Here is a 112,428-nt window from a genome sequence, read left to right on the forward strand (position 1 = left end):
CTCCCTCTGCCCCATTTAACGCGGGCCCTTTAAAAACTCGGGAGCTGCAGAGCTGCGGGCAATTCCTCCTGGGAAATGTAGTCCCCCGGTGGCGAGCCTTGCGCTGCGACCCACCCGGGACCCTCGCGAGCCTCGGAACCGCCGGGTCGCCCCAGGCGTGCGGAGGGGTCAGATGTCGCCTGTTCATTCACTTAGGGAGGGGCCCAGGCCTCCCTGCTGTTTTTTCAATTGTCAAAAAAGACCTCAGTGTTTTCACCTATCAAAAAGGGGCTCTATCTACCTCTGGGGTTGGTGTGAGGGTGAAATGAAATCCTGTACGGAAAAGTGTAAATAGCACTAGAATGCCAGGGGTCCTCGTTTTACTAATACGCATGTGTGAATGTGCACGTACTGAGCACATTCAAGGGACACATAACATCGCCATTTTTCAGCGAGGAGGTCTACGATGGCTAAATGACTTGTCCGAATAGGTCAACCTGGAGGAGGGTGACAGGTGACAGACTCCCAAGCCAATGACTTTCCCACTGCAGACATGCACTCATTTTGGTCTCTGGAACTCTAAGGTGTTCACTTGATATGTGCCAGGCACTGGGATAGGCACTGGGGTAGGGCTGTGAACACAAGGCGAGAAATCTCTGCCTTTGTGGTGCTGCTAGTGGAGAAGCTAGATTAGCAATGACTAAATAAAAAAGTCCATTATAGAGCATGTTGGAAAGCCATAATTGCAAAGGTGAAATTAGAGCAGGGTGTGGGGGAGCTGATAGTGCTGAGAGGAGGGTGTCTGCAATTTTAAATAGGGAGGTCAGAGAAGAAGCTGACATGGGAGCAGATTCAAAGGAGGTAAGAAAGGGAGCCATTCTTATTCTTGGAGGAAGAATATTCCAAGCAGAGGGAACAGCCAGTGCAAAGGCCCTGTGGCAGGAGTATACAGGGTGGCTGAATTAAGGAGGATAGTAGGAGGAGATGAATTTTTTTAAAGGTAAGGTCCAGAAAGTAAAGGAGACACAGCTATGGTGTGGGGGGCCATTGTAGGGACTTTAGCTTTTACTCTGAGTGAGATGGGAGCCATGGGAGAGTTTTGAGCAGAGGAAGGACATGGTGGGACTCAGGCAATAGTCAATCAGTCACCTCTGGCTACTGTGTGGAAAAGAAGCTGCAGAGGGCAAGGACAGAAGAAGCAGGGTGGGGAGGTTTTTGCAGTAATCCAGGTGAGCAATTGTGGTAGTTTGGCCCAGGTAGCAGCATTGGAGGGGATGGGAAGTGGTCAGGTCCCAGGAGGACCCCACAGATTTTGGCTTGAACAAGCGAAGATGGAGCTGTCATTAACTGAGGCAGGGAAGATTGAGGGTTTGAGAGTTCTGGCCGGGTTAGGTTTGAGATACCTCCCAGATATGTGAGTACAGATGCTAAGAAGGCAGGTAAGTTGTAAAATCCTGAGTCTGGAGTTCAGGGAGAGATCTTCTACCTCCCTCTTCCCCCATTTAAGGGCCCTCTATTTTGGCTGAGTGCCAGGTGTGAACAGAACAGACCTGGCTTGGTCTCAGACAGCTCAGAGTCCACTGGGGAGGCAGCATTGATATCATTGCAAATTGTGATTGTGTCAAGCTCAGATAAGGATGAGAATCTGGGCCTGGGAAGGGGGTCACAGGCGGGCTTATGTAGATCAAGTGCATGGGGAAGGCTGTGTGGTGGGATGGGGACAGGATGAAGAGTGTGGAGGGAGATGCCATCAGATTGGAGAGCCAGCTGGATGGAGCACATGGGGCTTTAAGCCATGGCAAGGGGTGTAGACTTTGTTCTGAGCGCAGTCAGAAGCCACTACAGAATGTTAAGCTTAAAATTTTGTTTCTTAAAATAATTAACCCAGTTATTTTAAAATAAAATTTTAAATTATACATCGTCCATGCAGGAGATTATGCAATGTATATACAATTCCAAAACCAACAGGGAGACAACTGTTTCCCTTGCTCAAGTTAACATGAGAAGCATTCAGTCCCTTGGAAGCCCCCTTTGTCCCCCTCCCTGACCATATCCCCATGACCTCTATCCTGGAATTTTGTAAACAATTCTCGTATTTTTCTTCACAGTTTTCCCATATGTGAACTTAACCCCATATATTACCGTATGGTTTAGTTTTGCCTGGTTTTGAACTATATACAAATGGAATCATATTTTTTTGTGTGACTTGCTTCTTTCACTCAGTGTATTTTTGAGTCATCCCGTCAGTGCAAGCAGCTGTGCCTCAGTGGTCAGAGCATATACTGGTTTTGTAGGACCTGACGTTTACATAATTTTTGCAGTCCTTTTTAAAAATACAATAATAGGGAATTCCTCAGCTGTCCAGTGGTTAGGACTCTCCACTCGCACTGCTGAGGGCCCGGTTGGGGAACTAAGATCCCACAAGCCACGTGAGCATGGCCAATAAATAAATAAATAAAATACAATAATAGAATATTAGGTAAAAAGTGAGTTTCTATTTAGAATGACAAAAGAACTCCACAAATTATAGTTTTTTCTTTTTTTTAAGAGCTTTATTTATTTATTTATTTATTTATTTATTTGGCACACGGGCTTAGTTGCTCCGTGGCATGTGGGAGCTTCCTGGAGCAGGGATTGAACCAGTGTCCTCTGTATTGGCAGGTGGATACTTAACCACTGTGCCACTTAGGAGCCCCTATAGTTTTTTTTTTAATCTAATAAATACCGCAAAGATCACGAAATCCAGAAATATATATTTTTTTAAAATTAAAAAATTATTTATTTATTTGTTTGGCTGTGTTGGGTCTTTGTAGCTGCACATGGGCTTTCTCTAGTTGTGGCGAGCAGGGACTACTCTTCATTGGAGTGTGTAGGCTTCTCAGTGTGGTGGCTTCACTTGTTGCGGAGCACTGGTTCTATGCAAGTGGGCTTCAGTATTTGTAGCTCGTGGGCTCTGGAACACAGGCTCAGTAGTTGTGGCGCGTGGCCTTAGTTGCTTCGCGGCATGTGGGATCTTCCCAGACCAGGGATTGAACCCCTGTCCCCTGCATTGACAGGCGGATTCTTAACCACTGAGCCACCAGGGCAGCCACCCCCAGAAATATATTTTTACTAATGAACTGTCTGACCCACATTGCTAGGATCCCTCTCAGGGCCTTGCAAGGGACTTGGGCAAGGCAGAGTCCCTAAGGCTTCAGCGAGGCCAGCTTCATGGTGAATCCCTCCCAGAATGTGATATGTTCCACTGTAGGAAGAGGCTGCGGTTTCTCTCCAGGCTACTTGTGATGGCTCCCAGACCTGTCCATGCCCTCATCCCTGCAGCCCGTGTATACGTTCTGTTACATGGCAAGGAGGGATTAAGTTTGCAGATGGAGTTAAGGTTGCCGACCTTAAGATGGGAGATTACCCTGGATTATCCAGGGGGCCCAATGTAATCACAAAGGCCCTTAAGTGGGGGAAGAGGGAGGTGGGAGAGTAGGAACCAGAGAGATGGCGTCATGAAAGAGCCAACCATTGTGGGGTTTTGAGATGGAAAGAGCCCACAAGCCAAGGAATACAGGGTGCCTCTGAAAGGTGGAAAAGTCAAAATCCAGATCCTGCCCAGAACCTCCAGAAGGAACACACAACTTGATTTTAGCTCAGTGAGACCCATTTTGGACTTCTGACCTCCAAAACAGTAAGGTAATAAATTTGTGCTATTTTAAGCCACCAAATTTGGAACAATTTGTTTCAGTAGCCTTAGGAAACTAATATACTACTGTTTGGGTTGGATGTTTAAGTTGTTTCCAGTCTCTTGCTTTCCAAACAACGTTGCTGTGACTTTCTTACTCCAAGTGTCCTGGTGTAATATGCTCAGCCTCAGCTTTACCGCGTCTAGCCAACTGCTTCTCACAGGCTGCGGTTTGGATGATGGATTGGGGAAGGGCAGAGTGAGGATGGTGAGACCATTATAGGCCATGTCAGCGAGCCAGGGACTGAGTTAAAGAGGAGGCAGTGGAGGTGGGAAGAAGGGGCAGATGTGGGAAATATTTAGGATGGCAAGTCCACGGGACTCCCTAAAGGATTCCTTGTTGGAGGTGAGGGAGCACCAGAAAGATTCCCAAGTTCCTGGTGATGGTGGTGGAACCAGAGATGGTGATGATGGGGAGTCTGACACCAGGACCCTTCCTCATGGGCCTTCCCCTTTCCTGCCCTAGCTGGCAGTTCTCTTGGTCCCTCCTCATCCTTTACAACCTCATGCCTTGGAAGCTGACCTCTCACCTGCTTCTCCCAAGGTAGGAAAATAATTGAAATCCCATGTGGATTGAGAGCCAGATGATGGACAGAAAGACAAACACACACTTCCAGGACAAAGGAATGAAAATGCAGATGACAACTTTACGGTTAAACTTTAACTGTTCTAGCTGAAATAAACTTTAACTAATTTCCTAAGATTTAAAGCAACAAAGGCATCACCAAGGCAAAGGCTGAGGGTTTTGATTCTTAGAGATAATCTCCTGCATGGGCACCATCCTTTGGGAGGCCACGTGGCTCTTATGCAGGAGAGGAGGCTGTGTGTGCAGACTTGGAAGGTGTCAGCGGTACACTAATACAGAAAAGCAAGCTGAGAAAAATATGTGTGGGGATTTCATTTTTATAAAATAGGGAAATTAGGGAGCTGCAACCAGGTATATATTGATAATAATAGTTGACATTTATGGAGCGATTACTGCGTGCCCCGCACTGCGCTCAGTGCTCTATTGATAGGTGTTAATGCATTTGGATATCTTGCCATTATTGTCACTTCCTTTGACGGATGGGGAAGAACCTGTCTAAAGGGGTCTGATTCCATGCTCTCAACCAACTCTCAAAGCTTCCCCTCCCTTAATCTGTGGCTGTCCTGGGGAGCCCCGGGAGGAGTAAACTCCAGGCTCCGAGCCCTCCGGTTCAGTGAGATGAGCTGCCATCTGACCCTTTGGGATAGTCCTGACCAAGGTCATCTGGCAAAGAGGATACCTGTGCCCACAAAGAGGGAACTCACTGTGTGGGAAAAGGGGTGTGGGCATTGCGAGACAGGCAGACACCATGTGTGGCTTGTGCTAGAAGCCATGCTGGGCCCTCCCCCCCTCCCATCCTGGCATCATTCCCACTTCACGGAGCAAGGACTGAGCTCCTGGTGTGAATGAGAGGGCTGTAACTTCAGGGCCTACAGGCAGAGAGGCTGAGCTTTGTAGAAGTGGGACTGGCCTCCTTTGGATGAAATGAGCCTCTGGGAATCTCAGACTATTCTAGAAGAGACCTCAAGAGGGAGATGCTGGGCTTCTTACAAATAAATGCATGAGAGTACAGGAGAGATGGTTTGAAAAAACAACCATGCTGCACGGTGATGAGGGGGTTGTTCTCCAGGCTGGACCAGTGGGCTGTGGATGTGCGTGTACATCCACGTTATTATTGCCGGAAGTGGAATTGGATTGTGGCAGGCTTTTATTTTTTACTTTTACACTTCCATATTGTTTAAATTTTTTAAACAATGAGCATGTATTACTTTTGTAATAAAGAACCTTCATAATGTCAAAAACATACATATGAGGAAAAGGCAAAAGATAATATAAAAAAAAAACCCCTTCAGATTAAATATGATGAACGGTAAATATTCATAGCATATAGAATAGTGTTACAAATCTTAGAACAATGCCACAGTGGGAGATAGTACGTAAACAGACAAATTATAGACAAGTAAATACCAGCTAATTTGATCTCATATGTAGGCAAAGATGTGCAGCTTTAAACAACAGCAATGTCAAATTTTTCACCTTTCAGGTTAAATAATTTTTTTTTTTTTTGCCCATGCCACACAGCTTACGGGGTCTTAGTTCTCAGACCAGGAATCGAACCCGGACCCTTGACAGTGAAAGCGTGGAGTCTTAACCACTGGGCCGCCAGGGAATTCCCTAAGATTTTAAGAAATGGTAACAGTGCCGGGCCCCTCCATTCCCATGCTCGCAGAAGTGGACACTGGATTAACATGTTTGGATAACAATTTACCACTAGGACTCAAGGGCCTTGAATTGTTCAAACTCAACCTGGATCTTATCATGAGAAAAGAACTGGACAAACTTAAACTGAGGGACATTTTACAAGATAACTGGCCTGGACCCTCTAAAAATATTAAAGTCATGAAAGACTACAAAGGCAGAGACGTGTCCCAGATTACAGGAGATAAGAGAGACCCAACTAAATGCCATATACGCTCCTGAATGGACCTTGGGTCTAAAAAAGAACAAGTTCTAAAAGACATTATTGAAACAGTTGAGGAAGTTTGAACGTGGGCTGTGTATTAGACAACATCGCACCTGTGTTCCATTTCCTGAATATGCTCATTGGATTGTGGTCTTGTGGGTGAATGTCCTCTTACTTAAGAGATGGATGCTGTAAGGCTGAGAGAGTGTCATGATGTTTAATTCAGATCATTGAGCAAAATATATGCATTTAGACAGAAGTATAGGTTTATAGATTCGTGTATATGTAGACAGAGGTGTCAACAGAGAACACAAGAGGGAAAGCAAGGGTGACAGTTGGTGAGCTGGGGCAAAAGATACATGGGAATTTATTAGACTATTTTTTTGGGTAAAGTTTTATTTATTTATTTATTTATTTATTATTTATTTATTTGGCCACGCTGCATGGCACGCGGGATCTTAGTTCCCTGACCAGGGATTGAACCCGTGCCCCCTGCAGTGGAAGCTTGGAGTCTTAACCACTGGACTTCCAGGGAAGTCCCTATTGGACTATTCTTGCAGCTCATCTGTAGATTTGAAAATGTACAGAATAAGTTGGAAGAAAGGTGTTCAAGGCCAAGTGACCCAGTGGCATAGCCCATCCTTAGCCCGGTACCTGATGCGAGGCAGGATGTGCAGCCTGGTGAGGCTGACCGTGGCTCTTGTCCCGAGCGCCCCCCAGCCTGCTTCTGCTCTCCCCTGTCCTTCGGGCCCCAGCCCTCAGCACCTGCATGCTGGAGAGCCTTTGCAGGCCTGTCTGAGGGTTCACGCCATGTGCTGCCTGCCCTTCCCTGGCCCCGGCCCCACTCCAGACCCCTGAGCCAGTCCTTTCTATCAGCTCCTCATCCCACATCAGGGCCAGGTTGAGGCCAAACCAGAGGTTGCCTCTCACACCTGGGTAGTGTCAAGGAGACGGAATCGCAGTCTTTGATCTGCCTGTGATCGTGCCCGAGTGATCTTGCTTTAGCGCGTCTCTGGGACCGCTTCCTCTCTAGACTTGCCTGTCCATCCTCCTGAACACTCAGGGTTTGCGTCTTTTCCACCAAGTGTTGGTTGGGCAGCCACAGCCTGGAAGGTCATGGGAGCCCCTAGAGGTGGGAGTCTGAGAGAAGCCGGGATCACCCCATCCCAACTCCAAGGCCCTGCTTCTGCCACTCAGCACAGGCCCTGCTGTTGAAGACCAGGGCACGTGGAGGGTCTGTTTGTGTTTATTTTTTCAAAAGCAGTAACACCCAACGTCAGCAGCAGTTGTTTTCCTAACCTCAGGGCACGTGCTCTGCTATTGAAGTGGTCAGCTGAGCTTGACCTTGGGGCCCTTCATGTGAGCAAGACCTGCCTGGAGGAGGAGATAAAGGGGGGTCCCTGGGTGGGGGAAGGGGGGACTAGGGCATCTTGGGAGCAACACACAACACAAACAAAACCAGAGTTTCCAGGAAAAGATGGCAAAGTACATAGGTCGTGGCCCCTTCCCTCTGAGAGACCGAAACAAGCTGCCTCCCAGCACTTTGATGTTTTCTAGGCAGCCACTCCCTGACTGCCCAGAGGGAGGAGATTTGGCTTTCCTTGGCCCCAGCTTTTGGGAATGAAGGGCAAAGACTTCTAGAATCAAAGAATTCAGAGGAATTATGGAAGCTAAGAATTCGGTCCTCATATTAGAATTCTCATTTATGTTAGAATTCTAAAATATTAGAAGCACAATCTCTTATTGTTATTAGATAGATGGATAAATACTACTTTTCTATTCCATGCACCGCACTCTCAGATACACTAACTGATACCTGACCAGCACCAGCAGCTAAAGGAACCTGGAACGGTGGCTGGGAGGGCCAGGATGGCTGGGATGGCCAAATACTGGGCCCGGCTGCTCTCTGGTGAGGGCCATGCCCAATTGGGGCCCAAACACAGCTGGTGTCACTCCCTTCAAGTGTTCAAAACATGCTTTGGTGTGGCTGGGCTGGAGAGCAAAGTGCTACTCCCAGGAAGGAGTGGGTATAAACTCTGTGTCGCTGCAGCTTCTCTGGAAAAATTCAGGGACCTTTTCCCATGGGCATTGAAGGTGTGGAAACACACCTTAGGAGGCAACGAGGGTGGAAGAAGCACCCGAATCTGCTGTGTGACCTAAAATGGTTTGCTAACCCTCTCTGGGCTCATGTGCTCTCTCCTATAAACTCAGGGTTGGGAGGACCTCACTGACCCACTAGAAATCCACAAAGTCTAGCCTGGAGGGAGGCCCAAGCACCATAGATTCATGTCGTCTGGGTTCAAATCCCAGCTTTTCCACTTACAGGTATGAGGCTCTGGGCAAGCTGACCCTTCTGTGTCTCAATTTCCTCCCCCTGTAAACTGGGGATAATAGTGGCACCTACCTGATAGAATTTTCATGAAGACTGAGTGTATACGTATGTGTATAAATATATGTGTGTATATGTAATATGTTCATAATAAATTCTGTCATTATATATAACATCTATAGTATTATATATTATAATGTGATATGATTATATATACATCACTTAGAAGGGTGACTGACACATACTCAGCACAGTTTAAGGATTACTTGTTATCTTCATTGTTGATATTTCATCACCTGGATGGAAATGATGTGTTTACCCACAATAAGGCAGCAGAGACTCACAAACGTGTTGTGTCTTTACTTTTGGCTAAGATTTCTGTCCGTTCATTGTGAGAACAGTGCATTTGCTCCTGCTGATCCAAAGCTTTGACTAGCAGTTCCATATGGCTTTCCTTAATTTTTTTAAATGCAGGAATCGCTTATTTCTGAAGCGATTGTTGTTTGAGAAAGTAGGTTGTTTGAGAGACCAGAACTTTTTTTTTTAATTAATTAATTTATTTTATTTATTTATTGGCTGTGCTGGGTCTTCATTTCTGCACACAGGCTTTCTCCAGTTGCTGAGAGCGGGGGCTACTCTTCATTGTGGTGCACAGGCTCCTCATTGTAGTGGCTTCTCTTGTTGTGGAGCACAGGCCCTAGGCACATGGGCTTCAATAGTTGCAGCACATGGGCTCAGTAGTTGTGGCGTACGGGCTTAGTTGCTCCGTGGCATGTGGAATCTTCCCAGGGCAGGGCTCGAACCCGTGTCCCCTGCATTGGCAGGCAGATTCTTTACCACTGCGCCACCTAGGAAGTCCGAGAGACCAGAACTTTTAAAACATGGAAGAGACTCTCTTAGAGGAATCCAGTCTAAAGAAATGAGCAGAAAGTCACATAAATATTTCTGCTCGAAGACGTTCGTTGCAGCATTACTTTTTAAAAATTTATTAATTTTTTTATTTGGCTGTGCCGGGTCTTAGTTGCGGCATGCGGGATCTTTGTTGATGCATGTGGGATCTAGTTCCCTGACCAGGGATCGAACCTGGACCCCCTGCATTGGGAGTGTGGAGTCTTAACCACTGTACTACCAGGGAAGCCCCAGAGCATTATTTTCAACCCTAGCAAAATGGAAGACACTTATACATGAAGCAGTCAGAGAGGGACCAGTGGAATAAATCTTGGTCTTATCATGCCAGTAAGAATGATGGTGGAGTTCTCCAATTTGTTGGCATGAAAGATGTTGATATGTCAGAAGGTAAAAAGGTAATATTTCCACAGGGTTGTTTTTAGCATTTTGAGGTTTTCAATAGCCTATGTGTAGTGCGATCCGATGAAAAGTATATACATTTTTACAATAAAAGAAGTATATAGGTATGCGTGGTTATGTGTGTACATAGGATTACAAAACTATCCGATAGGATATTCAACAACTTAAGTTTAGCTTCTAGGCGGTAGGTTTGCTGATGATTCTTTTTTCTTTTAGCTCATCTGCTTTTTCTCACTTTTAAAAACTAACATACTTCACTTGTGTAGTAAATAATTTTTTCAACTTAGAGGGGACAAAATAAAAGTAGCAAAAAAGCTGGTTCCAGCTGTACCCAAAGAACTCTAGGTCCCTTGGTGGCTGAGCCCCAGCCCGATCCCAATTCCCAAAGAATTTGCCAGGTCAGCTGGCCCCATCCCTCTGCTCTCAGAGGTGGTTTTCTGAGCGTCCCCTCGGGGCTTAGCACTGTGCTAAGTGCCTTGTGTTCATGATATCATTGTATCTTCAAGATCTTCCTTTGAGGTGGGGATAATTATTCCCATTTTATAGATGAGGAAGTGGAGGCTCAGAGAAATTACGGTCATACAGATGAAAGGCGCTGGAGCCAGAACCAAACATGCTGGTCTCTAAAGTGCGTGCCTTTAACCATCGTGTGGTCCTGTCTCTCTCCTCTGAGCTCTGACTGGAAGTCACTGCTAGCCCCTCTCGGCACAGGCAGTACAGGCTGGGGTACAACTAGAGTCCTTCCTCCTTTCCTTCCTTCCTTCCTTCCTTCCTTCCTTCCTTCCTTCCTCCCTCCCTCCCTCCCTTCCTTCCTTCCCTCCTCTCTCTCTTTCTCTCTTTCTTCCTCCCTCCCTCCCTCCCTCCCTCCCTCCCTTCCTTCCTTCCTTCCTTCCTCCCTCCCTCCCTCCCTCCCTCCTTTCCTTCCTTCCTTCCTTCCTTCCTTCCTTCCTTCCTTCCTTCCTCCCTCCCTCCCTCCCTCCCTCCCTCCTTTCCTACCTTCCTTCCTTCCTTCCTTCCTTCCTTCCTTCCTCCCTCCCTCCCTCCCTCCCTTCCTTCCCTCCTCTCTCTCTTTCTCTCTTTTTCTTCCTCCCTCCCTCCCTCCCTCTCTCCTTCCTTTCTTCCATCTTTTTTTTTTTTTCCTGCGGTACTGTGTGGCATGCAGGATCCCAGTTCCCTGACCAGGGATTAAACACGTGCCCCTCCCCAGCAGTGGAAGAGTGTGGTCTCAACAACTGGACTGCCAGGGAAGTTCCTAGAGTCCTTTCTTTAGTACAGTTTATGTTTTCCCAGGCTGACAAAAAATTCCCAACATGCTTTCTGAATTTTAGGCAGTTGAGTTGGTAAATACTGATGATGGTGGAGCCAATATCCATGTCCCCCTTGGAGCACAGTGACATAGCCTCTGATGTTTGGGTTGGGCCTGTGGCCACTCATAGTAGAGGTTGCCTTTCCCACCCTCTTTTGCAATTAGGAATGGCCATGTGACCAAATTCCAGCTAAAGGAATACAAGTAGAAGTGTTGCGCTAGAGCTTCCTTCAGAGAAAGCTGGCATAGGCCCTCTGCCCCTTCTCTTCACTTCAATTCCCCTACCTGATGGCTGGGATGCAGATGTGTTGACTGGAACTAGAGCAGCCATCTTGGGCCATGAGGTGCATTTGTGAATGGAGGCTGTGTAGGATGGGGTCTAGGCCCTAGATATAAATATATAAGGAGGCTGGATCCCAGACACTGTGACTCAGCTCAGCTTAGGATCCCTCCCTTCAGACTTTTCCAGATAAGGCAAATAAACATCTTTCTTGTTTAAGCTACTCTATGGTTACTCACGGCCAAACATACTCTAACTAATTCACTCACTGATGGCCACTCTTTACCAGAATCTGAACGGGGTGTTGGGAACAAAGACGTATCAAACATGAGCCCTATCTTCATGAAACTCAGTTCAGAGGGGAGATGAAAATGAAATAAATACACAATCCCAGGACAACTCTATTTTCACGTTCATACACTAGGTAACCATTTGTTCATATAGTGAACTCTCACCAAGAGATGGCCCTTCTGCTCAACACCAGGCACTGTGCTGAGTGCAGGGACACCGACGCCACCGGCCTTCAAGGGGCCCCTCAGGCTGAGAACACATACTGTGATCCTGGAGCCTCCAGAGCAGTGGCCTATGACTCAGTGACTCTGGAATGTGGTTCCTGCCCTCTCATCAGTCTGGGTCCATTCTTAGTGGGTCTGACAGGGCAGCTGGGGCCTGGGACACTGGCCTGGCTCAGGCTGGGACAACCTTTCAGACCACCTACCTCACTGCCCTGTATGCATATTTAGCTTGGGAGGAGAGGGCAGAGGTGAAGTGGGCATGTCGAGAGGGTGCATGTGAGCAGGCACTTGTGTGTGTATGAGTGTGTCGTATACATACATACACACAAGCATGTAGGCATACATGAGAAGTCCGATGGGTACATACAGGCTTTTGTGTATGTATACATGAAATACATATAAACCCACTAGGCATGCGTTTAGTAAGACATTAACATAGTCTATGAAATATGCATGTGTAGTGTAATGACATTAATGTATCACTGAGTGTGTTAGTGTACATATTAATATGCATATTAGAAACCATAACAGTGAATATGTATTGAATAGTGTTCTCAGTACCCTACAGGAATGGCCTCATTTAATCCTTACCACATCCTGACAAGGTCAGTACTGTTATTATTATTTTTTAAATAAATAAATAAATAAATAAATTTATTTATTTATTTATTTGTTGGCTGCATTGGGTCTTTGTTGCTGCGCACAGGCTTTCTCTAGTTGCAGTGAGGCGAGGGGGCTACTCTTCCTTGCGATGCGTGGGCCTCTCAGTGCGTGTGGGAAGACGTTCGGGAACCTTTCTGAAACCTTGAAAATGTTAAAATATGTGGGCCGAGTGATGGGATTCAGAATGTCCTGCTTGAGCAGTGGAGGAGCTGAGGGTGCGGGGCGTGGAGACTAATATCACCCTGTTTGGCCCTGAAGGACGGCTGGTTAGCCAAAGACGGGTAAGATTCCTCAGAGGAGGAACAACCTAAGACAGGCACAGCCGCAGAGGGGCCAACAGGGGTGGTGCATAGAGCCTTCCTTATATCACCCTGTTTGGCCCTGGAGGATGACTGGTTAGCCAGAGACGGGTAAGATTCCTCAAGGGAGGAACAACCTAAGACTGGCACAGTCGCAGAGGGGCCAACAGGGGTGGGGCACAGACCCCCAATATCTGAGAGAGGTCTCCTGCCCCCAGGGCTGTTTTGCTCTCCAGGCCCAGCTCAAATCCACACCTGCTCCACTCGGACCCAGGAAGCAAACAAAGATAATTGCCTCAGTCATGTGAGGCCTTTGATTGTTTATGGGTGTAACCTGAGAATGTTAGCCCACGAACTCAATAAAAGCAACCTGGGATGAGTCAGCAGGGCTCTTGATCCGAGAGGTCTTGAGCCCCCCGGTCCCACTTTTCTCTTCAGCCTGTGTCTGTGTCTTCTTCAAGCTTGCGTCACCCGTCACTCACCTCGAGTCGCCGAGCTGGTCTCGGCAAGTGCGGTAGCTTCTCTTGTTGCGGTGCACGGGCTCTAGGCGCGTGGGCTTCGGTAGCTGTGGCACACAGCCTCAGTAGTTGTGGCTCGGGGGCTCTAGAGCGCAGGCTCAGAGGTTGTGGCACACAGGCTTAGTTGCTCCGCGGCATGTGGGATCTTCCTGGACCAGGGCTCCAACCCATGTCCCCTGCATCGGCAGGTGGATTCTTAACCACTGTGCCACCTGGGAAGTCCAAGGTCAGCACTGTTGTCATCCCCAGGTTAGAGGTGAGGAAACTGAGGCCCAGAGAGGTTAAGTGACTTGCCTGGGCTGACACAGATAGTTAGCAGTCCGTCCCCAGCCTGTACCCCTGAGCCTCAAGCTGCCTCCGCGCTCAGCCCACCTGCGAGCCGCGGGAGCCTGTGTGGACAGCTGCTCAGGCTGGACGTGTGAGCAGGGGAGTGCGTGTGGAAGCGAACAGGATGCAGCAGGAGCGTGCACGGGGATTCCCGACAGCATGCGTCTACAGCTCTGTCTACGTGGCGTGGCTCCCGGTGTGCCTGCCCTGCTCCCCCAGCCTGGAGCGCCCTCCTCCGCCTTTGTCTCCTGATGATGCCTACATATCCCCTGGAGACTGAGTGCGGGTGTCCCCTCTGCCCGCAGGCGGCCCTGGCTCCTCCGCTGGGTCAGCTGCAACATCAGCCCTCCCTGGCGGCCCTTTGACGGGGGTGAGGGTGTGCCCTTCACGTCTGTGTCAGCCGGATGTCTGGAACAGGCCTGACCAGGACATTAACAGCAATGATATCAGCTACCACTTGGTGGGCACGGCTGCTGTGACTGGCGCGTGCAGGAGCGGTGCCCTCGTGGCCTCACTGAATCCCATTTATCAATCCATCCCCGGTGAGGAGGAAACGAGGCCTCAGAGGCTGATTGGAGCAAGGACTCAGCAGAACCAGAAACTGAACCCCGGGCTTGGCTTCAGCTCTGTCATTCCCGTGCCATGCTCCTTTGGGGCTATTTTATTATTTTTTAAGCTTTTAATTTATTTGGGAATAGCTATCACACGCACCTGCGAAACAATTCAGAAAAGCATATAAAGTCAAAATGAGTGTCCCTTCCCCCGACACCCATCCTTCCAGACCGCTCCCGAGGCAACCGCTGTTCCAGGTTCTTGCACGTCCAGGGCCCCCTTCCCTTTGGGTTTTCTCACGGTGTGTGTGCGTGTGCCCTCACGCATGTGTGTGAGCATGTGCACGTGTGTGACTCCTTCCAGAGAGGTTTTGAGCATCTCTAAGCACGTACGCCAACCATATCTGCGGTTATTTCTCTTCTTTCACATAAACAGTGGCACACCCCACACCCAGATCTGCACCTGGCTTTGTTAACTTCACAACACGTCTTGGAGAGCTCTTTGCATCAGCATGTAAGAACTTCCTCACTGCTTTTTATAACTGCTTGGCACACGTGGTGGGGAATGTATTAAACCCTTCCTACTCCCAATGTGGCAATGACTGTTCTTGTACAGGCACAGACTTTGACTGAATGAATGGATCAATGAAGGAGCGAGCGAAGTGGGGAGAGGATGCCTGAGGTTGGGGCCTGGGTTATTGGGGAACCCTGGGCGTTGGGCCCGAGATACCTCCAAACCTGTCCCTAAGGAAATGGGGAGAACATGAGAATCCACTGGAGTCCTGAGGGTCGCTGCCAGCTGGGTCCAAGGTGAAGGTCTCTTGGCAGGACTCCCTCAGCTCTCCCTCAACAATAGAGCAACATCACACTGCTGGTGCAATGTGTCCACCATGAGTCACCTTTCACACCTGCTTGGCCAGTGCAGCCAGCTGCCCCCCTCTTGAAGCTAGAGATGCCTCCGCTAAGGTCACAGGGCCAGTGGGTGGTCAAGCCAAATGAGCATCTTTGGGATGCAGGCTCCACACCCTGCCCTCATGGGGGAGATAGAGACACAGAGATGGCCGCCGGCCTCACTGAACCATGATCTCAAGGAACTGCAAGGGAGCTTGGAGAGAGCGGCTAACTGGGTCCAGGGTGCCCAGAGCTTGGGGAGGGTCTGGTCTGGGAGTCCAGGGAGTGGGATCAGAGGTCCAGGCAGGGAGCAACACTGCAAGAGTTCAGGCGCTTTGAGACGAAAGTGTGGTTGGCACCCCATGTGACACAGTGAGGCTGCAACTGAGGGATGGTGATGGGGCCAGAGCCCGCCACCAATGCAGGGGTGTGTCCAGACCGCCCCCACACCTATGCCCCAAGCAGGGGACCCAAGGCGCTGGGCGGTTTCCAATGAGGAGACCTTGGTCAGCTTGGGCAGCCCCCTGGACTGTGAGGCCCACGGACCTGGACTCCAGCTCTGTGGCCTCTGTGCTCTGAGTCCCAGCCCCCTCACTTATGAAATGGAGGTAACTGTGCACCTCCCTCACTGGGCTGTTCTGGGGATTTAAAAAAATATATATTTATTTATTTTATTTTTTTGGCTGCGTTGGGTCTTAGTTGTGGCATGTGGGATCTTTTCGTTGTGGCACGTGGGCTCTCTACTTGAGGAGCACCAGCTCAGTAGCTGTGGTGCGGGTTTAGTTGTCTCACAGCACGTGGAATCTTAATTCTCCGACCAGGGATCGAACCCATGTCCCCTGCATTGGAAGGCGGATTCTTAACCACTAGACCGCCAGGGGAGTCCCTGTTCTGGGGATTAAAGGAGACAATGAATGCGAATGCTTATTCCAGGGCCTGGCACTCAGTAAGTGCTCCATGAAAGGTAGATATTCTTCTGTTTGGGCACGTGGCCTGACTAAGGAGAAGATCTGGGCTCTGGAGCCAGACATGCTGTGATGTGACTCACTAAACTATTAACCTTGGTGAGTCATGTTGCCTCTCTGATCCTCAGTTTCCTCCTCTGTAAATGGGCTCAGCACTTCAAAGCATTGTTGTTCTGCTCACTGCAGAAGCTCCCTCCACATGACCTCCTCCTTCCCTGGGCCTCAGAGCCCGCAGGGCCCTCATAAAGTCCAGATGGGACGCTGGGATGACAGGAATGACTCACAGTTACAGCCTAGGCTCTTTCATGTGCTGGAAACTGTCATTAGCTCCCAGCCCCTCAGGCTGGTTGCTGGGCTTCCCAGTTGGTTTATGGGGAGACCCAGCCCTTTGTCATTTGGCGTGGGGGTGAGGCTGAGGCTGTGCCTGTGCCCTGTCTGGAGGGGGCCTGGCTGGGTAGTCATTCACTCCCAGTCAGTCAGTCAGTAAGTCAATCAACAAACACGCATTCAGCTGAGACTCCATGTGTTCTGCGCTGGGTCCTTGGGGAAACAGAAATGAATCGGCTCTGGTCCTTGGCTTCAGGGGGCTCACAGTCTGAGGGAGCCATGTGGAGAGAACATGTCAAGTGGAAGGGCTGTGGAAGCCAGAGCAGGCATCTAGCCCCATCCAGGGGATCTGGGAGGGCTTCTTGGAGGTGGCAGGCGATGACTGATCTGAGTCCTAACTCTACCAGGTCTACCAGAGGAGGGTCAGGGAGTGGGCAGGTACATGTGGAGGAGAGGGGTGAGGACAGACAAGTGCCTGGCTGGGTACCCTTGGGAGCTGCAGGTGCTTTCATGGAGTGGAAACCCAGACCAGGGATCCTGAAGGGGCAAGGAGAGGGGGCTGGGGCAGGGACTCATGTGCCAAGACTTGATGCTAAGAGCAGCAGGGGCTCAGAGCAGGATTTCACAAAGGGAAAACTCTGTTTTAGAAAACTCACACTGGTGGTGTGTGGATTCGATGGGAGTGGAAAAATAGAGGCCGGGGAAAGAGGAAGACACAGGATGAGGCATGATCTTGGGCACAAAGATAAGCAGTAGCATCCGAGGCGGGGGAGAGGGTAGCCAGCTGCCCCAGGGCTTGGTGGGGAGGAGGAGCAGGCAGTACCCCCTGGCCAGACGGCGCTCCTCCCAGACTGCCAGGTGCCTTCACCTGTGGGGATTGAGATGGCACAGGGGCAAGTTGGCGAGAGCTTGTAACAGGATACTCTTTCCCAGAGGATTTGTCATAGAGCCACTGAAGGGGTCTGGCTTTCTACCTGGCAACACATCCCACCCCAAGAGAAGGGAAGTCTCAGGATGCCCTGAAAAGTGACAAGTGGGAACCTGCCAAAGTGGGAGGAAGAGGCCTGGATTCCCACAGGCCATGGAATGGGGGTTTGGACCAAGTTTAACCAGATCTCCTGGGAATGGCAGGGGGCAGGGGTAGCCGGCTGACTTCAGACTAGTAATAATAAACTAATGGCTCCTTCTTTTGAAATACTTACTGTATTCTGGGCTCCATGCCATGCATTTTACCTCCACCATTTCATTTAACCCTCATCACGACCCCGTAGCAATAACCACCACTACAATAACACCAGCTGACATTTTCATTGCATTTTACTCGGTCCCAGGCATTCTTCTCAGCATTTTATATGTATTGGCTCATTTTTTAAAATTAATTAATTAATTTATTTATTGGCTGCATTGGGTCTTCATTCCTGTGCGCCAGCTTTCTCTAGTTGCAGGGAATGGGGGTTACTTTTCGTTGCAGGGGTTACTCTTCATTGCAGTGCACTGTCTTCTCATTGCTGTGGCTTCTCTTGTTGCAGAGCACGGGCTCTAGGCACGTGGGCTTCAGTAGTTGTGGCACACGGGCTCTAGAGCACAGGCTCAGTAGTTGCAACGCACGGGCTTAGTTGCTCCGTGGCATGTGGGATCTTCCCGGCCCAGGGATTGAACCTGCGTCCTCTGCGTTGGCAGACAGATTCTTAAGCACTGCACCACCAGGGAAGTCCCTGTATTGGCTCATTTTTGAGCTTCACAACACTCCTGCGAGGTTCGCACAACTGTCCCCATTTTACAGATGAGGAAACTGAGGCACAGAAAATTTATATAACTTGCCCATGTTTGCAGTGCTAGGAGCAGGATACAGATGGAGGGCCGTCTCGGTCCCCTTACTCCCCGCCACTGCCCTGAGCTCTTACTCCTTCCTCATCCTGCCTCCCACAGGCGTCATGGGAGGGGGAGGGGAGGGTCTGCATCATTAGTGCCTTCTGAGGTGACATTGCCCCCCCTTCCCAGAGGAGCTGCAGGTCCCTGGAGCTGAAGGTGGGTGGATGGTCCCAGAGCCCCTGGATAGGGCGGGCCTGGGGTGACTGAAGCTCTAGGCCTTAAAAGAAGGAGGCAAAGTCTGACAAGGTGTAAAGATGACAAGAGTAAAGGTGGCAAGGAAGTGACAAAACTTCTCTGTCCTCCCCACAGCCCCCATCCCCCACAAGGCTCCCCACCCTCTGTGGCCTAACGAAATTCGGTGGGCCCTTGGTGGGCCCTTTCTCCCGGGCTCTGTTGGCCACTCCCATCTCAAAGCATGAGCTCCCTCCTGCTGCTGAGAACCTACGTACTGCTCTTCCTCAGAGTCCTGTCCTCCTCTCCAACCCCCTGTCCCCCCACTCCCTCACATACGACCCCTGAGACCAACTCAGAGCCTTCATCAGCCCCGTCTTTGCCCAGATGTCTGTCCTGAGCGAGGGCACTGCCCACCAAAAACTCCCCAGTGGCTCCCCGCTGGGTTAAGAATGAAGCTAGAGGGACTTCCCTGGTGGTGCAGTGGTTAAGGAGCTGTCTGCCAATGCAGGAGACATGGGTTCAATCCCTGATCCGGGAAGATCCCACATGCCGCGGAGCAACTAAGCCCATGCGCCACAACTACTGAGTACACACGCTGACTGTTGAAGCCCACACACCTAGAGTCTGTGCTCCGCAACAAGAGAAGCCGCCACAATGAGAAGCCCAAGCGCTGCAACGAAGGGTAGCCCCTGATTGCTGCAACTAGAGAAAGCTCGTGCGCAGAAACAAGGACTCAATGCAGCCAAAAATAAATAATAAAAGAATTCTTAAAAAAAAAAAAGGAATGAAGCTAGAGGGATTTCCCTGGTGGTGCAGTGGTTAAGACTCCATGCTCCCAATGCAGGGGCCCAGGTTTGATCCCTGGTCAGGGAACTAGATCCCACATGCATGCTGCAACTAAGGAGCCCACGTGCTGCAACTAAGAACCAGCTCAACTAAATAAATAAATTAAAAAAAAAAAAAAGGATGAAGCTAGAGGGATTTCCCTGGTGGTGCAGTGGTTAAGACTCCATGCTCCCAATGCAGGGGCCCAGGTTCGATCCCTGGTCAGGGAACTAGATCCCACATGCATGCTGCAACTAAGGAGCCCATGTGCTGCAACTAAGAACCAGCTCAACTAAATAAATAAATTAAAAAAAAAAAAAGGATGAAGCTGGAGCTTGGATGCGTGGTCCCCACCCTCCTTGCAGATTGAATTCTAGGTCTGGCCTGTTCCTCTGGCCTCACTTTGGCTCCCTCTACACACTCCAGACTCAAGCCAAACCCAGCTGCTCTGTCCCTGAATGAGCTCTCCTTTCCCATTTAGTGCCTTTGACCGTGATGCTCATTTGACCTGACATACTCTCTCCACCCTCCTAGCCTTGCTAGTTCCCGCTCAGCTCTAGGGCCCCCTCCTCCAAGAAGCCTCCCCTGACCTCCCAGGCTGGGTTTGCTGCATCCTCTGTGCTGATTGTGGCTTCTTGTAATTAACTGAAGAAGAGCAAGCTGGAGGGAAGACAGGGCCTTGATAGCGGCCTTGAGACTGAGGCTGCCCAGGTCTGGAGCTCCCGAGAAAAGTCTGGGCTGGAGACAGACAAAAGCCAAAGACATGAGATCAAAGACAGAGACCAAGCTTGTCACAGGAGAAAATATAGAAGGTGAAGACAGGAGAGCTGAGGACAGACCCGGGGGAACCCCAACATTAGAGGGCTGGGCAGAAGAAGAGCGTTCTCGAGAGACTGCAGAGTTAGGAGGAGAAGCAGCAGCACAGAGAAGAAAGTAGGTTCCCAGTGAACCACTCCCCAGCGTTCATGCCCAGGGGTTGTCCCCTCCCCTTGAATCTGGGCTGCCCTGTGACTTGTTTTTGACTAATGTGATGAGAGCAGTGCCATAGCACTTCCAGGTCTAAGTCATAAGAGGCTTGTAGATCCCACCAGCATCACTTGAAATTCTCTAAGGAAAGTGACCCGCCATGTAAGAAGTCAGACTACAGACTGCCCTGAGACCACCATGCCATGAGGAAGCCCAAGCTAGCCATGTGAAGTGGCCTCGTGGAGAAAGGGAGAGAACTGTCCAGTGGCCTCCCGCTGTTACCTTCAACCCAGCTGAGGCACTGGACATATGAGTGAAGAAGCCATCTTGGACGTCCAACGCAGCTGAGCCTTCAGGTGACCCTAGCCCAAGCACCACTGACCGGAACTGCAAAGCAGACAGCAAGAGAACAGCCCAGTTGAGCCCCGTCCAGCCACAGGACCAGGAGTGATAATTAAAAAAACTAGGACTTCTCTGGTGGTGCAGGGGTTAAGACTCCATGCTCCCATTGCAGGGGACCTGGGTTCGATCCCTGGTCAAGGAACCAGATCCCACATGCATGCTGCAACTAAGAGTTTGCATGCCACAACTAAGGAGCCCATCTGCCACAACTAAGACCCAGCACAAGCAAATAAATAAATATCTTTAAAAAACTTTTTCTAAGCCATTTTTAAGTTTATGGTAGTTGATTGCACAGCAATAGATCATTGAAACAGTTGGTAATTTAATACCTGGATAACCCTGTATGGTAGACATTATTGTCCCCATTAAAGAGATGGGGAAATAAAGCCCAGAGAGGGATGTGACTCCGTGAGGTTCACGTGGCCTGCTGGAGGCAGCAGTTTGGGTTTGAACCCGGATGGGATTGTTTGATACCCCACCCTGTGCTCTTTCCATAGTACATGCCTGGCTGCCTGAGGAGAGCAGACCTGGCAGCCAAAACATGTGGTTTTGGCCAAATTCCCTGTGTGACAGGTTATTGGGGTTTTCCCCAGGAGCCTCACCTGGGCACCTGCTGGAACCCTGGATTTTTTTTTTTTAATTAGATGTGATTCACACAGTCAAATGCACAAATCATTAAGTGCAAAGTGGTAAATTTTTACATGTGACCACTACCCAGGTCAAAATATGGTATGTTCTGGTACCCCAGAAAGTTCCTCATGCTCACTGCTAGTCAATGTGCCCCATCCTACCTGGAGCCCAGAGGTACTGTGTTTTTTTGTTTTTTTTTAAGGTTATCTCTTTTTTTGTGTATTATTTTTTTCTATTTATTTATTTATTGGCTGCATTGGGTCTTCGTTGTTGCAGGCGGGCTTTCTCTAGGTGCAGCAAGCGGGGCTACTCCTTGTTGCGGTGCGCTGGCTTCTCATTGTGGTGGCTTCTCTTGTTGTGGAGCACAGGCTCGAGGCTCATGGCCTTCAGTAGTTGTGGCACATGGACTCAGTAGTTGTGGCTCATGGGCTCAGTCACTCCGTGGCATGTGGGATCTTCCCAGAGCAGGGCTTGAACCTGCGTCCCCTGCATTGGCAGGTGGATTTTTAACCACTGCGCCACCAGGGAAGTCCCTACCCGCTGTTCTGATGTCAACCATAGTAACAGTTTTGCTTGTCCTTGAACTTCCTATAAATGGACTCGTACAGCATGGGCCTTTTTGTGGCTGGCTTCTTTCACTTAACATTATGTCTGGAGGACTCATCGTGCTAGTCATGTACCAGTAATTTTTTTTCTTTTTTTTGGCTGCACCACGCAGCATGCGGGATCTTAGTGCCCTGACCAGGGATGGAACCCGTGCCCCCTGCAGTGGAAGCCTGGAGTCTTAATCACTGGACCACCAGGGAAGTCCTAGTAATTCTTTTTTATTGCCGTGCAGTATTCTAATGGATGAATATACCACCATTTATTTATTCACCCTACTGTTGATAAACGTGTGTACTGTTTTTAGATTTGGGCTACTATGAGTAAGGCTGATAGGAATATTATCGTACTAGTCATGCATTTCTCTTGGGTGTATATGCAGGAGTGGAAATGCTAGGTCACAGGGTAGGTGTGTAACTTTATAGGAAACTGCTGGGACTTCTGAGATCTAAGATCCCGCGTGCTGCTCTGTAGGGCCAAAACCAAAAAGCCAACAGTTCCCCACAGTGCTAGTACCAAGTACGCTCCCACCAGCAGTTTGTGAGAATTCCAGTTTTTTGTATCCTATAACGCTTGGTATCATTAGCTTTGTTAATTTGAGCTAGTCTAGTGGGGTGGGGTGGGGAGTGACATCTCATTGTTTTTAAACGGCCGAGGCGGGGCGCCTCTTGTTAGGTTGGCCTGGTTTCCGCGCTTGTCCAGGCAGCCCTGCCTGAGGGGAAGGTGGGGAGGGGTGGGGAGGATGATGCCACCGCCCTGGTGCTACACCGGCAGCCCGCCCGAGTGGGGCTAAGGGAGTCATGGAGACCGAGGAGTGGACTCGAGGGCTGGTGGGAGGCAGCGGAGCATGGTGAGGATGGGCAGAGCCCCGGACTCCACGGTCTGGCCCCTGGGGCTGCCCCTGGGATGCTCCTTATCTCATGAGACAAGACGTCCCGAGGCAGGGAAGCACCAAGCCTGGGTGGTTAGATGGCTTGGGGTCCTGGTTCTTCTTTCTTTCTGCTTGGCCATTTTTAGCATATTAATGAGGCAACGTGGTGGCAACGTGGGGACTTCACCCAAAACTGTCCAAAAGCTGGGAGAGAGGCCTCCTTTCCTTGTGGCCCCCCTCCCCCCGCTTTTACTTGGCCCCATCACGCGGCGTGTGGGATCCTAGTTCCCCGACCTGGGACTGAACCCAGGCCCTTGGCAGTAAGAACGTGGAGTCCGAACCACTGGGCCACCAGGAAATTCTCACCCTGTGCCCCTCTTTAAGAGCAAGGAGACCTTTCCAGATGACCCGATCCAGCCCTCCACCCCAACCAACACTTTACCTGATATCTCATTGGCTGGACTGCAACGCATCCCACGCTCATTCCTAAACCCGTCACTGGCAAGGGAATGTGGCACGTTTCCCCCACACCCCGCAGGCTCACTCCCCTGTGGGTCATCTCCTAAACACACCAGGGAGGTTCACAGGGCATTCCTCATGCTGTTCCCTTAGAATTAGAATGCCCTTCCTGACTTTTCCATCTAGAAAAGTCATATTCCAAAGCCACCTCCAAAAACCCTCCTCGACCTATGGCCTGGGTGGAGGGTCTCCTCTGGGTTCCCACAGTCTTCTGGGACCCAACCTGATGTGATCTGTTTTTGTGGCCTCGGTGGGGGGCAGGGCCAGTTCTTGTTCAACTCTATACACCCAGTGCCCAGCCCAGAGGCGGTGCCCGAGGGCTGATGGGAAGTGGGGGGGCAGGGGGCAGCTCCAGTTCTCCCTTCGTCTTCCTCACCTTCGCCACAGCCCTGCAAATAGGACAGCCCAGGCTGGACAGGCAGCACCTCAGCACTGGGGTCTCTTCCCAGCCCCACCTGGGGCCATGATCAGCACAGTCAGTCAGCAGGGATGAAGCCTCCCGCCCTGGTGGCCCGAGGTGGCCACGTCTACTGCCCCCGCCCTCAACCCTGTCAGGGCTGGACAAGCCCTCTGGGCACAGCCTCAATATAGGACTGGGGCTGAAGGGTACCCATTTGATGGAGAAGCAAATTAAGACTCTCAGAGAAGGGCGTGCCTTGTCCAAGGTCAGTCACGGGCAAAGCCTCAGCTCCGGTCCTCCAAGGCGGGGCCTGGTACCTGCTCCAGGGCTTCTCAGAGTGAGGTGTGTGTGAACCCTCGGGGGCCGTGTTAAAGTGCAGCTTCTGCCTCAGTAGGTGTGGGCAGGGCCTGGCCTTGGTGCTTCTAACCAGGTCCCTGGTGTCACTGCTGCTTCTGCTGGTCTGCAAACCCCACGTGGAGCTGCAAAGCCTGGTGCAGGAACCAGATTCTCAACCCCACCCTCCGAAGCCCACATGCTGCCCCTTCAGGAAGGGTGGAGTGCTGGGGGCTGTGGGTGGTAAAGCCACTTTAAGAAACCCCCAACCTCCACCACCGGCCCTGACGCCACCATCCAGGACACCAGAGCTGCCGGAACATTTTATTAAGTTAAGAAGGCTCACAGAGCAGGAGGGAAACGCCTGCACGAGGGCGGCTCCTGCAGATCCACACCCAGCCCCCACTCAGAGGAGGGGGTGCGGCCATGGGGACAGCTGCCGGCTCCCTCTGTCCATCTGTCCCTCCATTCAGAGTCCCGGGGAGTGGGTGCCCCCAGGGCAGGAAGTAGTTAGTGGGAGGTAGGGCAGGAAGAGGGTGGCTGGCTCCCTGCCTCTCCCACCAGCACCGACCCCACCCAGGCTGCTGTTGGGCCTCTGTGAGACCTCCGGTGGGGCTACGGGCCCAGAAGCCCCAGCGGGTGGCTGGAGACAGAGGGGGAGCCAGTGCTGGATGCACATGCCACCAGGAACTGCTTTTTAAAAAGTATAAAGTGTTTTGGGGGCAAAAAAAGGAAAAAAAATCTATATAAAAATCTCTTCACATATAAAATCCTGAAGAAGGTGCAAGGTAAGACCCAGTGCTAGGGGCGCGCTCAGATACGCAGAGAGTGTGTGTGTGTGTGTGTGTGTGTGTGTGTTTGCGCGCGTGCGTGTGTGTGCGTGTGTGTGGTGGGTGTGAGTGCACGTGTGGCCCACAGAGGGGTGGGGAGAAAGCTTGGCTTCTGACATCCATCCAGCAGGGAAAGAGGGTGATTGGTCCCCTTGGACTGGGGGGTCTGCAGCAGGGCTGGACCACGAGGACCTAGAAGACATGAGTGGAGGAGTCTGCTAATTAGAAAAGATACATGCACCCCAATGTTCACAGCAGCACTATTTACAACAGCCAAGACGTGGAAGCAACCTAAGTGCCTGTCGACAGTTGAATGGATAAAGTACACATATACAATGGAATGTTACTCAGTCACAAAAAAGAATGAAATCACGCCATTTGCAGCAACATGGATGGACCTAGAGATTATCATACTAAGTAGAGTAAGTCAGGCAGAGAAAGACATATCTTATGTTTCACTATGTGGAATCTTAAAAATAAATGATACTTATGAACTCATTTACAAAACAGAAACAGACTCACAAAACACAGAAAACAAACGTACGGTTACCAAAGTGGAAAGTGGAGGTGGGGGGGGGAGGATAAATCAGGAGTTTGGAATTAGCAGATACAAACTACTATATATAAAATAAATAAATAACAAGGTCCTACTGTACAGCACAGGGAGCTCCATTCAATATCTTATAACAAAATATGATGAGAAACAATCCGAAAAAGGATATATGTATGTATTTCTATATATAATTGAATCACTTTGCTGTACACCAGAAACTAACACAACATTGTAAGTCAACTATATTTCAATAAAAAAAAAAAAGAGTGGGGGAGTCTGGCTTAGGCCAGGCAAGGGTGGCCAGCAGGTCCTCCCAATGCCTCTCGGCCCCAAAGGCTGGGCCAGACCTGCTCCTCCGGGCTTCTCCCTGAGCCTGGCCCGCAGGGTGGCCTCTCCTGAGTGCCTGAGGAAGTCCCCTAGGACGTGTTAGAAAGAGGAAGCTCCAGGTAGACAGGGCAGTAGGAAAGGCATCATAAAAACGTTTCAAACCCTGCGAAGTCAGGGATGACTGTGAGACGAAGCGGGACACAGCACGGCCTGCAGTGACGTCTGGGGTGTGAAGCCGGGAGGAAGGAACACGGTGGGTGATTAGCGGTGTGTGCTGCGCTGCCGGGTCTGATGAGGAGGTGGCCACACCGGATTTGCCACCCACGCCCAGGCAGATCAGTTAGGGCACTGCCAGCCCCGAGCCGGGGCGTGAACTGCTGGGGCTGCAGCTGTGGCTCGTGCTAATCAGCAGCCCCTGTCACACGGCAGGGACGGGGCGATAATCAGAGCCTGAACTCACCCCCCACCCCTGAAGAAACACGCTCCAGTTTACACAGCAGTCTCTCCAGAGTCTGACGGATCCCCACGACAACCAGGAGTTGCGGGTGTCACTGTCCCCATTTACGGAAAGGAGTACGGAAGCCAGGAGAAGGCAGTGCCCTGGCCCAAAAGGCAGGGCGAGTCAGGAGTGGATGAGCCGTGAGCTCACACCTCCAGGCCCGGTGCCCCGCGTGGCCTCACCCCCGTCCACCCCACAGTGCCCACCTCTACTCGGCCAGGCTGTTGCGCACGGCCTCCTTCTCCTGCAGGGCAGCCATGGCCAGGCGCAGGTGCTCCTTCAGCTGCTCGATCTCCCGCTCTGACCGCGTCTTGATGTGGTTCAGCTCCACATACACGTCCTGGTACTTTCCCGAGGTGAAGCGCTTGTCCTGGGGGGCAGGCAGGGCCTGTGAGGGCACGAAGCCCTCCTTCCTGGCCCTGCCCACCTGCCAGCACAAAGCAGCCAGGCCCCTCTACGGCCCCTATGGCTTCTTCCCTCCAGGTGGCCCCCCTAGATGGCCCCCAGCTCCACCCAGGGACACAGGTTTCAGCGCCATTTTCATCCCATCCCGGATGAGAGCTGAGGCTCGGGGAGGTGAAGCTTTTGTCCAAGCCCACATAGCAGGGCTCTGGGAGGAGAACCAGGGCAGCCTGGCCCAGGGCTTGGGCCCCTTCCACAAGTCTGGCTCACACATGTTTCAGAGCCACCAACATGCGGGGGGCGTCAAAGACACAAGGACACAGCACCGAGGGTGGGCCAGACTGAGCTCCGAATCACGGCCCCCTACTCCCAGCAACACGGCTTATCCCTCATTGGAATGCACGCCCCACACAGGCAGAGGTTTTGCTCTTGTCCACGGCGGTCACTCAGCACCCAGCACAGGGCTGAGCACACAGTAGATGCTCTGTAAGTATTTTCTGAATAAATAAAAGCAAGTGTGGCCTTGAGCAAGTCACTTACGCTTTCTTAGCCTCAGTTTCTTTGTCTGTAAATGGGAATAGTGACACCTATGTGGAGGAGGTGCCTGACGAGGCCAGGAGGGGCCAGCACAGAGCAGGTGCTCACAGGATGGGGCACAGCTGGATCCAGGGGCTCCCCACCTCGCCGACAGCCCACCTCAGCCAGCCAGGACTCACCTTCTGCATCATCTGGAGCTCATCCCGGAGGCACTGCACCTCCTTCTTCAGGTACTGCAGCTCGTTCTCCTTCACTCGCAGCAGCACCTGTGGTCAGGGTGCCAGGCTGACCCAGGGCCAGAGGCCAGAGCTACCGTGGCCCACCACGCCCCATGCCTGGTTTCTTTCTGCCTCAGCGCCCAAACTGCACCAAGACCCACTGTCCCCAGAGGCAGACTCCTCCAGGAAGCCCTCTCTGATTTCTCCTTGCTCTCTCACCCCGTCCATACCATGTGAGTGGGTGTCTTATGGTCACCTCTGCTGTGGCTTCAGCACAGTGCCAGGCCCTCAACTTGAGGGCAGAGCATGAAAAGAAGCTACAGTGTGGCCCTGCTGTGAACCAGAGAGGGCTGGGCTTCCTCATTAACCCCTCCCCAAACCTCGATGAGCAGGTACTGCTATCCAGACCTGACCAAGAAGGAGACAGGTTCAGCCAGGACAAGGGAGGCTTAAAAGCTTAGACTCTGGAGCCAGGTTGCCCGGTTCAAATCCCAGCTCCGAAACTGATTAGCCATGTGACCTTGGGGAAGGTACTTGACCTCCCTGTGTCTCAGTTTCCTCACCTATAAAATGCAGACAGTAACCGTGTCTTTCTCATAGGACTGTTAGGAAGCTTCAATCAATTAGCTGATATAAGGACTTACAGAAGTGCCATGCACAGAGTAAAATAAAGCTGTATATAAATTTTTGTTAAATACAACAAAAGACTAGGCTGGTTCTAGGATCACATACACATTTTCTCTCTCTGGCTTCTCCCAGTAAGGGAGGTGCTAGCCCCATTTTACAGATGAGCCACTGGGACTCAGAAAGGTGAGGGGACCTGCCGTGCTCACACAGCAGGTGGGAGGCAGGACCCACCGCGGGAGGGCTTTCACCCAGCCAGCCCAGCAGTGCTGAGTGCACAGCAGGTGTCCTTCCGAGCTGCCCTGTCCTCTCCCCCCTGCAGGACAGACCCAGCCAGTTCGGATACCCTCCCCACGCCCAGGCCCTAGGAACCAGCTGGGTGGCCTGGCATGAGGGTGGGCGCACCTCCAGCTCGCAGGAGCTCCGCTCGCTGCTGCGCCCGCAGCCGCTGCCGGTGCCCTGGGAGGCGATGAAGCTGCGTAGCCGGTCAATCTCCTCGGACAGGCGGGCGTGCAGCTCCTGGGAGGGGTGGGATGGTCAGTGCAGGGGTGCCAGGATGCCCATGCCCCGCCCCCACCCCCGGGGGGCCAGGCCCACCTGGTTGTGGCGCAGCAGCTCCTGGCCCTCCTGCTGGCAGCGCCGCAGCGTGTGCTCGCGCTCCTCCGCCTGCCGCGTCAGGGTCCCGATCTCCAGGCACTTCTGCGAGTACTGCTCTGACAGCACCTGCAGCTCCCGCTTCAGCGCCTCCACGTCTGACCTGCCCGCGGAGGAGGAGGGCAAGGATGGCCCGGGCTCTCCTGCCCTCAGCCAAGCTGGTCAGGTAACACAGACTCAAAGCAATTCAGGACTCCTGGCTCCCGCCCTCATTTTGCCTTCAGCCCACTTTGGGGCTGCAAACAGGTGACAGCCTCTCTGGGCTGCAGGCGCCTCCTCTATGAGGCAGTGGGTTTGGAGGAGCCCATCTCTAAAGCCTCCACAGGCCCAACATCCCAGAATTGCATTCTGTGGCAGAGGGGCACCTACTGGCTGATACTGTCGCCCAGCTCAAGGGGACACTAAAATGGGGAAGAGGAGGGTGGAGACTGAGACTGGCTAGACAAGAAGGGGCCTGAGAACTGTCATGTGCAGGGGCATGGGGGTCTGGCTGAGGCCCCGCTGCTTCTGCTCCCTGTGCCATGTGACTGGAGCAGGAGTCTCAGCTGGGGGTAAAGTGACAAGCCCCCTGCCAGGGGTCTCAGCTCAGGTCCCCCACTCATAACCAGCAGGGTGGACAGCTGGGCCCTTGGCTCAGAGGGAGGCCCTGTTCCTAGACTGCAGGGCCCAATTGCCATCTTACTGGTGCTGCTTCCGGAGGCCATCCGGGCCCTGCTGGAGACTCCGTGTCTTACTCAGCTCCCGGCTCAGCTCCTCCTGGTAGGCCTTCTTCATGGCTTCGATGGCTGGAAGCAGGGCAGAGAGGTGGAAGGGAGACTGGGGAGGGGTCGGCAGCAATGAGCTCCGCCTCCTCCAAGACTCCACATGGAGACAAGAGCAGAGATTGGTACGCAAAGAACACTGGGCTGGGCTGTGTCATAGACTGAGTGGTCTTGGGTAACCTGCTCAGCCTCTCTGAGCCTGTTTATCAAGGGAAGATGACAGTCCCTGTCTGATGGACCCTGCTGGAGAGACACCTCAGTGTCTGACCACTGGTACCTCTTGTTGTTAGTGATTTCTGGGTAAGACCCCACCCAGTCCTCCCTGCAGAGCCTGGAAGATTCTTTCACAAGGTCCATCTGTCTGGCCCCGCCTACTGGTCAAGAATGCAGGCTCTGCAGTTGGTACAAATCTGTGTGACTTTGTGCAGGGGACTTAACCCCCCCGTGCCTTGTATTCCTTATCTGGAAAACAGGGATGCACCCTCTCACGGGTTATTAGGAGACGCGTAGAGCGTGCAGAACAATGCGTGGCACAGAGTCAGTACTCAGACACTGGCTCCCACTGGTTTATTTTCAGGCTGTGAGCCCCCAAGGACCGAGTTTCTTTTGACACTCACACAGGGTTTTACAAAGAGTAAACAAACCCTCATTCATGGTCTTACGCTTAATTCCAAAATCCAAAAGCTCTGAACACCAAAAGTGTTTCATGATGCTTCCGGTGGCAAGCCCCAGCCTGAACGGACACAAGGCTTCTTGTGGCCATTACTATCCCACTTACACGAGACTTTGAGAAATTTCACTGCCAGAACCTTAGTGCTAGATTTCAGGGTGAAGCCCAGACCCTGCTGGGGAGGACAGTTAATTACACACTGGGTCATCTTCCTAAAATGCAAAACGCACTGACTCCAGGGTTTGGAATGAGGGGCCCTGGGCTTGACTGCTTGAAGCACGGGCAGATGGTTAAGTTCATGTGGCTCTTTCATCATTTCCATTATTCTGCAAACCCCACGGAAGTGTTTCGGATGTGCCAGGCACACATGGCAGGTGGGCAGGGGACAGAGGGAGAGTTGGCCAGCTTCTCGGGCATTCCTGTATCTGACTTGGGAGAGCAGAGGGAAGGGTTCAGAGCATGGCGTTGTACTTAGAGTGCTCTGGGTTCCAACTTCAGCTTCTGCCACCTCCAAGCTATGCCATCTAGGACAAGTTGCTAACGTCTCTGAGTTCCAGTTTCCTCATCTGTGAAATGGGTTCACTCCCTCGGGCACTGCAAGGACTAAGGTTGCTCACATGGGTAACGGGGCTTGGTAAATGCTCACACCTTTCCCTGCTCTCCCCGGGGTCTGGCCCACACTCCCAGTGAGTCATCACTGCTATGAGAGCAAGGTCTGTGGCTCAGCGGTCTCTCCCCAGCACACAGCACAGGCCTGGGTGTGGAATTGGAGCTCAGTGCACGTGTGTCGCTTGAGGTGGGCTTCCCAGCGGCCACAGGCCCCTGATGGAGAGGAGTTGCAATCTATGGTCTGTGAGTGGCGGGGGGGGGGGGGGGGGAGTCTTTTATTGCCTCGATTTCCCCTTCACAAGTAGGGTTAGAGGCCAGATCTAGGGGCTTCTGACCCTCAATGCAAGTTTGGCATCCAGATCCTCACCTCTTATTTAAAGGCTTCCTGAATCCAGTCAGGAGGAGCCTCAGCTTGGAGGCTCAAGGGGCCGGGCCCCGCTGTGCCACTCCTGCCCAGGGACCTCACCTGAGGCTGTGGCCGCTGTCTCCTCGGCCAGGAGCCACTCCTTCTCCTGCTGCAGCCGCTGCAGCTCCCGCTCGTGGTGCCGCTGCAGCTCCTCCATCACCTGCTGGTGCGAAGACTCCATCTCCGCCAGGCTGCGCTCGCATGCCTCCTGTGTGTGGGAGGCCAGGCAGTCACGGGGCTGCCTCCACTGCCTGGATGGTGGCTCTTTCCCAGTCTGAGGTAAGAAGCCTCAGGGGCAGGCCTGCCCTGGTCCAGGCTTCACTACCTCCCTCAAGACCCTGGCATCATCAGCCTGTATCTGCCCCTGCTCCCCGCCATCCACAAACCTCACCCATTCTCCTGCTTCAGACCCTTCTGAACCTCCCCATCCCATGGAGCGAAGTCCCTGCTCCAGTGTCTGACCCTGGTGGCCTCATCGTTGGCCCTCCCCGACCAAGAAACCACAGAGTTACTTATTTAAAACAAACAAACAAAAAAACACAAAAAAACCAACCAAACACCAATTCAAGGCATGTTCACACCTCTGAGCTTTAGCTCATTTATTCTCACTGCCTGGTACGTTCTTTTACAACTTTCTCTTCCTGGTTAATTCAACTTGGCCTGCAGCCCGGCTTAAAAATCCTCCCAGCTCTGACTCTGGGCAGCTTCTCCCCTGCCTCCAAAGGCTCTGCTTCTGCCAGATCATAAACTCCCCCAAAACAAGGAAGATGTGATCCAGCTCGGAGTCCCCGGGGTCTGGGCCAGGGCCAGACTTGTGGCAGGTGATGAGTAGGTCAGCTGAAATTGATGACATCACAAAATGGGGCTGTGTAGACCAGACTGGCAAGTCTTTATACGACTGATAACACCCACTACTGGGAGAGCCAGCTGTGACCGGGTGCGTGGAGGGCACTTTGGTGGCATCATCAAATTTTAGTGACCCCTTTACCTAGCCGGTCCACTCCAAGGAATGACCCCACAGAAAGTCACACATGTCCAAAGACTCTGAACAAGGGTATTCCCTGCAGCAAGGTTGATAACAGATGAAAACTGGAAATAATCTAAAAACCTAACAGGGAAGCCCTTAAATAAATTATGGGACTGAACTTTACAAAGGATCCAGGCAGCTACCGAAAGAGCTGCCCACGTGGACTGCTGTAGAAAGGTGTCCCAAAAATTAGGTGCTGAAAGCTGGTTTCTGACAATACACATGGTGTGACCCCAGTCACGGACACAAAATACTTAAGAGCTGTAGGTCTGAGTACATGCACGTAAAAACACAGAAAAAGGAATGGAAGGAGTCTGTGGAAAGTAGAGTAATGGTCCCCCAATGATGTCCACATCCTACTCCCAGAAGCTGTGAATATGTTACCTTATATGGCTGAGGGGAACAGAGATTGCTAATCAGCTGAGCTTAAAATAGGGAAATTATCCCAGATTATCCTCTGAGCCCAAAGTAATCACAGGGTCCCTGGATGTGGAAGAGGAGGCAGGGGAGCAGAGGGAGAGGGCGAAGGGACTACGGAAGGAGCACAGTGGGTAGTGAGAAGGACTTGACTCTCCTTCGCAGGTTCTGAAGATGAAGGAAGGGGCCATGAGCCAAGGAGTGCAGGCGGCTACCAGATGCTGAAAAAGGTGAGGAAACAGCCTCCCCAGAGACCAGGGAAGGGAGGTCCTGTGGATGCCTGAATTTTAGCCCCGCGAGACCCATGTTAGACTTCTACCCTACAAAACCATGAGATGATAAATTCACGTTACTTATGTTTGTGGTAATTCATTACAGCTGCAACAGGAAACTATATAGATGTGCTCAAATGGTAACCAAGGTGACTGGGAGCGGGCAGGGGAAGGGGGGCTTCGCATGTTTGTTTCTAACCTTTTGATTTGTTTGAATTATTTTTGAAAATGTAAACATATTTCTTATATAATTAAAAATATTTAAGATCATGAAAAAGGGAAGGTGAAGAGTCAAGGAAGAAACTGAGGCATGGAGGGCCAGAGAAGAGGCTGCATTTTCCCCCATGCCACAGGAGACCTCACGGCCAGTGGGGACTGACCCCCACCTCACCAGCAGCCACATCTGCCACATCTGGGGGCTGCATGGGCCAGTCTGGGGGAAGCGCAAGGGCCAGATCCCCTGCGTCCAGGTGTTCTGAGGGGTGGGCAGGGGACCCCTGTCCCACTGAGCCTCTGTGCCTGTCCTCTGTGTGTCCCCCTAGATAGGGCAACAGAACATGGCTTTGGAGTTCCACAGACGGGGTCCTAGTCCTGGCTGTACCATGGAGTGAACTTGAACAAGCCCTTTCCCCTCCTTCAGCCTCAGTCTCCTCATCTGTAAAACAGACCCCTAAGACCAACTCACGAGGGTCCCTAAGGTAAGCCAGTGCCCACCTGTACAGACTGTCCACCTGTAGAGACTGGAGCACTATGGGAGATGGGATTGCCGTTCTTAAAGGGCTAGATCAGGCAGGCAGACCTGGCAGCCAATAGGGTGTCCGCAGGCTGATGTCAGGAGGTGGGAACGAGGGGGTGCTTCTCGAAGGCCAGGTGCGGCTCCCTCTGAGCTGCCTTCCCGAGGGCCCAACGTGTCGGCTGCCACCTCCGACATGGACCAAAGTAGATAAAGGCGTGCCTGTGGCCCCCACTGTAGTAGGCACCGAAGTCCCAGGCCCGCTGGCTGCTGTCCTGTGGTGGCAAGCCCCACAAACTGGACGAGGGGTGCCCGCTCGGCCTGAGATGCCAGGCTGGGGAATCCCTCCCCCGCTGTCACCTCTTCAGGGTCCACTGACTCTCCAGCTGCCTCCTCCGGGGCCTGAGGGGCTCACATGGCTCAGCTCCTCTTCCCTGGAGCCTCCCCCACCCCAGCCTGGGCTGTTCCCCATTAGGCCCTTTTCACCCCCCACTTCACCTGCTCCCCCTGCCCATCCCAACCGAACAGCATGAAATGCTGACAGCTTCGGGGTGCCCAGCGGGTGCCTGGGGACCAGAGAGCCTGGACTCTAGACACCGGTCTGCCGCCAGCTCGAAGGTCTCGTCCCCTCTCTGGGCCTCAGTTTCCCCATCTGTAAGCTGAGAAGTCAGAGCGGTGCTTTCTGAATGCCATTTTAGCGACAGAAACCTTCTTCCAAAGGGAATCTAATGCAGGTTCTAATAGTAAAATGGACAAGGACCGAGCTGCTCTGATATTGGTGGCTGTGAATGGGCCCACCCAGAATGGACTCTCCACAGAACACAGTCTGAAGCCCTCTGGGTGGGGTCTCTGAGGTCACCAAGATGCCTCAGGTGGTACTGTTGGACCCCAACCTGTCTAGAGATGTCCCGTCTTCCTCTGGCCTCAAGGGAGCCCTGACAACACTGGGTCCTCCCTTTTCCCCCTCCCCATGTCAGGTGACCCCCAAGCTCACCCTCCACAACACATCCCAACTCGCCTTGGCCCTGATTTCCCTTCAGCTGAACGTTCCATTAACCACTCCGCCCCAGGTGGCCACTGGCCTTACACAGCAGCCCCAACTCCCAGCCACTCCCCTCTGACGTCCTCCGGGCAGTGGCCCCGCCTTAAGCTCACCTCCCTCCACACGCCCTCCTACATCCCTCTCTCCTTCAGCACCACCCTAGCTCCCGACACTGGCCCTGCCCCCTCCCAAGCCCCCTCCACTCCAATCCCACCTGCCCAATGCCGCTGTCAGACCCCAAACCTCCTCAGGTGTGTGGGATGCGATCCCAGCTCCTTGGTTTGGCGGCGGGGGTCTCCACGATAGGCACCCACCAGCCCTCCGCCTCCTGCTGCAGTCCACGCCCCCACCCACAGATCCAGGAAGACTTCCTCAGAGCCCCGCGCCCCCTTGGAACTTCTAGAGGGTACCCCGCCCAGAGCCTGGGAGCTCAGCATTTCTTCTTACTTCAGGCAAGCGAGTGCTGGCTAGGAGCAACCGACTGTCAAATTTTAAATTCTGCGGAGCGGTTAGTTAGCGTAGCCATTAGTAGAAATTATATAAACTTATAATGAGTTACATTAAAAACAAAGCTGATACTCAAGGGGCCTCCCTGGTGGTGCAGTGGCTAAGACTGGCACTCCCAATACAGGGGGCCCGGGTTCAATCCCTGGTCAGGGAACTAGATCCCACATGCAACTTTAAAAAAAAAAGAAAAGGGTCCTGCATGCCTCAACGAAGACCCACGTGTCGCAACTAAGACCTGGCACAGCCCAATAAATAAATAAATAAATAAATATTAAAAACAAAAAACAAAGCTGATACTCAAAATTCATCACTTTCCAATTATCTCACTGCATTTTATTAGTAGCTATGCTTTGAGGTTATTTACATCTCCTGATCTGTAGGGTGGAAATGCCACATGACGCCGGGCACATCGCTTCGCATCTCTGTGTTTAGGGATATCAGCCAGACCGAGAGTATTTACACCATGGAAACTGGTAAACGTTACACATCAGGGCTTGATTTATTGTTTTGTTGATTGTCCAGACTTAAGCAAGTGATGAGAAAAAGCTAATAACACAGACAGTACAGATTATACTTCAAAGCGTGCCCTGTCTACGACCGCTGCGTTGTACGTGGAACAAAAACCCAAGAAATGCTCTTAAAAGAATATTCTCAAATAGTATCAACAGAAAACTATCCTCTAACTCAGCAAAGAAGTTGCTCATGACATTGACCAAGTAAAGTTGTGACATATGTCTTGCTGTCTTACTCACTGATGCAAACAAAAATGCCAACCGACGCTGGTGTTAGAATGACACTCATTTGTCAGCTAGCTGTGGATACGAGCATGTGCAAAAATCAATGAAAGCATTCTCAGAAAAATCAATTTGCTATATGGAATTCACAAGAAAAAGTATTATGTATTTTTTTATTTGTAAGTTGCACACTGATAAACATCCTTTACATCAGTAAAATTTACAATAAACATATATAAGTGTGTCAGTGTGTACACACACATGTAGTTTTTCTGCAGAGCTAGTTGTCCCAAGCACAACAATCAAAAGTGTCTCTGGACACAGCCAAATGTCCCCAGGGGAACAAAATCAGCCCTGGTTGAGGACTGCTGTCCTAGGCAGACTGTGCCTCCCTCGAGGGCCACTGGAGGCGCCCATGTCCCGCAGACCACCTTGCGCAGGGCCTCGGTCTGGCAGGCATGAGCAGGATTTCCCTGTGTTTAGGGAATGACGCCCAGGGGCCTGCCCACAGGGGATCCCACTCTCCACCAGGCCCCTCTTCCCCAGACGGGCAGGAGAAGGGGTCTAAGTACAGAGGATCCCATGGGGGCTCACACACAGGCTCTGCAGTCAGCCAGACCCGAGCTCAGATCCCACCTCTGACATCTGTAGGCCGGTTGACCTCAGGCAAGTCATACAACCTCTTATAGCTCAGTGGCCTTGTGGGTAAAATGGGCACAGTGCTCACGGACACCCGCTGGGGAGATTAAATGAGATGATGCATGTCAGATGCCTCACAGGGGTTCTGGTGCACAGGAAGCACTCCCAGAAACAGCTGTTTTCTCAAAACACAGCAACCAGAAACCTGCCCCCACCCCCCACACCACAGCTCCTCAGTCTTACCTGTGAGATGTAGCCTGGGGGGATGTGGCCATCCTCCTGGGACTTGGGTGCACCCTGAGTAGCCTCCCCTTGGAGACGCCATGCCTCCAGCTGGGCACGAAGGGACTGGACCTATGGTGGGGGTGGGGAGGCGAGGTCAGTGAGGGCCTGTAAGTAGGGATGGAGATGGTGGGAGGAGGTGGCCCTGTGTGGAGATGCGGGCAAGGGGAACATTCCAGCTGTTTCCTGGATGGCCAGGTCAGGGACCCAGGAGAGCGCTGGCCCAGAGAAGGCTCGACAGGGTTGGAAGCGGGACGCCGTGGTCACAGATATTTACCACATCGTGTAGGTGAGGGGAAACATCTTGGAGCCTCAGTTTCCCATCAGTAAAACAGTGATGAGGCCTACCCTATGGGACCATGAGACTGCTGTGAGGATTACATGAGCCAATGCAGGTAAAGAGGGCCTAGGACAAGGCTTGGTAGGCAGAAGGTGCTCAATAAATGGTCTCTCTCTTCTCTTCCCTTATCTGTGGTTGCTGAGGACAGAACTAAGATGGAAAGAACAAACAAACAAAAAACAAAAACAAAAAAACCCTCAAAAATCCCAAAGGTCCAAGAAAGAAGATTCCAGTTCATAAGGAGCCTGGTGGGGCGGGGTCAGTGGCTCAGGGGTGGGCTCCCCGTCACTGCAGGTATGCAAGATAAATGCCGTAGCATGAGTGCAGGGATAGGAAGGGCCTTGGTGGGGTGAGGAGGCTCCCAGAAGCCAGTTGTGCCACCTACCTCCTTCTCTAGTGCCTCGTGGCTGTCGCTCGGGGCCCCCCGGCGCTCCCCGCGGCCTTGGTTGAGCAGGGCGGTGAGAGGCACCCGCTTGTTCTCCCGCAGGGGCAGCTTCTCCAGCTCCTGCCACTTCTTCTCGATCTCCTCACTGAGCCGGCTCTGCTGGTCCTCGGTCAGGGGAGCGCCCAGGCCCCGGCGCGGACCCTCGCCCGCCAGTGTCTCCGTGGCCCTGCTGTCCGTGGCCTCAAACCACTTGCGTCGCTCCTCGGAGCGCTGGGCCAGGTCCCGCTCCAGCTCCTCCTGCTTGGCTGGGCGGTCGAGGGCGCGGGCCGGGGTGCGGGCCCGCTGCAGGGAGCCCTGAGTCAGCGGGGAGAGCTCCACGTAGTCCAGCGACGGCCGCTGCCCATCCGCCTTCCGGGGGCCGCCCCGGCCAATGACCTCAGAGCCCACCCGCTGCTCCCCCGCCTTCAGGGGGCCTTTTGAGGTGCCGTAGCCATGCAGCGTGTTCTCCTTATTGCAGTCCGAGAGCCTAGGGGCCAGCAGAACCATGTCAGGTGAGACCTTGCCACTCGGTCCCCAAATAAGCACTTCTGGAGTGCCACCCGTGCCCCAGGGCTCGGGGACAGACCCCAGGGGAGGAAGCAGGTTAGAACTAGAGCTTCATCGCTAACAGACGCTGGGAGGCATCCCAGCGCCGCCACTTACCAGCAGAGGGACCAGGACACCTGGCCTCCCTCTCTGAGCCTCAGTCACCTCATCTGTAACATGGGAAAACAATGGTGCTCACAGGGGGCACGTGAGGACTAGGCGAGTGAATGTGTGCAAAGCAACCAGGAAGCCCTTTGCAAATGGTGACTGAAGCATCAGTATTGAGGGTGTGGCGTGAGACAAGGCCCTGCGTTCAAGAGGCTCACGGGGGAATAGGGGAGACGCCCAGGGTCACTGCCAGTGAGGTGAATGGGGACCTCCAGGTGCCCAGAGCACAAACTGCAGAGACTCGTGATGACTGTGGCAGCTCCCCTCTTCTTCCACAGCAATACTAGGTACGCGGTCACCCGGCCAGAGATGGAAGCATCCCTGGCAGCCGCGCGCGGCTGTGTGACTCCACTCTGCCCAGTGCATGCAAGAGGTGGCACCTTTCCATGACCAGGCATGCCCTGGCCTCCTCCTGGCAGGGACCCATGAGAACGGGAGCGGTGCTCTGGCCCAGACGCAAGGCTGTGGGCTAAAGGCCACAGAGCGGCCCCACCAGGTCTGGGCTGTACCCTGGACTGTTCTGGAGCGAGAAATAAACCTCTTCCTTGTTTAAACCCATGTTTGGGGTTTCTTTGTTATAGCAGCGGAGCCTATATACTAAATCACAGTCCAGCTACACAGGGGCTGAGAGTTTACAAAGGGCCTCCGTGCACATCCTCGCGTGAGACCTGATGTGACCAGTGAGGCATGTGAAACTCAGACCAGATGGCAACTGGCCTAAGGCTGACGAGCCAAGGTGTGGCCAGGCAGGGGGACTCGCACTCAGCGCCCCTCAACACCATGTTTCTGTCCCTGCTGCCCAGCTGCCAGTCCCAGCCCCCACGGGCACCTGGGGTTTACAGCGTGTGGGGCTCTGCCACCAGGTCCCTCGGCCTTCCGGCCCCACTACCCACAGCGACCTCCAGAGGGAGCGAGCTCCCTACCTAGACTCAGTAGCCATGCCCTCTCCCTGACACAGGCTCAGACACAGCCCCTGAGGCCTTTGACTCACTGGTATCTTCTCCAAAGAGCCAAGGCCTGTCCCCACCCTTTCAGGACGCGGGGAGATAGAGAGGGACAAGAGGCAAACCTCAAATCCTCAAGGTATTTCTGGGTGAGTGTCACAGATACCCACTGCCCTCTCCCTCTCACTCTTTTGTGGACAGAGAGACGGAGGCCCAGAAAGTAGAGCCACAGGGCACTCAGGTGAGTACCAGAAACCCACTCGGGATGCAGGGGTAAGTGCCTCCCCCCAGGCCCTGGTCCAGCCCGGCACATACTTGGTGACATCTGGGGCTGAGGTTGGACGCACGGTCTTCCTCAGAGCCTCAATCCAGTTCCTCCGGATGCCCGAGGTCATGGCCGACAAGGTATAGACGGCGTCTTTGGTCTGCAAGTCCACCCCACAGGTAGGTTGTCACCTGGCCAGCCCCACTGCTCTCTCCCCATTATGGACCCCAGGGAAGTGCCCTTCCCTCCCAGGTGGGTATCTAAGGTCTTGAGCCTGGAGGCAAGCAGAGGATGGAAGACCTCCGCTCCACTAGCCTCAGAAGAGCCCCATCAGCTCCAAGATCTCTCCAACATCCGAACAGCCCTGCCAGTGATACCCGGGACTGCCCCAGATATGCTCAGTGTTGGCAGCAGAACTTCTGACTGGCTCTGAGGACAGAGTCCCCAGGTAAATGAGTGACAGTCTGGTGAGCCACCGCTCCACCCCAACACCTCCTGCAGGGGGCCCTCCAGGAATGCCGCCCCCCAGCCGCCCACAGGCTCACGTGGATCTGGAAGCCATAGTTGCGCTGCACTGCATATTCGGTGACGTCCGTGCAGGAGCGCAGGTCGATCTCGCCATCCAGCTCATCCGCCTGTAGCAGGAGAGTTCACAATGGTCCACGGACTCCAGTGATCCCACCCGAGCCCCCCACGCCCCTTCCAGAGGTGCCCCGGCACCTGATGGGGGAGGAGCCATCCCACTTCGTTGTCTCACCTCCTCAGCGGTAGAATCTCTGTAGTACTTGAGGCTCGAATCAGTCAGCACAAACCAGTGCTTCTTCCACTGTGAAGGAGAGATGCTGGTGAGTGGGTGGGCGGGGGTGTGGAATGAAACCCTGTGTGTGTGTGTGTGTGTGTGTGTGTGTGTGTGTGTGTGTGTGTCTGCGCGCGCACACGCACCATTCCGCAGGCATCCTGGGCATTGCCAGGTCAACCGTTCTGCTTGCAGCAGGGGGCTGGCACCCTCATCTGCCCTGCTGAAGGGTGCAGGGCAGGGGACAGGGGACAGTGCAGAGTCACAAAATCCCCATTTGAAGTGAGCCCCTCCATTTCCTTTCTGAGCCTTGAGGGCAGCATCTGTGAAATGGGTCAGCTTCTCCTCAGTAACCACACCCTCCCTTTCTTTCTGGGAGCCCTTCTCTGATTTGTTGACACTTCCATAGGCTTCCTGATCCTTCCCGCCAAGATCACCAAGGCTCCTACCTGCACATCCCGCCCAGTGCAATCTAGGAAGGGGTTGTGACCTGTGTAAGGTCATTTGCCTTCCAAGTCAGGGGCCAGAACTTCAATCACCCCTGGATCAATCATCCCAGTGGCCAAGGACAAGTCTCCCAGAGAGCAGGACTGGAAGGGGGCCCAGGGAGAAGCATGTAGGTGCTGGTCGTATTCTGTGTCTTGATCTGGGTTCTGGTTACATGCGTGTTCAGCTATGGGAGTACGTTATCTGTTCATTTATGATGTGGGCTTCTCTCAGCTCCAATCGGGGTTAGGTTGGCAGGACACATAAGAGAGGGGTGGGGGCATCAGAACAGCCCGATGTGAAAGTGCCAAGCTCAGCCCACCTCTGGCCTTTTGGCCATTCACTGGAATGCCAGTCGAGGTCCACCCACTGCCAGGGTCAGTGCGTGTCCTCCTGGGGCTCCACCACATCACCAATCTGTTGTTTGTTACTTCAAGTACTTAGTTTTCTTTCCTTAAGAAGATGGTAAGTTTTCGAGGTTGTGCCAGGATGATATTTTCTACCTCTTTCCACACTGCCTCCCCTAAGAAACAGGATTTTAGCATCCAAGAGACCAAGGTTACAACTATTGTATCCCTTGCTAGCTGTGTGTCTTTAGTCAAGTGTCTTGACCTCTCTGAGCTTCAGTTTTCTGACTTGTGATTAGGGCTAATAAGACCCTAAGCCTCCCTGGAATGTCTCTCATGGCACTTGGCATAGGGTCAGGTTGTTGGGGATTGTTCTAAGAAGCTGGCCTTCTTAGAACCACCCTGCTCTTCTGAGTGGCTCGAGGTGCTGCTCAGCACAACTGTCCCTCTGTAAAGTGGGGCAGGGGTTCTGTGCCCAATGTGGCCCCTCCAGGCCTAGTCAGTGACTGCCTGAGATGGCAGCTGGATGGGCCTGAAGTGCCCCAAGTGCTAGGCCTGGGTTTGCCCAAGGTGCTGCTAGGCCTGGAAGAGATCAAAGCCCTTGTGGGCCTGTCTCCTGTCTGTCCACCGAGGGGATGGGCTGGCTGAACTCCCAGGGCCCTTCCAGCTCGGACATTCCAAAACCCTGTGAAAGAGAATGAGTAACAGCCAGTTCTGGGTGGAGCCCATAATCTCTGCCCTCCAGAGACCCTGGGTGGGGAGGCTGTGAAGGGTCACTGGCAGGGTGCCCGGCCTTGTGTGAGCCTGGAGCCCAGCCACCAGAGGACTGGTGAGCAGGCAGCGGGTACGGAAGGCTGTGGGCTGGAGGGAATAAAGCATGTGGGTAGGAAACACAATGAGATTCCCTTTGGCTCCATGCCCTCCCCGGCATGCGGGCTGCACACAGACCCAAGCCACGGGCGCATGCAGGACCCGGGCAGGGAGACGTCCCCTCCCAGGCTGGGTGGGCAGGAAGCCAGCTCCAGCTCCAGCTTGGCAGCCAGAAGGGTAGAGCCGGTGAAAGGCTACTGTCCCTTCTGGTTCTAAAGATGCACACCTTCAAGAAAGGGAAGGGTTATTAGCGGGGGCCTAAGCTGGCACTGGGGGCTGTGTGGGACCCTTTACACGCTTGACCCCTGTGACTTCATTATCTACCCTGGAAAGAACTATCACTATCCAGCATGCCCACTTCACAGATGAGGCCACTGAGGCCAGAGGAAGCTGTGACTCGCCCAATGGGGCCCCGGGTTGGTGGGATTTCAAGAAATGTGCTCTGAGCCCCACTCCCAGGGTTGGGGGGAGCTGCAGCGAGGCTGAGTCTCTGGGAATCTGTACGTGTCTCAGGCCAGATGATCTCTGTGAACCCTTCCCTCCCAGACCCTTGGATACCCAGCCAAGGTCATCAAGAGGTGGGAGGGCGAAGGGGCTCTTGGTGAGAGGAGGGGATAGGGTGAGGGCGTGAAGGGCCAGGAGGCTACCATCCCTGGTGACCTTTACAGACCGCAGACTGCTCCAAGAGGCTGAGGTGACTAGCGGCCTCTGCCACCCGACCCCACAGCCCAAGGCCTTCTTTCCAACCGCCCTCAGGGCTCCCACTCCAGCCCCCACCCTTACCCTGTCCACCCAGAAGCCAGGGTCTCTAGAAGGCTGGACAGGCCAGAGAAGCAGCTCTGCCACCTGGGCTGCCCCCAGGACCCTACATGGTCCTGCAGCACCCCCACTCCCCCCCGCCCCCGCTTCAGCCCTCCTACCTCTCCAGGCTCGTCCAAGATTGACATCCATCCCTTCTTGAAATTGAGCAGATCAGGCTATGGGGAGATGAGGGGGTAGATGAGTCAGGCCCAGGGAGGACCAAAAGGGCCTAGGGAAGAAGGACGGCTGCCCATCCCACCCCCAAATCCTATAAGAGTGAGGTCCTAGGAAGCCAGGAGGGAGGGCTAAGGGCCCAGGCAGCCCCCCAAATCCAGGCAGGCTCCCCAGCCACTAGGGCAGCCTTGGTCCCTTTCCCGAACATCTGGCAGTCTCTGAGATTCTCTGAGAGGTGGGCTGGTGACTTGCCATCCACCACAGATCCCTGAGCTCCCCTCCCACCAGCCTGCTTCCTCACCAGAGAGTGGGACAGGGAGAATGAGGGGGAGAGAACACTGCCTGTAAAAAGGGACCCTTAGAGAGCTCAGAGGACAGGCCAGACCAGCAGAGCTGAGCAAACCATCCGGTTCTTCTCGCTGATGAGACCCAAGTAGCCCGGCAGGAAAAATGCCTTAATGCTCCTACCCATCCCTGACCCACTCCCATGGTCCATCCAGCCCCGCCCTTCCCTTGTCTCCTGGAGATCGTGAAAGGTGAAGCCAAGCCCAGGCTGTGGTCAGAGACCCCCTGAACCCCTCTAGATCTCTGGAAGGGCCAGGGAGATGGTACCTCAGTCCCAGCAAGCCCTACCTGCCGAGTGCTGCCCAGGGGGGCACGGCCCCAGGCTCTGCGGGCTCCCAGCTGTAGCATGTTCCACGGGGGCCTGTGAGCTAGGTCCCCCCACCCAGCCCTGGATGACAAGACTGCTCATCTGGGCATTTTCTCTGGCCAGGCCTATCCACAGACCCTCCCTGCCTGCTGGGGAGACCTCTCTCGTCCCGGTCCCCCCGCAGAGTCTCCGCTCCTGCCCACTGGCAGGCCAGGCAGACGGGCAGGGAGGAGGCGGCCACCTGTTGCCATGGCTCTGAGCCCACCTATCAGCACCTGCATCGCAGCCTCACCGGGCCAAGGTGTCTGGTTGCGTGGAGGGAGCGGGTGGCACGGCTCAGGAAGGGGGGTGGCGGCGATGACAACAGCGGCTAGAAACCTGGAAACTGGAGCCACCTGACCTGGCCACCTCCCCGGACCCTCCTTCCTGCCAGGAAGCCCCATTCTCCTCTTCCTCAGGTGGAGGAAGAGGGCTGAGAGAGGCTCGGGCCAGCAGCCTGGACAACCTGAGCCATCCCCAGCCGTGGGCCTTGGGACCAGGGCCCCAGATCTCCGCAGGCCAGCAGCCCCACCCCTGCGTCTCAGCCCCTCCCCGCACACCTGTCTTAGGGAAGGGACACAGGCTCTGCTCAGACCTGGGAACCCCCAGGCTGTGCACGCCCTGTCTGCTCTCTCTTCGTCCCCGCCCTGTTCCCCACGTGGGCCGGAAGCTGCCCAGGGTGGCTGCAAGCTAAGACTGAAGACAGGTAGCCACGCTCAGGGCCACCAAGTCACTGGGTCCACGTGTAGACGGGGGACCTCCTCTACCTCCCTGATGTAAATTCTTGTGTTCTGGGGGCAGTCCCCACCCCCACCTTCCGGCGCTGAGGAGCCAGGCTTTCTGGGATGGACTACGGAGCTGGCGTCACTGTGCGGACCGGGGAGGGCCCCGGGAAGGACGGGCAGATGACCCAGCCAGTCGGGCTGAGCTGAGCCGGAGCTGGGAGCTCAGCCTTGGGCTTCCAGAAGCTGAGGAAGGGCAGGAATGACGGCTGGGACCCCGAGGGCTGCCTGGGAAGGGGAGTCACGGTGACCTTCCTAAGTCACATCCCCTCCCTGAGCCCAGCTGCATGATGTGGCAAATGTGGGGGGGCCCTGCCCTCCCCTAAGTTCCGTGAGAGAACTGAATGAGCCACACATGGCAACGCCGGTACACACACCCCGCACACACGCCACGTCAGGCATGAGATGGCGCGGTGAACTTGGGGAGAGGAGGTCGCCGGTGTGAGTGTTTAAATCTGCTGGCAGGAGAGGTCCTGCAGTCACCTGGGAACCTACCCCTCCAGGGGTCAAAAGGTCAGGTAACCTAAATCTCTCCCCCTGCACCTTCACACATGGCTCCTCGGGCCCAGACACCCTTCCTCCACCTGCACGAAGCTCCTTTTCTCCTTTTTCCCTTCCGGAGCACAACAGGTCCTCATATCAGGCCCTCCTTCCTTTGGCCACAGGTCAGCACTGCCTCTTGCCAGCCTGGACCATCACATTGACACTGACCCCTGTAAGCACACTCTGGCAAGGGGACTGGCTCCAAATGCCTGCTTCAAACCTTCAGGGATGGCTCCAGAACAAGGTCCAGCTGCCTTAGGATGGCACAAAAGCCTTGCCACCTCCCTGCTTGGGGGCCCCATGCTTATGTCATCACACACCCTGTCTGATTCCCAACACATCACCCCTTCTCATGCCTTAAGACCTGGCTTAATTGCCATCTCAGAGGCCTCTTTCCCAGTACACATCACATACCACACCAGATGACCTCCCACGGCCTCTGTTGCATCTGTGATTGTCTTCAAGCCATTTACTCATCCGTCACAGGCTAGACTAGATGCAGCGCAGTCAGGGACACATGCGGTTCAAGCCCCAACATCCAAGGACTCAGGGAACATTCGTAAAAAGTTTTCTTTTTTCCCTTCCTTCCCCCCCTCCCTCCCTCCCCCTCCCTCCTTCTTTCTTCTTCCTTTCCTTTTTCCTCTCCTTTCCTCCCTCCCACCCTCCCTCTCTCTCCCTCCCTTCCTCACTTTCTTCCTTTCTCTTTCTCCCCCTCCCCTCTCTCTCTCTCTCTTTCTTTCTTTTTTTGGAACCAGGCCCTGTTCTACACCAGGAAATCATTTGTGAATAAGAGATGCGGCCCCTGCCCTGGTGGAACTCAGGACAGAGGCAGACAATAAACAAGGGAACAGGTATATAATTTGATGCCAGGCAGCGGCTGGGGAACGAAGCTCCAGGGGCAAGGCTGCACCTGGTTAAGGCAAAGGAGGTGGAGCAGATCCTGACTCCAGGCCCGGCTTCCTGAAGCCTCTAAGCATTTACGCATTCACAGCACCTTTGCCACTTGCCCGTTCAGATTCCTGAGGTTGGGGAGATGGGGCCAGGAGAGAGGAAAAGGGTGTGAAGAAGAAATAGGAAGGACACCAGCCTGGAGCAGGCTCAGGTCTGAAAGCGGCCAGGATGAACCTAGTAACCACTGTCAAAGGTGATCGCGAGCTTCCTCTCTGCTCCAAAACCTTTCGTGGCTCCCCGGTGCCCCTGACCAAAGCCCAAACCGCTCTTCCTGGCCTTTGAGGCCCTCCTTCCCAAGTCCTTTTCCTATGTTTTCACTATTTAATTCCCCATATATGGCCACCAGCCCTTGTCCACACTGTTCTACCCCCTCAGTCCATCTCCACCTGACAAAGTCCTACAATCACGGAAAGACATCTCCCTCGGGAAGCCCCCTCCCACTAGCGGGGATGTGCTGTCTTCCTTCCAGCGCCCCCAAATGCTGCTTCTAGCAGCCTTACCCTTGTTCAGCATGTGCTTCCCCAGGAAAGGCAACTGTGTACATTTCTTATCTCATCTTGAGAGAAAACTGGGACAGAGCTGGTTACAAATTCTGGCTCAGCCAGGGCCCAGCTGTGTCACCTGGGGCCTGTCACTTCACCTCTCTACACCTCAGTGTCCTCATCTGTTAGATGGGGAGTTCCCATCAACCTTCAGGGATCCAATCTGGTAATGTGACAGCACGCAGTTCAAGGCCCCGCAGGCACCCAGTCAGCAATGCAACCTCCCCCCACTAGCCTGCACGGGGGGAGGGGGGCCACTGACTCAGCGCCTCCCCCCACACCCTCTCTACTCCCTGACAGGGAAGGGGAGGCTGCTGACAACAGGAAGGGCCAGCAGAGAGGTGGCAGGATGTGCAGAGGCTGAGGAAGTCCAGGCAGTGAGCAGGTCAGCACGCTCACAGGGGCAGGGGCCCTGTGCACACACACCCTGCTCAACTCTCCCAACCCTCCTCACCCGGCTGCCAGAGCCTCCCTAAGGCGCTTGCCAGAAACCAGAAGCAGTCCTGCCCCTCCCTTCCAGAACATCACAGTTAAGGGGCCAGAGTGACCTGGAAAAGGGTTACTCTTTCCCTTACACTCAGGGGAACCTCTGGCAACTCATCGACGTCCCTCCCCAAGCCTCAGTTTACCCCACTGAGAAATGGGGGTCATGGTGAACTCAGCTATGAGGCACAGTATGATAAATAAAGCACATGTATTGATAGAGCTTGGGTAGGGCTCATCCCCAAGAGAAAGGCAAATCCCTGCCATCGTGTTCCACACCCCCATGAGCGGGCAGGCCCCACCCAGGGTCCCAGCGCCACTGCAAAGTGGCAAGCCCAGGAGAACATGGTATCCTGCTGCTTCAGAAGTCCCAGGATGGGCTCTGGGCAGGATGGACCGAGGCAGCCCCACCTCACGCACCCAGCGCCCACACAGGCGGACAGCTTTCCCTAGGCCCTCATCTGCGCGACCCATCCGACCCACGGAGCGCCTCTCTCCAGCCCCCCGGCGAGACCCAGACCCAGACCAGGCCCATCTCCGCTCCTCCCGTGGCCCAGAGCCCTGAGAAACCCTACGGATGTGGCAGTCTGGGGGAATCAGATCAAGGTTTCACTAAGGGGGTCTGGAAAGGAGAAGGGAAAGAGCCACCCGGAATCCGTCCGTGATTGGTCCCGCAAAAGTGAGGGGGTGGTGCCTGGGACCGAGAGTTCCCATCTTCCCGGGGTTTGCCCAGACTCCTGGCCCGGAAAGGTGAGGACGAGGCCGGGGGAAGATGAGGCAGGGCGGCCGGCCCGTGCCGCCGGGGTCGCCCTGCCTTCCGGTCGAGACCTCCTCTCGCCTCCGGGAAGTGAGGAGGGGGCTGCCCAGGAGGGGAGCGGCTCGGGTCCGGCTCGGGCCGTCGCTCTCATCCCGGCCCGGGGCGCAGAGGGGCTGCCCCCCGGGGAGGCACTCACCGTCATGGCGGCACCCCGGGGCGGCGAGAGCAGAAGACAGGAAGGTGGAAAGGGCTCTCGGGCCGGGCTCAGCGGCGCGGGAATCCCGCCGCCGCCGCCCCTCTCGGCCGCCAGCCGCCGCTCCTCCGGCCCTTCCCTTCCCCGGCGCTGCCCCGGCCCCTTCCATCCGCCCATAAAACTTTTTTTTTTTTTTTTTTTTTTTCAAACTTCCTGGGAGGACCCGGACGGGCCAACGGGCTGCGGGGAAGCAGGGACAAGCAGCGGCGGGGGCCGCGCGTGGACCAATGGGAGCGCGGGAGGGGCCCGGGGGCGGGGCCTGCCGCGACGGGACGGGCGAGCGGGGGCGGTCCTGGCGGGCGGATGGGGGCGTAGGGACGCCAGGGCGGGCTGGGCACTGGCCGCGGGCGCGCTGGGAGGAAGGAAGGGCCCGGCGTGCAGGTGACTCCTTAGGGCCACGGCGCGGGAGTGCGGGGTGGGGGCAGCCGGGTGTGGCACCCTCGTCGCCCAGCAACGGCCCCGACCCAGCCGCCAGCCGCCGGACGGAGCGATGGGCCCATGAGGGCTCGGCGCCTTGGCTTGATGGCGACATGGGCAAAGCACGCAGTACCACCAACTCAGCGGGTCCCACTCGCCCAGCCCCGCTCGTTACCTGTGTAATGGACTTTCGTCCTTCCCACAGATCCGACGGGGTGTGTCCTTTCCCCCATTTTACTAATGAGAAAACGGAAGCTCAGAGAGGTGAGCCAACTTGCCTGAGGTCACATAGAAAGATGAGACAGGATTCCTAGCAAGTACTCTAAGCACAAAGTGAGTTCTGGAATGGTAGGACCTTCCCTAAATGCCCGCTCCTCACAGGGGGTCTTTCTTGGCTTAAGAACCTCATTTTGGGTTCTTCGGTATGGGCTATACCTGTTTCTCACTTTCCCAAAGCACTGGGTGGTTTGTAAGAGGCGTTCTGCCTGCAGGAGCTCCTCTAAGCCCGCAGCTGAGGAGGGACCATGGTGGTATTTGTTGTTAAATTCAAGGGGTGGCTTATGGGGCATTGTGTTTCAAACCTTGTATTACCTTAAGCACAGTACTTAACCCCGCTGCCTCAACTTCACCCTCTGTAAAATGGGATAATGCTATTATCTCACAGGCTGCTGTAAGGATTAAGTGTTAAGTAAAGCACCTAGAACAACCGTTTTATCCTTAGTTCGCTCTCCTTAGGTAGGGGTACAGGGGAGCTTGGAATAATTACATTTCAATGATTCTGCCATCTCAGTTTGGGGTTCAAAAATGATGGCTGTCATGATTATAATTACTCTCCCCATTTCACAGAAAAAGAAACAGAGGCCCTGGGGCGTTGAAGTTTTCCCAGCGTTTCCCACTGGAATTCTCTCCTCTGTCCTGAGGAAATGAGAGCAAGGGTAAGTCCTGCTAGACACTGGCCTCCTGGCATCCCCGTGCTGAGTGTTCCCACCCTAACCCTGTACCTCACTCAGGCATTTGGTCCTTGGGAGAATGAGTGAACAAACAAAAGACTTCAGCTACCACCCATGCCCTAGTGCAGTGGCATGGGCACCTGACAGTACCAGCCTCCTTGCTGGTTTCCTGGCCTCTGGGACTCCCTTTTAGTACCCTCAACACAGTGATTAGAACACTCCCCTGCTCAAAGTTCAACACTTCGCCACTGCTGATAGATACATTCTTGTGCCCACAGCCAGTGTCCATTATCACCTGGCCCTGGCCTGCTGTCCTCCATCATTAGACACACACATTTCACGTGCTAGGCTACACAACGCTGGGAAGTCCCAGAATAAGCCAGGTCCTCTGTACCTCCCTAACTGCACATGTTGTTCTGTGCCGTGTCTGGAGTACTTCCCTTCCTGTCCTCTTATGCCCCAACACACACACACACACACACACACACACACACACACACACACACACACACACACACACACACACACTCTCTCTCTCTCTCTCTCTCTCTCTCTCTCACACTTACTCTCTCCCTCCCCTCCCTCCATATGTTTGTTTGCCTGGAAAATTCCTCCTCACCCTCAAGTCTCAGTCCAAAGGAAGCCAAAGTGCCCCCAGCACAGACTTAGAATCTCCTTGCCCAGGGCTGCCGGCCTGAACTCCCTGCCCAGAGCTCCCTGCATCTATGTACTCCCCAACTCAAGGGATGACCACACTGTTTTCTAACCAGTTATATGTCAGGGTCCTCACAAACTGGGAGCTTCTTGTGGGGAGGAACAGAGTGGGTTTTGTCTATATCATGTAAAGCCCAGGGCCTCAGCCCACATCAGGTTTTTAGTAAACATTAGTCGAGTGAATGAATGCACAAATGAAGGGATGAGTCCCTTACTGCGACTTGCCCTGGTAGGACAGAGATGGCACAGCTTCAGGGACCCAGGAGTGACATATTAAACAGAGCCACCAAACTTTGGGGTTATCTAGTCTCAAACCATTACTCTATTGCAGATAATAATGCGAGACTGAGAGAAGGGAGGCAATGGCCCAAAGCCACACAAGTTAGGGGCAGAGACAGAACTCAAGCCCTGGCTTCCTAGCTCTTGACCTTGGAATAATTTCACTATCCAGCCCAAGAGATGTGTGAAGCTGCTCTAAGTAACTGTCTGGGAGGCTCCACCAGCAGTTCCGTCTCTCAGCTCCTGATTTGCCTCATCCCCAGGTAAGAGAATAGCTGCAAGTTCATTGAGCCTCAGTTGCCACATCTGTCCAATGGGGACAATCTGCAGAGACTCTCAGGGCTGCAAGGAGGACTCAGGGAGATATGGATGCTTGCAGATGACAGAGGTGGGCTCTCCCCCCTTGTGTGACCTAGAGCAAGTGAGTTTCACTCCCTCATCTATGAAATGGGCAATTTGCACCGTACCTGGTACACCTAGCGGTGAGGATGCAATGCGATCAGGTGTGCCACGCACTGACCACAGAGCTGAGCACACAGGAGGTGCACAACAAAGGCTGGTTATCACCACCATTAGCATCATCCCAGAGTCCATTTCCCCATTTCTCTCCCCCTTCTCTCTAGCCAAGGACTTACCTGCCCCCTCCTGCTGGAACTGCTATGTGTTAGTGACCTTTAGTTAGGCTGATAAGGTAATTCCTGCCCATGGCTTGGAGATACCACCTGCCCAGATAACCATGTTTGCCTGGTTACCCTTGTGCCTTAACCCCCAAAGAGCAGCAGTGAGGAAATTATGAAGTGGATGGAAAAGCTAGTGTTTGGACACCCTGCCCCGTACCCCTCCCATCACACCTCTGCGCATCCTGACCTCCCCGGAGCCCTCCCTGCAGCCCTGATCATCTCCACAGATTTTTTTTCCCCCATTAGACAGATGTGGCAACTGAGGCTTGGTGAGTTTGGCTGCAGCCATTCTCTCATCTAGGAATGAGGAAAATCAGCCAGAGGCTGGTTCCTCTAAACCCTAGCTATGCGACCTCGAGCAAGTCCTCCTTACCTCCCTCAGTCCCAGTCCTTCCATCTGTAAAATGGGTATACGGGCTCTCAGCCTAGAGCTAGACCCCAAGCCAATGAGAGTTAGCCTGTCACTGAGAGAAGACATGCCACGAGCCAGCCTGTGGCCCCGGGAGATGGCCAAGCCTCTTCCCTCCCACCGTGAAGGGGGCAGGAGAGAGCAGGTCACAGCTGCTCCCCTCCCCGCCCTTGAGGAAACCCCGAACCAGAGGCCTGAGTGTTTACAGCCCTCTCTGGGCAGGGGATGGTTTACGTAATGCCAGATGTTTGTGCAACTGGCTCGGGCCCAAGTCTGAGACACACTTTGCAATCCCAGAGCCCCTCACAGGCCCTCCCGCCCTCTCCCCCTGCCCCCAGCCTGGCTGCCTTTGGTCTGTTTGCTGATTGGGAGCTTTCAGCTGTGTGGATTATTCCGTCACCCCTCACCATGAAAGCTGGAAACAGCCCCAGTCCGGTCCTGCAGGTGGGACGTCCCCCTCACTGCAGAGAACACGTGAGCGCCGGGCTCTGCTTTCAGCTCTCCTTCCTCACATGGGGGCCCCACATCTCTTCCTCTCAGCCCCCCTACCAGCTTTTCTTTGACTAACACCAGCCTCCTCCTCCCCCTCCCCCTCTCTCCCCACCCTCACCCCTCCCACCCCACTGGAGCCAGCCTACCCTTTGCCACCTGAGGACCCCCAGAGACAGCAGGAACGGATTGAACAGCGTGGGACGGTCCCCGGGCATCCGCCATGAGGTCACCAGTCGGCCCTTGGGCGGGCTCCCAGCCTTGCCCTCCGCTGGCCTCTTGTCTGCCTGTCAAACAGGGTCCAGTGTTGGCCCCCGGGTCCCTTTGGTGGGATGGGGGGGTGGTCCCTGACGACAGCCTCCCCCGCCCGGGCTGCCATGCCCACCTCCAAGGCCCAGAGTGGCCATCTTTCTCCTTGCTCAGAGCTGCCTAGGGAAGAGCTTGTGAACTTGTTCACCCCGCGTGGTGTTGGTTGACAGGGCTCCTGGGGCTCAGCGCCCTTGGGGATGTGCACTTCTCCACCCTCAAGTCGGACCCCAGGTGGCCAGTGGGAGGGGAGTGCGGACCACAGATGTGTGCTCAACCCACATAGGGTTTTCAGATTATTTTGCATTAGGATCCAGTGTTAAATAATCAAGAGGTTTAACATATAACTACATATTTCTAGCTTCTCTTGAAATATCTAAAGATGGAGAGACTCTGGGCCCCTCTTCCCCACAGCAATGACCCTCTGGAGCCAAGGGGTCACCCAAGGGCCCCTAATCCTGAGTCCCCCACCTGCCTACTCTCCTCACCTCTGTGAAAGGAACACAGACCTCTACAGCCACACCCCCCAGCAGAGCCCGCAAGGGCACCCCCTTTGGAGTCATCCTTATTCGGGAAACAGAGGCCACAGTGAAGCAGAGGCATTTGCTCCAAGTCACAGAGCAAGTTGCTGGCAGAGGCAGGGCAGAGCCCAGGTGTCCCAGCTCTTCAGAACCCAGAGATTCTCTGGACTTAGGACGTGAAGCATCAAAGCACAGGTCCAGGGGGCTTTGCAGGGAAGGACTGCCCCCACCCTGCACCACAGCCCCATCACAGCCCTGACCACCAGACCGTGAGCTCTATGCTGGCGCTCCAGTTCGCCTCTGGCCCACACCCAGGCATACAGAAGGTGCTCACGAAGGGTATGTGAATGAATGAATGGGGCAGTTATCAATTCTGTCCAGTCCAGGCTTCCTGGGGATGGACTGGGAGGTTTGCTGGGTTGCTGGGGCAGGCCCATCTCATGGAGACTACAGGGGTCCCCTGTACTGCTATTTCCTCTTTGTTCACAAAGCCCTGGCCCCAGGAAGTATGAAGAAATAACTCAGAAAGAGGAAGACCAAAGTTGCCGGAGTCCCTGTACCAGCTGGAAGTGCCTTTAGTGACTGGTCCCCATCCCCTCCCATTTCACAGATGGAAAGGCTGGCCCACTGAGCAGCTGGAATGTTGCTCCTATTGTGTGAGGCCCTGCAGGCTGTCAGGGCAGAGCCAGGAAGCGGCTGGGGGGGGGGGGGGCAGGGGGAGCAGAGAGAGCACTGGGTAGGGGGGTCCCAAGCCCCGGGTCCTAATTTGAGTCCAACCACTGACCAGCTATGTGATCTGGGATGACTGCCCTGCCCCTCATTTCTTCATCTGCACGGTCAGAGGTTGGGCAGAACCCCCCCCCCCAGCTCTGACTAGCAGCAGGGCCAGACTTGGGGGCTCCAGACTGCCAGACAGATTCCCCCCTTGTCCCACCAGGCTTCAGAGGAGGCAGCGTAGGGAACAGCAGAACAACAGCAGGATTAAGAAAGCACAGCCTCAAACAGCCCGGTCTCCCTTTCCCCACCTCCCGCTGCCCCAGGCCCTCAGCTCTGACCTCACCTCTCTGGAGGCTGCTGGTGATGAGAACAGTCTGTTTGGCAGGTCCTGGGGAGGGGCGGGGCAGAGCTTGTGCTCCAGCTGCAGCCAGGCCTCAGAGCAGCCTCGGCGGGTCCTACCCCTTGCACACATGTCTCCCGCCCCGGGACCCTGGAGCTCCTCCAGGCCCAGCTGACTTCCGTACCTCCTTGGCCTTCTTCAGTGCTTCTCTGGCTCCAGCTCCTGGAAGCTCTACCCTTTCTCCCAGTCGGGCCAGCCCTCCAGAACGAGAAAGGACCTTGCCTTCAGAGACCATCAGGGCCAAACTACCATTTGCCCAGGGAAGGGCAGCGACCTTTTCAGGACATCTTATCAAGTTGAAAGCAGAGCCCTGGCTTCTGACCCTAGGATTGTCCACTCACCCAGGTCCCCAAGCCAGAAGGCAGCCCTGCTGCCCAGTTCCTCTAGAGCCCCTCTTCCTGATGGCCCCATCCAGAGCCAGCCTTGGTCTGGATGACCCCAGAGCTCATCTGAGGACCTCAGCCCACCTCCAGCCTGATTTCCCTTCCCTTCCCCTCCCTCTGTGCCCACACCCATTTCCCAGCTACCGAGTCGGCCTGCTTCTGATCAGTCAGTGCGTCTTGGCCTCTGCTTCGTTCTGACTCCTCAGGCTCCTTTGATTGGAACTGGAGATAAGAAAGAGCACAGTTTAGGTCAGGTCATTCCCCAGGTTCCAACTTCTTAACCACCCAGTCATCATCCATCCATCTAACATCCATCTAGAATCCAGCGTCAGTAGACCTAGACCCATGTATCCATCCAACCATCCAAAATCCATCCTACTTCACCCAGCCACTCACCTCTCCAACATCCGTTATCCCGATACATTTGTCCTCGATTTAGTCATCATCTATTCCTATTCCATCCATCCTATATCCAGTATCCCTCCTCAATCCATCCAGCATCATTCACCCATCATCCCTTCCCCCATCCTGCCAACAGTCGTTCGCCATCCATCATCCATATTCCACAGCATTTACCCATCCATGAAGCATCTATCCATCCAGCACCCATCACCTGTTCCACTCATCACCCATCCATCCATTCATCCACCCACCCATCTGTCATCTATCATTCATTCATCGTCTACCCACTGACCTACCCACCCTCCATCTGTTTCTTGCAAGCCCTGAAGCATCCATGTATTCACTGGTCAACCAGCCACTGGGCTGAAATCCTCCTTTGTGTCAGGCCCTGGGCCAGAGGCTGGGGGTATGGGGATAAAGTAGGTCCATCTCCTGCCCTCATGGAACTCATGTTTTTTAAGGGAAAATGACAACTGAGTGTGACCAGATGAGGAGAAGCAGAACTACCAAGCCCAGAAGGGAAATATCACCAACCCAGGGGTGGGGTGAGTATTCAGGGAAGGCATCTCAGAACAGGCCACCTGATCTAAGACTTGAACAATGAACAGGTGAGTGAAGAGGGAAGGGAAGAGCATCCTAGGCAAGAAACAGCATGTACCAGGGCAGGGAGCTGTGCTCACAGAGCTCTGCAGCCAGCTCAGCACAACTAGAGAGCAAATCTGGAGTGGAAGGAAGGCCAGGAGGCCTTGAATGCCATGCCAAGGATTTCCTAAAGGTGATCGGCTGGAACCCCAGCAGAACCTGGTGAATACCTCTGCTGTGTCATCTGTGAAATGGCCTGAAGCATCTGGTGCTCCTGCCCCTCCTCAGTCACTGTCTCCTAACCTCCAAGGGACCCCTGAGCCTCTCCATGGAGTAACTCTAGTTGAAGAATCACTTTCCTCTCTCTTCTCTTTTAACCAGGCCAGCCTGCAGCATCCCAGCGTCCCCTGGGACACAGCATCTTCTCCTCCCTGAGCTGCCTGTGGCCCACCTGCCTCCCCAACAAGCCGGACAGCAGCCTCTCATGGGGCCCCAAGTCCCCTCTTGGGCCCAAGGGCAGGACCAAGCTGGCTCATCCCTGCATCTCTGGTGTCTGTGCATTGAGTTGATCAGGGGAGAAATCGATAGCAGCCTCAGGGAAATGTAGGGAATGGGGCTCCCTAGTCCTTCCATGGGCTCAGAGGCTCCACAACATCATGGTTAAAAGCTTGGGCTTTTCCAAGACATGGAAACAACCTAAATGTCCATCAGCAAATGAACAGATAAAGAAGATGTTGCATACACACACACACACACACACACACACACACACAGTGGAACATTATTCAGCAATAAAAAAGAACAAAATAATGCCATTTGCAGCAACATGGATGGACTTAGAGATTATCATACTAAACGAAGTAAGTCAGACCAATTCCATATAATATTACTTATATGTGGAATCTAACATACGACAAATGAACACATCTACAAAACAGAAACAGACTTGTAGACATGACTTGCGGTTGCCAAGGGGAAAGGGAGGTGTGGAGGGAAGGAATGGGAGTTTGGGATTAGCAGATGCACACTGTTATACACGGGATGGGTAAACAACAAGGTCCTGCTGTAGAGCACAGGGAACTATAGTCAATATCCTGGGATAAACCAGAATGGAAGAGAATATGAAAAATATGTGTGTATACATATATGTGTAACGGAGTCACTTTGCTGTACACCAGAAATTAACACAACATTGTAAGTCAACTATACTTCAATAAAATTATAAAAAGTGAAAACTTGGGCTTTGGCGTCAATCCTTTTGATCTCATTTCTCTCAACTTATACATGTGTGACCCCCGGCAAATGCTGAATGAGTCTGGGCCTCGTATGTAGCTGAGACACATGTGGCAAAGCGTGTAAAACCCCAAGCCTAGGGCCCGGCACACCACAGACCCTCCCCTGTCTGTGGGGGAGGCAGCGCTGGGCTGCACATCGTGGAGATGGGGAGGGTTTGGATGAATGAGCGGGAACCTCCGCATTGCCCCCATGGTGGCTGTCAGGGAAGCAGCTGGTCCCATTTTACAGAGGAAGGCCAGGACCAACAGAGGCTGGGTGTCCAAAATCACCTGCTGCATTCCTGGTAAGCTGAGGCCAGGTTGCAGGGTTCTGGACTCCAGGACTCTTCCCACCTACCATCTTCAGATAAATGCTCTGGGCTGTACCAGAGCACCACTGACACTGTGACCCTGCCCCTGGACCAAAGAGACAAGAAGGAACTTAATGAGCACCTACTATGCGCCAGGCGCTGGGCTTACTTTACATACAGGCCTCCATTTAAGCAGCTGTCTCAGTAGCAGCTCAGCCCAATGAGCATTTACGCAACCCCTTTTCTGTGCCTGAGAGGAGCCGTAGGGGCCAGAGAGGGGTGAGTGAAGCTGTCCTGGGCTTTAAGGAACTTGGAATACAGCAGTGGGGAGGGGACATGAGCATGCTGGCTGCAGTCCCAGACAGGGCCAGGTAGAAGCCACCAGAGGCAATACAAACCAATTATTCTAGGGCCAGGAGGGAAGAAGGCCCTGGCCAGTGCATCTTGCTTGAGACCTCAGGGTGATCTGCAGAGAGCAGACCTGGGGTCCACCCCTACCCCAGCCCTTACTAGCTGTGTGATCTTCGGTGGGTGGCTTAACCTCTCTGTATCTCAGTTTCCTTGTCTGTAAATAAATAGTGCCTTTCTCATCAGATGGCTGTGGAGATTAAATGAGGAAAATAACATAAAACGTTCCGACCAAGGTTTAGCACATAGCAAATGCTCAAAAACAGTGTTCTCATTATCACTGTGCAGTTTGGTGCTCGGGAAGGGTTTTGGTCAGGAGGGAGGATTGTGTGCAGGAGCTGAGGGAGGCTTTTGGGGACACTTGTGTTGGTTGGGGCTTGCTTTTGGGGTGCTCCTCAGAAATGAGACTGACTTACCTCCCACTGTGGCGAGCTGGGGCCCTCTGCAGGGCTCCTGCCCCCCAGCTGGCCCATCTCCTCCAGGCCAGCCGTAGTTGAGGTCTCTGGTCCGCTTGTCACTTTGGTCTTTGGCCACTGGGTGGAGATGCTGGCAGGGCTGGAGGGCTGGGCAGAGCTCTGGGGCCACGGCCCGGGGCCGTATCCATTGACTAGGGTGGCCCCTGCCCCTCCTTCGGGCTGGCTGTGTCGCTCTGGCTCCAGCTCCAGGGTACCCTTCGTGCCTGGGGAAGCCATGCCTGGGCCACCCCAGTGTCCAGCCAGGTCCTTGTGGGGCAGCTGGGCCTGCAGGAACTGCAGGAGGCCTTCCCAGTCCAGCCTCAGAAGACGGGAGGCGAGTGTTGTGTCCTCGGAGCGGGTCCAGGCCCCCTCTCTGGGTGCCCCGAGAAGGCCCACCAGGTCCCTCCAGTCGAGCTCGGGTCGCCTCTCGGGGCCACGCAGGTGTGGGCAGGCTCCCTCAGCCCCCCGGCCCACGGCAGGGGGTGTCCCAGGCCTCCGGGATTTCGAGAGCTCTCCTGGGCCTGCCCTGGAGTTCCCCAGGGCGCTCACAGGCTGGGGAAGACTGGACAGCTCCGGCAGGCTGCCCCAGCCCCGGGCAGCCAGCCTGTCAGGGGGCTCCTCCCAGGCCTCTGCCTGCCCCCTGTGGCAGGGGGGCCCACCCAGCAGCCGCCAGCTCTCCTCCGACTCCCTGGGAGGGCCCCTCCATGTTCCCTGTGGGGCTCCGGCAGCCCCCCGGCTGGGCTCCCCAAGTCCCCGCCAGCCCCCCAGGCCCGGGCCCTCCTCCTGGCCGCCCGCGCGTCTCTCCAGGTGTCTGCTCAGGCCCCAGGATCCTGGCGGCTCCTCCTGACTCTGCCCCCTTCCCAGAGGCTGTCTTGGGCCGGCCCGGCCACTTTCCAGAGGTCTCTCTGTCCGCTGCTCCCTCTCAGGAGTCCTGGCTGACGTCCTCGGGGGCGGCGAGGAGCCCTGGAGCCACCTGACCCCCTCAGGCCGCCTCTCGGGGCGCCTGGGATGAGGCGGCTCTGCTCGGCTCCGCCGGGCCGGCTCCGCCTGCTTCGCGAGGGGCTTGGTCACCTGAGGATGAGGTGAGGGGGTGGGTGAGGCTCCAGCACCTTGACTGGGTGGTGTCCGTCTAGGAGGACAGGCAACTGGGGTCTTAGCCAGGCCTCAGGGAGTTGCACGCTCTGTCCTCACAGCACGCTGGATCAAAGCAGGTCAAAAAGTACCGAGGGTCTCTGGCTTCCCTCCCTGGGGGGGTCAGCCCTTCCCTCTCACCCATCTTCCTCAGTTCCAGAAAGAGATCTGCAAACAGCTGCTCCCCTTCCTGGCTCCACCCCCTCTCCCCCAAGATATTGATTCCAGCCTGGGCTATCAGGTGCCGGAATTTCCACCACCCGTGCGCCATCCACCGGGCTGGGCCTTGCCATCTAAGAGTTTCTTTAAAAATATCAATCCCCACCCTGGAAGAGACAGCCCTTAGAGCTGGACTAACGCATGGGAGGTTTTCCCTGTAAACGTCTCAAGATGGCAGGTGCCTAATGAAGGACAGGGACCGCGTGCAAGGGCCACCTTCAAGACGGACTGATTGGGGTCCGTCTCCATTTTGCTGGCTCTTTGGGAGAGGGAGGAGCTGGACACCCGTGATTGGGACTCTGACCCTTTGGTAAAGAACCGCCCTTCCCAGGACCCCCGCCCGACACCTGGGGGAGGGCGGAAGCAGTGGCTCACCCCTTGGGGGTGCAGGGGCCCCGGGCAGGCTGGCAGTGCTCACCTCCCTGCTGAGGGCAGGGCTGGACTGTCTTCGGAGAAGTTGGCTCTGACCTTGGCTGGGCCGCTGCGACTGCCCCTCATCCCGGGCCTGGAAGGCCCCCGGTGCCTCGGACTTCCTATGAGCAAATGCAGCCGCCCCTCTGAGGGCCCTTGGGACTGTCCCACTCCCGGCACCCCAGCTCCTCTACTCTCACCCCCAGTGGAAGAGGTGTGGCAGATCCAGGGACCCACCACAAGCTCGATGAAGGGCCCTAAGTGAGGGAGGATCCTCTCAGGGCCTCAGCTTCCCCTTCTGCAAAATGGGGATAGACACTGCCCTATTCTACCTGCCTCCTGGGGCTGTTGTGAAGACGAAGTGAGAAAATGGATGCGCAAATGTTGGGGAGCTCAGCCCTGGCCTTGACCATCTCCTGTCTCACTCAGTACTTCCTTTCTGGCTGCCACCCCACTGGCAGCCCACAGCTCACTCCCCAGAAAAGGGTAGACTGGTCCTTGTGGGAATCAAGATTTACAGAGCACCTACTGTGGACCAGGCACTGTGCTCGCATGATCATAACGGCAAACATTTATGGAGCACTTCCTGTGTCCCAGGCACCTGTACTACCTCATTTCATCTCCTGCAACCCATGAGGTGGAGCCGGGAGACGCAGGATGTCATATGCCCCCTTATTCCATTCTTTCTGCCCATTTCCTGTCCATATGGTAAATTTTGGACTTCCCTGGCTAACCTGTTTTTCCCCTCAATACTAGCTACAGCCATCCTCGCTGTTGGATAAAGAGCTCTGAGCAAGATCAGCAGGAAGAAACATCCTCTCTTCCCCACAACTCCAGAAAGGCCAACATACAACCGTCCATGTAAATGTCATTTCTAAGACACTGAGACTGGGACTTCCCTGGTGGTCCAGTAATTAAGACTCTGCGGTTCTTCTGCAGGGGGCACAGGTTCAATCTCTGGTTGGAGAACTAAGATCCTACATGCCAAAAAAAAGACACCCAGACTTCAGGCCACATCCAACAAAGATCACCTCTAAGCTGTAGAAAGTCCCTAGTTCCAGCTACTTGTCTTGCTTAATAACTGGTAGTCATGGCTATTAATATTTAACATGACATCTCTGTTGAAATGCAGGAACACCAAACAGAATCTCGGTACATCTCTTGTTTGCCCTGTGTAAGAGGGTCAAAACGAAAGACCTGGGACTTCCCTGGGGGCACAGTGGCTAAGAATCCACCTGCCAAGGCAGGGGACAAGGGTTCGATCCCTGGTCCAGGAAGATCCCATATGCCACGGAGCACCTAAGCCTGTGCGCCACAACTACTGAGCCCACACACCACAACTATGGAAGCCCTTGCGCTCTAGGGCCCACATGCCACAACTAATGAGGCTGAGTACTGCAACTACTGAAGCCCACAAGCCTAGAGCCTGTGCTCCACAATAAGAGAAGCCACCACAATGAGAAGCCCGTGCACCACAATGAAGAGTAGCCCCCACTCACTGCAACTAGAGAAAGCCTGCGTGCAGCAACGAAGACCCGACACAGCCAAAAAAAAAAAAAGACCTAACCACTCCACTGGATATTTAGGATATTTATTGCAAGAGGGTTTGAGAGTCTGACTTCATCTAAATTGACACATGGAACTGCGTCTCTGGTGGCTGAACCGAACCAGAAGCCTGGGAAAGATGACAAGGTGCTGACCTTGACTGAGCCAGTGAAACAGGAAGAAGAATCGCTACTCAGGTGTGAGCGGGGACCACCAGCTTGCAGACTAGGCTGAAACGCTGCAGAGGCTTTAGAAAGCAAAACAATTACGTACTTGGGCTTTGTTCTTGTCTCAGGGCTTTTGCCAATAGCACTAGAATCAGACCCATAAAGTGACTGGATTTTTAGCAGTTATTAGCATTTGACTCACAGGGAACCAAAGTTCCTTACTCTGGAGTAAGTGTTTCTAAGTTTGAGGGCTGCCTGGTCAGGTTCAATTTTTAATCCAATTTGAAGTGAGGCAGTTTCCTTGCTCTGTGAGATCTGATGCCTTAGAGTGAGCTTCCCTCAGAACCGGGGCATAGGAGCCTCTGCAAAGAAAAACCCCAGTGTTGACTAGGTGGGGAGGGTAATGGCAGAAAATACTCTGTGCAGGGTGGCGAGGCAAATGTGTGTATTAAAGGACAACGGTCGTCAGGTCTGGCAAATTGCATGAAGGCTCTGTTTTGAATTCAAGAGACTAGGAAATGCTTATATGATTCTAAGACAAGAGATTCCAAAGGCATCAAGAGGGTGGGAAAGGAAGATGTCAAGCCAAAATTCCTAATGCTGTAATGTGATAGCCCTTTAAGAGAAAATTTCCAGGCTCAGTTAGAACAATGCTTATACAGAGTAGATGCTCAATAAATACAGCTCGAAAGAATAAATGGGAGAAAGTAAGAGTATAGCTCTATAGCCACCCACTCATCAAGTCCCTTACAGGTACTTAAATAGGTTTTAAAATTTTATCTTCAGGGACTTCCCTGGTGGTGCAGTGGATAAGACTCCACACTCCCAATGCAGCGGGGCCAGGTTTGATCCCTGGTCAGGGAACTAGATCCCACACGTGTGCCACAACTTCGAGTTTGCATGCTGCAACTAAGGAGCCCTGCAGCCGCAACTAAGGAGGCTGCTTGCCGCAGCTAAGACCTGGTGCAACCAAATAAATACATAAATATTTTTCAAAAATTTATCTTCAGAGAATGAATGGTTTTCTACTTGGAAAAAGTGCCATACGAGAGGAAAATTTTTAATTACTCACTAGAGTTATAAAACCTTGGTTAAAAAGTAAATAGTCTACTTCACCAAAATATATATATGTTAAATATGCAATTTTTATATATGAATTATACTTCAACAAAACTTTTTAGAAAGGTAAATAATCTGCTTAAAAGAGAGCAAAACAAAATGAACAGAAGTATCTGTATAAAAACAATTAAAGGATTAATAAAAGTATAAACATATTCCAGACTTCTACTATAAACCCTTTCTCTCTCTAAAAGTTATTGCAGTAAGAAAAAAAAAGAAAGAAAATTTAATTTTGATTTAAAGACCCTGATGAGTTATCAGGTAAAATCAAAGGTATGCAAATTGACATCAGACCAAAAACAGTCATCACAAAAGGCCAAAGACAAAGGGGGTTTTCAGGGTAGTGAGACTATTCAATATGTGTGATACCCCAATGGTGGACACATGTCATTATACATTTGTCTGAACTCAGAATGTACATCACCAAGAGTGAACCCTAATGTGGACTACGGACTTTGGGGGATAATGGGTCAGTGCAAGTTTATGGATTGTAACAAGTGGACCACTCTGGTGGCGGATATTGATAGTGGGGGCAGCTGTGCACGTGTAGGAACAGGACGTATATGGGAAATCTCTATACTTTACACTAAATTTTGCTGTGAACCTAAAACTGCTCTAAAAAAAAACTATTTTTTTAAGAGGCCAAAGAAAGAATTTCACTAATGCTGGAGCCCAATACGGTTGTCGCCTGGGTAATAAATGCATAAAACTTATCGGAAAAAGAAACTTGAAGAATAAGAGAGGTTTCTCATGCAGATTCAAATCTAAAAGAAAATGTTGTCTAAGGGACAACGAAGAGAGGAATTGTGGATGCGAAATATTACCTGCTCCTTAGGGTGATGGAAATGTTCTAAAATTAGGTTGTAGTGATGCTTGTACAACTTGGTCTCTGTAAATACGCTATAATTTATTGAATTCTACACTAAAAGTTTTGAGACTTTCAGACCTATGTTTTTTTCTTCTCTTGACCGTAACTAATGGAATTCCAACCCTGATCCTTAAATCCTTAAAGACTCTGAGGCTGGAACTCCTGGAGAAAGAAATCTCAGCCAGATCCGGAGGAAATGTTTCTCCTCCCCGAGGCTGGGGAAAAGCAGACGTTCTGCTGGGCCGTAAACACCCATGTGAATGGAGCCACTGACCAAGGAGATTCGCGGGATTCCTGACTTCAGGTGCTGTCACCGTGTCCCAGGAAAGGAATATTTAACCTCTAAAAAGTCTGTCAGCCTGTGGGTTCTCTTATTTAAAATATGTAGCCCTGGCCATACGTTTTAAATTGACATCTCTGTTTTCTGAAACACACGGGACCCGTGAGTTTTCTTCTTTAAGACAGAAAAAAATCATGGACACTCTCTTCTCCCTCACAAAAGGTGTAAGAAAACAAAATCAACCTGTGACTCTGGATCAAAAAAAGAGTTTGAGAATTTAACCTCATTTAAATTAACGTACTAATATTCTAATTTTACAGAAGAGGAAACTGAGGCTCAGGTAGGTTAAATCACTTTACCACATCACATCACTTGACAAATGGCTTTGACCCAGGATTTGAACCCAGTCTGCCTGATCCTAATCATCACTTTTAACCACTAGGCTATGCACAATATCAATTGTCAAAAACAACTCCTGGACTTCCTAGGTGGCGCAGTGGTTAAGAATCCGCCTGCCAATGCAGGGGACATGGGTTCGAGCCCTGGTCTGGGAAGATTCCACATGCCACACAGCAACTAAGCCCGTGTGCCACAACTATTGAGCCTGTGCTCTAGAGCCCGTGTGCCACAATTACTGAGCCCATGTGCCACAACTATTGAAGCCCATGAGCCTAGAGCCTGTGCTCCACAACAAGAGAAGCCACTACAGTGAGGAGCCCGCACACCACAACGAAGAGTAGCCCCCGCTCGCAGCAACTAGAGAAAGCCCGTGTGCAGCAACGAAGACCCAACACAGCCAATAAATAAATTAAATAAATAAATTTATAAAAAAAAACAGAAAACAAACAACTCCTAAGGCGTAGAAACAGAGAGGTGACATGACATGCCCAAGGTCACTCAGCCAGTAAGTGGCAGGGCCGTGGCGGGGGGTGGGGTGGGGGGTTGGATGTCTAAACCCTTTCTTTGTCTGGAACCTAAGCCTTCCACCTGTCCTGCTGCCGAGCCTCCTCCCCAGCCCACCTGGCTGCCCCCGCCCTGGGCTCACCTGCGCTCTTGCCCGAAGAGGCGCTCCACCTCTGCGCGGCCAGGGCTGCGGGTGCGGCCCCCGTTGCTGCACTGGGGCCCTGGCTCCCTCTGCGCCAGCCTCCTGGGCGGGGGCAGGTCGGCCAGCACGGTGTACTCCTCCCTCTCCAAGTTGTGCCTGGTCTCCCCCGGGGGTGCTGAGCCCCGGGAGCCCCCCGAGCTGCCTGGTGGAGGTGAGGGTGCCAGAAGCGCTAGGTCACTGGGCGGGTGGCGGGGTGGGGAAGAGGCTCGAGGGGCATCCCGGTGTCCGATGCACACTTGAGAGGGCAGCCCTGGGGAGCCACGCAGAGAGTCGGTGGAGGGGGCCAGGCTTTCCATGCTAGTCCCGGGGTGGTCCTGGAAGAAGAGGGAGGGCTCGGGGGCCTGGCGTGGTGGGGACGAGAAGGAGGGTGCATCGCGGTGCCCAATGCATACAGGGGTGGGGGTGTGGGGGGGCTCGTGCAGAGAATCTGCGGAGGGCACAAGGCTCTCGGTGCTGGCCCTGGGGAGATCCTGGAACAAGAGGGGGGGCTCTGGGGCTTGGCGCGGCGGAGAGGAGGCCCGGGGTGCATCGCGGTACCCGATACACACAGGTGGTGGGAACTGAGGAGGGTCGTGCTGAGGGGACTGGTTCTCAGCATCTAATGTGTCTGGGAGGAAGGGGAAGGGGTCAAATTGGGTGTGGCGGGGAGGTGAGGAAGCCCGGGGGGCGTCCCGGTGTCCAATGCATACGACTGGCGGCATATAGGGGGGGTCACGGTGGGGCAATTCACTCTCAGATGTGTGGGGGTCTGGGAAGAAGGGAAAGGGGTCATGTTGCAAATAGCGAGGAGGTGAGGAGGCTCGAGGGGCATCCCGGTGCCCAATGCACACAGCACAGGCAAGCTGGGCGGGCTCAGAAGAGGTCTGGGGTGCACCGCGGCTAGCGGGGTGCAGCGGCGAGGAGGTCCGGGAGGCACCGGGGTGGCCTGGGTTATGGGAAGAGGAAGTGGCCCGGGATGGTGAGTTGTGCTGGGTGGGGCTGGAGGAGGACTGGCGTGAGTCACGCTGAGTTGGTCTGATGGGAGATGAAGTCTGAGGCCTGTCGCTTTGGGTTGGCCGGAGGGCAATAGATGCCCAGGGAACCTCACTTTGCTTGGAGCGAGATGGGGAAGAGGTCCGGGGGCCATCACTCTGGGTTGGCCGGAGGGGAAAGGAGGCCCATGGAATGTCTTTGTTGGTACGATGGGGAGAGGCACTCCGGGGATTTTTCTGTTGAGGGGAGCGATAGGGAGAGGATGGTCCAGGACGGTCCTGCTGGGTGCAGCCCTGAGAGGAGGAGCTTCCGGGGTTTTCCCGCCGTGAGGAAGAGGTTTTGGGGTTGTCCCTTTGGGTAGAAGAGGCTCTGGAGTTGTCTTGTTGGGTGGCTCTGGCGGAAGAGGAAACTTGAGGATTATTTCGTTGGGTGGACGAGGTTCTGGGGTTGTCCCGTTGGGCAATTCTTGAGGGAGAGGATGCTCTGGGGGTGTTCCGCTGTGTGGAAGAGGTCCTGGGGGTGTCCTGTTGGGTGGGCGAGGTTCTGGGGTTGTCCCATTGGGCAATTCTTGAGGGAGAAGATGCTCTAGGGGTGTTCTGCTGTGTGGAAGAGGTCCTGGGGGTGTCCTGTTGGGTGGACAAGGTTCTGGGGTTATCCCGTTGGGTGATTCTTGAAGGAGAGGATGCTTTGGGGGTGTTCCGCTGTGTGGAAGAGGTCCTGGGGGTGTCCTGTTGGGTGGGCGAGGTTCTGGGGTTATCCCATTGGGTGATTCTTGAGGGAGAGGATGCTCTGGGGGTGTTCCGCTGTGTGGAAGAGGTCCTGGGAGTGTCCTGTTGGGTGGGCGAGGTTCTGGGGTTATCCCGTTGGGTGATTCTTGAGGGAGAGGATGCTCTGGGGGTGTTCCGCTGTGTGGAAGAGGTCCTGGGAGTGTCCTGTTGGGTGGGCGAGGTTCTGGGGTTATCCCGTTGGGTGATTCTTGAGGGAGAGGATGCTCTGGGGGTGTTCCGCTGTGTGGAAGAGGTCCTGGGGGTGTCCTGTTGGGTGGGAGAGGTTCTGGGGTTATCCCGTTGGGTGATTCTTGAGGGAGAGGATGCTCTGGGGGTGTTCTGCTCTGTGGAAGAGGTTCTGGGGTTGTCCCGTTGGGCGATTCTGTGGGGAGAGGAGGCTCGGGAGGTTTTGAGTTGTGTGGAAGCAGTCTGGGCAATGTCCCTTTGGGCAGAGCGATGGAGAGAGGAAACCTGGGGGGTGGCACTTCGAGGACCACTCTGTGGTGTCACGGGAGAGGCTGGGGTCAGCGCTGACTGGTGCCGCTCCAAGGAGAAGTACCCGCTTTCTCCCCGGATCTTCGCCCAGTGCTGTCCAGCGCTTCGGTTCCCGCTACTGGAGCCTAGAGAGAGAAGAGGCAGGTTCAAGGTAAAGGCAGAGACCCAGGCAGCTCCCACAGCCTACTTTTCTTTGTTCCCTGGGACGGATGACTCGGGCAGACCCCACACCTGTCTCCTTAGAAGACCCAACGTCCCTACCACACAACTCCGCCCCTCTGAGCAAACCAGATTGGAGGACAGCTTAGATGCTGCTCTCAAGCTGAGGTCAGCAATTTGAAACTGAAAACCAGGCTGACTCAGTCAAAGTGGGGTGGGCTCTAGAGCTGAAGGTCACATGGCCTGGAGGGCCACGAACAAGCCAGAAAAGAGGCAAACCCATAAAGAACAGTTTTGAAAACAGCCTGTGAGGGACTTCCCTGGCCATCCAGTGGTTAAGACTTCATCTTCCGGTGCAGCGGGTGTGGGTTCAATCCCTGGTCAGAGAGCTAAGATCCCACACTGGCCGAAAAACCAAAACATAAAACGGAAGCAATACAACAAATTCGATAAAGACTTCAAAAATGGTGCACATCAAAAAGAAAAATTTTTTTTAGAAAGAAAGAAAGAAAGAAAGAAAAAGAACGAAAATAGCCTGTGTGACTCCAGAGAGGAAGAGCTAGATCGAATAGCAGCTACCAACAACTTTCCATTTCTGTTCTACTTCCTGCAATTGGATTCCGAGAAACTCCCCGCCTCGTCTAGTGAGACGAGTGTATGATGATCGCTCTAAGAAGTTCCTTTTGTGAACCAGCAGCATTGGCTTCACCTGGGGTTTTGCCAGAAATGCAGAATCTCAGGTCCCACCCTGGGCGCACTGCATCAGAATCCACATTTTAATAAGCTTCCCAGCTGATATGCATGCATGTTACAGTTTAAGAAACCCTGATCTAGGGACTTCCTAGGTGGCACAGTGGTTAAGAATCAGCCTGCCAATGCAGGGGACACGGGTTCGAGCCCTGCCCCAGGAAGATCCCACACGCTGCGGAGCAACTAAGCCCATGCGCCACAACTACTGAGCCTGGGCTCTAGAGCCCACGAGCCACAACTACTGAGCCCACATGCTGCAACTACTGAGTCCACGGGCCTAGAGCCTGTGCTCTGCAACAAGAGAAGCCACCGCAATGAGAAGCCTGCGCACTGCAACAAAGAGTAGCCCCGCTCACCACAATTAGAGAAAGCCCATATGCGCAGCAACAAAGACCCAACGCAGGCAAAAAAAAAATTAAAAAAAATTTTTAAACAGTAAATTAAAAACATAAATCATTAAAAAAAAAAATACCTCTTATCTGGGGAGCTCCCTGTTGGCCTAGTGGCTGGGATTCTGCGCTTTCACTCCCTTGGCCCGGGATTTAGTCCCTGGTGGGGGAACTGAGATCCCACAAGCTGCTTTGAAACCTCTGCCTCCTCTAAATTCTCTGAGCTGGTGTCACTGAAGTCTGAGTTTACAGCACCCATCAAGGAACTGGAACCATGCACAGAGCAGCACTTAAAATCTGCGTTGTTGGGAATTCCCTAGCAGTCCAGTGGTTGGGACTTGGCAATTTCACTGCCGGGGCCTGGGTTCAATCCCTGGTTGGGGAACTAGAATCCCGCAAGCTGGTGTGGTATGGCCGGGAAAAAAAAAATTGCCTTATGGCCTGATACCCCACGACGTTCCAAATCTGCCAGCTTCTCTCTCCACCTCTTCCCACCTCCCCGCTCTCAGCCACCCTCCTTTCTCACCTGAAAGGTTGCAACAGCCCCCCAACATGTGCACTCTGGGCCCAAGGTCATCACCCATCCAGGAAGATGCTTTCCAAAAGCAAACCTAGCTAGATCACCCCTGCTTACGAGGAGAGACCAAGAGCTATCACCAATGGGAGAAAACTGAAAGACATGGTAACTAAACGCAGTGTGGGACCCTGGATTGGATCCCGTAACAGAAAAGGGACATTTGTGGAAAAACAGTGAATCCAAAGAAAGTCTGGGGGCTTCCCTGGTGGCACAGTAGGTAAGAATCCGCCTGCCAATGCAGGGGACACGGGTTCGAGCCTTGGTCCGGGAAGATCCCACATGCCACGGAGCAAGCAAGCCCACGCACCACAACTACTGAGCCTGAGCTCTAGAGCCAGTGAACCACAACTATTGAGCCCACGTGCCACAACTACCGAAGGCCATGCGCCTAGAGCCCGTGCTTCGCAAAGAGAAGCCACCTCAACGAGAAACCCACGCACCACAACGAAGACTAGCCCCTGCTCACCGCAACTAGAGAGAGCCTGCATGCAGTAATGAAGACCCAACACAGCCAATAAATTAATTAATTATTTTTTTAAAAGTCTGTAGTTTAGTTAGTAGTATTGTTACCAATGTTAATTTCTTTATTTTGATAATTGTGCGATGGTTATGTAAGAAGTCAACGTTGGGGGAATCCGGGTGGGAGGTATAATGGAAACTCTCTGTACTATCTTTGCAACTCATCTAAAAGATTTAAAAAAGAAAAGTAAAAACAAACAAAACCTTCAGGGGCTCCCATCTGCCCTTGGAATAAAATCCAGGCGTTTCCCATGGCCAGCAAGGCTCTGCCCGCCCTCACCTGCCTCCCAGCTCCCTGTGGGTAGTGGCCTCGCCTTCTTGTTTACTACTGTGTCTGCTGGGCTTTAAAGAGTGTCTAGCACGCCATAAGTTAGCAATAATATCATGCCGCCACCTTCCAGCTCTGAGTTCTGCCTCGTGCTGGAGTCTTCCCACCCTCTGAGCACGGGTGCTGGCTGCGACGGTGTGTGCTGGCTGCGACGGTGTGTGCTGCCACTCCTAGTGGCTCACAGCTGGGTCAGCACCCCCAGCCCTGGTTTCTTCCCTTCCCCACCCATCACAAGCATCCCTCTGAGCCTGGCCCACCCAGGATCTGACTTCACTCCTGCAGCCCCCTTAGTGAGCACACATGGCAGGCTGTACAGATGTCTAGGGCATCTGTGTTTTACCGCTCAGCTCGCGGGGCTCAGCACAGCCTGCCCCACGGAGTGTGTTTGCAAACTGGTGCCCTGAGGGGGATGTCGGGGCAGTCCCAGCAGCCCGGACTTGGCTAATTCCTCCCCAGCCTTGGCTCCTGCTGCAATTTGGGAACCTGCCACCAGGTGGACAGTGGTGACTGCCTTTGATCGAGCAGGTCACACAGTGCGGGTCCCTCCAACTCACTGCCCCTGTGTTTAAGAGCAAGAAAGCAGATATCTAGTACAAAATCCCACCACCTATCAGGCCATGCACCCTGGGGAGGCACTTTTTCCCACTCACCCTCTCCCCAGGGCCTGATAGGGCAGGGCAGTGGGGGTGGGGTGCTGACAAGATCTGATGATTGTTTTTAAAAGATGGCTCAGCTGCTGGGGGAAGAATGGACTGAAGGGGCCTGGCAGAAACAGGAGACCTGCAGGGGTTCTGGCAATAACCCCTGGTTTGGCCAGGGAGCAGCAGTACAGATGGCAAAAAGAGACATATTTGGGGTGTGTTTTGGAGGTGCTGACCAGAACTGCTGCTGACTGGATACAAAGGGTGAGGAAAAAGGAATCGGGATAACATAAGATTTGGGCCCAAGCCTCCGGATGGGTGGTGCCATAGAAGAGACTGAAGGAGGGACAGGTTTGGAGGGAGGCTCAGGTTGCTGGTGGCCCCCCACGCCAGCCTCCCCTCCACCCACCCCACGCTCCACATGCCCCCATCACCCATCTTTCTTCTCTCCTTGAACCCGCCACCTCTGCCCACTCCCTAAGGCTCTGCACTGGCTCTTCCTTCTGTTTCTGAACTTAGATCTCAGCTACAATGTCGCCTCCCAGAGAGGCCCTCCCTGTCCACTAGCAACTTGCTCTCACAGCCTCCTGTCTAATTGTCCAAAAATCAGTTCCCATTCTCGTGGACTCAGAAAAGGTGCCGCGTCCTCCCCCATGCACCACTTGGGGGCACCTGGCCAGTTTGCCTGACGCTGGGATGCTGAGTGGCCACTTGGTTAAGGTGGTGTCTGCCAGATCTTCCCATCCTAAGGGTGCCTTTTCCCTGTGTAATCGATGTGTAATCTGAGGGGTGATACTTTGAGACTGTGTGAATATCCTGTTCCTCTACAACCCTTCACCCAGGAATTTAGCATCAGCTGGTGATTCGTGCCTTGAACCAGTTAGCACTACAGTGGCTGCAATAGTCTCTTTAACTGGTTTCTCATCCCTCAGCCTTGCCCTGCTTCAGTTCATCCTTCACACACTTGCCCTAGTGAAATTCTTAAGGCACAGGACCAATGACATCACTCCCCTTCTCAAAAACCTTCCATGGCTCCCTACTACTTACAGAAGAAAGTCCAAACTCCTTGGCTAGACTCTTGAGGCCCTGCATGGTCTCACCCAACTATACACCCCCATCTCTGCTGAAGCTGTACGTACCAGGATACTCCCTTTTCACACCTCCAAGCCTTTACCCAGCTGTCACCTCAGCTAGAGTGCCAAGTCCAAAAGGTGTTCCTCTGAGTCCTTTCCTGGCTGGAATGAAGCTCTTTCTCCCCTGCCCTCATCCCCGCCCCCACCCCCACCCTCACCCCCAGCCCTTCTCACATCTCTGCACAGTGTGTCTGCTCTGCCTCTGTCCTGGGCTGCTGTCCATCATCTCCCATCTGTGTGCTTTACTAGATGATGAGCTTTCCAGGACAGGGACCATGTCTAACTCCTCCTGAACACCCAAGGTGTCTAGCATCAGGCCTAGACCTGTCAGCACCTTGGTTAGTGCTCATGTGTTTGATGACTGAATGCTACAGGAGCTGTGGGAGGCCAAGACTGCCCCCTGGGGTTAGGACATGGACGCCCCACCCCACATCCCCAAACCCTGATGATGCTGAAGACACAGACCAGGAGGCAACACAGCACAGTGGTGAGGAGGGCCCAAACTTCGGGGCCCAGCATCCTGGGTTCACATACCAGCAAGACGCTGACCGATGTCACGGGCATCTGTGGGCTTGGCCTGACCAGCAGCCTTTTGTCTTTCTCTGCAAACAATACCTTGATTTCCTTTGGGCCATCTCCTCTCTCCCACTCTCAGACCATGAGGTTTGCACAGGAGGCTGATCCCATCCCTGATCTCCAGGTTGGACACATGACCCATGCTGGGTCCCAGGGAGAACCCTTCCTGGGACTTTAGCTACATCAATAGGGAAGGTTGTGCCCTCTTACTGTGGGAGTTGAAAATTAGGATATGGCCTGATACTGCTGCTGCTCATTATGCCACCATCAGGGGAGGATCTTGCTGAGAAAGAAGCCAACACAGACGAAAGCAGAGCAGAGACCAGATTTCTGATGCTGTTTGAACACCTGGATCCAGCCATGCCTGAAGTCATTCCTCTAGAATTTTACTCAGCCAATTTCTGTCATTTGCAATCTGAAGATCCTGACCCACCAGTTGCAAGATGATGTGTTTAAAGCAGATTGCACGGCACATTATGTCTGCTCCATAATTACATGGGAACTGTTACTGTTGTTAAGGCTCAAGCTGTCAAAGTAAGATGTATCCAGGAGCCCACGCGGCCAGAGAAATGGCTATCTGGTTCCTAGGCCCCTGGCTATCACCACACCTTTGGTCACAGGGACCAGCCTGGCCTGGCAGAAGGTACTCACCCTCCTTTCTCTGGCCTGCAGTGTCTCCTCCCACAGGGGAGCGGGTGGGGAGAAGAGGAGCCCTTTGGGCACTGTCAGCCCTTGGCCCCTCCTGCAGCATCCATGGGATCATCACGGTGAACTTGTCCCCACTGGGGGCCTCCTCTTGCCTCTCAAGAGCGTCCCAGTCCTGCCAGGGAAGGGGAGGAGAAAGCGTGTTTGTGGAGCAAGAAGAGAGAGCCCAGGGCCTGCACTGTCAGTGTGAGATGGGTAGATGGAAGGGAAAGGAATTGACATTGAAAGAGCACTGCTGTATACTCAGGACTGTACTGGGCTCTTTGCAGGCGTTAACTCAACAAATGTTCAATCATCCCTGTGCAGCAGGTATGTCCATTGGTGCTAAGAACTTGCCCAAAGTCAAACAACTGGGAAATGGTTTATATGGGAGGGGACTTGAACCCAGGGCAGTTGGACTCCATGTGGTAGGAGGGCCTTGGCATAGCAGCCCGCACCCCTGAGACACCCCAGGGTCCAGAGAGAAGTAGGTGTGTTCAAAGTCTAGCCCTATCACTTCCCAGATGTGCGGCCTCATGCAAGTCACTTCCCTTCTCTGAGCCTCAGATTTCTTGCCCCAAAACAGGGCCATAAAAGTCTCTACCTCTAGGCTTCCTAGGTGGTGCGGTGGTTAAGAATCCACGCCAGTGCAGGGGACATGGGCTCAAGCCCTGCTCCAGGAAGATCCCACATGCCGCAGAGCAACTAGGCCCGTGCACCACAAGTTAAAAAAAAAAAAAAGAAAGAAAGAAAGAAAAAAAGGTCTCTACCTCAGAGTGGGGTGGTGAGCCTTCCTGAGACAATGCCTGCAGGGCTGGGTTGTTTTATTCTGAGTCTTATCACTTCCCCTTGGGGTCTTGTGGATAGCTCGTCTCTTGTCTCCTCCGGGGACAGCCCTTTGAGGGTTGAATATTCCCAAGCAGTTCCCCTGAGCCTCCTCTTCTCCCCCAGCCCTTGCTAGGACCCCCAGCTGGCTCCCTTTCCTCTGACCCTTGGAGATCTATGCCAGGGCCGCTCATGGGGCTGAGTGGTATGTGACCGGAGCAGAGCCTGGGGCCAGTTCCACTCTTGCTCTGGATACCACACCCAACATCCCAGCCCTCTGTGAACTGAGAGTTTTTGGCAGCTGGAGAGTTTTTGGCAGCTGGAGCCCTTTGATGATTCACTGGGAGCTCCCCATCAAGTGAAACGCCTGCCTCCATCTTTTCACAGCCAGACCATCAGCCCCTCTGGGCCGGCCCTACAGAGCCCCCGGCCCTCCCAGGTGCATGGTCTGGGGTGGCCCAACATGGTGGCTAAGGCTCCAGAGGACCACAGCTCCATTCCCTGGTGTGAGAGGTTCAGCCCTGTCTGGAGGTTTGCGTGGGGTCCCCAGGACTGGCCCGGCGCAGACATCTGCTTTTGCCCTGGCTTCCGACCCCCATCTCACCACGGAGGACGCGTCGCTGGTATCATCAGGGGCTTCGCAGCCAGGGCTGGAGCTGGTGCCAGAGTCAGGGCTCTCGTTGACGCTGCCACACAGGGAGGAGGTCAGGCCCTCCAAGTAGGGTGCTGCCTCGGGTTCCTGGCTCCTGGGGGCGGCTGCGAGGCCCCCTGCAGGGAGCCCTGCTGATGGGCTCCTGGGAGAGGAGACAGACCCATGACTTTCTCCCTCAGAGTACTGGGAATGAGGAGTAACACCCCACCACCACCCAGGTGCACACACACCTCACATTCGAGTGGAGGAGGGAGGTAACACCGAGGGCTCTCTGTGCTCTGCCCTTCACGTGGGCTGCCTCGTTTAGCTCCAACTGCCTCCCTTTGAAGTGAGTGTAATGATTCCCATTTTACAGATGAAGAAACTGGGGCTCAGAGAGGTCAAGGGACTGGCCAAGGTCACAGAGCTAGGAGAAGGCAAAGATGCACTGTGAACCCTCACCATGTCACTGGAGCAGAAGAAAGGACCCCAAGCTCAGTAAGATTAAGACAGAATCATGCTTGGCTAATGGGGGGCTTTGAGAGGTAGCAGGGCTCCAGGGGCAGCGACAGGGCCACCTGTCTGGATGCCAAGGAATGGAGCTGTACAGAGAGCCCTGCTTTAACGAAGCCAGTTGGTTAGAACTGGCAGTATCCCCAGAGAGTGACCCACAGATTGGCCTAAGAGATAGAAATGAGTGATGACCCTTAAAAGAGGTCTGCGGTCAAATAAGTTTGAGATATATTACATATTTCTCCTACCTTCCCCACCCAAAGGCACAATGCATGCTAGCAAACTAAAGGCTCTGACAAGTCCTGCAAGAAAGATATTCAAATTTGTTTATTCCAGACTTTCTGAAACGTATTTGATGGCAGAGCTGTTTTGTTTTTTTTAAATAATGCCTACCTGTGAGGAACACATGTTCCCAAAACAATGCTGATTTAATTCAATCCCTCTCCTTTTTTAAACAGGGAAACGGAGGTATAAAAAGAGGGAATAACTTGCCCAAGCGCCTACAGCCCATCAGGGAGGGAGCTGAAGCTGGAACCCAGGTTTCTAGACCCTCAGCCATGCCCTCCCAAGGCACCATGGCTCCAAAGAGGGACTTTGGTCCAACTCAGGCCCCTGGGTGGAGGGAACCCCAGAGCCTAGAGCAGTGCATGGTCAGATAGGTGGGTGGTAACAAGTGCCCCTGGGTGCCGAGACTGTTTAATCTTTTAAAGCTGTGCAAAGAGGACCAGGAAATGTGAGCGGGCTGTGGGCCATGCCCACTGCAGGCTCAGTGTGCGGCTGCTCCATCCCCTGAGCTGGGGCCAATGGGACATGCCCACTGCTGCCTGTGCCCAGGCCGGGTGACCCCCAAGTGACCATGTGACCCACGCCAGCAGCCATCACAGACAGAGGCTGCCATCATGAAGCGGTGTGGGGTGGGATGGGTGAGGGCATCCTACCCCGGGAACCCCTCCTCAGGCCCCAGGGTTCTACCCACCTCTCGGGCCCTGGCCCAAGGCTCGAACCCACCACAGACCGGCAGCTGGAGGTCGAGACACCGGGCGGGTCCTCAGGGGCAGGCAGGCGGCAGGGCAGGTCGCAGTAGGGCGCCTCAGCACTTGGAGGGCTCCCGGGCTCCTGAGACAGAGTTGGAGAGGAGGCAGCGCCTCGCCCACGTGGGGGCTCCCCTCCCCCTGCGCAGCCCCTCCCCTCACCAGGCTGTGTCCACACAGCTCCTCCTGGGATCTCCACGTCTCAGGGAGAGCTGTCCATCAGACTGGAAGCGCCCCTTGGGACCCAAGCCGAGGACTGGCAGAGGTACAGGGTATGTGCACGCGCACGTGCACAGGTACGTGTTCGGGTAAATTCCTGCGTGTGCGCAGGTATGCGCATGTGCACGCGGATGCGTCTGTTTGCATAAGCACGTGTACGTTTATTTACATGCGTTTATAAACATAGCATTAACATACCCACCTGACTCGTGTACACAAGCAAGCACGTGTGTTGCCACATATGTACAAGCATGTGAATGAGGATGTAAAGTGCACAAAAGGACCCAAAAGGGTCTTCTGTCGCCGCCAGGACACAAGCATGAGGAGGGAGGGGGAGAGGGAGGATTAAGCTGGCCTGGAGAATGAAGGAAAATGTCTCAGGGAGGAAGAGGTAGTCTGAGGGAGGAGGAGATGGGAAAGCAGACCTTGGAGAAAAGGAGAGATGTGCCCTCCTAAAGGAGGCCCAGGGGGCTCCAGAGCTTGGAAGGTCAAGGCCCCCCAGGGTGGGGGCGGGACCCCTGAGCTGACTGCCCGCTTCTCTCTCCCTCCTGCCCTGAGCAGGGCCACACCTGTGAAGGCTAGTGTTGGGCTCACCCGGGGGGAACGGCTGCTCACCTCCGGGAAGGCCCCCCCATCCCTCCCCACCTCCCGGGGTGGCAGGGCCCTCCCCCGATGGGGGGGACAGCGGCCACGGCACCCTGCACCCTGCCTCCTCTCGGGTTACCTGGGCGGCGGGCTCCCGCAGTGGCGGCTGGCGGCTGTCAGCACCCTCGTCCCCGGGGGGCTCCGGCTTCGGCCCCCACGCTGCCGCCCTCCCAGGCCCCGACTCTGGGCCGTGGCGGCGGCGGCAGAGGCAGTGGAAACCTTAGAGGGGCCGGCTGCCGGAGCAGGGGCCCCTCATTACTGTTTCATAAGCCAGGGCCCAGCCAAGAACAATGCAGGACATGAAACCGCAGGAACCCGATCCTCATGGCTCACCTGAGAGCGGGGCTGGGCAGGGGCCTGGGCACGGGCTCCCCGGGGACCCTGGAGCCCAGAACCAGGGCGGGGCCACAGCCTGGCCTCAGCCCCGGGGAGGGCACAGAGTCTCCGGGTTCCCAGAAGGTCGTGACTCTGGGACCTGGGTAGTGCCAAGCAGTGGGGCTGGGGTGTCTGCCGCGCCATCCAAGCCAGAGAAGGCCCATCTGGGTTCCGTTTCACCCCTGCCCTGGAGCCAGATTCTTTATCAGCGCTCAGGAGAGGGAAGTGTCAGATCTGCAGCCTGGCCTGGCGCCTTGGCGGCCCTGGGGAACTTGCCGCCTGAATGAGGAGGGAGAGGCTCACTGGACATCCTCAAGGGGTCCCAGCCCAGCTGGGTCCAGTAGGACCCCCAGCCTGTCATGGTACCTCCTCCCTGCTCTCACCTCCAGCCCCCTCACTACCCACCACCCACACGGGCAGGCCCAGCAGCTAGTCCCCTGCTCTGATTTCCTGTCTGGCGGGTCAGCACGGGCTCTGGCCTCAGACAGTCATCAGTCCCAATCCTGGCACCTTCACTTCCCAGCTGGGTGACCTCAGCCTAGTGGTTTCCCTCTCTGAGCCTGGTCTGCTCATCTACAAAACGGGGGTGATTAATGGACCCACTTCCTAGGGATGTTATGAGAATTAAATGAGTTAATATGTGTAAAGGGCTTAGAACACTGCCTGCTCTATACATATTAAATATAATAATGTAAAAACATTCAATAGAATTTTGTGTGTTAAATCAATAAAATGTTAAACACACTTAAGAATAGATGCATTGAAAAGGAATGTGTGCGGGCTTCCCTGGTGGTGCAGTGGTTAAGAATCTGTCTCCCAATGCAGGGGACACAGGTTCGAGCCCTTGTCGGGGAAGATCTCTCATGCCGCGGCGCAACTAAGCCCGTTCGCCACAACTACTGAGCTTGTGCTCTGGAGCCTGCGAGCCACAACTATTGAGCCCATGCGCCACAACTAATGAAGCCCGTGCACCTAGAGCCCGTGCTCCACAACAAGAGAAGCGACCGCAATGAGAAGCCTGCGCACCGCAACGAATAGCAGCCCCCGCTTGCTGCAACTAGAGAAAGCCCACGTGCAGCAACAAAGACCCAACACAGTCAATAAATAAATAAATTAATTAATTTTAAAAAAAAGAAAAAAAAAAGAGAAAAGGAACGTGTGGGTCTTCCCTGGTGGCACAGTGGTTGAGAATCCACCTGCTGATGCAGGGGACATGGGTTGGATCCCTTATCCCGGAAGATCCCACATGCCAAGGAGCAACTAAGCCCGTGCGCCACAACTACTGAGCCTGTGCTCTAGAGCCTGTGAGCCACAACTATTGAGCTCACATGACACAACTACTGAAGCCCACGCACCTAGAGCCTGTGCTCTGCAATCAGGGAAGCCACCACACTGAGAAGCCCACACAAGGCAAGGAAGAGTAGCCCCCACTCGCCTTACGGCAACTAGAGAAAGCCCACGCACAGCAGCGAAGACCCAATGCAGCCAATTAACTAATTAATTAAAAATAAATAAACACCTTTTCTGAAGTTGAGGGACCTTGAATGTAAAATGTATATGTGTGTTTAAAAAAAAAAGAAAAAGAAAAGAAAATGTATGGGGCCTGGCCTACAGCAAGGCCCTCCCACTTAACCCCTCCCCCTTCCAGCCACAACCTGGCCATCACCTGGTCAAGGCTGTGTGATTTCCAGGGATAAGCCCTCCCCTCACCTCCCAGCCAGGGAGATTCAGCTGAGAGAGAGCAGAGATGCATCTGGAGCCCAGGATCCTAGGGTTGCTCTGGGACCTGGGGCCATTTCTGCATTTTCTAACATAGGTGAAGATGTCAGAACTACCTCTAACCCCAGGTGATACCTTTATCAGGCCCCTCAGGGATGAGTTTGCTCCTGAGTATAATTAAGGATTCAGCTGGGAAATGCACAGCTCCATCCAGGCTGAGTGATGCTTTTTCTTTCTTTCTTTCTCCCTTTCTCCCTTTCTTTCTTTCTTTCTCTCTCTCTCTCTCTTTCTTTCTTTCTTTTCTTTCTTTCTTCTTTTTTCTTTCTTTCTTTTCTTTCTTTTTCTTTCTTTCTTTCTTTTTTTTTGCCACACCACACAGCATGTGGGATCTTAGTTCCACAACCAGGGATTGAAGCTGCATCCCCTGCGTTGGAAGTGCAGAGTCTTAACCGCTGGACCACCAGGGAGGGCCCTGGGGGATACTTTTTTTAACACACAGATTTTGTGACTCCACGTGTTTGAAACTGCTTATCCATGAGCAAGACTTTCATCAGTGCCAGATTCTGATGGCTTGAAAGCCTCTGTCTCTCGCTGAGGTCTGGCTCCCGAGCTCCTCATGTTAAATAAACTCCCCTCACCTCCCATGTGTCCCCCAGGCACCTCCCACTCACCACCCAAACAACTCCAAACAGACCTCCTATCTTAAGAACCCTGCCTCAGGAAGTAACTCAGTAGTCAGCCATGTTCTACCCCCTCCACATTACTCAGTTCCCGAATCCTTTAGATTCTCCAATTCAGTTAGTTCTGAAATGTGTCCATTTGTCTCCATCTGAAAATCTTCATCATCGGGGACTTCCCTGGTGATCCAGAGGTTCAGACTCTGCGCTCCCAATGCAGAGGGCCTAGGTTCAATCCCTGGTCGCAGTACTAAAATCACACGTACTGCAACTAAGCCCGGTCTCTGCAACTAGAGAGGCGAAGCCCTCGAGCTGCAATGAAGACCCAGCGCAGCCAAAATGTAATTAATTAAGTAATTAAAAAAAAATCTCCGTCATCCCTGATATGAGTAATTGCACCTTTTCCTCATTGGTCACCTGGTTCACTCTCACTCCCTGCTGTCCATTCTCTGTCCTGCAGTCAGAGTGACTTTTGAAAATGCAAATCTGATCACATCACTCCCCTGTTTAAAATCTTCAGTGGCTCCCATGCCTTTCAGGGAAAAGTCCAAAGTCCCCAGCATGTCCACAAGTCCCCACAAGGCCGAAGACCCAGCCCCCACCCCATTCTCTATCCTTGGCTTCTCTCAGTCTTCCAAAGTGCCTTCTCCTTTCTGCCCCAGAGCCTTTGCACATACGGTTCCCTTCCTCCCCTCCTCCCCCAACTTCACTGGCGATGCCCTCATAGTCCTTACCAAGCAGCTAAAATATCATTTCCCTGGAGAAACATTCCCCAGTTCCTATCATTCACCCTCATGTCACCTGCTGTTCTTTTACAACATTTATCACGACCATGATTAAATCATATTTGCATGATTACTTTCTGAGTCTCTGTTTCTCTTACTGGACAACAAGCCCATGAACCACGAACTGTGTCTGTTCTATTTATCACTGTTTTCCTGATATCTAGCAGAATGCCTGGCACATTTTAAGCACCTATTCAATATATGAACTCATGAGCTGGCCCAAGGTCTCAGCTGGGAAATGGTGGGACTGAGACTAGAACTCAGATCTGCCTAAACCCAAGTTTCTCCTCCTGTTCCACGCTTGCCATCTCCCTACCCATTGGGAGAAGGTCATTTGCATGGGAGATGGACTCACAGGGCTTTCAGACATCTGCTCCCTGAACTTGGTGGGGGGAGGGTAGGGGAGCTATTTTTGGAGGTATCAGGACAGATAGAAAAGAATCTCCCAGGTTTATTTTTCTGGTCAGGAAGGAGGAAGAAAGGAAACAAATGTGTATTGAATTAGCCACATGGGACCTGGGCTAAGCAGGGCCAGATGCCCTGACTGAGAAGAGAAGACTTGTTGCCCCACTTTACCCATTAGGAGAGTGAAACCAGAGAGGTCAATGACCCAAGGTCATACAGAAGGTAAATGGCAAACCTAGGACTGAACTCTGGTCTGCCTGGCTCCAAAGCTGAACAGCAACTCCCTTACAATGGCCACCTCTTAGAGCCCTACATGGAGATGACTGCCAGGCTCAGGAGGAGCCTCAGGCCCCACTGGGGATGATGGAGCCAAGGGTGCTAGAGTGCCCTTGGAGAGTCATGGTCCCGTGCTCCTCATAGCTCTGTGTTTACAAGGACCAGGGCTTAGCCTAAAACCTCATCCATCACAGAGTGAGAAAATGCCTCCTCTTTTACTCCTTCCAGGAGAAATTCTCCAGTGGGTATGCGGTATCTTTTTTTGTTTTTAATTTTTTAATAGTTTTGTGTTATGTATTTATTTATTTATTGGCTGTGCTGGGTCTTCGTTGCTGCACACGGGCTTTCTCTAGTTGCTGAGAGCGGGGGCTACTCTTCATTGTGGTGTGCAGGCTCCTCATTGTAGTGGCTTCTCTTGTTGTGGAGCACGGGCCCTAGGCGCGTGGGCTTCAGTAGTTGCAGCACATGGGCTCAGTAGTTGTGGCTCACGGGCTCTAGAGCACAGCCTCAATAGTTGTGGCACATGGGCTTAGTTGCACTGTGGCATGTGGAATCTTCCCAGGGCAGGGCTTGAACCCGTGTCCCCTGCATTGGCAGGCGGATTCTTTACCACTGCACCACCTTAGGAAGTCCGGTATGCGGTATCTTTAATGCTTATTGCCTACCAATCTCCCTTTTTAACAGAGGGACAGCAGGACTCAGGCTCAGAGCTCTGTTTCAAAAAAATTTTTGGCCGCACCGCATGACATGTGGGATCTTAGTTCCCCCACCAGGGATCAAACCCGCGCCCCTGCCAGTGGAAGCACAGAGTCTTAACCACGGGACCGCCAGGGAAGTCTCAGGCTCAGAGCCTTTAGCCAACAATACTCTCTAGTTAGATTTTAATGACATTTCTAGTTTGTTTGTTTGGCTTTCTTTCTCTCTTTCCTTTGAAACTTCTGTATAAAGAATATGATTCTAGTTTTCTATTTGTGGTGGTGATGTAAAGTTTTGTTTTAGAGTAAGTGAAAAAAAAAAAAAGGAGTATTGATTTAAAGGACAACACGGTAAGTAATAGGTTATATGAGGCTTGGCAAAAAATCATAAGAGCCGGAGGAGAATGACAGGCATTTGGGAAGCATTAACATGGTCCCACCACCTCATTGTAGAGATTAGGAAAACTGAGGTTCTGACCACAAGGAAAGTCAGTGTCTGAGTTCAGCGCAAGTTAGTGGCCCAGCCAGGTGCCCCCATCACAGACTTCCCTGTCCCAAACCACCCTGAGCACTCAGAAGAGTCTGCCCACCTGGTGCCTTGCTCTGTGGGCCTCCTCAGGGTGGAAGCAGTTTTGACAGCAGCTCTGGGCAAGCACATTATCCTCAAAGTGTTCACAGGGGGCGTTCCCAGCCACCCACTCCATATCAGGTGAATCAGGCTGGGGCAGCTCCTGCAATCCAATGGTGGGGCCTGGGAAGAATTGGGGAGGGCTGGGGGGAGACGAAGACCAGCTGACTGGCTGGCAGCCCACCTGGACTCCAGCCCCAGCTTGCCCTCAGACAGCCAAGGACCAAGAAAATGAAGTTATCCATCAATTCTTTCCTCTGTTCATTTATTCACTCAACAAACACTCATTAAGCACCTCCTAAGCACCAGGCGCTCTGCCAAACACTTGACATGTGATTTGTAGTCATTACCGCAGTGTTGCTCGAAGTGTATTTTGAGGACCCTGCATTAGACTCAGAGGAGCTGCTCCTAAAATGCATATTCCCAGTTCCTTCCCTGCACCACCCGGTCAGAATCCCTGGAGGTGAGGCACTTCTACAAGGCAATTATACAATGCATTTCATACAAGTCCTAGGTGATCCCAATGCACCCCAAAGTTTGAGTGCCCTTGCCTCACAGTTATCCTGCATTGTAGATAAAATTAATGCCAACTTCAGATGAGGCAACTAAGTCTCACAGAGATTCCGTAACTTGTTCACAAAGTAAGTCTGGCAGAGCTCAGCCAAAGAGAAACCCTGGTGTTGTGATAGCACAGGGCTCTCCCTCTGGGCGCCACTGAGGGCTCCAACCCCATGCCCCGGGAGGGTGGGGAACCCTGTCAGAAGAGTGACTTGAAGATGCTCTTCTCACCCCCAGCAAGGGGGGGGGGTGAGGTGAGAGAAATCACATCCCCAAACACACATGCACCTTTGCTCATACCTGTCGAGTTTCCTCCAAAGTGTCCCAAGGGATCTGGCCTTAGTTGTCAATCTTGGTGGAGACCTGGGGAATTTCACGTCCTCCCCTGGGGCAACCAGGGACAAGATTCCTGGCTCCTTTACCATCAGACCTGGGGAAGTGGCAGGGCGCGGTGGGGGTTGGGGTAGCCCCCGGGGTCTCCAATCCTCCCCGGGGGGTTATCTCCCCAAGTTGCTCCCTGCTCCCAGAGGTGGAGGGGGGGGCGCATCCGTCTTGCCCAGCCTGGGCGGTTCCTTCCCCATCCCGCCACATAAAGGAGCAACGCCTCAGACGGGGAACGCAGCTTAATCCCCTGGGGGCGGGTGTGGGGTGCTCTATTACACGGGCCCCTCACTGCTCCCGCTCCCTCCTCCCACCCCCAACCAATTGGCAGAATCCTTCTCTAAAATGCACTTTAGGTGTGGATACAACAATGAAAAACCTTCAGCGGACATGCATGCCCCACCCGGAGAATGGACCCCTGGACCTCTCTCCATCCAGCTAGTCAGACAGTCCCTCCCCGTGTCCCTCACCCCTCTACCTTTCCCCACTAGCCTCCCCTCCCTCCGAACCTTTCCGCTCGCGGTACTAACCTCGGCTCGGGTTTCCACACTCGGGGGGTGCCGGGGTGGGGTGCCAGGGGTCACAGCGTCTCTATTTTAACAATGAATCAGAACGTTGCCCAGGAGGTGGACGAAGCCCACGCCCCTGACGCTCTCGTATAGGCTCTCTCTAGGTGCTTCATTTACATGAAAGCTGTGGGATTGGACAACCCAAGGGTAAGGGGCGGGGCGGAGGCGGGCGGTGCCCAGATGCCTCCAAGTGCGGGACCCGCCACACGTTCAGCCTGAACAGCCGTGTCAGGGTTCCCAGGGGGCTCTTGAGAGGGCTGGCACTGGCGGGTTTGGCTCTTTCTAATCTCTTTGCCTCTGGTTCATTCCCGCTACAGTCCCCTAGGCGGGCTTTAGCCCAGGCCTTGGGTTACAGACAACCTCTCTGTGCCTCAATTTTCTTATCTGTAAACGGGAGGTAGTAGTAGAACCTGTGAGGATGAAATGAAATGCCCAGGGGTTTTCGACTATTTGCACATCCATTTGCACACTTCCACTGATGTGGAGCTCAGGAAATGCACAGCTCCTCCTTTTAAAAAAATATGCCTTCTTTTCTAACATTCTGCACTATGTGCCAGCTCCTATTCCAAACTCTTTACATCTGTGAGAATGTATTAACTTGAAGGATTAAGTACCAAGATCTTCATTTCACAGCAACTAGGATCAGAGATATTAACTAACTCGCCAATGTCACCCAGCTAGTAAGTGGCAGAGCCAAGACTAAAACCCTGGTGTGTCTGGACTCTACTGGCCACTACAGAGCATCTTCACTCACTGATTTACTCAGATAGTCACAGGTACCTGGTACACGCCAGGCCCGTGCTGGGCACCAGGGAGATGGTAACATGAATAAAATGTGGCTCCTTCTGAGAGTGGGAGCCCACTGACCAGTAGGAGAGACAAATCCCTGAAGAGGTCATCCTGGCCCAGGACGGAGTGGGCGAAAGCACACCTTCATAACAAGGATAATGATCTTTCTGTTCAGTCCTAATTACTGTAAGCAAAACAGGGAGTAGTGAGACTCTAGCACTTCCTGGCTGTGAGATCTTGAGACAGTTACTTGACCTCTCTGAGCCGCGGGGTGTGGGGGTGGTGCTTGGGTTGAGTTTGAAGCTCAGGGTATGGCCCCAACTCTCTAGCCCCCACCAATCAGTAAGATCTGGAGCCAGCTCAGGGTGGCACTCCTGACACTTCAATTCATTCAATACTTACAGACCCCCTACTTTGTCCATTGTGTGTGCTGAGAACACATCAGCAAACCAAAGAGCGCACCTCCTGTTTTTGTGGCACGTACATTCTATGGAGACAAACAGATCCCAAACAAGACAAAGAAGCAATATCTGGAGTATGTCGGCTGTTGACAGGTGTTAAGGAGGAAAATGAAGGTTGGGTGGGGGGTGGGGGGAGACAGCAGTGGAAGTGGCTGGTGTGGGGAGAGCATTACTTTTTTTTTTTTTTATAAATTTACTTATTTATGTATTTTATTGGCTATGTTGGGTCTTTTTTTGCTGTGTGCAGGCTTTCTTTAGTTGCGGTGAGTGGGGGCTACTCTTCATTGTGGTGCACGGGCTCCTCATTGCCGTAGCTTCTCTTGTTGAGGAGCACGGGCTCTAGGCGCATGGGCTTCAGTAGTTGCAGCACATGGTCTCAATAGCTCTAAAGTGCAGGCTCAATAGTTGTGGCACACAGGCTTAGTTGCTCCGCGGCATGTGGGATCTTCCTGGAGCAGGGATCAAACCCATGTACCCTGCACTGGCAGGTGGATTCTTAACTGCTGCACCACCTAGGAAGACCCAGGAGAGCATTACTTTTTAAATAAGGTGGTCAGGAAGTATTTACCGCTGGATCTCATATATACATACACATATATATTCATTCAATAAAACAATTCCAATGGCTCTATTTCTTATTTAATGTTACAAAAATCCAAAAATACATATTTAGAAAATATTAAACATTCCAAAAAAATAAGGACTTCCCTGGTGGTGCAGTAGTTAAGAATCTGCCTGGCAATGCAGGCGACACAGGTTTGATCCCTAGTCTGGGAAGATCCCACATGCCGCAGAACAACTAAACCTGTGCACCACAACTACTGAGCCAGTGCCCTAGAGCCCGTGTACCACAACTACTGAAACCCACGTGCCTAGAGCCCGTGCTCCGCAACAGAAGTCACCACAATGAGAAGCCCGCGCACTGCAATGAAGAGTAGCCCCCACTCGCCACAACTAGAGAAAGCCCATGTACAGCAACGAAGACCCAATGCAGCCAATAAATAAATAAATAAACTTAAATAAAGGCCAAGCATTTTTTTAAAAAATAATAAAAAACTTAAAAAAATAAGGTGGTCAGGGAAGGCCTCTCTGAGATGGCAACCTTTGAGCAAAGACCTGGAGAAGACGTGGGAGTGAGACTGCAAGTCCTGGGAAGAGCGTTTTTAGGCTGAGGGGACAGAAACAGTGAGGCTGGAGTAGAAAGAATAAGGAGGTGAGGGGGAGAGTCAGTGGGCAGGATTGGTGGGCTGTCCTGAGTGCTCTTCAAAGCTCTGAAGCTGCCTAGTTGCAGTCCTCCAGGGCAGGGAAAACAGTTGGGGTGGGGGGGATTGGGCAGAAGCTAGGGTCCTGAAGGGGGCCCGGGAGCCAAGGATTTGTTGGGAGGAACAAAGGGGCCTATTGGAGGAAGACCCTTCCTGTGGGGGACAGTGGTAGTTTCATCCCTGTGAAGGGAAGGGCAGCTACAACCCCATTATACAGATGGGAAACTCAAGGCTCAAGCAAGTTGCCCAAAGCCGCTCAGCTCCTCGATGACCGTGCCTGGTCTAAAAACACACTCTGAGTTCTGTGGCATGGCTCAGGGCACAATGGTGGCAGCCAGGGCAGCGTCACTACTTGTCACCATTTACCTCCAGCCTCCCATTCCCCTTTCTGCTCCCTGAAGAGTCTGTGCCTATTCATTTCCACCCCTTTGCTCACGCCCTTCACCTTGGCACAGACATACCTCTTCAGAGATCTGGGGAAGCAGAACGGTAAGTGACAGTTCTAATCCCACTCCACCCCTCTGAGTCTGTTTCCTCACTGTTCAAGCGGGAATGGCCATCCCAGCCCTCCCTGCTCACAGGTCTGGTGGAGAATCACATGGTCTGGTCAGGCAAGATAGAGATGCAGGGGGCTGAGACCCAACGGAGCAGGGGCAGGAAGTCACGAGTCTCTAAAGCGGTCGTCAGGGCTGGCTCCAGCCCAAGGCTACCCTGTGAAGTGGTGATCCAAAGCCGCCAGAAGCTGGAAATGTGAACTTTTATATGAAACCTCAAAATGTTTAAATATGGCTAAGTCAAATTGTTTTTAAACATCGAGGGAGCCAAATTAAACTAGTCCTCAGGACTTCTCTTATGCAGTGTCTCCGAAACGGCCACAGATTTTCATCCTTTAGTGATGGCTTAAATGTCCCCCTCTCTCCAGGAAGCCCTCCCTGGCTTCCCCAGCCTTAAGTGAAGGCTCATTCTGCTGGGATCCTGTGCAAATCTCTCATTGTTCCCGGGGTGTCTTTCACACTGTCGACCATGTGAGTGGCGCCCCCTGGAGGTAAGATCCTTGACCTCCGCCTCCTGTTTCTTTGGGTTTGTTCAGCTAGTCTGGCAGTGCTAATGTAGGGATCTAGGGTGTGACTTATTTCTCTGCGGAAGGACCCATGGCTTGGGTATATCTATCTAGCTTCTGGATCCTTCCCTGGAGATGCACATGTGCCCAGCCAGACAGCCCATAGCTTAAATCCCAGCTCAACTGAGAGACAGTGAGTAGTTAGAACTCAGTGAAAACAGTGTCCTAGCGAACATCAGGGTGGGGGTAGGCGGCATCTCAATGTGCCTCACCTGAAAAATGGGTTTAATGGAACTACCTACGCTGTGGGGTTATAGTAAGAACTCAGTGAGTTAAGCCAGGTAAAGAATGACTGGTATACAGTGAGTGTTCAATAACTGTTATTATCTCTCCTCCAGTCTCCTCTCTATCCCCATTGATACAGCTCAGGGAATCTAAGTCCCTGGACAGCAGGGACCACCTCTCTTGCTCACCAGTGTATCCCCAGTGCTGAGCACCTAAGACTGGTGCTTTACTGTGCACGTCCCTATCAGTGCTCAGTAAACGCTTAGCGAGAGAGTGGTGCCTGCATGGGAGGAGGGTCTGCCTACCTCTCCCCTGGATTATTGCTGGAGGGTCTTGGAGCTTCCAGTCCCCCTGGTGCACCCTGACACTGCCACCAGGGAGATGTCTCTCAAATGAATCCCTGACTCTGACTCTCCCCTGGCTAAAACCCCACCCCCACCGCAGGGGCTCCCGCTGCCCGCAAGGATCCAGGTCCTTAGCTCAGTATCTGAGTCCCTTAAGGGTCTGGTCCCTGCTGGCCTCTGCAGCTTTCTCCTCTCCTCTGACTACCCCTCCCCCACCTTTGCTCACCAAGGGCTCTCTGCCCACCCATCCCCTCTCCCATCTGCCTGGCCAAGACATCTTTCAAGACTCACGCCAGTGTCACTTCCTCTCTGTTCTGTGCCCCCCCGGGGCCTATACTTTACTGAACCCTGACCTCCAGGGTGACCTCCATGTGCTTGTCTCTCCCTCTTATTAGCTATAACAGGGTAACATTTGATGTAACTTAACCTGAGACTCTGTTTTCTCATCTGTCAAATGGAGCTAGCACCATCTTCACCGTGCTGTTGTTGAGTTAATAATGACACTGGCATATTGGGGGTGCTTGATAAATTTGTTTCCCATCCTCCTCCTTTTGGTTATTTGCCAGTCATGGTGACTAAGAGGGAAGGGAAAGGGCAAAGTTCATTGGACAGGGCAGGTTTCAGCAAAGCCCCAAGGGAGATGGTTGTGGTGAGGAGAAAAAACTAAATTCAGAAACTTGAAGACAGGCAAGCATGGCACAAGGGCCAAGAAAATTCTCGAAAAGGTTATTTCGAGGACACCTGTGCAGAGTGTAATCCAGCCGGATTGGCTGAAAACCTACAGTGATTCATGTCCTGTGCCAGGAGCAGAAACACAGAAATGACCGACACGATTTCCCACTCAGAAAGCTCAGGGCCTGGCTAGGGGGAAAGAGGTAACCAGGCCATAACATGTTCAGTGTTCAAAAGAAAGAACACAAAGTATGCCTGGAGCCCAGATGAGAAACGACTAATTCCCAGGGGTCAGGGAAGGCTTCCTGGAGGAGGCAGCTCAGGGCCGAGGAGCGTGGGAAACGCTGAGGGCAGCCTGCGAACACCTAAAGGGCTTCTATGGCATCCGTCGGAGGCAGATGTTGGCTTGGAACAGGAGGGCTTTTCTAAAACAGACTTGCTCACAAAAGAGCAGGCAGTGAGCACCCGAAGCTCAGGATGAACTGGGAACCCCTCCCAGAGCCATCTGCACCAAAGGGAGGGCAAAAGCTCAAGCCTAGGTAACATAAAAGTCAGGGGATTTTGAAAAGGAAGGAAGCTGAGGCTTCCCTGACATCAGAACCCTCTCCTCCTGTTTTAGGTCCCAGTGGGCAGCTCCGCCCGGCCTGCTCACTTCATCCCTTGGGGGAGAGTCAGGCCACCCCAAAATGGATGCTACTGGGAGAGTTCTTTCAGCGGAGCTGAGGCCTGGCTCCCGGTAACCACGGCCACTGCTCCTTGCTTTACTAGCACAGGCCTGACCCACCGGCACAGTTCAGTGCAGTAACAGGAACAGATAAGCGTCTGCTACGGCTTTACTTCCACAGTTGGAGCCCCTCCCAACAGCCCTTTACATATTTGGCCCCTGTGGGAGAATCTGCTGCTTGCAGCCCAATACCGATTCTCCCTTTAGTAACACAATCCCCAGTTCTTACGTGGGTACATGGTTCTCCAGAATAGACCACGGTCCCCAGCCTTCCCCGCAGCTAGGAGCTCCCTCCTCTTCCTGCCCTAAGCCTTTGCTGCCTGCCTAATAGCACAAGCATCAAGTACTCCTAAGAGGAGGGCCCTGACCTTCATTCCTTCCTCCTCCCTGCAGCTGAAAGGCAGATATGATGGCTGAAGCTCAGGCAGCCATCTCAGGCCACAAGGTGGAACCCATGTGTTGAAAACGGCACAAAATAGAAAGCTAAAAGCCTGCCATCTCAGCTCCAGGCTAGCTACCTTCCATTTTTGTTAACCAGAGAACTCCTCTCTTACGTCAGCCAGTTATTTTTAAATCGTTTCATATTATATGTAGCTAAATCTAATCCTTCCTGATTAAGCTCCTAGAGGCCCCAAACCACAGGGCCCACAGGACAGGGAGCAACAGGAAGAATCCAGGTAGAACATGGAGAGAAATGACAAGTTCTCCAGAGGGTTCTGACTCCACCACTTTCAATTTTAGGATTGGCAGAATTCACCATGATTCCATTTCCTTGGTCTGCGGGACAATCCGAGGGCACATGTGGGAGACAGGAGATGAGAATTTAATACTAGTAAACACTACACGTGTAGACGTAAGATGTAAAAGGCCCTGTCACTGGGGATGGAGAAGAGAGCCTGGTCCCGCGTCTCAGCAGCAGCCTCGCACCCGTGGAAGGCACAGCCTGGGCAGGCCAGGGGCCATGGGAAGTGGTTCAAGCACATGGTCTCGCTTCAGCCTCTGGGCAGCCTGAGAGGTGGGAGCCTTATGACACCTCACACGTGGGGAAACAGCGCCAGGGAGGCTGGCAGTAGGGAGCTCACACAGTGGGCCAGGGGCAGAGCCAGGACCCAAACCCCAGCCCGGCTGCGTGCAAATCCCCCAGGCTCATCTCCGCTCCTGCTCACAAGGGCCTGTGAGGGCGAGGCTCACTTTCCTGGGGCAAGTACCAGCCCCACCTGGACGGCCCAGTAACAGGCCCCGCCCTGTGCCCTGGATGGAGGCAGCCCAGCAGGGCGAGTCGCCCCACCCCAAGCGCAGGGAGGACAATGGGAAGGCAGCAGGGGAAGCAGGTGGAAGGAGCCGAGAAGCCAGGTCACTGGGCCTCCCAAGCACAAGCGCTGAGCCGCACGTTCCCACCGCCAAGTGTGGTTTTCAGACCCGCACCAACCGCCAGGCAGCACCAGATGGTGGGTTGATGGTGGTGGGGGAGAGCGCCTGCCCAATGCGGGGCCAGGGCTGCTCCTGACAGGCCCTTCACAGGGTGAGTAGAGGGGAAGGCCGGCCCTGCAGACCCAGATCCATGCTCCCCTCCTCCAGGAGCCCCGGGCTCCGCAGGGCTGGGCGGAACCTGTGCTCCCCTCACACTCACTCCCTCGTCCACAGCTTCACCAGGGCCAAGAGCTCATCTTTCTCCCCTTTGCAGTCCTAGTAGCGGGGCCTGACCCAGCTCCCTTCACCAGGGCACAACCTGAAATTCCTGTGCCCTGGCCCGCAATCACAGGAAGCGGTCAGTGCAAGTAGGTCAGGCACCCTCCAGAACAGGCACTCTGGCTGCCCCCGCTGGCACCGCGTCCACCCGCCGCAGGTGGCCCTGGATTCTGCCACCAGCCCAGCTCGGTCAGAAGAGTGTGGAGTGTGAGTGACATGGGTCACTCACAAGCTGGGACGAGGAAGGAACAAGGCTGGTTTCCACTGGCTCTGAAGCCATACCTGAAGGTCTACTCGGAAGAAGTGTGAAGACGCCGCAGCCCTCACCAAGCAGCAGCCGGCCTCCTGAGGGGCCTGCTGAGAGGGCCATACTTTCAGGCGAGCTGAGATGTATTTTCTTTACAAAGGACTGATCACTCCTTCTTTGTTGGGCTCTGTCTGGGAGCTGCTGCAAGCCTGGGGAAGCTGCCCAAGTTTGGGGGTGAGGAATATTCCAGGACTCCCCTGTCTTCACCCCTTCAATTTCAGCTGAGCAGAAGGGACAGGCCCAGCGTCCCAGCCAGGAAAAGACAGAGCCCAGTCCTGCTAACCCACCAGCCCATGTTCCAGAGCAGGAGGTACTCTGGCTTCTACCAGTGGTGGCGCTGGTCTTCTCCCCAGTTGGGGGCCCGGACCTAGCACTACCTTTTTGTACCCACATGGAGAACTGCTGGAGAACAAGGATAACCCACACCCCCAACAGTTCCCACCCCCCAAACGCCTGCCCCTGGCATGTGGCATCGGGGCCAGGGACAAACCAACCACACATCACTTAGTTTCACAAATGTGATGAAGGTCCAGTGGGGTATACATTTGGGAAGACACCCCAAACCTGGCCCTGGGGGCTCTTCCTGGGGGAGGCCAGCTCTTCACTGCCTGGACCTTCTGGAGTCCAAGCCCCAGGCCAGAGAGGTGCTGGCCTCCGAAGTTTGGGCTGTCATCACCTGGGGGCAGGCTGGGTTACGGGACAGCCAAGCTGAGACAGGACAGGTCCTGGCAGCCAAGGCTGGGGCACAGCCTGGGTCTCAGGGCTCACTCCCCGCTGTGCCGGGCTTTGCCTGTCAGCCGGCGGCGCTGGGTCTTGCTGGTACGAGTGGCGCTTGGGGGCTTCTTGGTGGAGTCCTGGCCCCGGCGGGGATGTTTCCTCTTGACCTTTTTGCGACTGTGTGCATGCAGCGAGGCGGTGAGAGAGCAGATCCTGTGGGAGGGCGGAAGACTGGTGAGGCTCAGGCCTCAGTTTACCCTGGGGAACAGGGTATGGGTGGAAGGTTGGGTAGGGCGGTGACTGATGGCCCAGCTCATGGAGGGGAAGTCAGGACAGGCCATGAATGCCATTCCAAAGGCAGCCTGCTCTGTCCCCCGAGGGCCTGCCAGCTCCTCAGCTCACAGCAAGAAAGGCCCTCACCCCAGGCGCTAAGGGTACCCAGGGCCGGATACTCTCGGGAGTTGGAGGTGGCAGTAAGCGGTGCTGAGGACCACCTGACAAGCTGGGCAAAGGGCTGCCCGGGGCCCCACACCGCCCACCACAGGCCGCCGTCACAACATCAGCCACAGGAGCAGGCTCACAGGGGAGGACAGGCCAGGGCTCACCGCTGGGACAGCAGGGGGTCTCTGGACTTCCTGGGCAAGGCTCTGGCCGGCTTCTCCACGGATGACGCCTCCTCCTCGGCTCCGTGCCCGGCCCCTTGCTAAAGAAGCACAGGACAAGGTCTGTCACAGGGAGCGGTGGGTCAGAGGCCTGGGTACCCAGAGCAGTCGCAGCTCCGGTGAGTGGGGGCATGACCCGCCGCCCCCCAACACCTGGGTCGGGGCTCAGAGCAGGCCGCAGGCAGGCAGGCTGCATGTGCCCTGAAGCAAGGATTACACGGGCAGAGCTGGGTTCCAAAGTCCTCTGCCAGTGAAGCCTACAGTGGACACACTCAAACACTCACAAATGAAAGGACTCTAAAATGGGGACAAGGCTGGCCTCGGCATCAGACCCTACAGAGGAATGAGCATCAAACACAACGTGAATGTGAGCTCAGAAAGGACGTGAGAAAGCACTGGCTCTAGGACTCAGAGACACTGTAACCCACGCTGGGGGAGGCGGTTTACCTGTAACTGTACACACACACGTATATAAATCCCTACACAAACATTTCACAAGACAACACCTGATGTAATGCTTTCTGACATTTCAATGATATTCTGCTCCCTTATTAAAGAAAAAAAAAAAAACAAATGCCAGTTGGAACTTGCGGATGACTCACACCCCACAGGCCAGGGCACAGAGCCGAGCCGTGCAGGGAGAGTGACCACGATCAGCCGCCCTCTCAAGTGCTTCTAGTGGACTGACCCCCCTTCCTCCTCACAGCAACCCCACGAGGCAGCTGCTCTCATTGGTGACCCCCAATGTACTGGCGAAGGGGAGCAGACAAGGCAGGGAAAGCCACAGCCACTCGTGGTGGGGCCAGCCCCCGAAGCCCCAGGGCTCCGGGCTTTTGTCCAGGCCCTAGAGGGAGCCCTGGAGGAAAGAGCCCCTTGCACTGGAATCCTCATGACATGGACCAGCACTTAGTGACCCCCTGACAAGCCAGGCTGCCCCTGTGTCCCTTCTTCCCCAGGGCTGGTATGGAGACCCACCTCAGGCGGGGGCAATCCGAGCAGCCGGGCCCCTGAGAGGTCCAGGTCGCTGATGGTGGTCACCGTAACCGTGTGGTTGGGGTGGTCGTACTGCACCGACTCTGTCTTTGCTGTCACCAGCCGGTCCAGTTCGTCTGCCTCCTCTGTGTGGGGTGGGCACAAAACCAGGTCGCAGCCGCAGGGCACAAGCAAGCAGGCTCCAGCCACCGCCCCCTGCCCCCAGCCCCCAGCCCTGAGTGCAATGGCCCCCTCTGCTCTATAGGAGGGAATCCCGGAAGTCACCAGCTCCAGAGCAGACAAATGCTATAAATGACCCAACTCTTTCCTTCGTGCTCCAGAGAGACCTCAGACCACCTGGTCCCCACCTAGGACAAACCCGGTGTGCCACCAGGAGCTGCTGCCTCCCCCACCCCTCCACCCCCAGTCCCTCCAGGCCTCAGAAGCTGGGCTTTCTGCTCAGGATTGGTCTACCAAGAGGTCTGGGTCTCTTCCTGGTCTCTGATCCACTGACATTTAGAGGTACCTGAGGACCACCCCTGGCTCCCAGGTCACCACCAAGACTCCTAAAGCTAGAGATATTAGCTTTTGTGCAGCTCTTACATCCCTCCCCTCATACCCACCAAGGTATAAAGAAACTCAGCCTGTTAGCTATTCTCCAGGTCCAGCCAAGGATGGCACTTACCCAGCGCCTCCTCTCTCTCTGCCAACATCTTCAAGTATTCTTGGTGGCGCTGAAACCAAAGAGAAGGGAGCATGGTGAGTATGGCCTCTCAGCCCAACCTCAGGCAAAGGCACTGCTCACCTCCAGGGTGAGTAAGACCATGGCTTGAAGGAAAAGACCAGAAGATCTAGCCCTAAACCTTCCCCAGACCTGGGCCCACGGGTATCTATCTGTATAAACTGCTCCCCAGGCCTGCCCACACCTCCCCTCATCCCTGCAGGTGCCCCTTTTCAGGCCATCAAGGCTGCAAGTCCCCTGGGAGTCAGAGACAGTTCCCGCCCTCTCCCATCGCACCTCCTCCCGGAGCTTCCTCTGCTCCTCCTTGAGCCGCTGCTTGATCTCCTCAATGGCTGCCTTCTTCCGCTCCACCTTGCGTTTGTGGAAGCCTGTCAGGTACTCCCTACAGCAGAGAGGCAAGAGAGAAAGTCAGGATACAAGGAAAGAAGGGCTTGCTCCACGAAGGTGGGGAAAAAATTTTAAAAAGCTAATACTGCATTCACCGTGTGCCAAACACCATTTCAAACAGGTACACATATTAAAGTCATGTAATCCTCACAGCAACCTGCATAGTAGGTACCCAACCCCATTTTACAGATGGGAGACACTGAGGCACAGAGAGCAAAGTTACTTGCCCAAGATCACAGAGAGTGTAAGATTAGGGAAAGAGAGGGAGATGCTGCCTCTCTCCACTCACCACCCTCCAGGGCTCTCAGCTGCCAGCAACTGGGTCAGGTGGTGGGCACTGGCTGAGGGCCTTTGAACCTAGAACAGGTGAGGGTCCCCCTTCTTTGCTGGCAAACTCCATTACTCAGCGAATTAAGCCACTTCTAGTGAGGCTTTCAAGGCCACCATCACCCAGACCTCCACAAACTCTGTATTGGACCAACAGCCCACTCCCCCAGGACCCCGCCCCGGACACATCTGCAGGTAGTGTTGATGTCACCCTGAGTTTCTTGATGATGCCTCAGCACTTCCCTCCCTCCGCCTATCTGATCTCAGCCTCTCTCATCTCTCTAGGGCTGTCTGCACCATCCCCACCTGTTCCGAGGCTCAACGCTAGGCTTTTTGCTGACCCACTACAATATGCCTAGGTAGCATTCTGAGTGAGGGACATTTGATGGACCGAACGCTAAGGCTTAGGGGTCCGACTCAGGGGTCTCGAAGCCTAGCAAGTACACCCCGAAAGAGCTTAGTAATCGCCTGGTGAATAAATAAATAAATATAAGCCACTCGCTTCATTCACTTATCATTCATCAAAAACAGCTGAGTCTACTGCCAGCGGGGCCGCCGGGCTGGGCTGGGGAGGTCGAAGCCACCGCTCGGAGACCCGAGCTCCCCGCTCGCGAGCAGCGAACACAGCATCGCTGGGCGGGTTGCGGAGCCCAGAAGAGAAGCGAGGGCGGGGCGGGCGATTCCATTCCTCCGGGATGGGGGCCCCAGGCGGCCGCTTCCTGCCGCGGGAGCCCCGCTCCACGCCGAGAGGGCGGGGCCGGAAGGGCCCTCCGCGCGAGCGTGCGCCGGCGGAATCAGCCGGGTCCTTGCCCAGCGGCCCGAAGGGGATCCGCTCCAGCCTGGGCACTCACCGCCGCTTCTCCTCGTCGAAGCTCAAAATGAGCCGCGGCCGCCGGTCTTCACCATCTCGCTTCTTCTTCTTGTTGCGGCCCATGGCGGTGGGGCCGTGGCGGCGCGGCCCCCGCTCACCTAAGACACTTCCGGGTGTAGCGCTTCCAGCCTCCCGGACGTGCCCCGCGTAGACGCTCCGCAGTTCCGCTCGCCAGGCCCCGCCTTTTAAAGGGGCCGCCCAGCCCGTCTCCCCGTTCCTCTTTTCTGCCTGTAACAGGCAAGACCCCACCGCCGCGACTCCCAGCCCCACTCCCTCTCTTAGGCTAGCAACTGTGAGAGCGAGGCACCGAGGTCCTAGCGCCTAGAACGATGCCTTGCACACAGTAGGTGCTCAATACAGAGTTATTAGTGAATGGCCAGAGATTGCTGATCCTTCTTTTGATTCGGATGTCACCTCCGTGGTGGTCTCCAGGAGCGTGTTTCTGGAGCCAAACTACCTGGATTAGAATCCTGGTACGCCAGTTACAGCTGTGTGGTCCTGGATCGGTTGCCTTCGCTGTGCCTCAGTTACCCTATTTGTCACATGGGAATAATTATAGTGACTTGGTAGGGTTATTGTAAGGCAGTGGTTTTCAAACGTTGGCGTGCATCATCATCCCCTGGAGGGTTTGCTGAAACCCAGATTGCTTGGGCCCACCCCAGAGTTTCTGATTCAGCAGTTCCGGAGAGAGCCTCAGAATCTGCATTTCAGGCAAGTTCTCAGGTGATGCCGATGTTGCTGGTCCACGGACCAAACTTTGAGAACCCTGGTTATGAGGAATAAGTGAGTTATGTAGCCTGTATGTGTAACATAATACATGCCACACATGTGTTTTCTACACAAGCCATCTCCCCTCTCTGTGCTTCAGTTTCCCCAAGTAGGGAATTGGGATGTAGTAACCCATCCTCAACTAAAAATGACGACATGAATGTGAAGGCAGTAAGTAAAACACGTGAAGGGGAATTTTAGTGGCTGCGATTGTATGCTTGAAACCCCCATTCTCAGCTCATTTGTGCTGCGTACTGCAGACAAGCTACCACCCTTGCCTTTAAGGACTCACGGGGCCACAGGGTCAATGATCATTACAGTCCAGGGGATGACACCTCTGCTGGGAGATGCACAGGAGGCTGGAGGAGCTCAGGGTTGGCTTCTCCAGTATGGAGGGCTTCCCAGAGGAGGTGACCCCAGAACAGTCTGAGAGTGGGGATAACAGACTCTAAGGACCCAATGCTCTTCTTCGACAAATGACTGGAGCCCAGAGAGGAAGTAAGCACACACATTTTGAGTGCCTACTGTGTGCCAGGCACACAGAGAAGGCAACTGTTACTCAAGAGAGGGGAAGCGACTTGTCCAGGGTTACACTGCTGTTCTTTGGTAAAGCTGGGACTTGACCTGGGTCACTGGCCTCATGGCCCAGCATCCTGGGCTGTTGGTCTGAAGGATCACTCTCCCAGTAGCAGCACACTCCATATGGAGGGCAGGATGCAGACCCTGACCGTGAGTTTTTTTTTTTAAATCAAATATGATGCCTGGCACCATATCATTCCTTTTTTTTTTTTTTTTTTTTTTTATTTATTGGCTGTGTTGGATCTTCGTTGCTGCACACGGGCTTTCTCTAGTTGCTGCGAGCGGGGGCTACTCTTCATTGTGGTGCACAGGCTCCTCATTGTAGTGGCTTCCCTTGTTGTGGAGCACTGGCCCTAGGCACGTGGGCTTCAATAGTTGCAGCACATGAGCTCAGTAGTTGTGGCTCACGGGCTCTAGAGCACAGGCTCAATAGTTGTGGCACACGGGCTTAGTTGCTCCGTGGCATGTGGAATCTTCCCAGGGCAGAGCTCGAACCCGTGTCCCCTGCATTGGCAGGCGGATTCTTTACCACTGCGCCACCTAGGAAGTCCTGACTGTGAGTTTTGAAAGGAGCCAGGCTCACAGTAGGTGCATCTCTCCATGAATTTTTAAAAAATATTTATTTGTGTATTTAGTTGCACCAGGTCTTAGCTGCAGCAGGTGGGCTCCTTTAGTTGTGGCATGTATGTGGGATGTAGTTCCATGACCAGGGATCGAACCCAGTCCCCCTGCATTGGGGGTGCAGAGTCTTAACCACTGCACCACCAGGAAAGTCCCTCTTCATGAATGTTGAACCCATTCCACAAGGGTGTGCCTGGGGGATTCCATGTTGGGGACTCAGAGGAATTTATCCTCAAATCCAGGGCATGGGGGGTGAGGGGGTGCTTTCTGAATTGTGGGGCTTCAGGGTGATGAACAACTGACCCTCTGACCCTCTGCCACCCCCTAGTGGCCATGCCCCATGCCACCCTTGGCACCCTCCTCCTGGGTAGAAGCATTGCCCTGCCTGCAGCGATGCCCCCCAGAAAGATGCCCAGCGAGCCGCCTTCTGTGGAGGTTCAGAGGGGAGAAGTGACTTAAGCAAAGTCACCCCGTTATTAAGTTGTCTGCAGCATCACCCTTGATTGCTGCCCCGTGTGTGGAGTGGTTCTGCCTCCTGGAGCTTCCAGTCCGGCACAGAGACTGGGACCAAGTAAGGAGACAGCTGCCTGTGCAGAACCTTGTGTGGGGAGCTCTGTACAGTCCACCTTCACAGCCCACGCAGCCCGAGCCGCCAGCCCACGAGGGGTTCAGGGAGGCCACATCTGCGAAAGCTCCCCGTGCCGTGAAGTCCGCCACCTCGGGCAGGGGCTGCTGCTCCAGACTCTTCCCTGGGAGGTCCAGGTCCCCTTTGCTCTAGGAAAAGAGATGCGGGACTGGCAACCCCACCTAGATTCCAAAACTTGAGAGCCATGTACTGCAACTCACAGTCTAAAACACTTCCCTGTTTAGGTCAGTTTCTCCTTGAAATTATTTTTATGTTTCTTGAGCACCTGCTGTGTGCCAGGCACAGCAAGAGATGGCATGTTCTCTTGATAGAAATGGTGAGGGAGATGAACCAAGAGTAACAGCAGCTGCCACTTGTGTAGCTCTTTACACGATTGTCTTATTTGAGGTATAAGTCCCATTTTAATGAGGCTCAGAGATGTGTGGTCACTTACCCAAGGTCACACAGACAAGAAGAACAAGTGCTGAGGGTGAAGCCCGGGTGGTCTAAGGACAGAGCTCTACTTAGTTTCTCTGGACCCAGTTTCATGGGTTCTTGGGAAACGCAGTCTTAAAAGAGGGGACAGAACCAACATTTATGGAGGCCCTACTATGTGCCAGGCACGGTGCGGTTCTCTACGTTATCTCAGCTAATCCTTGTAACAACCGCACAGGATGGATACTGGTATGAATGCAACTTGATAGATGCGGAAACAGATTCAGAGAGGTTAAGTGATCCAAGGGCATACAGTGATAGAGCTGGGGTTTGCACACAAGTTTGTCTGACTCTGAGCCCAGCTTCTTCCCTCCACAGCCAGTGGTCTCTCTCCTTATCTGCCCCAGGGCTTTTTTCTGCCTGGTTGTAGTCCTAGTCCTGGTGTATTGCGAGTTCAGCCAGTGTAGAGAGAATAAGTGGGACCAGAGAAAGGCAGTCAAGAAGACACTTTCTCAAATGTCCAGAAGAGGGCGCCCCTCCACAGCCGGACTTCCAAAGCTGTTTCTCTCCGGGTGATCACTTGGGTGCCCGTGGAGAGCCTGGAGATTGGGTGTGGCTCGTGGAAGCTCGCAGCCTTTGCGCTGCATCCTTCTTGGCCCTCTTGTAGAGATGTGCCCCCTAGGAGATCCACTAAGATGGGAATCATCCACCCAAAGGGCCAGGTGGAAATAATGACCCCCATTTCATAGATGAGAAAACTAAGACTAGGGGGTGGAAGAGACCCACACGGGGTTCCACAACTGGTGCTGGCTGTCCTAGAGAGTGACATTCGCCAAGCTCCCACCCCACACACACCTCAAGAGACTGCCCTGGGGGTTGGGGCGCCTACCAAGATTCTGATTCTAAGCCTTCTGGAAACATTGGCTCGGTTCCCAGGGGCTGTTTCCCAGGGAGGTAGGGGCCCTACAGCAGGGAGCAGAAAGGAAAAAGTGCAGGGGGGTGGTCGGTCTGCAGGTTGCCCAGCCATCAGCTCACGTCCCATCACTTGCGACAAGTGATGGGGTTGAGTTAAGCACTGCCCTCCAAGGTAACGGCGCCTGGCTGGTCTTGGAAGACACGCCCTCTGGAAACCAGCAGAGGACAGGCTCATGGAGGCCTCATCTCAGGCTGAGTGAGTCTCCTGCCCTCCTCTGCTCTGCAGGGAAGTGGCTGTGTGCAGCAGGAGGCCTCTGGGAGCCTGAAGGTGGGGCTTCAAGTCTGCCCACCTGCCTCTACTTTTAGGTTCTCTGCAGTGACTGACGTATCCCCCTCCACCCCAGTTCCTCCTATACAAAAACGGGCCAGCAGGGGGTGCCAGGGCCACTGCTCAAGCGCATCTTCCCAGTGTTGGGTTGAGGGTCCTGAGTAGGGCCACAGACTAGCACCCGGGTTGCCCTTTCCCTCCAGCATTGAGGTGTGTGGCCTGGCGCCACAAAGCTGGGATGCCTGGGGAGCCCCAGAAGGCTCAGCTGGCCTGGTAGAGACCAGGGAGTCATCAGTCAGAGCCTGTTTCCTTCCTTTCAGGTTTGGGGGATAAGATCTCAAGAGGTAGTGAGGCAGGGACGGGAAACATCCACTGCGTGTGTACCATGCGCCAGGCCCTGCACTTGTCCTCCTTCACACACCTCATTTCATCCTCAACAATCCCATGATAGGCTCCGTGCTATCATCCCTCTCATATAAATGAATAAACCGAGGCTCAGAGAGGTCAATGAAGGCCCACAAGGGCACACAGCTGGTCTTCCTGCACTGTCTGAACCAGATCTCTTTCTAGCTCATGAAAACAAATGAGGGGCCCCAGGTATTCTTCCCTCCACCTCCCCCTGTGCTGCCCCAGATACCATGGCATGAACCAGTCTGTCCTTGCCTCTCACCCTGCACTGCCCCTGTTTTCATTTATTTCAACATCTTTTGTGCATCTGCTGTGTGCTGGGGCCCACTGAGTTGGGAGCTGTTTGAGGGTAATGACTGGGTCTTATTTAGTACTGAGCCCCCTACTTTGTATTGAGCTCTCTGTTCAGCCCAGGGTACCCAGGAGAAGAATATGTCACTAGCACTTAAGAGGTATACATCGAGGGAATTCCCTGGCGGTCCAGTCATTAGGACTTGGTGCTTTGACTGCCATGGGCCTGGGCTCAATCCCTGGTTGGGGAACTAAGATCCCACAAGCTGCACAGCGCAGCCAAAAAAACCCACAAAAGGGTATGCATGCATCGAAACAGTGAATGGAAGTGAAGGAAGGGGCAGAGCCTGAGGGCGTTGGCAGAACCCTCCTCTCCCACACCCACACACACACACACAGGAGGCTGGTTCAGGGGGAGCAGAAGCAGCTGCCTTTATTGGGGGCCATGGGCCAGCTGGCTTCACTCAAAGGCCACGCACTTGATCTTGAAGTCGCCATCGGCCGCCATGTAGTTGATGGCCTCCAGGTTAAGGCGGTTGGGGAACTTGAATTCATGTCCACCGGGCAGCTGGATGGTTAGGTCTGTCTGGTCAAAGGAGATGCACAGCTGGGGGTGGAGAGGAGCAGTGAGTGTGTGGACCCCACAGCAGGAGCCTCGGCTCTGCAGTCATGGCCACAGCCTGCAGGTCCTAGGCCCTCCCAGAGCCCTTTCCTCATAAAGCCCTGACAACAGCCCTGCTTTATGGGTGAGGCCCTGCGGTGGAGAGAGGGGATGATGCTCACTGAGGATCGCACAGCAGGTGAGGAGATGGAGAGGCGATGGGGAAGAAGGGGAGGGGGAGCAGGGTGGGGCCTAGGTCTGTAGCCACTCCACCCAGCTCTGCCCCAGCCCACCAGTGCCCTGATCCCACCCCCAGGCCCCAGCCCACCTCCACGACACTTCCAGGCTGGAAGGGGAAGACAGACTCCCGCTGCTCAGCTCCCCAGGCCCCGCCGTCCTTGCTGTTACACACGATGGTGTTGGTGTCTCCGTGCGCATTGAAGCGAGGGTTGAGGTGCAGGCATAGGCTGTTGCTGTCTTTGCCCAGGTTCAGCACGAAGCTAGGGGGGAACAGGTGGACTTGAGGCCACCTACCCCCACTGCAGCCCCCTCAGACCAACCAGCAGTCTGTGCCATTCAGTCCACATTAATGCACTTCACTGGGGGAATTCATTGAGCCGAGAGGCAGGAAACCTGTATTCTAGCCCTGCCACCTCCTTGCTGTGTGACCTTGAGCAAGTCTCTGCCCTCTCTGGGCCTGTTTCCATCTCTGCACAGTGGGGGCTGCACAGGAAGGATCTCTTAAGGGCCTTGCTGTGTTGACAGCCAGGACTCTTGTAAATATGAATTTGTGTCCCAGCCCCTTTGGTCAAGGTCAGAGACACCCTCCAGATGGTGACCTCTGGGAGGGCAAGTGTCCTGTCTGTCTTGTCTGTCTCTGTATCCCTGGTGTCCAGCGTGATGTGTGGCACACAGTAGGTGCTCAACAACTGTGAGCGAATGAATGAATAACAATAATACGTTTGCTGAGTGGAGGTAACAGAACGGCCTACTTTGAGGGTTTGGAAAGGATGACCCAAGCAGTGCACAGGAAGCGTGCGGCTCTTTATACTGTCAGCGGGTCATCACCGTCACCGAGAGATCCAGCATCTCACCTCCACGCAACAACCTCCCCCTTCCATTAACTGATAAACAAACGAGGCTCAAGGCGGTTGGTTGAATGGCTGAAGGTCACAAGGCTGCGGAGAAACTGGGTCAGGTGGCCAAATGAATGATGAGTTAAGGAAGGACCCAAGGAGTGAAAAGTCGAGAGTGAAGAGCGCAGGAAAGACGGACCTCAGAGAGCGGGCAGCGAGGGTGACACCCTTCCATTCCCTCTCCCCGCCCCGCTCAGCCTCAGGTCCCGCCCACAGCAGCGGGGAGGGGCAGGCCAGCCGAGGTAGATGACGAGGCCGCAGCTGGTTTAGTTTAAGGGCGAGACCATGGTGGGGGCTTCCAGACCCCGCGGAGGAAGTGACTCACCGAGAAGACGTAGCCTCAGCAGCCGCCGACATGAACCCCGCCCCGCCGGGGGGAGGAGCCGGGCCCCGCCAGCCACGCCCCTGCCAGACGCGGGGGCGGGACCCTCGAGAGCCAGCCCCCGGCCCTGCCGCCCCCGGCCCTGCCGCCCGCCACCCTCTCCGGGTCCCCTCACCTCTTGGCGTCCGGGGCCACCTCGCCCCGTACTCTGAGGCACTCCCCAGGTTTGAGATTCAGGTTGCTGGCGACCAGACCCTGCGCGGACAAGACCCCGCCCAGCCGGGTTAGAGGACGCAGTGTGCGGAGTTGGGAGGGTGGGGTGCTGGGGGTGGGGGTGGGGTCGTCCCCACCCAGGGTGCTCTGACCAGGCCAACCCGAAGCCTGAGGAACCCGGCTGCAAGTTCTAGACCCTCCTTCTTTGTGTGGTCCTGGGCAGGTCCTTACTCCCAACTGGGTCAGTTTCTTGTCTGCACATGACTAAGGTTCTAGAAGACAGGATCTAGAAATTTCTGCGGTTCAGCCTGGGGATTTTAGATGCAGAGAAGCCTGGGAGGTGGAGTGCTGCGCTCCATCGCCTCATTGAGTAGATGGAGAGAACCAGACTCCAAACGGGTGACACTGCGAGTTGGGGGCAAAGGAAGGTGAGTGAGGCATCTGCCCTTCTGCTGCAGAGGACAAGGCCTGGCGCTGAGCCATCCCCCACCAGCCCCTGCAAGCCCCTCTGTGCAGAGAGGGCCAGGGGCTGGAGAGGAGCCCAACTAAACCACTCTAAGAAGGGAGCGCAGCCCAGAGTGGGAGCCTGCACCCTGGCCGGCTCAGGGTTAACATGAGCGAGTGGAAAGCTTCGCTGATGTGAGTGGTCCCTCCTGCCAGAAAGTTGAATCCTTTCCCTGGGGGCCTGCAGAAGATTCTAGCTTCCTTCTTGCTCCCTTATCACACAGTCCTCCACCCCCCCACCCCCGCCCCCAGCTTGGAGGGATGGTTGAGGGGAAATTCCCCGAGACCACCTGACCAGCCTGGACAGAATCACCCGCCCCCCGCCAACCCAGGCAGCCTCCCTCCGGGCAGCCTGTCTCAGATCCTGGCGACTTTTCAGAGCTCTCTGGAGCAGAGGGTGACTCTGCTGTGACTGGGGACAGCTGCAGGGGGGAGGGGACAGGAGGCACTTTGGGGTGGAGGGGGAAGGGACAGTGGCCTGGGCGCCCTCAAAATGCCGCACTCTGCCGCCAGTCGGCCACACCCTTCCCACTCCCACTTCTCAAGAGAGCTGCAGAATGTCAGACCTTGGCAGAAATAACTGTGCTGTCAGACCCTGGAGGAATCCAGAAAATTCTTAAGCCAGAGAAGGCCTTGGGGGACCATGGAGACCACCCCCATTTTACAGACACGGCCACTGAGGCCCAGAAAAGACTCTTGTTTAGGGCCACACCACAGGAACTAGAACCCAGATCCTGATCTGCACCCGCTCTCCCTGGCTGTCTGCCCGCACGCCATCTCTGCGCCTTGGGGTGGGGTCCCCGTACTCACACAAGCCATGTTTGAGGAGAGGAGGATGTCCCCTGGACTTCGGCGGCAGCAACTGTCTGAAGACTCTACCAGAGAGATGGGCCGCGAGCCGCTCCCACCCTTTTAACTGGACCGGACCCCGGTGAGTCCCGCCCCCTGGATGCTGAGCCAATTGTAACTCAGGAAAGGGTTGGGGGCCACGGGAGGCGGAGTCAATGGAATTTTGAAGCCAGTTCTGGAGCAGAGATGACCAATCAGATTAGAGACCCCTCCCCCCGCCCATTCCTTCTTAGACACTCCCCCCCAAGGTCCAGGCTCCACCTCCCATTCTCTTACCCCTTCCCAAAATTGTGCGGTGGCAAGGATTGGGGGAAGCCAGTGGAAAATAGTTTGAGGATGAGTTAACCCCAAGAGTTGGTGGGGAGCCAGATGACTGAGCTCAGGGGGTACCCAGAGAAGACAAATGAGGCTGTGCAGCGTCCTTCAAGAATCAGATCTGGGATTTGTGAGGTGCCCCCTGGAAAGGGCCAGGGCGTGGCCCTCTCTGGGCGCCTCTGCAGAGGGCCCAGGACCCATTAACCACAAAGCCCTGGCCCCGCCCGGGCCTCCCCCGGAAGCAGAGATTGCGGCTGCTGCCTGCGCTCCTCGCTAGCGCTAAAGAAAGTCTGGGCCCGTGCCAGGCTTGTAGCTGCCGCCCGGGCTCAGGGCTCAGGCCTCAGGCCTCAGGCTTCGGCCCTCCCAAGGGGCCTGCTGGAATCCTCCAAGAGCCCCTGCCTGACAGACAGCCTGCGGCCTGTCCAGAGGGTCAGGCCTGGTAGGGGGCCCTGGGTGAGCCAGGCCACGAGGGGTTGGGGTCCCTGGTCCATGCACCCCCTGGTCCGTGCACCCCCATCCACACTCCTCACATTTCTCCCTCTGGCACCAGGCACAGCTTTTCCTTTCCCCATCCGTTTAGGAGATATTTTCCTGACAGGCCCTGAGCTGGCCTCAGAGAATTCAAAGATGAAGCCCTCAGTCTCTGTTCTCAAGTCGCCCACGGTTGGGGCCGAACCTGGCTGTGAACCTGATTAGGTAGCATGATGCTGGCTCTGAGGGAAGTCACAAGCAAGCACTGCAGGGGGTTGGGCTAGCAGGGGAAGAAGGTGGGTCTCGAAGGATGAAGCAGGGACTGGCATTCCAACATGGGTAAAGGCTCAGACATGAGAAAGCACAGATCTGGGGAGCAGTGAGCATCTGGGCATAGCTGGAGTTTGGGGTGTGCTGGGGGAAGAGGGGGCATGAGGCTGGGAGGCCAGCAGTACCTGGATCATGAAGGGACTCGCTGAGGGGTTTGGGCATTGTTTTATCTGAGGGTGCTAGGGAGCCACAGAAGGTTATAGGAAGAGTAAGTACTGAGGCCAGATTTAGGCTGCAGGGAAAATCACTGTAGCAACAGAGTTTAGGGTGGGTTGGACGGGTTCTCACCTCACAGTCAGAAACCAGGTAGAGAGAGGAGCCTGGGGAGCACTCGGTGAGGCGGGGGGCTTGCTAAGAGAGTTATCAACAGGACCTCCTCCACATCACTGTCCCCCTTCTGAAATCACGAGCACTGAAGAGGGAGGAAGATGTGGACCAGGGGTGACTCACATCTGGAGGCCAGGCCAGCAAAGCCTCCCTTGCCGTGTGCTGCCTCCCCAGCCCCCACCTTCCTCCAGATGACTGAAGCCCACGCTGGCACAGGAGGAGAGGGGGGTGCCTGGGGCTGAGAGGCAGGCCCAGAGAGGTTGGGTCGCACCCTTTGTGAGCCCCTCAGCCCTCCTCCTAGACCAAGCCAGCTGCCTCAGAAACCAACCACAGCGCTTCACTTGTTCCTCTAGGGCCTCCCCAAAACCTCAGCATTAGGGAGGGGTGGGTGGAGCCCAGCTCCACTGCCTTTCCTTTGTACTTCACCTCCGAGGCCCACGGACACCCTCTCTGCCTGGTCAAGGAATGGGGGCATTTCAGGAGGTGTCCTGGCCCAAGGCCAGAGGTGCTTCAGGTGCCGTCCTTGCCGTGACTGCCATCAGGTGGGCCTGGCTGGCTGTTCCAGCCCAGTAGTTGGGCTCTCAGGGCCTTGAGAACTGTTCCTCCATTCTTCCCCCAACCTGGAAGACAGGTCCAGCACCCGGAAGTGTTTGCTGCTGGACGAGGGGCTGCTTTACTCCTCTCTGGCATCTGGCCTGATGAGAGCTGGTAGAGAGATGGAGTGGCATGATGACAGGGTGTATAGGCCCCCAGAAAGGCCCCTTTGGGAGCCTTGGAGACTCCTGTCCTGGTTCTAGCCCTGCCACCCCCTCCCCAGGGCATCCTGGCAAGTTGCTTCTCCCTGTCTGCCTCAGTCTCCCCGTCTGCGAATTGGGGATGTGCAGCCCTGCTCTCCTGCACAAGGGTCTTACAAGGTGGAGTTCAGGTCTGTTGTACTTAATAGATGATTTTTTTTTTCATAGAGTCTCAGGTTTTAGTCTTCCTCTTGTCTCTACTCCCAGGCTGAGTTCACCTTCCTGGGTCAACACTTCTGGGAGGCCTCCCGCTAACCCCTCCCCCTCTTCATCCCTAGGCAGTCTCCTCCTGACTAGGCTGCAGTGGGGAGTCTCTCCAGAGTCCAGTGTCCCTTTTAACAGGGACTGTGGCTTTCCTGGGGCAGAGACAAGATGCACTGTGTGCCCCCACCCCCGTCTCAGGGCCTCCTATTGGTGGCGCCCATTTATCTGTCAGGCTTTGTGCCCGGCGCCTTGCTTTCATACATTAATTATCTCATTTCGTCTTCACCTCCGCCTGAAGCAGGCCATTGGGTGAAACTTCTGCACAGAGAAGCTGCTCTGGGGCCCTGAAATGAAGCTGATATTAGAATCAGAGAAGAGGGGCAAGTCTTAATTTGGGGGGTGTGACTCTAGCCAAGGTCCTTGTCCTTCCTGAACCCGTATCCAGGCCTGGAAGTTGGGACTGTTACCCAAGCCGGCTGCTTGGAGGATTACAGGAGTGATGTGAGAGGGGCTGAACATCAGCTCTCTCTCCTGCACCCCTCAAGGCCAAGGGCACCCACCCCAGGGAGCCTCCTCCCCCCTCACTGGCCTGCTGCAGAGGCAGTGAGCTCCCTGGAATTCTTCCATCCTACAGCCTAGTCCTATGGGCTGGACCTTGGCTGCTGCCATGAGAAATGAGCTGAGCTTGTCCAGACGAGGGATCCGGGCCAGCACGGCCCTTCCGAGTCTGCTGACTCCCGCCCTGCCCCCGTGGAGGCTGTGCCTCCCCCAGCTGGCCGTGGTGGGGAGGGCTGCCAGGCCCACTGAGACACCATCCACGCTCCCAGGCAACCTGGCCGGCCCACCTGGGGAAGGCGGGGTTGGTCAGAGCCAGCTCCAGAGCGCCTTCATTTCATGGTGCAGAGACCACCCAGAGAGGGTGACCACCTGGCCAAGGTCACACAGAGAGCTAGGGCTGCAGCCCTTTCATCTGCCAAGCCAAGGAAAGAACACTGTGGTCCTGGGATAGCTGGACCTCAGAAACGATCTTTTCCTCCTGCTCCGTGAAGGGTCAGAAAGACTAGTGAGGGATGCCCCCGACTTCAGGTACTTTTCCAACCAGTTTGTGCTGCAGCCCACCTCTGCACTTACCTGCTCATCCAGTCTCACCTCCCTGCCTTTGCTTGTGCTGTTCCACGTGCTCAGACAGCCACCTCCCCAAACACAGTGGACTCTGTCACTTTTGCTTTCCCACCTGGTGTTTGTCCCGCTCTGAACACAGGCCCCAGCTCGCCTTTGGGGAACTGCCCCTCCTCTCCTGTGAGGTCTGGGTGGGGTCCAGACCCTGTCATTCCCTACCCTCCAGGGCTCAGGCATGAGTCCTTTTTATTTTTTTAAATGTTTTTGGGGGTGACATAATTATAGACTCACAGGAAGGTAAGAACTCTTTGAGAGCTTAGAAAATACTTGAGACTTGAAGAAAAAAAAAATGTGTTGGCCCCCAAATACTAAAACTGCAGAGCTGAAATTAGGGAATGTTTTCTGTGCTCAAATCTAACACTTGGTAGTCATAAAAATTGTATTACCTTTGAGAACAATTTTGTGGGTTGAATTTTCTTCAAAAGTGTGCCCAAGTCTTCCTGGAGGTTGCTCACTCCTAATTTAGATCCCCATGGCCAAATAATGTCTAAAACAAAAGTCTAAAAATATTTGGAAAAATGTATAGCAACCCCCCCCCATAAATATATTTACTGGGGGCTATAGGTACATTTTAATGTTTTCTATAATGTGCTTGGGACCTGTGTTTCAGGAGAGTTTGGGGCTGCAAATAACAGAAAACTCAATGAAAAGTGCTTTAAAATTAAGGAAAATTCACACACCAAGCAGTTTGGATCTAGGAGGTTTCCATGGCAGGTTAATTCAGTGGCTCAATGGAATCATCAAAGATCTGGGTTCCTATGCGATCATGAATTGTGGCTACGTAGACAGTCCTTAGTTTTCTGCACAACCACAATACACAATTCGTCCTTGCTTTTAGGACAGACAAGCTAAAGGATTTGGTTGAACTGTCTTCACATCTGCAACATACTCTTTTTATTTTTTTTTAATAAATGTATGTATGTATTTATTTTTGGCTGCACTGTGTCTTCGTTGCTGCACGCAGGCTTTCTCTACCTACAGTAAGCCAGGGCTACTCTTTGTTGTGGTGCATGGGCTTCCCAATGTGGTGGCTTCTCTTGTTGCAGAGCACGGGCTGTAGGCACATGGACTTCAGCAGTTGTGGCACGTGGGCTCAGTAGTTGTGGCACGTGGGCTCAGTAGTTGTGGCGCATGGGCTTAGTTGCTCCAAGATGTGGAATCTTCCCGGACCAGGGCTCAAACCCATGTCCCCTGCATTGGCAGGTGGATTCTTAACCAGTGCATGACCAGGGAAGTCCTCTGCAACATACTCTTGAATGAGTCAGTTAAAAAATGTCAATGTGTTGGATTGGCCAAAAAGTTCATTTCGGGTTTCCCTGCAAAACCCCGAATGAACTTTTTGGCAGACCCAATATACACAGAGCAATTAAGCAAATTGGACAAATATGAACAACTGGGAATCTAGGTGAAGGGCAAATGAGTGTTCATTGTACCATTCTTGCACCTTTTCTGTTGGTTTGAAACTTTTCTAAATGAAAATTTGGAGAGTGTGACATAATAAGAAATGTATGTTTGGTCTGTGACCCTAGTTCCTGACAGTTCCTAAATCCCTTGGAATTTCCTAAGCAATAGGGGTGCCCTAGGAGCATCTTTTGTTCTAACATTTTGGTCTCTGACCCCAGTTCCTGACATAGAGCTCCTAAATCCCTTGGAATTTCCTGGGTGATAGGAGCATCTTTTCTTCTAGTGAGGTGACTCTTGGTGGACACCTGGATGGCTTCAGGATGGGGGCTGGTCACCAGAAAGACCAGGCAGTGGTCAGAGGCTTGGAACTTCAGCCCCAACCCCCCTCCCCCCAGGGAGGGGAGAGGGACTAGAGACTAAGGATCAATGATGCCTACATGATGAATCCCCTCCATAAAACACCCCCAAAACTACACAGTTGGGAGAACTTCCAGTTTGGTGAACACATCCACATGCTGGGAGGGTGGTGCACCTTGACTCCACGGGGACAGAGGCTCTTCACTTGGTTCCCTCCAGGACCCATGTATGTCTTCATCTAGCTGTTCATCTGTGTGCTTTATCATATCCTGTATTATATAGTAAACCCGTAATCATAGTGTTTCCCTGAGTTTTGTGAGCCGTAGTAACAAGTGATCAAAGCTGAGAAGGAAGCTGTGGGAACCTCCGATTTATAGCCAGTTGGTCAGAGTACAGGTGTCGACCTGGCATTTGTGACTGGCATTGAAGTGGGGGAAAGTCTTGGGGGACTGAGCCCTTAACATGTGGGGTCTGTGTCGGAATTGAATTAGATAGCAGGACACCCAGTTGGTGTTGCAAAAAACTGAAGAGTTGCTTGATGTAGAAAACCTGCACGTTTGGTGTCAGAACTACTGTATTCTGTGGGTAGAGGAAACAGTTTTCTCTTTCAGTTGGTGTCAGAGAAGTGGGATTTGCTACAGAGGCCCTGGATCATAAAAACGTGTGGTTTGGGAGGAGAAAGTATGAAAGGGTGGGGATGAGGAACCTTTGAGTCCTAGGTGGTCATGTGGTCACCCGTGGTCTGAGCAGCAGCTGTGCTGCATTGTCTAAAGGTAAATGTGGGGGAATCCCCTGGCGGTCCAGTGGTTAGGACTCCGCACTTTCATTGCAGAGGGCCTGGGTTCAGTCCCTGGTTGGGGAACTCAGATCCTATAAGCCCTGCAGTGCGGTGAAAAAAAAAGAAAAAGAAAAAGAAAAAGATCATGTGCTTTCTTTTTGTTTGGCCACGCTGTGTGGCATGTGGGATCTTAGTTCCCCAACCAGGGATCACCTTGTGCCCCTTGCGTTGGGAGTGTGGAGTCTTAACCACTGGAACGCAAGAGAAGTCCCAAGATTATGTGCTTTCTTAACAAAATAAATAAATACATAAATAAATTAAAAAAAAAAAAAAAGGTTGGGCTTCCTAGGTGGCGCAGTGGTTGGGAATCTGCCTGCCAATGCAGAGGACATGAGTTCGATCCCTGCTCCAGGAAGATCCCACATGCTGCGGAGCAACTAAGCCCGTGCGCCAAAAAACAACAACAGCAGCAGCAGTAACAACAACAACAACAACAACAACAAAAAAGGTTAACATTACCAGTGGAATGTAGACATGGCTCCAAGTCCCAGGGAGTTGGCTTACTGGATGCACAGGCATTGCGAAAAACGTAAAAGTTATGGTCCGATAACTATGCTTATCTGTAACAGCTAAGATGAATAAAAAGAGAGTGCTGGATGGGACTCTGATGCTAGACCAAGCTCAGATTTCAGTGAGTCTGAGCTTTGGCCACTGCTTCAAAGCCACCCTCAGAGGGAAAAATTATGGCAGGGACAACAGAAAGTACCCCTAAGGCCTCCGCTCACTAAGAAAGTAGTCAACATGTAGGGGTGGGGAGAGGGGAGAGGCAAACCTAGGCAACTATTGAAACCAGGGGGTATAATGTGAAGAAGTTGTTTCGTTTTGTGGATTGGTGTCATCAGCTTCCTGAAATATTAGCTGGGTGAAGGCCATATGGTATTCATTGTGCTGTTCTTAGACTTTTTCTGTTGGTTTGCAACTTTTAGAGATCTGGGGAAAATAACCCCAACAAGTTCTTCCCATCTTTCTGAAGCAGTCACCAAGCAGAGAAATATACTGGGCCATGCCTCATAACCACATAATGGCTGCAACTGCTTCCATAACCCAAACCCAGAAGAGTCAGAGGATAAGAGGGATGCACCTGGAGGGTGTTGGACCACCTCGGGGGCAGCCAATAAACTACCTTATGCCTTAGCCAGGTTAAGCCGAGTCTGTCACAACCAGGACTCTCCACATTTGCTCCCACTTCCTTTTTTTTTAAATAATTAATTAATTAATTGGCTACATTGGTTCTTTGTTGCTGCACATGGGCTTTCTCTAGTTGCTGAGAGTGGGGGCTACTCTTCATTGTGGTGTGCGGGTTCCTTACTGCGGTGGCTTCTCTTGTTGCGGAACACGGGCTCTAGGCGTGTGGACTTCAATAGTTTTGGCACACCGGCTCAACAGTTGTGGCTCATGGGCTCTAGAGCACAGGCTCAACAGTTGTGGCGCATGGGCTTAGTTGCTCTGCGGCATGTGGGATCTTCCTGGACCAGGGCTTGAACCCGTGTCCCCTGCATTGGCAGGCAGATTCTCAACCACTGTACAACCTAGGAAGTCCTGCTCCCACTTCCTGATGCAGCCAGGCTCAGTTAAGCACCCCCTCTTCCCAAGAAGGATCACACTGAAGAGAACTTCCCAGACCTCGAAGTCCCACCCCTCGCTTTACAAATGAGGAAACAGGCTGAGCAGGTAGGGGCTTGTGCAAGCTCAAGTGACGAATAAATCAGTGACAGGCCTGGAACAGTCACGGCATCTCTCCCAGCTTCTGTGGGCCTTTCCGGGCTGCCCCTCAGCCCACTCCCAGCTGGGCACCTGCTCTGCAGGAGGCACAGGGATGCTTGAGGCCAGCAGGGCAGACATTCACAGCAGCAGCCCAGGTGTGAAGGATGCCTGAAATGGAGTGGGTGTGCAGCACCTCA

General features: G+C 53.9%; 3 protein-coding genes and 1 long non-coding RNA gene across 8 annotated transcripts; 1 reads left to right on the forward strand and 3 right to left on the reverse strand.

Annotated features, from left to right (window-relative positions):
• Positions 1 to 24,382: 24,382 nt before the first annotated feature.
• TRIOBP (TRIO and F-actin binding protein) lies at positions 24,383 to 82,010 on the reverse strand. Of its 3 annotated transcripts, XM_057742177.1 has the most exons (24): positions 81,897 to 82,010; positions 75,456 to 75,595; positions 73,940 to 74,129; positions 72,478 to 72,646; positions 66,281 to 66,879; positions 66,077 to 66,220; positions 64,461 to 66,016; positions 59,444 to 59,558; positions 57,637 to 58,746; positions 54,388 to 54,465; positions 52,066 to 52,203; positions 42,922 to 42,978; positions 40,260 to 40,328; positions 40,048 to 40,137; positions 39,553 to 39,662; positions 37,541 to 38,066; positions 36,777 to 36,887; positions 31,223 to 31,370; positions 29,399 to 29,501; positions 28,660 to 28,819; positions 28,468 to 28,581; positions 27,400 to 27,486; positions 26,488 to 26,651; positions 24,383 to 25,094 (listed from the first exon to the last, which is right to left on the reverse strand). In XM_057742177.1, the coding sequence occupies exons 1-23, from the start codon at positions 82,008 to 82,010 to the stop codon at positions 26,490 to 26,492; spliced, it is 6,090 nt and encodes a 2,029-aa protein (XP_057598160.1). In that variant the 3' UTR covers positions 24,383 to 25,094; positions 26,488 to 26,489. The 3 variants fall into 3 exon arrangements, with proteins under 3 accessions (XP_057598160.1, XP_057598161.1, XP_057598162.1); XM_057742178.1 differs by lacking the exons at positions 52,066 to 52,203; positions 54,388 to 54,465; positions 57,637 to 58,746; ... (6 more) ...; positions 75,456 to 75,595; positions 81,897 to 82,010 and adding an exon at positions 47,922 to 48,110; XM_057742179.1 differs by lacking the exons at positions 24,383 to 25,094; positions 26,488 to 26,651; positions 27,400 to 27,486; ... (13 more) ...; positions 75,456 to 75,595; positions 81,897 to 82,010 and adding exons at positions 35,639 to 36,630; positions 47,922 to 48,110.
• Positions 48,230 to 56,451, forward strand: LOC130857018 (uncharacterized). 2 transcript variants are annotated; one of them, XR_009054741.1, is made up of 5 exons: positions 48,230 to 48,359; positions 48,601 to 48,728; positions 49,242 to 49,330; positions 55,107 to 55,190; positions 55,609 to 56,451. It is a non-coding gene; the product is annotated as an uncharacterized LOC130857018 (long non-coding RNA). The 2 variants fall into 2 exon arrangements; XR_009054742.1 differs by lacking the exon at positions 55,107 to 55,190.
• Positions 82,011 to 89,846: 7,836 nt separating the features above from the next.
• NOL12 (nucleolar protein 12) lies at positions 89,847 to 95,845 on the reverse strand. 2 transcript variants are annotated; one of them, XM_057743450.1, is made up of 6 exons: positions 95,694 to 95,845; positions 94,405 to 94,510; positions 94,072 to 94,120; positions 93,390 to 93,532; positions 92,358 to 92,455; positions 89,847 to 91,965 (listed from the first exon to the last, which is right to left on the reverse strand). In XM_057743450.1, the coding sequence occupies exons 1-6, from the start codon at positions 95,774 to 95,776 to the stop codon at positions 91,800 to 91,802; spliced, it is 645 nt and encodes a 214-aa protein (XP_057599433.1). In that variant the 5' UTR covers positions 95,777 to 95,845; the 3' UTR covers positions 89,847 to 91,799. The 2 variants fall into 2 exon arrangements, with proteins under 2 accessions (XP_057599433.1, XP_057599434.1); XM_057743451.1 differs by lacking the exon at positions 95,694 to 95,845 and adding an exon at positions 95,345 to 95,481.
• A 5,245-nt stretch (positions 95,846 to 101,090) lies between these two features.
• LGALS1 (galectin 1) lies at positions 101,091 to 104,409 on the reverse strand. The gene is made up of 4 exons (XM_057743454.1): positions 104,270 to 104,409; positions 102,918 to 102,997; positions 101,613 to 101,784; positions 101,091 to 101,290 (listed from the first exon to the last, which is right to left on the reverse strand). The coding sequence occupies exons 1-4, from the start codon at positions 104,276 to 104,278 to the stop codon at positions 101,144 to 101,146; spliced, it is 408 nt and encodes a 135-aa protein (XP_057599437.1). The 5' UTR covers positions 104,279 to 104,409; the 3' UTR covers positions 101,091 to 101,143.
• Between the last annotated feature and the right edge of the window lie 8,019 nt (positions 104,410 to 112,428).

The sequence above is a fragment of the Hippopotamus amphibius genome, chromosome 7, assembly GCF_030028045.1.
Source record: "Hippopotamus amphibius kiboko isolate mHipAmp2 chromosome 7, mHipAmp2.hap2, whole genome shotgun sequence".
NCBI classification, from domain to species: Eukaryota; Metazoa; Chordata; class Mammalia; order Artiodactyla; family Hippopotamidae; genus Hippopotamus; species Hippopotamus amphibius.

Bases quoted from the DNA above. Each gene is read 5' to 3' on its own strand.
- NOL12 (XM_057743450.1), bottom strand. From the start codon at position 95,776: ATGGGCCGCAACAAGAAGAAGAAGCGAGATGGTGAAGACCGGCGGCCG. The intron at 92,456-93,389 runs GTGGGTCTCCAT...GTGCTTCTTTAG, and splicing joins TCGGATTGCCCCCGCCTGAG to CAAGGGGCCGGGCACGGAGC. The intron at 91,966-92,357 runs GTGAGCCCTGGC...GCCCTCCCACAG, and splicing joins GACCCCCTGCTGTCCCAGCG to GATCTGCTCTCTCACCGCCT.
- TRIOBP (XM_057742177.1), bottom strand. From the start codon at position 82,010: ATGGAGTGGGTGGCTGGGAACGCCCCCTGTGAACACTTTGAGGATAAT. The intron at 66,880-72,477 runs GTGAGTACCTTC...TTCTCTCTCTAG, and splicing joins TGCAGGCCAGAGAAAGGAGG to GCTCCAGTAGCGGGAACCGA. The intron at 54,466-57,636 runs GTAAGTCAGTCT...TCTTATCTCCAG, and splicing joins CCAGCTCGCCACAGTGGGAG to TTCCAATCAAAGGAGCCTGA.
- LGALS1 (XM_057743454.1), bottom strand. The intron at 101,785-102,917 runs GTGAGGGGACCC...GTTCCCCCCTAG, and splicing joins GTGGCCCCGGACGCCAAGAG to CTTCGTGCTGAACCTGGGCA. The intron at 101,291-101,612 runs GTGGGCTGGGGC...CTCCACCCCCAG, and splicing joins AGCCTGGAAGTGTCGTGGAG to CTGTGCATCTCCTTTGACCA.